The sequence below is a fragment of the Varanus komodoensis genome, unplaced genomic scaffold, assembly GCF_004798865.1.
Source record: "Varanus komodoensis strain SLA01 unplaced genomic scaffold, ASM479886v1 scaffold1, whole genome shotgun sequence".
Classification (NCBI taxonomy): Eukaryota; Metazoa; Chordata; class Lepidosauria; order Squamata; family Varanidae; genus Varanus; species Varanus komodoensis.
This window is the reverse complement of record NW_025335268.1, coordinates 59,503,241-59,642,953: the sequence shown is the minus strand read 5'-3', so window position 1 is coordinate 59,642,953 and position 139,713 is coordinate 59,503,241. Positions and strand designations below refer to the sequence as shown.

At 41.6% G+C, this 139,713-nt stretch overlaps 1 protein-coding gene across 1 annotated transcript; it reads right to left on the bottom strand.

Moving 5' to 3' along the window:
• Positions 1–18,472: 18,472 nt before the first annotated feature.
• Positions 18,473–90,978, bottom strand: LOC123021930 (prolyl endopeptidase). Its single transcript, XM_044427192.1, has 15 exons — positions 90,824–90,978; positions 86,529–86,603; positions 80,041–80,174; positions 77,129–77,259; positions 76,562–76,771; positions 75,631–75,752; positions 65,534–65,639; positions 52,751–52,942; positions 50,711–50,908; positions 45,298–45,401; positions 31,216–31,352; positions 26,321–26,415; positions 24,323–24,454; positions 19,800–19,956; positions 18,473–19,107 (listed from the first exon to the last, which is right to left on the bottom strand). The coding sequence occupies exons 1-15, from the start codon at positions 90,866–90,868 to the stop codon at positions 18,813–18,815; spliced, it is 2,133 nt and encodes a 710-aa protein (XP_044283127.1). The 5' UTR covers positions 90,869–90,978; the 3' UTR covers positions 18,473–18,812.
• Between the last annotated feature and the right edge of the window lie 48,735 nt (positions 90,979–139,713).

Here is a 139,713-nt window from a genome sequence, read left to right as displayed (position 1 = left end):
TAGGACCCAAGAATGCGCTAGCAGAGTAAATTCTGGCAGTGGTGCTGTTCTGTGTGACCATATGCAATGATTTTTGGTGGCACATATTTTTGGGATCTTGACCAGGTTCAGACAATCAGGGAAGAAAAAGGAGTCAGTGTGGCTTCTTTGCTCTCTTCCCCTCAAGTGCTAATTACACCCTGCCTGATTGACATAATTACAGTAATACCTCAGTTCATGAACACTTCTGTCCGTGAACAATTTGGTTAGCATGTGCCTTTAAGATGGAAAGCTATGGACGTTATGCTCACATGACTCCAGTTCTCTGTCAGCTTCACTGGCTCCCCATTGAAGTCCGGGCCCAATTCAAGGTGTTGGTGATGACCTATAAAGCCCTAAACGGCTTGGGTCCTGGTTACCTGAAGGAACACTTACATCCATATATGCCCAGCCGCCCCTTGAGATCAGCGGGAGAGGCCCTCCTCCGGGATCCCTCAGTGAAGGAAATTAGGAGGGTGGTTACTCGGAGGAGGGCTTTCTCAGCGGTGGCGCCTAAGTTATGGAATGCGCTCCCCAGAGAGGTCCACCTGGCGCCGTCGTTATTTGTTTTTCGGCGCCAGATGAAGACCTTTTTATTTAAGCAGCATTTTAAATGTTAATACTATTGAATTTTATTTGGCCAGGGCGGCTTATTTTATTCTAATGTATATATTTTAATTGTTATTGTCTTAATTTATTGTGTATTTTATTCTATGCTGTGAGCCACCCTGAGGCTTCGGCAAGGGGCGGCATAGAAATGTTTTAATAAATAAATAAATAAATAAAGCAAGACCATGTACAAGAGTTTGCATAACACATTGCACAAGCAGTTGTCTTTTCTTGCACAAGGCTCGTGGAAGAGGTCCCTTGTTCACACGGAGGCCAGGGTATCTAAAGGAATACCTCTTCCCGTATGTGCCTACCAGGCTCCTTAGACCACCATTAGTGATGGTTCTCAAGGAGCCCCTTCCTCAGAAAATAAGGATGTTGGCTACAAGGAGAAGGGCCTTCTCAGCAGTGGCACCCCAACTCTGGAATCAGTTCTCCAGAGAGGTTTGCCTGATGCCTTCTTTGTACTCTTTTCAGCACCAAATGAAGTCCATTTACCATATTTTTCGCTCTATAAGACGCGCCTGACCATAAGACGCACCTAGTTTTTAGAGGAGGAAAACAAAACAAAAAAATATTCTGAATCAAATGGGCACATAATCACAGGCACATTCCCCATCACTTCCCCATGGGCTGCACATCTGACAGACTTACTGCACACACACATTCGCTCTATAAGACGCACAGACATTTCCCCTTACTTTTGAGGGGGGAGAAAGTGCGTCTTATAGAGCAAAAAATACGGTAATTCTCCTGGTACTTTAATTGTTAAGATGGTTTTAATATCTTGCATCTTGTTTTATAATGTGCTACTGTACCCTTTAATTTTATTAAATTAATGTCTTATGAACTTTTATAATGGAGCTGATTTTCAATTGTAAGATTTATTGTTATCTGTTAATTTTAATATTACTTTTTATTTTTAAATCTTGTAACCCACTCGGGGAGCCTTATTGGCTAATTCAGTGAGATAAAAATCCAATAAATAAAATTAGAGCATCTTTGGATCCCACTCAATAACAATGTCATTTAGTAGCATGAATCTAATGTACAGCCCAAATCATACCAACTTAATTGATTATAATTATTACATTACTTTTATATCCCACTTTTTTCCTCTTGTGAGGAACTGAAGCTCCAACTCTTTGAGATTGGGTGGTCTGAGAGTGAGTGACTGGGCCAAGGTCATTCAGTGACCTTGGCTCAGTGGGAACTGGAATCCAGATGGCCCAGGTTCTAACATCCTCCTCACCACACCACACATGGACAGTTCTCCAGGTGCACAGGTATGTGGTCTTAACATTACAAAAATTGCCATCAAATATAAATGAAGAAGAAAAATATATGTAGAAATAAAATGGGATAATTGCTGCAAAAGCTGTGAAGGCAGTAGGTAAATCTCAGAAGCAGTTGTGTGTTCTAAAATTCCAGATGATAATTATTCAAATAGTTCAGGTCTAGACAAGATGAAAACAGCTGGAGGACTAACAGAGGACAAATTAGAGCAGACAATATTGTTACAACAAATGAGTGAGTGAAGGAGAGCAATTTGTTGAGCTCAGAATAGCATACAACAGTGCACTTGACTTATTTTTCTACAGTTCAGTGCAAGCAATCAGGTAAGGTTAATGAGGAAATGTGAGACATGGTGTTAAATAAGAACTGGGGTATATGCATGGCTTGAAAAGAAACAGGACTGTGATGCTTTTTTGAATACTGTCAGGGAAATCTCTGTATGATTAAATCTCTTGAGTTATTCCTCAATGAACAGATAAATGGTGTGTTTTTTGGACAATCCTCCATACACATCTGTAGGACTTGCAAGCTTGCTGAACTCTTTAGAATCACTCTTTATTTTTTGAGCAGTGCCCTAGGGCAGTAGTGTGAAATGTGTTTAGCTCCGGGCTGACTAATCATTAATGGACAGAGCAGTCTCAGATGAGGTGCAGGGGATGAGCAAAGTGGAAGATTATCCACCATTTTCAAAGCCCTATCAGCTCATGTTGGCCAGAGCAGGAGACCAGAACTGATCTTTTCATTTTTAGAGTTCTCATCCAATTAAAACCAATGGGGTAGTTAGGTACACCAGTTCCATGCTGATTTGGAGAAGGCTTTGGGAAACGAAAGGGAAGTCTGTTTGGGAAATAGGGAGGCTTTGGATCCAGCTTCTTCTCTTCCTGCCTGGGAACACTCCAGTTTGGGGCCTACTGCTAGTGGTAGATCTGGAAAGAGAGAGAAAACACAATTCAGGCACCAGTCCTTCATGTCAACGTTCTTAAGAGAAGCAATTAATGTAAACATTAACATTAAGGGAACTTTCAATGTTCTTAGGAGGACTGCACATGTTAAGGGAGCAGACATGTATCCACAGCTACCTAAAGTAACACTATCATATTTTTGGTGTGAGATTAACGCTCAATTCCCAGCCATTTGATGGCATATGATAGGCAGATTAGTGCATCAGATTGTTTATGGTTACCACTGATGTTTGCAATCTTTTTATGGGGTGGTTGTATTTTAGTGAATAATCGTTTTACCTCTTTCAGATGTAGCTTTTAATTCTATTATAAACCTGTTCTATTATAAACCTGTTTAATTCTATTATAAACCTGTTTTTTGAGAATAACATCTAAGGAACATCTTTAATAATTGGCACTGCCGCTTATGTAATGAATTCTATATATTATTTTGCATTATGTAAAGTAATATGCTTTCTTTTGCTGAGTAGCAATCCAGTTTATTTTTAAGGTATACAGTACAGTTTGTTTTTCTTTCAAGGTGTTCACTGATGAAAGTGAACACCTTGATGGTCCCCTCATTTGTCCTCGCAGCCACCAAGTACAATACATTAGGCTGAAAGATGAGGCAAGTTTGCATGCTACAAGAAGTCGTGGAGAAATCTTACTGTTGTGGGTTTGTGGTGTCATGCAGCCCCAGTTCCAGGGTTCATGCATGGTACGTTTACTTTTCTGCAACCACGGGGAAAATCAGTGGTTTGTTCTAAGCTTTCCATGTTTCCCTGTGGCTTCTCTAGCCATCCAGACCTGGAGCTTCCATTTTACCATGGTTAAAATGGAAACACCATAGAGTCCCCTAGCAAGATTAGACACAGAAGCCGCTGCTTTTAGCCTTCAATCTTTACTGGCCTCAGTTCCCTAGCAACAGATGTCTCATTATTTGCTTTATTCCCATTGACTGAGTGTAAACCAGAAGACAGCCCAAAAATACATGGAGGGAGAATAGCAAGGACCTTAGCAAAATTTTATTTTCATTCAGTATAAATCCCTGTAGTGGTTGGAGTGATTGGAAAGTGGCACAGACATGCAAGTAACACTTGGGGTAAGGACTACAACAGATCAACCAAGGGAGGGTGCTGCAGTCCATAAGTAAAAGAAGGGAAAGGACAGGGATTTTGCTTGTGAGAGATGTTGGGATGCTTGGTGAGGACGGCAGAGCACAGAAACTGTGCTGTCAAGGTAACCATGTGATCACTGATGAATAAGTTTAGGTAAAAATCTGCATGCCATGGTTGTTCACCATGTCATGTGAACACAGCCAATGTCTGAGATTTGACTCTTCACTATTTCCCCCTTCTCCTGAATCACAAAAGTTTCCATTTCTAGAAATGGTCTTGTCCAGTTCTTGCCAGTTCAAGCTTTGTTGTTCAGGAATTAATTCATGCTTTACTTCTCAAACCCTAAATTCTGTTGTTCATTCTGCACATCTTTTGTGTGCAACATTTATCTCTGTATCACAACAGCAAAACTTTAAAAGTCTCACAGCTTGATCACTTTGGAAGCCAACCTGCTAGAATCTAAGGGAGAGTTCTAGTTCATTTTGGAAGCAGATTCAGTTCCTGGTACCTCCTATTAAAAAGGCCAAGTAGAAAGCAAGAGAAGAAAAGTCTTCTTGGCTGTCATCCCCTCAGAGAAATCTCCTGTCAGAGAAGACAATACTGAGTTAGATTGGCTTTGGGCCAAGGTTATCTAAAGGAAAGCCTCTTCTCATATATGCCTACCCAGACCCTGACATCTTGGTTTGAGGTCCTTCTCAGAGAGCCATCTTTTAAAGGAGATAAACAAAGGGCTAGTAAGGGCTTTTTCACTCATGGCACCCTGACTGCGGAATCATCTTTCCAAGGAGGTGCACCTGGTGCCCACCCTAAACTATTTTACTATCTTAATCTTTTAACTATTACATTTTATTATGTCTTATAGCTGCTGTAACCTTGAACCAGTTCTAGGTGTGGCTGCTGTGGACTTGTTCATGTGTTTATTGTTGTCATTTTACTTTTGTGTATCATTTATGTTAGATTGTAATTGTTATTGTTTATGAAAATTGTATTTGTTGTTTACTTTTGATTTTGCGAACCACCCAGAGAGTTGGTCTGACTAATGGCCAGTACAGAAATTAATTAATTAAATTAAAATCTAATCATAGACTTTGTATACAAAGCCATTTCTTATGTTTGTGGCGCTCATCTGAGCTAACCTGTTTTTGAAAATCTGTGTCAGAGAATCTTGGCTCCCGCTCAGGGTGGATCATGAATATAGAAAAAGCATGTGCAGGAATGGGGATATGATTAGAGTTAATGCAAGAGATGGCAGTGTCTCCTTAGAGCATGCCTCTTGCGCTGAGCCTTCTGTCGTCCTGTTTGTAAGGAGAGAAGAAGAACAGCTCATCAGAGCAACCAACTTGAAAAGACAATCAGCCCCGCCGGCAGCTCCAAGGCACACAGACCATCATGCTACCGTCAACCATCCAACATTTGCTCAAAGAAATTGCCCTGATGACTTGACAGTGTGCAGACCCTTCTCCTTTGAAGAGAAACAGGTGGATGCCTGCTGATCCCCATGGTTACTGCACATTCCAAAGTGGGAGGAATTTGTCTTGGAAGAGTTTTAGTGGCTGCTAAAAACAACTGGCAAATGTATCTAGGAACTAACAGGCAGGCAATTGAAGCTCGCCAGACCTCTTGGACTATAATGCCCATAAACCACGGTCAGATATTATTAAATTGTAGCCCAAAACCGCTGGAGGTTTGCTTGCTGCTAAGAAGCACTGCCTATATGATTACTTCAGCCAACAATGGATGGATTTCCTAAAAATGACTGTCAAGCCATCTGTTCTTTTAGATATTGCTGGTGGATGATATACGTTAGCCCCTTTGGGCATTCCACATGGAAATGTGAGATGTACAATAAAACAAGTTCTCACAATCTTCAGTTGTTCTTCATACACAGCACAATGCATCCAAAAGTGAAGGGTGTTTACACAGCAGTTTAATCACTGTGAAGCATACACCATTGTACTTAATAGCTTACATTTAAGCTATTATATTTAATTAATAGCTACCTTTTCAAAAAGGAGACATCCGTTTTCTCGTTTATCACTTCATCTGCTTCTTTATAACCCCCATGTTAAATTCTGTGCCAAAACATATTAAATTCAATGCTTGAACATGAATATAAAGGATATTCTGTTGTTACCATTTATTGACACAATTATTATGGACATGTTTTTATTACAATCTCATGTATGCCAATGAAAAGTTCTTGGAAAGCCAAGAGTTCTGAAAACTGGTAGCTTCCAGAGAGAAGGTTTTGGCTGTTTCTAATGCATTGAAGGCCCTTACAGAGCAATTCCAACTTGGACAAAATACATGGACGTGCACCTGTGCTTCTGTCAAAAGGGCAGGCAGGACTGAGCAGCAGCGGAGTGTGTGGTGCAGTCCAATGACAGACTGCAACAAATGCCACCCGACATTGCAGCCTAAAATATAAATCACCAAGGAAGAGTTCTGAGACAGGTGGCCAGACATGACTTTATGGAAATCTAGTTTTCCTGCATTCTGTTTATTAACTTGGAATGGCAGCCCATAAGCCTCTGATAACCCAAACGTCATTTCAGAGGGATATAATTCTATCAGGGGTTTTCTAAAGACATTCTACTTTTAAAGAAACTCAGGCAATAATGAGAGGAAGGTTTCATTTCCTTTTTGTTTGAATACTTGACCTATATTGTATTTGGTAATAAGCAAGTTGTGTTACACACAAACATTACACAAAAAAGATTCTTTTTTTTTTTTAAAGCCAACCTGCCAGGCCCCCAATTTTCCATATTAATTTAAAGATTCATTTCCAGCTCACTTGGAGGTATTATATTTCATACAAACTCAGACTTTTTCAGACATGAAGGCGCTCCAAATGAACCCTGATTTTCACATGGAGAACTTCCACAGATAGACGAGGCTCTTGTCTTCAGACTGCCATTCTCCCAATGCACAGGATGATGTGACCATGGAGAAGGCAGCGATCCGGGCATTCTTCTCCTTAGGCATTCCTGAAACATGAGAGGAAGAATGCTAGGAATGGGCTGGTGGAAATAGTTAAATGAATCAATGCATTTAATGTGTCTGCCTTTTGTTTCTTGAAGAACAACCCTGTCTGGGTAGGTGGGGGAGGAGGGTGGAGGTGGGGGAGAAATCACAAACACAGGGAGGGGCATCAACCCTTTCCCCTGCACTTCTAGTCCAAATGAAAGCCAACTTCTCCCCAAGCTGCTGCTCCTCTGATGAGGGAACCTGCCATTATACCAATAACAGCTTCTCTTCCGGAAAGGATAGCAACCGTGTGTCAGGGACGATATTCTGTTGGGACCACATACATGAGATGATTGATACCTGCCCCATATACTCTGATTACAATCCTAGTCAGGCCTCTCTGGAGAGATAAATGCCCGTCTCCACTTAAACAAATGTAATATATGGCTTGGGACCGCAATACATGCTGGAGCACCTCTCCCAACCGCGATCTATCCAGTTATACTATGCTCAGCCTCTGGGGCCTTCCTCTGGGGGCCCACCCCTTGAAAGGCTAAGACTGTGGCAAATAGGGGGAGGGCCTTTTAGGTGGTGGCCCCCATCTTTGGAACAACCTCTCTGCTGCAGCTGGCCTGGTGCCAAATTTACTGTCTTTTCAGCACTAGCTTAAGACAGCCCTCTTTGTACAGGCCTTTAAAGACCTACCCAGTCATTCAGGGACCTGACACAATTATCCAGGTGCCTTTCTTTCATTCTTGGCCAGGTCTTTTTTATTGTCTTTTCATCATCTTTTAATGTTCTTTTATGCTATTTTAAACATTTTAATATTCTTTTTATTGTTTTTATACTTTGTTGTAAACTGCCCAGAAGGCTTTGGCTGCAGGCTGAAAGAGAAATGAAATAAATGAATAATAATCATAATAATACCCTATCTCATCAATGTTGTTCTTGTGGTTTTAGCCTTTTCTTTATAACTAGATTTAAACCTTAGTTCTTCTCTTTTACAATTAGCTACCTGCAATTCCATAAACTGCAGTCACTTTATGATGGAATTACAGGCTATTCCTTTTACCAACATTTCAATTTGGTTCCCCCTCCCTCCCTCTTTTAGTATACTGAATTGTCCCTTTTCCACTGCCTTAGCAGTTCCTGAAAAAATAAAATTTAGGTTGTCAGTACTATTTTGACCATATGTCTGTGAATGCATTCCTGATTCCAACTTCCCTAATTTCTGCTACAATTCTGGGCAATTCTTACTACTGCTTCTCCTGTTAATGAAGTGACTGAACTTCATTCAGTTCCTCTGGAAAGAAAACAGCTGGTGGGGGCACACCAAGCCACTGCTACAGCCAACCCACCAATATGACAAACTACTGCCTCGTGGCAGGAGGTAATGTAAAAGGTTAATGAAGCAGAAAGTGCTGTTTTTCTCTTAAATGTTGCCATCTGACATGCTGAAAAACTCCCCCAGTTTGTGGTAGAGTAGCAAGACAAATGGTCAGTACTGTTCACAGTTGGCTGGCCTGTATGTGGTAGAATTGACAATTTATCAAAGGGCAACCGAACAGCAGAATGGAAGTAACTAAATGGTCATCTGAGCCCAAACAAAAGTGCAGAGAAACTCAGAGGAAACTCTTGGACCCCACAGCAGCTGGGAAGGGTCTTCTTTTAAAGCACTCTATCAGTGGGGCAAAGGGGACTGTATCATGCAGTGGGGCAGAGGCACGGTCACACTGTGGTGGAACTGGAGTAAAAACAGTTGTTCGTTGGCGCTCCACGGCAACACAGATTAGATCATTAATAGCTTATTTAGTGATTCTTTCATTTAGTGATTGCTTGGACCATTCTGGAGATGGATAAAGATAGGTGTAGGATTTTTGAATGTTGCAGATACCAAAGGTCAAACTATGTATTACCTTCTATTGTGGTAAGTTATGAGTCTAGATTTTCCATGGAGATAAGCATGTGATTTTGCAGGGAAAGGATCAAGTGAATATATACAACATGAGGTCACTTTTAAACCTTTCTTGCATTGTTGTCAGCCTTAAATGAAATAGTGCTCAGGTCTGCTGGCAGTTATTTTGTATTCTGTAAGCATTACGATATCTGTTAATCTTATCTATGCATAATTATTCATTACATGCATGCGCAGAGAGAGAGAGAGAGAACAAGCGAGAGCGCTATTCCTATGTCTCAGGTAGAAACTGATGGGCACTGTGATGAGCTATCCTACAGTTCAATACGGCAGAGAATTCAGTTACATCACAGCCAATAGGCTGGTACCACATCCACTGTATTCTACATTTGCTTGGCCCAGAGGGGAAAACACATTACACAAAAGCACAGACCCAAGCAGCAAATCTGTGCTTATGCCTGTTGCAACAACGTCTGTTGTACCCACAGATCATGGCCAGTGCAGTAGTGTCATAACACGGCTAGGTTGTATAGATGGTCACACCCCCATGTCAGCTGAACACAGGACATGCTAATGTGTTCATATTTACTGGGAAATGACTCCGAGTGTCTCTCCTGCCCCTCCACCGAAAATGCAACCTGCCAAATGCACTGGCACCACAGAAGGTTCCACTATGGTGAGCCACTGTGATATTGCTGGAGGGACACCAGCAGCAAAGAGCCTCAGGCATCTCTCTCTACAGAGGTTCAAGCCCTCTTATACGGCACACACCTAGTCTTCTGCTTTTAAGTCATAGAAGGAAGGAAAGGCCATGTAGCACAGACCCAAACAACTCCCTTAGCTGGAGGCCAGTGGGGAGAGCACATTGCCTTCTTTGGGGCAATAGATAAACACTCTAGAGGCAAATGGGAGCCATGCGTGGAGCTGGAGACCTGCCTGTGGACAACAAAGAGTGACAGAGAGAATAATGAGTAAATATCAGCCACTGGAATGCCTAGTCTCTGGACAGGATGCACAGGTGAGGTGAGAGTAGTGCCACCTCAGTGCCCTGACTGTATTCATGTCTTGGCCTCCTCATGGGGTGGAGTGAGGCCATAGTTCTTCCTCTTCATTGGGAACTATAATAGAACTGTGTGTGCAGAAACGTGTCTGCACTGGACTAGTGTGGGGGGAGGATCAGGGCTCTGGGAGCAGGGTTTTAGAGGTACTGCAGGGACTGACAGGACTCCTACAGAGAGGGGCCAGGTATCAGGGAGGATGGGAGGAAGGAGGAGGCTGGGAACTCCAAGGAAAGGAAGGGGTGGGAAGGAGTTGAGGTGCATGTACACCAATGCTAGGAGCATGGGTAATAAGCAGGAAGAGCTTGAAGCTCTACTGGGAATAGGAGGGTATGGTCTGGTGGGAATCACAGAAACTTGGTGAGATGAAAGGCAAGTCTGGAACGTGAACATAGAAGGGTATCACCTTTTTAGAAAGGACAGGAAGGGAAAGAGAGGTGGGGGCGTGGCTTTATACATCAGGGAAGGGATAGGATGCAGTGAGATAGAATGCAGCACAGATGGGGATTTGGTAGAGGCAGTCTGGGTGAAACTTAGGGGTTTTGACAGGGAAAGAGACCTGACAGTGGGGGTATGTTATCACCCTTCAGGTCAACTTGAGACCCTGGATGATGGCCTGACAGACCAGATTCTAAAGATATCTCGGGAGAGAGACACAGTAATTATGGGAGATTTCAATCTCCCAGATTTTAGCTGGGAGACTCACTCGGCGGTGACAGCCAGGTCAAGTTGCTTCCTAGAAGCTATAGAAGAAGGATTTGTCACACAGAGGGTCCAAGAGGTGACGAGGGGGGGAAACATCCTTGACTTGGTCTTGACCAATAGGGAAGAGCTGATAGATGAAGTACAGATTAGGGGAGCTCTGGATGCGAGTGATCACTCCATCCTTTGCTTTGAGATCAGGGGACTGGGGACGTGCAGCATGTTGAGCACTAGAAGCTGGGACTTCAAGAGGGCCAACTTTGGCCAACTGAAGGCCAGACTGGGGAAAGTCTCCTGGGATAGGTTACTGGAAGATAAGGGAGTTGAGGGGGGTGGATGGCACTCAAAGGGGAGGTTTTGGAGGTGCAAGCCTTGATGATACCTCTAGTCAGTAAGGTGGGGAGGCGGAGGAGAGTGCCTCCATGGATGCGAAAGGAGGTGGTTAGAGGGATTAGATGAAAGAGGAACCTCCGTAGGAAATGGGTACTGGAGCAAACAGACAAAAGGGTATACCGGGGGGAGGAGGCCCGTTGCAGAAGGATTCTTCGCAAGGCTAAGGCTGATTACGAGCTGAGACTTGCCAAGAATATCAAGAGCAACAAAAAGGGCTTCTTTCAGCATGTAAATAGGAAGAGGAATGGGAGACAAGTGGTGGGACCACTAAATGAGATCCAGTGACTGATACGAAGGAACAGGCACAGATGCTAAATGACTATTTTGCTCTGTGTTCTCCCCAAAGCAGGACAGGGGATATCCGCATAGGAGATTACATGAGGCTGGGGACTTAGGGGTACAGATTAGAGTCACCCCCCCCTTGATGTCAAGGGGCTCCTCAGGGCATTGGACATTACAAAGGCGCCAGGCCCTGATGGGTTACACCTGAGAGGACTTGGAGAGTTGGCAGGGGTTCTCTCATGCCCGCTGGCCTCCATTTTTGAGGCCTTCTGGAGAACGGGTGAAGTTCCAGAGGACTGGAGGGTGGCATCAATGGTCCCAATTTTCAAAAAGGGTAGTAGAAGGGACATGGGGAATTACAGACCTGTTAGCCTTATGTCCATTGTAGGAAAAACAATGGAAAGGCTCATAATAGAGGGAGATCTGGTGATACTAGATAGGGAAGGGAGGCTGACAGCCACACAACACGGCTTCCGCAAAAACAGGTCCTGCCAGTCAAACCTTGTGGAATTCTATGACAAGGTTTCTAGATGGCTAGATGGAGGGGATGCAGTGGATGTGGTATACTTGGATTTCAGCAAGGCCTTTGACAAAGTGCCCCATGATATCCTGGTGGAGAAACTGAGGAGTTTTGGGATACACCAAAGCACTGTCCGGTGGATTAGGGCATGGTTGACTGACTGAAGACAGAGGGTAACCATTAGTGGGGAATCACTGGGATGGCGGCCAGTAACAAATGGGGTCCCCCAGGGCTCTGTCCTGGAGCTGATCCTGTTTAATCTTTTCATCAATGACATGGAAGAAGGAGTGAACAGTCTGCTGATCAAATTCGCAGACGACACTAAAACTGGAGCAGTGGCCACAACTGAGGAGCAGGTACTCCAGATCCAAAAGGATCTGGACAGACTATGGAAGTGGGCAGGAGACAACATGATGGCGTTCAATGTGGATAACTGCAAGGTCTTGCACTTGGAGCGTAGGAATAGGCATCATAAATACAGGTTAGGTGACAAGTGGCTGGAGAGCAGCACTTGTAAAAGGGACCTCGGGATACTCGTTGACTGCAGGCTAAACATGAGTCAGCAGTGTGATGCAGTGGTCAAGAGGGCGAATGCCACCTTTGGTTGCATAGCCAGAAGTGTGGCTTCTAGATCGAGAATGGTATTACTCCCACTCTATATGACTCTGGTGCACTCACAACTGGAGTATTGTGCTCAGTTTTGGGCCCCTCATTACAGAAAGGATATAGCCAGGTTAGAGTCAGTGCAGTGTAGGGCCACAAGGCAAAAACAACGCGCCGGACTGGGCACACCTCCTCCGCATCCCGGGACTCGGTGCTGCTGCTCGGCAGCGACGCCCGCGCTGCCAGCTCCACCGGCCCGACGAACTCCACCGGCCAGGCACCAGGTCCCGGTTCGGCCCGGCCCGCCCCTGCACGGGTGAGAGGCGTGCACTGGACAGGGCGGAGCGTCGGGAGGGCCCTGCGGCCTGAAAGCGCCGGTGGCGGCCGGGGAGAACCGGCAGAAACAACGCGCCGGACGGGGCGCACCTCCTCCGCGCCCCGGGACTCTGCGACGCCGCTCAGCAGCGACGCCCGCGCAGCCAGCTCCACCGGCCCGATGAACTCCACTGGCCAGGCACCAGGTCCTGGTTCGGCCCAGCCCGGCCCGTCCCTGCATGGGTGAGAGGCGTGCACCGGACAGGGCGGAGCTTCGGGAGGGCCCTGCGGCCTGAAAGCGCCATCGGCGGCCGGGGCCGGCAGCCTTGGGCCGGCGGCCGCCGCTGTTTGGGAGCCGTTCGGGGGCCGAGTGGGGGGCTGGGCTGGCCAGGTGGCTTTGATTGTGTGCTATAATTGGCCCTCCTGCTGGGCTGCGCTACAGTGATAGTGTGGCTGCTGCGGCCACTGAACTGGGCATATAACCGAGGGAAGGGGGAGTTTGTAACTGTTTTTTATAATTTTATTGTATTTTAAGCTGTTTTATGGAGTCGTCCCTGGCCATGTTGCCGCTTGTGTTTCCTGGGGAGCGTGCGGGCACCGCCATTGGGGTGGTTTTGGGCAATGGACGTAACAGCGGTGGGAGCTTAACATGTCTGCATAGAAGAAGGAGGGACAGATGGCTGACACCTGTCCCTACTTCTGGTTTTGCCCCCAGCCAGAGGGTGCCAGGTAGTCTTATCAGCCGCCCCTCGGGCCTGACAGTGCTGTTGCTCAATGCCAGGTCGGTCAATAACAAATCCTCCCTCATCCATGATTTGATTGTGGATGAGGGGGCCGACCTGGCTTGCATCACAGAAACCTGGGTGGGAGAAGGGGGGGATGTGGCCCTCTCCCAACTGTGCCCGCCCGGGTATCTGGTTCAGCACTGTTCCCGGCCGGAGGGGAGGGGAGGGGGCCACTTTGGTTTACCGAGCTTCCATCTCTCTCATGGGACTTCCTGTCCCTTCGAGACCAGGGCAGGGGTGCCTCTACTTGGTGTTGGGCGACCGAGACAGATTGGGGATTCTGTTGGTGTACCGTGCACCCTTCTGCCCAACAGTCTCCCTGCCTGAGCTGACGGAGACTGTCTCAGACCTGGTGTTGAGGACCCCCAGGATGTTGGTCCTGGGGGACTTCAATCTCCATGCCGAGGCTAGTCTGACCGGGGCGGCTCAGGACTTCATGGCCTCCATGGCGGCCATGGGGCTGTCTCAACATGTCACCGGCCCGACCCATGAACATGGACACACTCTGGACCTGGTTTTCTCGACGGGACAGGAAGAGGGGGATCTGAGGGTGAGGAATTTACGTTTAACTCCCCTGTCATGGTCAGATCACTTCCTGGTGAGGTTTGTGCTCGAGAGCGACCTCTCCCTCTGTAAGGGTGCGGACCCGATTGTGTGGGTCCACCCCCGGAGCCGGATGGATCCGGAAGAATTCCTGAAGGCCCTGGGGGAGTTTCCGGCTGACAAGACGGGTGCTCCTGTCGAGGCTCTGGTCGAACTGTGGAACGGGGAGATGACGAGGGCTGTGGACACGATTGCTTCTAAGCGTCCTCTCCCACCGGGCAAAGCCCACGCTTCCCCTTGGTATACTCCTGAATTGAGGGCAATGAAGCAGGTTGGGAGATGGCTAGAGTGTAGGTGGAGGAAATCACGGGATGAATCTGACCGAACACACATGAGAGCCCACTATCGGGCCTATGCTGTGGTGGTGAGGGTGGCGAAAAAGAGATTTTTTTTCCGCTTCCATTGCCTCCTCACAAAGCCGTCCGGCGGAGCTTTTTCGAGTGGTGCAAGGCCTGGTTCGTCCAGGTCCTAAGGAAGACCTGGTTCCACCCTCAAAGGCCCGCTGTGACGACTTTGCCAGGCATTTCAGGGAGAAAATCGCTCAGATTCATCACGAGCTGGATACCACTAGTGATTCAGAGGTTTTTGGGGAGACATCAATGCTGCCATCTGGTCCAGAATTATTGGATGAATTTCAGTTACTGCGGCCCGATGATGTGGACAAGGTGCTTGGATGAGTATGTCCCACCACTTGCCTATTGGACCCTTGCCCGTCTTGGTTAATAAATAATTCCAAGCACGGGATTGGGATCTGGATCTTGGAAGTGGTTAACGCTTCTCTGAGGGAGGGTCGGGTGCCTGCCCCTTTAAAGGAGGCGGTAGTCCGACCGGTCCTGAAGAAGGGGTCACTGGATCCAGAGATGGCCACTAACTATAGACCAGTGGCCAACATCCCGTTTCTGGGCAAGGTGTTAGAGTGGGTGGTGGCGGGACAACTCCAAGCACTCTTGGATGAAACTGATTATCTGGACCCATTTCAGTCCGGCTTCAGACCCGGGTATGGTACTGAATCTGCCTTGGTTGCCCTGGAGGATGACCTGTGCAGGGAGAAGGACAGGGGGAGTGTGTCCCTGTTGGTTCTCCTGGACCTCTCAGAGGCTTTTGATACCATCGACCATGGTATCCTTCTGGATAGGCTAGCGGGATTGGGGGTCGGAGGCACTGCTTTGCAGTGGTTCCGCTCCTATCTCAATGGCCGGTTCCAGAAGGTGGTGCTGGGGGACTATGGCTCTGCACCATGGCAGCTATGCCATGGAGTACCGCAGGGGTCCATTTTGTCCCCTTTGCTGTTCAACATCTACATGAAACCGCTGGGAGAGGTCATCAGGAGGTGTGGGCTGCGGAATCATCAGTACGCTGATGATACCCAGTTCTACCTCTCATTTTCCACCAATCCAGGTGAGGCAGTGGCTGTACTGAACTGGTGCCTGGCCGAGGTAATGGGCTGGATGAGGGCCAGTAAACTGAAGCTCAATCCAGACAAGACGGAGGTCCTGTTGGTTGGCGGATCGGGCTTCGGAGAGGGTGAATTGAACCTAGTCCTGAATGGGGTTGCACTCCCTCTTAGGGACAAGGTCTGCAGCCTGGGAGTGCTCCTCGACCCAGAGCTTTCATTGGAAGCTCAGGTGACAGCGGTGGCGAGGAGCGCTTTCCTTCATCTTCGGCTGATTCATCAGCTGCGCCCCTACCTGGAGTACGACTGCCTCGCTACAGTGACACATGCACTGGTGACTTCCCGCCTTGACTTCTGTAACGCGCTCTACGTGGGGCTACCCTTGAAGATGGTCCGGATACTTCAATTGGTTCAAAACAGAGCTGCCAGGCTGCTGATGGGGACTGGGCGTTATGTTCACATGACTCCAGTTCTCAGTCAGCTTCACTGGCTTCCCATTGAAGTCCGGGCCCAATTCAAGGTGTTGGTGATGACCTATACAGCCCTAAATGGGTCCTGGTTACCTGAAGGAGCGCTTACATCTATGTATGCCCGGCCACCCCTTGAGATCTGCGGGAGAGGCCCTTCTCCGGGAACCCTCCGTGAAAGAAATTAGGAGGGTGGGTACTCAGAGGAGGGCTTTCTCTGCGGTGGCACCTAAGTTATGGAATGCGCTCCCCAGAGAGGTCCGCCTGGTGCCGTCGTTATTTGTTTTTCAGCGCCAGGCAAACACCTTTTTATTTAAGCAGCATTTTAATTGTTAATATTATTGGATTTTATCTGGCCAGGGCAGCTTATTTTATATTGGTATTTTTGTATTTTTAACTTAAAAAATAAAAACATTAAGTTAATGTTATAATTATTTTTTAACTTAACGTTGTAAGCCACCCCAAGGCTTTGGCAAATGGGGTGGCATAAAAATGTTTTAATAAATAAAATAAATAATAAGGTTGGTGGCCAGTTTGCAGGGGGTGGGGTATGAGGCGAGACTGACGGAACCGGACTCTTCAGCCTGGAGGAGACTCAGAGGGGATATGTTGGTGACATACAGGTATGTGAGGGGATGTCACATGGAGATGGGTAGAGACCTGTTCTCCCCTGCAGAGGAAGGCAGGATGCACTCCAACAGAGCAAAGCTCAGGGAGTCAAGGTTCCATTTGGATGCCAGGAAGCACTTCCTGACAGTCAGGACCCCGAGGGTGTGGAATGGGCTTCCACAAGAGGTCGTTGAGGCCCCATTGGTGAGGGTGTTCAAAGATAGGCTGGACATGCACATGGTGGGCATGTCGTGAGTGGAGCATCTGGTGCCGGAGATCAGACTAGATGGCCCGGGAGGCCCCTTCTGACCCGCTCTGTTTCTATGTGCTTGAGTCACCAAGACCAAAGTGTTCATTTGGCCAGCAGTAGCAATGCTTGGAATAGCCTCCATCAGCAGAAAACTTACCTGCTTATACTTGTATAAAAGTGATGGGGGCAAAGGGGCTGTTTTTGAAAGCATGAGACAGACCACTTTGTAACATGGTTGCTTTCAATCCTTGCTTTGCCTTGGGACTCCCAATTATTGTAGCAGAATGGTGCTGAGCATTTGTGCCTGGAGTCCTAAAATGAAACATCTCATAATGTTCTATACAGGAGAAATATTTGCACCAGGCTCAAGTTAGTCGATATGTTTTGGGAGACAGGCTGTTTTTGTATGCAGTGGCCTTTTCCATAGTTTTTCCATATCAAAATTCTCTAGTCTGTGTACTGTGACCAACCTGAGGCCAGAGAGATATCAACCTATGCCATATACTCTGTGACCCAGACTTATAGCTTCTCGCTGTGGTGTTTATACATTGATGGTGGTTTGCTGTAATTTGGTGCTGATACGCACCATATCCTATACAGTGTCATGGTGATTTGGGCAGGGTGCAAGAGTGAATTTTTGTTGCCTACTGTCTTCTGCACTGAACTGAATGAAAGGATTTTTAAAAGCACCGTCTCTGTGGTCAGACTATATTCCCACCATTGCTGGAAGCATGCTCAGGGTCTGAAGGGGTTAGTATAGATCTGCTCCTCCCCTCTTCCACCCTTCTTGCGTCATGCCAGCAATGGGGTCAGTGTTGCACTGACATATGTGTGCAGTTTGGTCAACATATCTTATATGTCATGGTATGGGTACAGAAGGGCCATATTCCAGTGTATTCCATAGTTGATAGCCAATGTCACTGAAGTACAGATTGTTCAATATCACATTGCAAATCTATTTTCCAAACCACAGTAGAAATGACAGGTGCTAATCCTTCCCTTTCACACCTTTTCTTTCATAAGGATGTGCCTCCTTATTTGATACCTTGAACAATCTTTGAACAATCTCCAAATAAAAGAGAATGCTATAATTTGTTTTAGGGTAGACAGAAAAGGATTTACTACTGTCAATCAATTCAATTTTATCAGAGACTGACATATATCCTATATGTTAAAGCAAAAGCCTTATCTTCTCCTCATGCATTTGTGAACTTGTTAAAAAAACCTGGCAAGTCTAGAGAAATGTCTTGAAGGAACAAGCAACAGATCCATGAAAAGGGGAGGCCCTTCTATTTGGATCTTGCTCAATCCAGGCAAATACTGATTCTTACAATCCTAATATACATTACCTCTGCTAATTTGTGATACAGCATCATTGCTATAACAGCTTGTGGGTAACATCACTTTTAAAACTGCACTTGGGAGTAAAGAATGGTATATGTGGATATATAAAAATATTTCTTTACTATGTACTGATTCAGAGCATATCTGTGCAAAATCTACATTTTAAAAAACTGACATACAACCCAACATTACTCAATATTTATAATATAGGTGTTTTTAATGGAGAAGTATTGGCAATAGTCCCAACACTTCCTGTGGTAAAGAAAATACAAGTTGACAGCTGATACTGGAACAGTACTTACATTTAATTACAAGTGAGCCAAATATGCTTACAAGGAGAAAAAGGTACATTAAAATTGGTTTGTATGAAATCATCACCAAGAACTTTGACTCTAAGAATGCACATTAACAGATTACTCTCCAATCCATCTATTTATCAGAACATGCTATTTAAAACATATGGTTGAGGACTAAAATGAGGGGCAAACCCAACTGAAGCAAAAAGGTTATGCAGTTCAAGGGAGGCTGCGAGTGGCAGTTCTTAAATTTAAGTACTACAGGAAGTGTTCCTGTTCTTTTAAAATTCTGTCAAAGCCCTTGATTTATAATGGAGACAGCACTGGCTTATTCTATCCATTCAAGATTTAGGCATCTTGCTATAAAGGCAAACATGTCAGATGCTTCCTCAATAACCTTGGCTGTTGGCTTCCCGGCACCATGACCAGCCTTGGTGTCCACGTGGATAAATAGTGGATTAGTTTGTTTGGGGCTTCGACCAACAATATACTGCAGAGTAGCAATGAACTTCAGGGAATGAAGAGGCACCACACGGTCATCATGATCTGCAGTAAGAAGTAAGGTGGCTGGATACTGGACTCCGTCTCCTTCTGGTACTTTGATGTTATGAAGAGGGGAATATCTGTAAGAGGAGCAGACATTGGTTTAATCTCTGAAGGACAAAATAATATCCTGCTGATTGAAAGCCACTCAGTCAAATAAAAACTGGATAAAGAATCCTAGTACAAAGGACGCAAGGGACTGGATTTCAGATATGTGTGCTAGGAAGGAAGTCTGCACATGTGCAGTGAAAAGCAGATGGCTGGATCTAGAAGTTCACATGGCTACACAGTGGCTGAAAGCTTAACCATCAAAGATTGGCAGATGAGAGGGAATGTGTGCTCAGCTGATGCAAGGAAAAGAATAGGAAGAGAATGAAACACTATTGCAATAATCTCAGTTAAAAATGTCAAATTCCATACTAGGAATTATCAATAAATGGTTCAGTCATAACTAATGCCAATATTGTTAATGCCCTTAGACATATCTACATTGTGGTTACATGTAGAACACTGTGCCAAGTTAAGATACTGTAGAAGTGAAAAAAGTGCAACCAAAATAGTCAGATAACTGGACTACCTTCTCTACCAGAAAATAACCATTAGCTATCATTAGTTATTAACAATTAAATACAATAAATTACAAGTGAATGTGATTTGCTGTATGGTATAATTTTAACTATAATTCCTGAAAAATGAAAAGCTACCATGTTACTGTTATTCAGCAGTCAACCAGAATATTCTGCATGTAAGCAAGAAAACATTCTCTACTTACTTGTACAACCAATCAAACTGTTCTTTATAATCAGAGCAACCAAAGTCTGTTGTCCAGGCATGTCCAATTGTGAATTTGTGAAATTTTAGCATGTCCAGCACTCCTACTTGAGCAATAACACAGCCAAATAGATCTGGACGCTGGTTGGCACAGGCAGCTGAGAATCAAGAAAGGTGTGGGGAACAAACAAGTTATATCAGTAGCAGTGCTTAGAGTAGCTATTGTTACTGGCCAATATCTACAAATGATAGTTTTCAGAACAGCTGTAAGAGGTTGTAGCCTTGTAAGGATACACCTGCAAAGGAACAGATCAGTTTGTGGTTTTCGCATCAAACCAGACGTTCCCTGGCAAAAGAAGGATTTGTACCAAGAGCACATGCATCCATTTTGTGGGGGACATAGAAAGCTGCCTTAGAGCCTAACTAGACCTGATGAAATCAAGCCAGTATTTTAGAACATGCTTTACACTGAGAAGGTGTAAAGCAAGGGGAGGTTCATTTCATGCAGCTGGGAGGAGGATACAGAATCTTTGCTTAGCAATACTTCCCCTGAGAAAACTCCCTTGGGTACTCTTCCAGCTGCATTGCATGAGTGAAAGCAAGCATTTGAGAGACAGGAATAACTTAAAGGAGGTTATTTCTATCAGGGAGAAAAAAGAAGGTAAACTAGTGAGAAAGGGAATAAAAAGTGCATAGCAGAGAGGAAAAAGTATGTAGAGTGGAGAAAAAAAGCACGCTGGAGAAGTATTCAGCATCCTTCTTCAATCTAACACTTTTTCATATGATGTTCTCCCAACATCATGTCCATTTGGCATAATGGGTAAAAAATGCGTTACTAGGAGCAAAGCACTGTGCTTATGCATGCTGAGCCCTGCTGCAAGCTGCATCAGCAAAGTGTACCAACTCCCATCTATGATTTGGTTAAGCAGCTGACATACATTGCCTTTTTTGTATTTAATGTGTTGCTGTGAACCACCCAGGGAAGCTTCAGTTACTGGGTGCTAGAAAAATAAAATGGATGATGATAGTAATGGGGTTTGGTTAGTGTTACCAAGGTTTTGGAGTAGCAGCCTTTCCCAGCCTTGCTATATTGTATTGCTTTTACAGGCACCAAATGTGGCCTATTCTGTATGCAAAACATGTGCTCTATCCACAGAATTGTGCTGCTTGCCCTGGAAGACTCCGCTTTTGGGAGCTGGATATGCCAAAGAAAAGCTCATTCAAGAAGCAGCCAACTGCTTCCTGCTGGAGAGCTGTAATTTTTAATAGCCAGTGACACTGACATACCATGACACCTTGCAAAGCAACAAAGCTCTTGAAACACAAATCAGTACACAAATTCCCATCTGTTTCATTTTACATTTAAAGAAACTGGATGATGAAAATAGGGTAGTGAAAGTATTCCAGTTGCTAGACCAGGGAGTCTGCATACTTTCTCCCATCACCTCATGAATCAGCAGGACTTCAGGAGTAGCAGTCCCGGGACAGGAAACTTTGCTTAAGAGTGCTGGTTGCTGGGAGAGACTTTTGCCCCCCTCAGCCCCCAGCAACCCCAATTGCGGGATTGCTATTTACCTACTGCTAGTAGCAACAGAGAACCCACAATCTCACTTGACATCACTAGGGATTGGGAGAAGTGGAAGAGGTGTGCATGTGCCCACATGCTGTTGTCCAAGACAGGACACGACACTGAGATAAGGGTTGGTGAATGGCCCATCTGACTACCAGGGCTCTATAACAGATAGTGGAAATGAATACGTGTGGATCTCTATGCCAGAAAGGGAGCGGCTTGCCCAAGCTTGTGTGAAGTATGGCAAGGTCTATGTTAAAGGCATTAGCTCACTATTAGGTGTGCCAACTTAGAAGCAGTGGTATGGAGACCATGGGTTGGAGTCTGATCTCATTTTCCATAGAGTGGCCCCACTGAAATGTATGGGGAAGATATTTGCTATAACCACCATAGGTCCAATTGATTCCAGCAGCTCTCCTCTAAGTCCGATTAAACCTAGCATGCTCTCCTTAACCCACATGAGGATCTGCTACAGTATTTCATCTTCATGTGCCAGAAGAGAGCAAATCTACATAAGATGTTTAAGGCCAGCTGCATTTAGTCATCAAAAGTTAGTTTTGAGCTTATATACATATTAGTACAACACCTTCCTTTACCTGAATTAGGCATGAGTGTTTATACTGTGCTTTTGGAAATAAGCAGTAAGTTAGACAGCACACCTGAAAAGCTAAGGGGGAGAACGGGAAGGTCAAAACTGAACAGCTGAGCCAGTATTTATTTGCTGGTATACATATCCATCATTCCAGTTCTGGAAAGAAGCCAAGCCTCCTGCCAGTTTGAAACTTTGCTGTGACCTCCACTTTCCTGGTATGCCTGCCTTCACTTGAGAATAATGGTGCTCTCTTTCAATTACTGGGCCTGATGATGTATCAAACCAACACATTACTGCAATGTCAAAAGTGATGGCATTGATCCCTTCCTTCCGTCCGTCTGTCCTTCCTTCCACCAAGCCACCAAGCAACCAACCAAAATCCCTTTCCTTAGTTTTCAAAACTATTTATTTGCATTTAATGAATCCTAGAGAAGATCTAATATTCCATAAGATGCTTTGACCTCGTGGCAGTTTTGTAGGATTATGATTGGTAGGAGCAGTGCTTCCTGCCAGAGCAGCTTTTGCTAGTCAATCCCCCCATTACCTCTCCTGTGCACTCAAAGGGGGTGGTTTGGGCTGGAACAGATTTTTGGGTTTCAGGAGGGAGAAGTGGAAGAGAAAATCCCACTGTGCTAGTAGATGGCTGTCCACATGATGCTGGATTAGGGTGTGCATACAAAGAACCTGAGCACCAGTACAGCTGCTGCAGAATGGGCATCATACAATTCGATGGATGAAGAACCTATTATGCCCACTGTCGCTTACTGGATTAATGGAAATTTCTGAAACCTCTACAGAAGCATGTCTGTACAGTGCATTGATGATACTGTGCAGAGTGTCCTGAATGCATTCTAGCTCTTTTGTCTGGCCTGTTCTTTGTAATACACATCAGGTCAAGTTCCTCATCTAGAAAGAAAGTCTAGTGGCTGGTATCTTCCACGTTTGAACTGGTATTCAACAGCAAAACCTTCTGGCCAGGAGCAGTGGGCGGGGGCTGCCACCACAGCATCCTGAAACATGTTTCATACATTATCAATAAGTGACAGTTAACAGAGCATGATGCAATTAATACAATTATTGTACACCTCATACTGCTAGCTTGTGAAATTTGCAAGTAAAAGCCTATGAGAATTCTTTGTATCATCACTGCAGAAATCTGGACAGGAAATAGACTTGGCAAAAGATTAATATTTCAGGCAAAGTGGTTGCACTAAAAAGTGGTTTACCACTACTTTGTTTTGGTTACTTTCTAAATATAGCTCTACAAATTGTATAACTGATTTAAACATTATGTTGTGAGCTAGGTTTCCTCTCTTTGCGCATTCAAAGCCACAGACCTTCCTTGAAAAATGTTCCTTACTGACCAATAAGCAGAAGCACAAACAGCCAGAAGGAATCTCTGAGGCTGCAGAGTGGTTTATTGAACTCAATCTAGTATTTACTCCTAGGAACTCTCATACATGTGGTGCCAGTGTGGTGTAGTGGTTAAGAGCATGGGACTGGGACTCTGACGATCTGGGTTCTAGTCCCCGCTCAGCCATGGAGCCAATTGGGTGACTTTGGGCCAGTCACAGAATCTCAGCCCAACCTACCTCACAGGGTTGTTGTTGTGGGGATAAGATGGAGGAGCCTTGAGCCCTTTGTAGGAAAAAGGCAGGATATAAATAATAAATAAATAAATAATATGTGCTCCCCGTCCTTTTGGAAAGGGCCTTCTGGAAACAAGCCTTCTTCCTCTCTGCATACCAATCCTCTAATTGGGCTGCTCACCTCTGCCAACATTGAATTATGGGATTGAGAGCCGTACCTGCCTCATCTATCTCCGAGACACTCCTCTGTTCCAAGCCCTTTCCCAATAACTTGGTTACATCTTGGTTATTCTCAGAGGCTGCCTGCACACCTGGGGAGTCAACAAGCACTTCTTGAGATAAGTACTTCTGCTTCTTTCATCTCAACATCTGGAATTAGCTTACATTCTGAGGCCCCCTGCTCCTCCTGCTCCTCCTCCAATTCAAATCAGGCCTTGTGAATGTGCATTAGGAGCACCTGTCTTTCTCACTCCCAACAAATTGTGAGATGATGAGGATTTTGAGTACATGAAGTAGACACAGGTCAAGATTTATTCTAAAACTATGCAACGAGGTAAGGAAGAAAGGCAGATGAAGAATGCAACTCAAAATTTCAAGTCTATAAGTCTATAAAGAATGAATATCTGGACTATCTACTTGGGATTTATTCTGTTTCAAATGTACGTCTTTAAGTTTTGTTTTGTGAATGGCTCAGGCAACTTTAGTTAATGGGCAGTACAGAAACAAAGAAACAAATAAATACAGGGGACCACATAGTCGTAGCCTCTGCTTACCCACTAAGAGGCCTCCATTTGAACCTCCATTAATAGTTAGCTTCTTTGGGGAAGTATATCCTTCTTTGATGAGATACTCCGCTGCACACTGAAAATCATCAAAGCAGTTTTGTTTGTTAGCCAAGATCCCACCTAAAGGGAAACAAAGAAAAACAAAGCCAGTTAACCCCTTTAAACACATGCAGACATTTAATACTTCCAAATCTGTGCCCCTGGGTGCCTGCAGCACCGCTTGGCATCTCTTTTCTTGTCCATGAACATTTTAATAATTTATGCAGTCGAAAATACAAAAGGCAATGATGATCTTTTTCAACAGAGAATTCAGAAGATGGTCTTGCCAGTAACTTTAATGCTTTCAGAAGCCTTGAATAATACATACCTATGCTGAACAGAGAGAAAAGGAAAAACAAAACCGAACCAAACCAAACCCCAGAAACACCACACCAGGTAATGTTCCTATTAAGTGATCCCAACTAAAAGCTTCACAATCCCAACAAAATGGGCAGATACATTTCCAAAGGAAATTTATCTAGCTAGATCATTAATGGAAAATTGACTGCTTTCATGGCATTTTAATCAAATAAGGAAGCAAAATCTTCTGATGGCTACGCACAAGAAGAAGAAGGGGAGGCACGCACAAGCACAAGGCTTGCTTAGCTACGTCCCTAAAACCATGGGCTACTGCTACATCCTGACACTGCCAGGATGTTATACGACTTGGTTATTCTATTGCATTTTGGTTTTTCAGGAACATCTTGAGCTTGGCTCCAAAGACATTAAGCAGAACACCTCACTACTGCTGAGGGTTAAGGATTTCTGAACAGGATCTGATGTGATGCAGCACTGTTTGCAAGCAGCCATCTTCCATTTACAAGGGAGCACTTGGGATCCTGGCCATTCCACACGCCACCATTTTGTATCAAGTTTCTTTTTTAGATGTGATGGCCCTTGGCTTGCACATGACTGACTGATCACAGAAAACTCAACTAGCCATAGAAAGGTAGATACCTTCAATTCTGTAATCTTTTAAACATAGTCTTTTTATTGCTTTGTAATGTACTTGTTAATGAATCGCTGGGTTTCTTAATTAAAAATGATGCTACCATCAATACCACTGCTATGCAACTGGTCTGTCATTACACAGTACCATGACATCACATCAAAAATTCAAAGGACAACCAATACCAGGCATTTTATCTATATACAGTATTTTTAAGTTTAACTGGCTCGACAAAACACTGCAGGAGACATATCTTGTGCCTCATCTGATAGATCAGGTCTACCTTCACTACTGCAACATCAGGATCCCTTCCATGTGAACTAAGATCACCATGGCAAGTTCAGGAGAAATGCTATCAATGAAATTAACAAACAACAGACTTCCAGCTAATACATACACACAGTGCAAATTAAACCAGGAAATAGAGAAATAAAGCCTTCTCACATAAAAGCAAACTTTATTAAAAACTCATTATAGTTCTTCAGTTAATTTCCAGTTACTGACATTTTGCCTTGGATAACAATGCAGACATGCTGGCATATAGGTTTTATCTTTCTGAAAATCATCAGCTCCTTTCTCTCTGTTACTGGGAAACACAAGAGGTACGAACCACAAAAACAGTTAAAATAGCATTGAACAAAGTTATAAAAGAGTAGCCTGGAAAATCCCAAGAAGGAATGATCATGTATTCTTCAGAACTATTTAAGATGGCTTTTGAAAAAAAGAGACAGTGGACTTGGAGGTAGCTATCCAAATATTTTAGACTTCAAATTCCACAAGCCCCTGCCAGCATGGTGAATGGCCGTGAATGCCGGGATTTCACACCCAAAGCATCCAGAGATCCATTTTCTGCCCTCCCAACAACAGAGAATGAAACTATTTTTTGTAAATTAAGAAAGGTAACATTTTTGGCCATATTTGCAATGGTATTGTATTCTTTCTGTAGAAAGAAATTTTGACTGAGATTAGATAACAGTCTTGCACCAAGAAATCCTTACCTTTGTGCCAGGTCTCTCCATATTCACCCCCTCCTCTGATATTAGCCACAGCTAGAATACCACCCAAGTGTCTTATAAAAATAAGTCTTGATACGCTGCAAAAAATTACAAAGACAATCAATAGGTAAGTGGCGTTCAGTGGTGGAATCTGGTATCTGGTATTCCTGTTTGAGTAAAATATAGTTGCGGGAGGAAGAGGTTTCCATTCATATAAACACACTTTACTGTTTAAGCATAAATGTGGGCTTAAGTATAAAGGATAGTTTAAAGGTGTCTCCCATATGAAGTACTGCAATAGCAAATGGGTCCTTAATAACGACAAATTCTTTCATGATTCCTCCTTTGTCCTGGTTGCTACAATCTCCATATGGGCTCATTGAGGTTTCCAGAAACCCCATCTCACTGGCCAAAAATGGATTTGGAGACTTTAAAAAATTGGCATCCGTTTCCCAATCCAGAAAAATAAAGCTGATAAATCTAAGAAGAAAAATGAACATGAAGTACTTAAGGCTGCTTCAACTTTTCTGTGTGTGTGTGTGTGTTTTTTTTTTTTTTTTGAAGGAAATACAAAGGCTTCACAGTTTGATTCCAACAGTGTCTTCAAAGAGGTAAGACGCTATTAGGGAGTTGCTGCATTTTGAAGTCAGCTTGCAGTGAATTCATCAGAAGTAAAGTCAGCAAAGCTCCATATATGGGGCATAGTAGAAAGAAGCCTCAGGGGTGGTCAGTGATGTGAGTGGAACCAGGAACCAGGGACTGCAGGGCTGCAATGCCAGGTCTCTCTTACTAGCAGGTGAGCTGGCTCCCCACCTCCATTCCCTTTCAGATTTCTGTTTGGCTGAAATTTTCAAGGCTGGAGTGAGCGTTAAGAAACCTGGGGGCCAGAAGGTAGGAAAGGGAGCAACACTTTTGTTTTAAGCAGGGTGTGTGAGTGTGCATCATCTCCTTTTTCTATGGATTTTTTTTGTTTTGTTTTGGTGTGGTGTGTAATTTGCCTCTGTATGTGAGTGTGTGTGTTGCAAAGTTGTATTGTGTGTGGGTTTCCTGCCTGCACACACGTTTCTCTGAGCAGCACCTGTTCACCTTCAGTGAAATGTGGATTTTGCTGTGGTTTGAGGAATAAATGCAGATTTGGCTGGCCCCACTTCTGCCTTGTACTCATTTCCCACTGAAGTTATTCATCTCTGCACCTGCATTTTTCTGTCCCACACCCATTTCACAGAAGGTTGACTGAGGTTCTAAGAGTGGTTTTGAGATGTTTTGGAGCTGAGATGCCACTTCTATACTTTTCTGACAAGCTACTTTTAGCTTCATCAAGTTGCACTCCTATCATGACAGCCATTTTTTGAGTTGGCAAGCCCCACTCCTGCTTTGAAAGCTATTTTCTGACAGTATCCAGAAATTCCAATGTGCTCACTTAGCCAAACCAGCTGGGGACCCCTGGACTATTGTATTTACACAAGAAATAGCCTGTGATGGCAACCTATTAGTCATTCCTTTTGGGGGAAACACTTGCAAAGAAAGGATTACCAGTAGGGAGAAGACATCCCTCATTTCTAGATCCATAACAGTTACAAATGTCAATACAGCTTCTGGGAGGGGGGAAACGGCAAGAGAGAGGTTGCTGGCATTAGACTTGCGTGCTAAAATCCATTGGCTCGCTTGCTACTAACACATCTCTAATTCTGTTCAACATTCGTTTAACGAAGATGGAATTTAACACAATACAGCAAGAGAACTACAACTAATTACAAAGATGCCTGAGTTATTGATCTTTTCTAAACACTGTTATTAAGCAGAGCCCTTAAAGTTAGAATTAATGATTGCCAATGTAAAGAAGGCTCACTGTCAAATGAGTCTGGAAATTAAAGCAGTGAGATGTTCATGGAAGCACAATAATATACAAGAAGATTACAAAATCACAGAGAAACTCTTCCATACTTTTGCAGCTTGTATCCTTAGCTAGAGATCCTGCAGCCAAATAAATGGATAGGGCATTGTAAAAGTGGCAGTGGGACCCTTTTTCAGCCTGAGACTGCATATGGGGATCTGTGAGGAGGGCTGGGCAGGCCCTCTGCCCATATACCTTTTTTCAGGCCCACCTATTCACACCCATGCACACCACCAGCCAGGAATGCCAGCCCTTTCTCATGTTGCAAATGGCTTTAGAAATTTTAAATGCCTATTTGCTATGCATGGGAGAAATTTTTAGACCACATACTGTGTTTTTGTTAGCCTTTTTCTTACCTCTAGCAAGCCCATCCAAAAATGTTCCCTACACTGCAATTAGGCATTAAAAATTCTCCACTCCCCACTTAAAAGGCAATTTGCTGTATGAGGGCCAGGTAATGAGGACTTTTTGGCTGGGGGTTCCCAAGTTGTTTCATGAGCAGTGTCTATCCTTTCTTACTATGTCCCTAATCTTATACTACCAATTATAGTATTTGATTGCACTTCTGACTGACTCCTCAGTCCTGGTACTGTTTTGACTTAGTACTGCCATCTCTAGAAATAACAAATACACACCTGAACTGGTTCTGGAGAAAGAACAGATTATAAAAGCATAAGAAAGAAAGGTACCACAATATGTGCCTATGTATCACAGTTGCTGGGGAAATTGGGCAGGAAGACATATGTATAATATGATGTTTTAAAGTAATGTGACTTTTGCTCCCAGGAACTGCCATCACAATAGACAATTTACAGACAGAATGTGCCCGTCTTGAAGCATTAAAGCTGACCTGTTCAAATGAGATGTTAATTGATGGCTGATAGTACATACTAGGCCTGAATTTGTTACCCTAATTCTACCAGGGTTTATACACCAATATATACCAAACACACATTATGTCTGCTAGAATCAGTCAATGTTTGTGTGTTGTGATCCTGATATGTTGTGATTCTTTAGTTGAGTTCAGTGATAAAGTTCGAAAGGTTCAAAGCTTAAATATTATAAAAGTGTTTCTGAAGTCTACTTTACCATTGCCCAGAACAGACATTTTATTCTGAGCTTCTGGACTTGTGACTCATTCATTTTGGTTGAATTGTCAGGTCAAATCCATAAATGCACAGCTGAAAGACTGAATGCTAGATAAGTGACATGACAACAACATAAATGGAAACAGACACCTGGCACACAGAAAGCCCTTGGGATAGATAACATTTTTCCATGGTTGCCTGCTTCTAGAAACTTGCAAGGAACATGCTTTGTTTTTTAAAGAAATTGTTAATAATGTAAGTATTGTGCCCTAAACTGGCCAGCGCTCTGCAAGGGTACTTAGACCTAATGCTTAGGAAGGAGGCTGCCTTTGCTAATCATCACATACTAGCAACTTCAGCTCCTAAACTTGATGAAGGTATGGAGGAAAGGATTTAAGCTCATTACCGCAGGATGCTCAGGGCTTCCTACCCATATTCTTTTCTTTTAAGAACGTATAGTAAGTGAATCAGCACATCAGGAATAGAGGACTAACTTCTCTCTTCAGTTTTTCCTCACAATCATTACCCCTCACATGTGTATGCAAGTTAAAAATGAGTATCCATTGGCACCAATAGACTTTTTGCCCTTTTTTGGTGTGGCAAGCTGTATGTGGAAACAGAAGTTTGAACCTTCCCCTTTGGGATTCAGTGGTCCTAGTTCAAATTGGGGCTGCTTGCATTTATTCTAGCATAAAAACATTATATTCAGCTACATACTACACTTACAGTCCTAAGGGAAATGTGATTCTTGTCAGAACTTACTTTCTGGGTTTATAGTACTGACCTGCCAGTCTCCTAGAGTTGTAAGCAGAATTTTTTACCACATTAATTTCTACTTGGAACATTTATTAGATTTATATCTTGCATTTTTGCTTTTTTTTAAGAACTCAAAGCAGCTCATAACATTCTCCTCCTCCTGCTCTCAATCTTATCCTCACAACAACCCTGTGAGGTAGCTTGGGTTGAGAGTCTGTGATCAGGCCAAAATTTCCCAGCTGGCTCCATGGCTGGGTGGGGATTAGAACCCAGACTGCCTGAGTCCCAGGCTGGTGCTCTTAACCACTGCTCTACACCACACATTGGCTTAAAGCAACTCTAAGACTATGTCCAGGGGTGCTATTTAGGGACAGAAAGAGCCGAGTCTCTCTGAGGATATATCAGACTACCCAGAAGATTGCACAAAGATTCACCATGGAAGAAAAGTAAAGTGCAGAGGACTTTAGACTCCTGCACTCTACTTGCTCTTGCAGGAGAAATAAAAGCAAGGACCCACATGTTGAGGAGGCTTGCAAACTGTGGACTATGATAATAAATACATGGTAAGAAATGCAGAAGAACAAACAGGATTCTTAATTAGCAAATGATGTTTTGTATTTTGGGTGGCTGTTTAAAAACCTGAGCACAGCCCTGCTAGATCATTTGCTTCCCACAGTTTAAATGTGTGTGAAGCAAACTATGTGAAGAAGTGCTTCCTTTTTCTTCGTCTTTCTTCCACCATTCATCTAGACTCTGGATTCTAGTATAATGAAGGAAAGACAACAACTTGCCATGCTACTTGGACATATCATGCTTAATTTCATAAGCCACTATCATGTCCTCCCTTATTTAACCATGTTTCTAGATGAAATAGCTTTCTCTGCAATCTTGCCTTAAAGGAAGAGTTGCTCAATCCCCATTTATTCTTTTGGTTGATCCTTTTCAGCACATTCAATATCCTTTTAGATGCATAGTGGGAAGCATGTTTGAGAAGAATCAACAGCTTGCACTGAAACTCAAGATTTCCTTTGGCTTTGCTTTCAACATTAATTAACTGCAAATTAAGCACATATAATCAATTATGCAAATTCTTAATATAAAGCCATCTGAATGATTATTATTCTGAAGAACTTTCCATAAGGCTTCAAGTTTTTGCTTACCTGTAACTTGGTGTGATAGATATGTTGAAGCCACCATAGCCATAAAGGAAGGCAGGATGAGATCCATCTAATTTGATTCCTTTTTTGTGGACAATAAACACTGGGATCTTAGTGCCATCTTTACTAGGGTAGAAAACCTGGGAAAGGAAAAGAAGTGAAGCATCACAAATTGCTTCAGAATATCAAAAGTTTGCTTTTGGATAGTCTCTAAAATCCAACACAAACAAGGGCAATGGAGTGTTTCAGCAGATGGGAAAGAGAAAAAGAGTTTCATTGGTTCAAAACTTCCATTGTAAAAGGCCCTGAACCTGGTTTATGAAATACATAACCTTCAGGGAACAGGCTGTCCTAGTTATATTAATGTACGGCAGATCACACAGGAAAGATTCAGTCTCAAAACGGCACTCTCAATTGTAAACTAAAGTTTTTCAGTAAATAAAAAGTAGATACACCATTCATTAAAGTCCATGTTGATGCCATTTTCTTAAGGAAACACTGATGTCTTTACTGGAATAAAAGCTAGGCATGAGAATGTCATTTTACCAGCTGTGGGCATGATAATAAATATTCAGCACAGAATAACAGGCTCCCTGTCAATCTGTTACAGGAACTATTGAACCAGACTAATGAGGTGATGGAAACTGCATCAGATATTGGAGTTGGGGAAGAGAAGGAATCAACTACACTACAGTCTTGGAACAGCCAATATCAAACTAATGCTTTCTAGAAGACCCCTGAACAACCTGTTATCTGCTCTTGATAGTTAAGTGAAGAAAGGTGCATGGCAAGGGAGGACTTTTACTGAGTCAGGTTATGGGCTGATCAAGCTCTTATTAAACATGGCATTTCTCCCAGAGTGCAAACAGGGCTCTCCAAGCCCTACTTGAAAATGCCAAACACCAAGAATGGCCTTCCTTAGATGGCACTGCCCAACCACATGTAGGATACTTAATTAGCTTTATTGTAAAAATCAAACTTCTCCCAGACAAAGGGATACAGCTTTGGCCTCTTTTTCTGGATACCATATTGATCTTCTATTGAATGAAGGAAAGCTGTAATTAGGAGTACACCAAGAAAGCAATCAAAAAGATTACAGCAAGCTAATGTCTTCAAAACATGCCATTTCCTTAAACCCTCCCCCGAAAACTATTATTATTAGTAGTATCATTATTATTTTGCCCATATTTAAGTACATTTATGCTACCTGATGTTTGCCCTTTATTATTATTTTTAAAGTCCATAATTAATTCAATTTATTCCAGCTAATGTTTTGCTCTTTAAAATATTAACCTGTGACCCACAATTCTTGCTTCCCTTTTAATACTAGTTGCAAGGAGGCTTATCTAAAGAAATCATTATATTTTCATCTCTTTACATCATCATTCTTGTCCCAAGTGGGATAAAGGATTGGTGCACAGAAGCACCAATCCTCTTATTACTTGTCATATCAAGAACCATGGGAGGAAAATACTTAACAAGAAAAATGGAAGCTGCCTTCTACTCCTAATCCTACTCCCCTTAGCCCAGTAACATCTCTGACATCAGCAGCAATCCAAGGGTGAGGGCAGGGGTCTTTTCCACTACCTACTATTTAATCCTTTAACCACAGATACCAAGCTTTGAACCTGGGACCCTGTGAATGCAGAACAAGTGCTCTACAATGGAGCGATCTATGAGTCTTCTTTTCATTTGTATCTGAATGCCATCTTTCCAGTTGCATGTGCATTTCCATTGTGACGGAACCAGTCCTATGCATGACTGGAGCTGGATCAGGACTGATACATGCCTAGATGGATATGTGGCTGCTATGTGGCTGCTGGGCTGGATATACCCAGATGATGTCTAAGAATCTATGAAGGATACATTTCACTTCCTTTCCATAATGGTGCAAACTCAGTTCAGAACAGTACCATTAATCTGAATGCATCACATGTTCAGGAAAATCTTATCTGTGGTGTGGTCTGGTAGGAATTTGGCGCAAGCCAAAGACTTGTCTCTGTATTGTGGGTGTCTGATGTATATTGAATACTCATTTAACTAAACAACCACATTCCACTCCCCAAAAATGCCTATCATAAGACTGATTTGTTCCAGTAAAAGTGAAGCCACCTGCACTAATGTTCTTAGCTGGCCTTTATAAAGTGCACAGACATATCAAACAAAGCTGTTTTGGAAAATAGGAAAATCATTATATATAATCAAGGAAGCCCTTTAGAGAGTTCATTTCACCATCCACCCATGGGGCAAGAGGCAGCATCATGCTGATGGAGGCTAAGCGCCAGAACCCAGTCATTTAGAAAAATCCCTCGTTAGTGAGCCTGGCAGTCTAGCAGCAAATGGCTGCTGCAAATGAACTCCCCAGGTGGTAGGAACAAGAGAGAAGCAAGAGAGAGATAATTTTCAAAGAAGTTTGGGCAGATATCCTGCAATGAATGTATTAGAGAGCTTTATTTTTTTAAAAAAACAACCCACTAAAGAAAAACAGTTTGATTTCTACAGAAAGCTCAAGGGTTAAATGGTTTGATACAAAGTAAATTAAACAAACACTTTGGTAGCTGTCTTATCCTAACTGTATCATTTTGAAGCTAACCCCACCAGGTATGCATTTCTTTTATGTTTTTTTAAATACAAGATGGGTTCTGTCACATTTAATGTAAGAATTGAAAACCTGAGAAATCAGCCAAACACATTTTATTAAGATAATCCTCAACTCCAGAACACACCATGACACAGGCAATTATGGAAACAACTGCTGTTAGCTAGGGGAAAAGAGTTAAAATGACACAGACATCTTGGCAACAAAAAGAATGGATATCATTAAAATTATGGCTTGTACTATTCATCCTTTTTCTTCTTCCCCACTCCAGCATCTTGCCATCTCTGACACAGGGGTTGTTCTCATGCCAGGTGGTCTATGGCACTGCCATTCTGAATAGGTAACTACACTTAGGGGTTGTTGGGGTGTGTGAATCTACCAACTGTGTTTTATTCATGGGCTAAACAACCTTTGCATAATATATGGTCTGTTTTAGCATTATGTGAAGCTTATTTAACTCAAACAATCTATACTTGCTGAGGTTGCATGACCCAGCAAACTCTGAATGTGATTAGACTTGTAATCTGGTGTCTTTGGGTGCTCACGTCATTAAATAATCCACAGGGAGCTCCAGTGTGTCATCTGAAACTGGTTACAGAAAGAATCTTCCAGTAAGAGAGTGCAGCAGTTAGTAGAAAAACGAATGTTGTAAATGTATTTTTTGCAACTTTTAAAGTTTCTCCAAGCTAAAACAAACCTATATTCCATTCAGTCTAGTACTGGATTGGCATTGGCTCTTTCAAACCACAGCCAAAAGCAATGCTTAGCCCTTGTATTAAAGACACTATAAGTCTGCCTTCTCAACAGATATACTAGCTATAAGTAGAGCTTTTCATTCAGCCAGATTCTACACTACACATAAACTTTAAGATAGCAGTAATGTTTTGAATTATTTTCAGAAGTCCTTTTTCTCAGTTTGAACATCTCTGTGGAATTGTTGCTACTGACTTGGAATAAAGTTGATGCAAGTTTAAATGTGATGCAAACTTTAACATTATTACTTTGAATAGCCACTGGGAGCACTTTGCATTTTGGGCTAGTTTGCACATAATGCTGGCAGATCATGGGTTAATTGATCATGGATTAATTGTTGTGAAGCTTTGGGCATTGGGCAGCATAGTAAATAAATCCTACAATGTGACGTGCTCCGTGCTGCACTTGAGCTTCTTCGACTTTGCTTAATACACCTCCAATCAGCTCAACTGTAGGCTGTTGCATGACTTTGGGACCCAGACACCATGGGGCTGTCCATGGGTGAAACAATCCAAAGTTATGTTGCAATTAGGCTACCCACGAATAAGGCTGTTCAGTGTAGCATTCTAGACTAAAGTCTTTGGGATAAAATTCAGAGTTCCTCAACTGTCTAGCTTAATAAAGGTATTGCCCACATATAGGTTTCATAAGATTAACACTATAATAAACTTAGCTTTCATAATGAGTCTCAATTTACTCAAATGAATTTCATTTTCAGTATAGGTTCTTCAACAGTTAAATAGCAGTGATTAGATTCTTGTCATGCAATTTTTGTTACTTTTCACCAGGACCTCTTCATATAAATAACACACTTGTAGAAAACCTCTTCAAGTAAGTCTCTCTTAGTTTCAAGAACTGTTGTGCTCTTGTTGTTCTTCTCTGAAAAAAGTTTCATTGTCAGTCTATTTATTAGATTTTACATTATCTGTTGCCAGGAAGAACATCAGTCTTTGACAATGAAGGCCATCTACAGCTTAACCATCGTTCATCTTAGTATTGGAAAAACATTGTGCTAAGAATATTAATGACTTTTATTTGCAGGGCCATCCTATTTTCTGTTTCATGGGAGATGCCTCAAGGATGGAGGGAAAACACTTGGCTTGAAAAAATTACTCTGAATAAGTAAACAGATAGACTAAATGCTGAAGTAAAGCTGAAACTTAACATCTCGGTAATATAATTGTCAACTGCTTGTTACTGAAAGTCCACTTCTGTGCCCAAACAAGAACTCTTACAAGAAAGCAAGTACAGGTTTTAATAGGTGAACCCTGGGAAGATTTTAAAAGTGACAGTAGAGGTTACCACACTCAAGGTGGCCTGACAACAGAGAGTTGGTATGGTCTGGTGGTGAGGATGTTGGACTGGGGGCCTGGGAAAGCCTTCTTCTACTCCCCACTCAATTGTGAAGCTCATTGGATGACTTTGGGCCAGTCACAGACTCTCACCTGATCTCCCTCACAGGCTTGTTATGAGAATAAAATGGAATGAAGAAGAACTGTGTAGACATCTTTCCTTGCAAGAGGGAAAAAGGCAGGATATAAATCTAATGTAATGATAATAATGCTCAACAGGTCAATTACAAATAAAATCTCAAAAAAACCTTTTGAGCAACTATGCAGCAAATCTTATCATTAAGGTACAAATTAGTCTTCTTTCTACCTCTCAGAGTAGAAACATCCCATGAAACATCATTTTATTATATTGTAATTTTGAAGCTTAGTTATACCATATGTTTATACACTTGCAAGGATATGGTTCTTATAATGCATGTTTAAGATTAGATCTTTGCGACCTGTCCAGAGAACTTCAGCTATTGGGCATATTAATGCATGTGTATTTCTGTTTGCCAGCTATGGTGCTGATTTTAATTGCTCGACAGTGATAACAGCAAAGACTAGTTCACACAGTAGGTGACTGCCTTCACCTGATGTTACCCCCGTATTGTCAGGTATGAGGTCATTTAAGAACATGTGGAAAAGATACTGTGTGAACCAGAAGGAAGCTATTTGCATACATATATGCAATAATCACTAAGTTAGGTTACTTAGTTGTAACTGTCATTCTTCAAGTAATCATCTGTGCATTCCTACCTATGGGCTCTGCTCCTGTGTGGAACCTCGAATGCCACCATGGCTCAGGCCATGTTCACTCTTGGTGCCAAGGGCTCTGAGCCTTCTGAGATTAGTCTGAGCATTTCTTTGGTCTGGAGAGTTGATGGGGCTCTTGTGGCACCTTCATTTTTCTTTGGCAGCAGCAGCTGTCTCGTTAGCATGCTTGGCTGCTTTCCTAGATGTGTGATTTGCCCATGAGTGGTGCAGTTTGGGGCACAGGCTTGGTGGGAGCTCCTGTTGCAGCTGATAAGGGTCTTGGCTGGTGTTGCCATAGCATGGGCAGATGGCCAGTCTTGTGCCTTTTCATGGAACTGGTGCCCTGCAGGTCTTCTGCCCTTCAGTCCATCTGCCCTATTTCTTTAAGCCTGTTTCATGAGGGCCTAGCAATGTGGGCAAGCCTTGACAACGTGTCCCTCACCCAGGCAAAACAGGCAGAGGGAGTGAGACAAGACAGTTTCCTAAGTCCGAAAGCAAGGCCTAATGCAAAGTCCAAGTCCTGGCTAAGGTCAGAAACCAGAAGAATGAATCGGGACAGAACAGGGATGTGGTCATGAACTAGTCAAGGGTCATGAACATGAAGTCAAACAGAGATGCAGGTATCCAACTCTGAGGTAGGATAACCCAGAGTTACCAATCCAACAAATCATAGGCTCTTTTCCTGGGTTGTTCAGGTTAATAAGCCTTAGCTAAATCACAGCACAGGTACTGTCACATGTACTGACAACTCATAATCATCAACAGCTCATGAGCTATCAACCACCCAAAGTCAGGTTTGTCATTACATGTAAACCATGCCAGTAAGTGCTTTAGCATCTATACAGCAAACACTGGTTGTAAAGAAAGGCAGCAGTGCCTTGTCTTTCCCCAAAAACACATTGGACATCAGCTGCTTATGGTAGGGATTTCAGCTCAATGGCAGAGCACACGCTTTGCATGCAGGAGACCCAGGGCTCAATAGCTGGCATCCCCAAGTAAGAGCTTGAAAAGACCCTGCGTGAAACTGTAGGGAGTCTCTGCAGTCAGTGTGTGGTCCCATGCTAGCTGGACCAATTCTCTGAGCATAAGTCAGCTTCTTATGCTCCTGCATAAGTGCTCTCATACAAGCACTATTTGTTCCTTTCTAGCTGTAAATGGGGCTCCAAAGCAAAAATGTTTGTTGTCGGTGCAAAAGAATCTTAAATATAAACAAACAGCACTTTTTCTAGAATGATTCTTCATTTTCTGTGGAAGAAGCAGACGTCTGTAAACATACTCTGTAGGGAGCTGGGACAGATGCTAGGAACTTGAGTCACTCTGCCAAACAAAGGCTGTTACTCTCCAATTATATCTAATTTCTAAGCCAAAACCCTTCTTTAATTTGCTGTAACAGGAGCACACTATTTACCTTGATTAAAGGAATACTGAATACTGTAATTGTTAGGAACTAATGCTAATGAATACTAATTGTTAGACTGACAAAGCACCTTGAGCACAGCTCAGAGAAGGTTATCTATAATTTGTCTTCCCTTGGACATCTACTGGGAACTGTTATTGAATCCATTGCCTCCTCTATCCTGACCAGACAACTGGATTATGCACAGCTTCACCCAAACCAACATATCTAAAAGGCAAAAGACTCTTTATGGAACTAGGGAAATTACAGCTGATGACCCCAGTTTTATAGTGCTCTGAGTTGTAACTGTCCCAAAGAAATAGAACCAATTCATAGAAGAATATTGGGTTAGCTGTAATAAAAGTATGATAAAAAAGTAAAGTCTGTCTTCTTCCCTTGTTCCATTTAAGGTAAGTCTGTGTGTGCACGTGCAGAAGGACAAGGGAGAAGCAAATGGAGTTTACCCATCCCATGAGTAAAGATGAACTTACAGTAAAACTCAAAATACATCTTTATCCAGAGTACTGCAGTTCTTTAAAGATTACAGAACTGTTCCTTTACTTTCCATTAAACATTTTTAAGTACCAAGTACCTGTCCAATTTTCTATACAGTAAGCAATTTGTGAGTGTTAGGATCAATGGCTATGGATTGGAGAAGGTCTACTTCCATTCAACACCACTTTAAAAAGTCATTTGAGTTCAAGTATGAAATCAAGCCAATCAACTTCAACATTATTATTCATCCATCAGACTAAAACTAGCCACTGAAAGTCAATTTCTTTCAGCTGAATATCACATTGGAAACCACCCCTCAAACTATCTTGACATATTGCAAGTGGGTGTGCTGTTAAAATTACCTATTCACAGAAAGTGTTTATCTGTCTGCTAAGCAGGACAACACAATCCATGGAAGATAGGCCCCTGTAATTTTAATGGGATGGCAGAAAAATACAGTTTGTGGGTAAAGCTTGACATGCAGTGACCAGGGAAGCTGCACATGCTGACGTTACTTATTCTCCATTTAATCTGTTCCCCAAAGACACTTAAAAAGGAAAAAGTGCTCAACAGCAACTCAAATAGTACAGGTAATTTTTAGTTTCAGCTTTGGCTGCAGGTTTCTAGTTTCCACTGTTATTTGTCTTATGACATTGAGCAGGTTCACATGACAGGACATGACAGGCAACATTGCATGGTTTGCATGCTTTCTGTTCTTCTGTGTGTACGTGCCTGACAAAGGATCAGGTGCACCACACACACACAAATTCACAAAAGAAGCAGAGAAAAAAGCCCAAGTGCAAGGATACAGCTGGAGTGAAGAAGAGGAAGCAGAGAACAAAGCCCAAATGAAAAATGAGGAAGGGGGAGAAAAAGAACAGGAAACGGGAAAGAAACAGTGATGCACTGGTAGGTGGAGTTACCCAAGGAGGTTTGGATGAGTTGTCAAAGGAACCAGCCAAGGCAATAACAGAGAAGGCATGGCTTGAGACACAAGGTCACAAGCAGGACTGAAAACTCTGAGGGATGGACTGAGCTCATGAGCCATAGGTTCTCCACGCTGCAGTAAACCACAGTTTAACAAGATGTGAGTACAGCACAACCTGCCTCAAGCTCTTATTCTGTATAGCTAAGCAAGCAGGAATTTGAAAGTCTTTGCTCCTATTTTTAAGCTACGTTTGTCATGTTCCTTGGAAAGACATGCCGTGGTTAGCTTTAATTATGTTACTTTAGAACAAACTAACTTCAAACCTTGGTTTCTGAAACTGGCCTATATTAAACTAGCTATAGTTAATGTTTAGCAAAGTTCCAAGTTTGGACAAGATGGCAAACTGTAGTTGACTCAAAGCAGAAATGAAACTTCTAAACTCCTTCTGCTGGTCTGAGGGAAGAAGATTATAATTCCAATACTAACTGTGGTTTATTCATTTGCACTAAGTAATGGTTTAATATGACATTCACAAACAGTCGAAGTCTAGGAAGTCACACCTACAAAAGAACTTTGGTTATTACATAGTCTAATGTTGTAGTAAATATATTTCAGTTTGATGAAATATGAATAGTTACTGAATATTATCACAAGTCCTTTCTTGAAAATAAAATTAGGCAGCAAGAAATGAGTAATTCAAAGATCACTAAGATGCCACAGTTGAGAGAGAGAGAGAGAGAGAGAGAGAGAGAGAGATTGATTTAATGGAGCCAACTGGGTGGCTTTGGACCAGCCACAAGCCTTTGGCCCAACCTACCTCACAGGGTTGTTATTAGGGGGATAAGATTAAGAGCAGGAGAAGGAAAATGATGTAGGTCACTTTGAGTTCTTTTTTTTTAAGGCAGAATAGAAATCTAATAATTAAATAAATAAATGTCCATTTATCTGATGTCCCTGTATCATCAATATGCACATCATTTAATGCTGGAAAAAGATAAGAGGAGCTTTTCAGCAAGGTCAACAAAAGAAAATAAAACCAAAATTGAGTTCTGCCCGTGCAGAAGAGGTTAGGGAGAAGAACTGAGCTGAAACCACTCCCATATTTGCAAACAATTTTAGTAGCTCTAAAATAAGCTCCATCAGAAGATTTGTTTAGTGTTCTTTGGGAAAATATTTACATATTCATTGAGACTGCCCTCATGTTCACTTGCACTTCAGTGACATCATTTAAATGTGACTGCCTCGTAGCATTAAGATGTCTTATTTACAGCAAAATCTCTGATGGATGGGATCATCCACAATACTAATCAAGGTTAGATGAAGGAGAAGCATCTGGTTAAAAAAAATAACTCCTCTGAGGCAGCAGTTGTCAAGAGAAACAATAGGCCTGAACGCTGAAACAATTAAAATGGCTTTGGGAGAGGGGAGAGATGCAGAAAGGGTTAGTTGCTACTCACAAACTGGATCTAGTTTTAGCCCAGGTCTAGGTGGCAGCACTGAGCTTGAGTAGGGTGGCAAACAGCATATGTTCTGCATTCTTAGTAGATATTACTCAGTTCCGATTCCCTGACAAACCTCCAGCATCTGGTTGAGGGAAGTAATAGAAAGTTTAAACTGGGTTAAAATATTAAACCAGCATCCATCTGTTCTTTATGGCTAGGAGATCATTACTGCACATGAAGACCAACTAAAAGCAATTCATTTTCTCAAGGGACAGGTCAAGGGTAAGCTCTTCTAAAATGTGAACCTTCTGTATCCTACTAAAGATGATGTCCCTTAACAGGATGATGGAGCCACTGACTATGTGTTCCTATAATCAGAGGACCAGCTATCTATGCTTCGGAAAATACCTTTAAAAGTATCTTCTCAACTTCTTACTTTGTTTCACAAGGCCATTCATGAACTTTACTAGCTCTTTAAAAACATGTTTTCCATTTTTTTAAAGTAATTGGTATATTTAATGCTCACAAAATGACACACTAGTAAGGACTGCAAGATTCAGGAATGGTGTGGGAAGATATGCGAAGCAATTTCTTTTACAACTCTGCCAATTAAATTCAGTTCTGACTCATCCTCAACCTTTGCTGAGATTACCAGTCATGCTAACCATTTGAAATAAGAAGTTCTGTGTGAGGAGCAGGGAAGGATCTAAATGCATTTCCACTGCTGACATGCACCAATATACTGTTCTATATGTAGTTTAAATACGACAAGAAAGGTGATGTGCTAAGCTCACCAGACCAGACCTTTGCAAATTAAGGTTTCTATAAATTACATGGCAGAAACAAATCTTATTAACTAGAAATATTATTCTGTGGAAGCAATCTCTGTCATTTTACTAAGGAACATCTTTTTCTGTCAGATCCAGAAAAATGTGTTAAAAAAAACCCAGTCATTTAAAAGAATATGATTCTGTTTAAAAGTGTTTGGTTCAAAATCAGGGTACTAACACAGTTTCTGTTAATCACTGTAGATGGAATATGATAGCATACAAGTTGAAGATATTACTAGTAGTTATTACAGCTCTAAACCAACCAACATCCAAAGTAGATTCCCTTATCTTGGATTGTGCCTATTCTAGATTTCTAAAACATTGTGGGAGATATACACTAAATCAGAGGGGTGCATTTCAGGTGCGACTATATGGTTAAATGGCTGCCTGTAACTACCTATCACTGTTCTACTGGCTATACTAATCCTGAACATGGATTGTGCTTTTAATTTGCAACCTTTACAAGGTACTCCTGTGTATCTAGCTGTGCATCTGTTGCCCTGTTTCTGTAGTCTTACAGGCCATCTTCACCTTTGCTTTGGTTGCTGTTCTAACTTTATTTCATTTTCCTCATCTGGCACCATCCACTCTTCCTTCATGCAGGAACCACTGCCATAATTAAATCACACAGTTTAGGATGCAATTCTACACATAGCAAAGCAAAGCAAAGCAAAGCAAAGCAAAGCAAAGCAAAGCAAAGCAGCTTACAATTCCCAGCACGCAGGTAGCATGATCAGGATTGCCTCACTGATGACTCATTTTTGCTTTGTTGCATGTCCAGCATTGCCAACCCAGCTTATTTAATTAATTTCAGAGAAATTCCACATCACTTTTCATTTTTTGAAACAAGTCCCAATTTGCTTTAAAAGACATGATGATAACATATAATAAAACTAACAATAAAACAATAGCAGCAATGAGATCTTAGTGAGTGGTTATCAGAGCTAGGAGTATCTTCAGTTCTTGGCAGAAGCACTTGCCCTTAGCATTCTAATCTCAAAGAGGGCCTCATCCCACATGGTAGGTGCCATAACTGAGCAGGCCCTCCTCCATTTCATGGCCAAATGTACCTGTTGTTGACAGGTGGCCAACCAAGCTAACCTCTGATTCCAGCCCTGATGCTAAAGCTCCTTCGATTTCCACTCAAAGAAATCTCTCAAAAATCTACTAGCAGAGCTTAAAGAATGTTTAATTTGCTACAAAGACATCTGTATTAGGCCACAGAAAGACATAATTAATTCATGCCATTTATTATTTTTCAATACTATAGATAGGATAGATACACACACACACACAAGCTGAAATACACAGAGATACACACATACAATTTTAAACCAACAACAAGAAAAGATCAACATCTGATTAAAACTTTATCATGTTTGGAATGCTTGGCACTCAAAAGATAACATCTGTGCCAGGCAGGGCTTAATTGGAGGACCCACCACCAAGGCCTTCTCTCCTTCCAAACCTTGGTCAAAGTAGGTACCTTGAGGAAGGCTTTAGTAGATGATAGTAATATACGTGTCAATTCATGCCAGCATCGGACATTGCACTCTTAAGCTGTGTAAGGTTTTATAGATCAAACCCAGCACCTTGCATCAGGCTCAGAAACACATGGGCAGCCAGTGCAACCAAGTCAGATAAGAATATATGTTCCAATCTTCCGGTCCATGTCTTCAATCTGGCTACCACATTTTGCTCAAGCTGCAGCTTCTGAACCATCTTCAAAGCCAGCCTCACACTACATTGCAGTCATCTTGCTTGGAGGTTATCAAAGCACAGACAACTGAAGCCGGATACTCTCTGTCTGACAAGCATGCAGCTGGGCACCAACCAAAGTTGGCAGAAGCCACTCTGTGCCACTAAGACAAACATGACAATCAAGTGACAAAAGATGCTCTCAGAGAATCCCCAAGTTACAATCTCACTCTTTCTGCATCCATCCCTAACAGGATAAATACCCTCCATCCAATCAGAGAACCACTAAGAACATCTCAGTCTTGCCTGGACTGAGTTCAAGTTTATTGGAAATGTCAAAAAAGGCAATACTTTCTAGGAGCTCTTACCAACTGCCCCTTTGTGTTGGGCATCAACTGCCTAAGGTGGTTTCCTCCCTTTGGTTTTACTGCCAGGCATGTATTACTTCAGAGCTACAGAAGAGACCAAATCAGTTGTTTATAGAGGCTTATGAATAATTATTAAAAAGATGAATGAGCAATAGACAATATTTTATTACTAAATAAATTATATCCAATATAAAACCACTACTTGGGCTATTAAACAAGCCCTTTCCCTCCCTTTAAAAAAAATGTCTGTCTCTCTTCTGCTGCTTCAAAGTCTCCCCCCACCCCCCCGGACATTGGCTCCCTTTGGTAAGCAAAGGTTTTCAAACTCCAGTTCAAAATTTTGTCACCTGACATTTAGTTATAGGAGTATTCTCTGGGTTAAATTTAAAAAAATATGATACTTTTCCAGAATTATTCCTCAGAATCAGCTGTCATCCTCAACCACTCCTGTGCCTTTCCTTCAAAAATGATTATGTAACTGCCAAGACACTCCCTGTGGCCTACCATTCATTATCTATAAAAGTGATGTTAGGATCAATTAAATTGTCCTACCCTTTACCATTTCAGCTCCTACAATCTTGACATACCAAACAAATGTGACTGAAATCTGAGCTAGAATTGGCGGAGGTTTAATCCTACATGGAGTACCTTATGAAGTAAAAATGTGAGCAGCAAAAAAGCTTACATGTTCAGAAGGATTAAAAAAATGAAGCATGTACTTAAACCATACGAATGCTCTACATCACAAATAGTAAGGTTCAGTTAAGCACAAATATACAAACTTTGTTCTGATCTTATATAAACTCATTTGTATTCCCCGGAAGAAAACTGCTAAGGGGGAAAATTATTTGGAGTATCTAACAAAAAATTCTCTGTTTTAAAACTGTTTGCATAGTTTAATATGCAATTGATGCAAGTACAGAAGTGATTTTAGATTCCACAAGCATTTTAACCTAAGATACCCATTAGACTTCTCCACTGACAGAAAAACTTTAATTACACGGGTATTTGAGTTCAATTATTGCCATCTCACTGAACCTAGGAAACCTGTACTTTTTAAAGTAAAAAACAATGTTCTTTTACAAAAACACAAGGTGGAACCCTTCACCCCTAAAGGTAACATAAGTGTATGTCCGCAGTGTATTTGTACCAGTGGGGTCCTGCCACAAAAGGTTGCCACGTGAATGGCTTCTGCTCAGGGTTTCTACTACTCCATTCCATCCATCTGCTGTGTTTTCTTCAATAGTCACTCAGCACTTCATTCCCACTAAGCAAACACAATGCTTTTTAGGAAGGGTTGTTTGTGGGGAGGTGTTTGGTTTGGGGTGGGGGGTTGTGAGGAAAAGGTGGGAAGATTTCTCTCTATATCCTTTTATACGTGCAAAATTGAATTAGATGGCAATTCAAAAGTGCTTCTAACCAACTGCAACTTTTGTCAGCTTCTGCAGACCCTTTGAACCTCGAAGAAACAACCAATGGATTTACTTACCTGTACCGTCTGGTAAGCTGAAGGATCAAATCCTTTCACTGTGACCTCTCGGAAAACTCTTGGTTCTAGTTCTTCTTTGGTCAGATCACAGTGGTAAATAATACCTAAACATATAATTCAAGTCTGTCAGTTAACTAATTCAGTGTCTATTCTCTGAACTAACTGTAGAAGATCCTGTAACTTGGGAAAGACAACTTGTGGTTCTCCAGATATTCTGGTCTTCAACTCCCACCCTTTGCCCCAATTGGCTGTGCTGGCTAGGGCTGATGGGAGATGTAGTGTAAAACATCTGGAGGACCACTACCTGCTGTTTGTATACTGAATAGTGTGCATAATACACCAACTTAGCACCCTATGATACATAGTTATTTAGTTCAATATATGGTAGGCTTACAAATGAGGCTTGTATGACATTTTTAAACAATCATATTCAGTCATATTCCCAGGGTATAAATGCACAAAAATACATGAGGTTATGCTTTCAACAAACTTAAAAACTCTTCAGCTTGATGTAGTTCATGGCTTTTTAGGCCTGCTGTAACAGATGTATTTCAAGGAATATTTAACGTTATGTTCCTTTCCCCCCCTTTAAAATATATGATAGCTGAAAACTGCATTGACTCTAGAAAGCCCTGAAAGCACTTAACTATAAGTATGTTTGTTCATGCTTTGGCTTAAAATGTATTCTTAAAAAGTCCAGTAATAAAACTTTTAATCCTATTTGCTTTCCTGTGACTGAAGCCTTTGAAATAAGACAAAATGCTTTATTATATACTATGAAAAAGCTAGTAAACCACACCTTACACATTGCCTGATATTACATGAAATTGTCATCCTTTCCACTCAGGGTGAAATTTGTCCTTACTGTAGTAATTTCAGAATAAAAAAAGCTCTTCTTATCCATAATCCACCTCAAACTTTGATTGGACATTCCCTATTTCAACTAACATTGTTCCATCGCAGGGCAAAAGAAACCTATATAAACTCCACCGCCTTGAGGAAGCATGAGGAGTCCATCCACTGAATACTGGAATAATGGAGTGACTCACAGCACCAAGAGTGCTGCACTAGTTCAGTAGGTCCTTGAACCTCATGATGCAGGGAAAGGCAATTTAACATTCAGACACTAAAGTCTGTTGTATCATGCAAGGTAATTTCTCCTCTGCACAGTTGAACATAAACATTTATATTCAAAGTAATTACACAACGCCTGCCCTTCTGTCTTGTTTAATTGTTTGTGCAGTGATATCTACAGTAATGAAAATATACTAAATCTTGTTTTGTTGTTTTTAATGGAAAGCTGTTCAAAACTTATTGTGTTACATGCATCATAGAATAGCAGATCTAAATGTCAGATTCAAGTGGAGAAGAGAGCCCTCTCTCCCTCTCAGCAAGTCATTCCATTATCAAACCATTCATGCAGTTTAACAGCACTTTCAAACCAATGTACAAGGATTCCAACCATGCCCAGACATCATAATTTGATTATTACTGCCCAAAAGGGGCTCGTTCAGTTCTTGCGTAATTTCTTAGAATGATGTGCAGAAAGCATGATTGCAGGATTCTATTGCTCCCATTTCTGCTCTTTGAACAGCAACTATTCATTTTCTTTAAAATGGAGAAGGTGTTTCATGAGAAAGAAACTGCATGTAGAAGGAAATGAGCATGTGCCTATTGGTAAGGCTCTGGCAGTGGATGAATGAGGAAGTGCACATGAGTAAGAATTGTGCAGACCCCTTAATTCACATTTTGGTACCTTAACCCATAGAAAAGCTAAACGGAAAACTCAGGATAAGTGGTTTAACCAATAATTTTGTTCACACTAATACTGGTGCCTTATTTGGAAATAGCATTCTTAGACTGAAACACCGAACAGATCTAGAAAGCTAACAATAGAGGAATCTCTGTACTCATCAGAGTTCTAGACATGTGATCTCAAAAATTTTGGAAAGTGAGAAGTCATTGTGTACATAAAGCCAAGAAAGATGGCAAAAACCAGCACATGCCAAGTCACCTAAGCCCTTTTCCTTTCAGCTTCCAACTGAACTCCCCTCTTGAGTTTCCAGTGATCATAACTGACTTCTTCCCTTCTTCAACAATCTCATCCCTCTTATTACCTCTTGCATAAAACTAGCCTGGTAATAAAGCTAAATAAGCATAAAGTTGAATCATCAGTAAAGCTAAACCCATCAATAAATAGCTGAACTTTAACAAAAACATTATGTCTCAATTTCTTTCACTGGAAATTATTTGAATGTAAAGGGCTTAATTTAGTTTCAGCATAGCCACAACTAATGTGGATTTTTGTTCTATAGGATAATGTAAAGGCAGTAAGAGTGTGAAGGTTGTTTTCTGGGGTTATTAGGAATAAATGCCTCCAGTGAATCATTCATTCATTCATTCATCCATTCAACTTCTATTCCACTATATCTAGTCTGAAGACTCTCTAAGCAGATCACAACATTTCACTTAAAAGAACATCAAGTTTTAAAACACATAAAAACAACATACAATAAAACAGAGAATATGCAGTTGAGGGGTCAAATATCAATAAGTTAAAATACATTAAAGGGTTAAAGAGGATAAAATTAAAACCTTTCAACTAAGCCAAAACATATTTGAAAACTATGTATAATTCTATCTAGGCTGCTTTTCCCAGAAAAAAGCATGCTGTTTTTTTTGAAAAAAAATGTTTTCAGCCACTATTACAGCAGTGACACTCAGATTCTCCCTACTGCACCCCAATAGAATATTTTCACCTTCCAAGTTTGGTGAATTTGGTGAATTTTTTTTTTAAATTAAAAGCAGCATTGTAAGTTATATTTTTATGAAACAGCATACGATGCTGCAACAATGCAGTTTCTTACAGCTCTGCAAGTACTAAAATGCAGAGCTATGTTAACTGCCAAGGAAAAGGGGAGCGGGTGGCAGGAGGGATGCTACTTTATGATTGTTGATAGCACAACCACATTAACCTAAAGGCAGTTCTTGACTTCCCTTCCCCACAACATGAGGCTATCTACAGGAAACAAACTTGTCCAACTATAAGTAAGTAAAAACAAGAAAGAATGTAGTTTTCAGGCTTGCTCCTGCTTGGCAGTACAATACAAGCCCACTGCCTAGCAGAGGGATGGCCAAAGTGAGGCTCGGGAGCTGCATGTGGCTCTTTGTGTTTATTTTGTGGCTCGCTGCTCAACACCTGAGGCACCCATCAGCACCTGCTTGCTGCACACAACCACTACCCACGGGCACCCACTTGCGGCTCTCAAACACCTGACATTTACCTTATGTGGCCTTTCCGTTGAGCAAGTCTGGCCACCCCTGGTCTAGAACACATTGGTGTAACTACTAATCTGTAAATTATTATGTAAAAGAATAAGTTAAATTTACTAATCCTGCTGAACAGGTTGCTATCTTTGCTGACTACTTGGCTTGGAAAACACAAATGCTTTTTGAGAATTGCAGAAGCCATGATATGTTGAACGCTATGCTTATAATACTGTACCTTCCAGTTCATTATGCTGCTGCCACCATGATAATGGCCAACAACCTAATGCAAATTTGTACCATCTCCCTAGAAATAGAACTGGGAAAACTGTTATTCGTTTACTGGCAAATGAGCCAAGCTTCACATGGGGTTGAAAGAGCAGAGCCTTCAGTCAAACTCAGATAGGACTGAAGATTTTGTGCCCACCCATTCTCACTGTTGCCCACCCAACAGCACCTGCTGGCGCTCCTAGTCATGGCCCCTGCCATGCGGTACTCTTGCAACCACTGCCTGGGGGCCTGCCTACCCCATTCACATGAAGGGAGGCCATCGCACAGTTGGTGTGAGAAGTGGCATTACGGGCCTGACCCCCCAAATATCCCCCCCCCCAGTTTCAAATTCTATCAACTTCAAAGGTATGTGCTCACTGGGAAATTCTGCCCCTTAGTGACTGAAGGTGATACTGCATGCTTCAAACTGAGGAATACTAAAATTAATTAATGCTTCAAAAAAATCTAGAAACCCTGAGGTATAAACCCTTAAAGGCTGCTTTGTATGCACACCAAATTTTAGTGTTCATTGCCTTGTGGATGTGAAGCTAATAAATATAACTCTACTTTGCTTATTACAGAGAAAGCAGGATTTGTGTACACAGTCATTTTACAGTAATTATGCTATCTTTCTCAGGACATTTTAAGGAAGCTCCTCAAGGTTTTACAGATGAGGATGAAAAACCTAGAACATGTGGATCACCCAGTACTAATGCAGAAGGCTAACAAGGTTGGATGGATAGAATATTAGATACCAATTTATACCTTCAACAGATTCATGAAGTACAACTTTGGCTGGAATGAATCAGTTCAAACTGCTGTTCAAATGTTGGTTAACTGTCTGAGTGGTCCTGAGCAAAATAACATATAAAAAGTAAAATGCAGTGAAAATGCTGAACCTTTCTCCTTGATATAATTATATGCGGAGCTAAGGCTTTGGTTCTAAAAGGAATATTACAATATTCTACCCATAGGATAACATGGTATAAGCTAAGAAAATATTTAGTCACATAATTCTATTGAATATATAAACCAGCTTTAACATTCTATGATGGCTGTCTGTGACATTATACATCACTGCCTATGTTAAAATACCTTCTCCCTCACAAATAGAAATAAGCCCCCCACCACGTCCTTTTTTCCATCTCTAAAGTAACCAGTACTGTTATAAACTAAATATGGAGATAAAAAGAAATAGCAACAAGTCACTGTGGTTAAAGCTGTTTTTGAAGAAAGCTGTTAAAAAGGTTAATAATTGGGAGAATATTTATGAGATGGTAAACTGTTAGACCCCCCCCCCCAATGCAAATTAATTGTTTAGACAGTCTTCCTTGGTGTAAAACACAAAGATTTACACAAACTGTTTTTACACTGCTGTCATTCTGTTATAATTTTCCAAGGGTTATTATGTTATTAATGTAATCCTTATAGCACAATAAATAAGAGTACTGTTTCAAACTACAATTTTTAATATTTTGGCTTATTAAAAGTATTATTTGTTATGCAGACACAGTGTAGCTTCTAAGAGCAGATTCACAGAAAGTATATGAAATTTAATTTCACATAATGCATGAAGATGACAGGTGCATTTTATATTATAATACAGACATACTGTAAACACACTGCAATGCTCTGTCAAGAATGTGAACATGGTGAAAAATACATATTCTCCTATCACATGTAACACTGCAAGCATATAATCTTATGCATGCTTACAGCAAAGAAGTCCCTGCAACTCCTAGCATTCCCTAGCCAGCCATACTATTTGAAAAATGCTTTGAGTTGTAGGGCCTCTCTCTCTCTCAACATGTACAGGACTACACCAAGTGCCATGTATGAAGAACTGAGAACACATTACAAAGGCAAACAGTCTTACCGGGTGACAAGAAGGAAGTAAACTGATAAAATATTTCACTATCTTTCTTTTGACCACTGTATCCCACAATGCTGCCAACATCCAATGGAAGTGTCTTGAGATGGGCACCAGTTGCTAGGTCATAAAGTTGCAGGACGTTCTTCACATCATGGAGGTAACACAAGACGAGGAAGTTGGATCGAACACAAGCTGCCCATTCTGTTCATAGGAAAAAAGCCGTTTTCCCTAAATGAAATCCTTATTTTAAAACATAGTTATACAGGTTACCTTAACTCCTAAATATAAGTGAAAATTAATGTTCATGGAGGTACTGAAAGTCTCCTAGATTTATCCTATGAAAATATATTCATGTAAGCAGAGCATTAAATATAAAGATATGTTTTGGCAATTTGTCTGCACTCTGCATTGTTGTTACTGAAACTTCCCATCTGGGCCTGGCAAAGATAGCAGTCAGTGAGAAGACTGTCGTACGAGACAACTGCAGAAAGGAAGAGCCAGCATCTGGTTCTTCCCTCAAACACAGCTGTCGACATGCAGGGCTTCAGTCTAAGCAGAGAGTTCAGGAACAGGGGTGCAAGCCTCCTTCCCTCCCATAAAAAGTTCCACCAGTCCACTTCCATGTACCTAAATCTTGATCTCCCCTATTTTTGTAAGGTTTTCCCGTATCCTTATATTGGCTGTTGAGGATATTATGGAAACATCAACATGGTTCATACTTGAGAAATATTCCAAAAACAAAACAAAACAAAACAAAACAAAAAACAGGAAACCAATTTCTTCTATACTGTTGTATAATGCCCTATAATGGCCTGTTTATTGTAATGAGTAAAAGTTCCACAAAGCAGTTTGCCTAGTCATTCTAGGAGTACCTTATGTTTATAAATTACAAGCCCCTTTCGCCCATTTCATCCATTTGGTCATTTTAAAACAGTATTTTGTTTTTCTTTAGCTCTGTTATTTATTTATTTATTTATTTATTTAGTTAGTTAGTTAGTTTTTCTTTAGCTAAAACCTGATTGCAAAACCAAATATTTATGCTATATATTTGTGTTGCACTTTTCGTTTATATGCACAAAAGAGACATGCTAACTGGGTATAAAACTGAATGAAATCCTGACAGTTTGTGTGCTCAACTTCATTTGCAAGCTTTGTACAGGTCAGAGGAAGAAAGGCAGGATATAAATGCAATGTAACAAGAAGCAGCTATGTCCCTAATAAAAACAATAAAACAGCCCAGCAGAACATTTACAATTGCCAGGCTTCCTAGAATTTGTGTACAATAGTGTCATATGAAGATGACAGTAGAGCAATGAATCACTTTATGCTAAGTAACCACTTAACCTTTGAATTCTTATACATCCTGCTTTTGCATAAGACATTTCATTAACATGTCATTTTTCTATCAGGTAAAAATCAAAAAATCACTTGACTGCAAAGCTTTCAGAGCAATAAATTATTAACTGCCTTCTTCTATAATTACATCTTTCCAAACTGCATCTTAGAAGTGACTAAAGCATTGTGACACAGTGGCAAGCTGGCCTTTTAGGATTAGGACTACTTGCTCTTTAGAAATGAGGCATTCTCACTAGAAACGAGATCAACTGATTACTATTTATATGATTCTTTTGGCATACAGGAGTCCAGCAATAAAAAAAGCCCGAGGCTCATTCATTTTTAACAGTGCTTGGAAGGTGTATCTTGTCCTGTTATTCAATGAGTATTATCCCCCTCCCAATAAAAATAACCCTACTTAAACAACTAAACAGAGAAGACAGATATTGTAATGCCACCCCACTCTCAAAAGATGCTCCTCAAATGTCACGAGAACAAAAACATCTATCATTTGTGATTCATATAGCAGTCACAGTTGCATAAAAGCTGGGAATACACAATGATGCTATTTGCCTTACAGATATTGCTTATTTTCTGACCTTGGCACCGCATAGCAATTAACTTCAAGGTCCTATTCACTTAACATCCCAATAGTTGGCAAGTGTGCTTTCTTCCTTTCTGCAGATGATTACAGGTGAATATTCTTACCCAGCACATCCCTCCCATGTTCCGGAACCAGCACTTTCCACTTGGATTCCTCAGGATCACTAAAATCAATATTAATTAATTGATAGTTTGGAGCATGACGGTTCGTCTTGAAGGTGAACGTAGTTCCCTCATTGGTGATGTAGTCATACTCTGCGTCAAAATTGTCTATCAGTTTCACCCACTGAAGAATACCTACACATAAGATAAAAGAAACAAATCAGTTATATGGCTAGAAAAACTATGCATGATCAAAAGATTAAACTGCAATTTTCTTCTGAGCTCACATGAGATTCCTTTTGTTAAGTGCCATTGTTGCAAGAATTAAGACTGGAAAGATATGGAATTACAAAATGGCGGTCCTACTGATTCTGAAACTAAATTATATTTCTGTATTAGTTAGAAAACTATTTCCACACAGTTTCAGAAGTGATCATTTATCTTCCTAGAATCTGTAAGCATTCATTCTTTCACCTGACCTACTTGAGAGGGTCCCTTGGACTCTAACAGTGCAATCCATGTCTGATTAAATTAGGTCTCACTGAGTTGGGAACTATTTGATTCATTTCATTGCAACCAAAAAAAGCTATTCAGAGCTTCCTCTGCAACTTAAAGCATCTTTGGCAGGATGTCCTCTTCCAATCCCATTTAAACTGGTTATTTAAGCTACAACACAGGGCATACAACTTGCAGGCTAAAGAATTTGGCCTATAATTTCTCTTTAGTCTAAATGCTGTCAACATGAATGTTCATCCCATGCTGTTAAAATTTGTTGGCAACCTGAGAGAATCCTGCTATCCATCTTTGCTCTCTAATTATTTGGGGGCAAAAGGAGGGTCCCCATGAATCAAAACTTTCTTGTTTGAGAGCAAGGATGTCAGAAACTTTCCAAGATATTCAAATTTGTAGACGTACATTTTGTTTTATACTTCAGACTAGAAAGAGATACAAGATAGATACAAATGTCACTGAACATGTCGCATTCGGCATCAGCCTGGGTATTCTGATGACAAATCACTAATCTTTGCCAACTGCAACCCAAAAACTTGTGGTGGGACTTCAAAACTTATGAAGGTATCAAGCATACTTAGGAGGACCAGAGGATACTAAGAGAACAATTCATAAATCTCTACAGGACTGAGTGAAGATTTTAAAGTTCCTTTACTTAAGAAATAATATTTATGTTTATATTCAGAAGTACATATGCATGCATGGACAAAAATGTTGAATACAGCTGAACTCTATCACCATCTTTTTGTACTCTGCTTCAACTTAATAAATATGGAACATGCTAATTAGTACTGACACATGCAAATATGCTACAGTAATAATTGACTTTAAACTGTCTATCAGCGTGTTTGAAATGTCATCAAGTCATGCACGGCAGCAAACAGCTTAACTGATTAAAGTTGATTGAACTTGAGAGTTCGCATTAAAACTGGAAATCTACGGCTGTGTTTGGTGGGCCCTTCAAACCATGATTCTGAAGCCTGAGAAAGAGCAGCAGTAAGCCTTGGCCAAGCATGTTACATCTTCCCTTCTCCCAGAAAGAAAGAGAAGATATTAGCAGCTTCTTTTTCTAGTTAGTGCCAAGTCCCTGTTTGTTGTTGCATCCAAAGACAGTAAACTATGGCTTGAGCAAACATAGCTTTTCCACACTCAGAGGCAATGACAAACTATAGCTGGATCACACCAAAGGGCTATTTAGCCCATGAGTCTCTCCCCAAAGTAAAGCTCAACATCAGGGGTCGGCAAAGATGAAAAACTGATGAAGGCACATTGATTCAGAAGGGCCCATGCCTGCTGACCCCAAGAACCTACACTCCACCCATTATCAATTCCACCTATCCTTTAAGCAGCCACATTGGCAGAATTTATGGCAATATGCTTATTATTTTCAATTAAGGAAGAACCATTTAACTATCAGGTGGGAATCACCATATTTCTCCGTCTATAAGACACCCCCATGTATAGCATGCCTCCCACTTTTCCTACCGATCTCTGAGCGAGTAAACTGCGGCCGCTCACGTGCACCACTTCGCCTCCCCCGCCCCCCAAGCATACCCACGGTTCTCCTCTTGGCCCTCCATGTATAAGATGCACCTCCATTTTTAGGTAAATGTTTTTAAGAAAAAGTAGCGTCTTATACATGGAAAAATATGGTACTTGTAAGTAAATATGCTCAGGAATGCTCTGCACATTGCAGCAGTTCCTGCAGCAGTTCTGTTGAGGGTCACCTAGGTTGCCCTACAGGCTTGCCTTGTTTATTGGAAAAGTGAATAGAGGACCAGTTCCACCAGATTTTTGCTCCTCAATAGCAGTGCCACTGACCAAAAAAAGAAAAAAAGAAAAAAAACCAGAAGCAGCAGCATTATAAACTCTCTTCTCAAATAACATGGGACATTGAGTGTGTAATGCTACTCACAAATACAACCGGAATCCATGATGGCCCACTGCTGGGAGACATTACATTTACACATATTTTTGCTAGCATGTGTGTGGAATTGAAGGAGGTACTACCCAGGAAGAATTCTCTTCTATCCTGGAACTTCATCCACAAACACACAATATATGCCCCACAAGACATGTCCAATATCCTTCTTACAATCTGAGGGGAATATCCAATGCTGCCTCTCTACTTATGGGGCCTGCTGCCACTTCATTTTGTGGGTGGCCAGTCCTGCTAGCACCTTTCTGCCAGCAGTGTCCACACTTTGCAGAAAAGTAATTTAGTGCTTCCAGGAGAAAGCCCCAAAATGAGATGATATGGGGCAGCTAAGTGGAGCTCCCTTACGGATACTGCCCTGAGAGCCACTGTGCTTTTTTTTCAAAGGCAAGTTTGAAATTGCCAGATTAATCTACTCCAACTTGCAGATGCTGCAACTTATCCCTTGAACTGAAGTGCAGCTTCAGTTTCCCTCTCTGGAGGCACTGAGAAGTTGTGGCACTGCTAGGCAAAAAGGACAAAAGAAACCTCGAGGGAACAGTCACTCAGAAAACTAACCAGACAGACGGCTCTGCCTGAGAACAGAAATTGTTCCCCAGGTAGCTTAATGCAAAAAATTGTCAAGACACCTCTCTTCCATCTCCATTGAGGTGAAAAAAGACCCTTGTGTATAAAAGTGTTTCCATGATAGGACCTCTTATTGAAAAGAGAACAGGAAAACTGGAGGTATGTGTTTGCATGTGTCACACATTACAAAGTGGGAAGGCATCAGAAGACATCACAGAGCCTAGCAGCAGGTGCACTTCCACTGAGCTCTTGCTAAAAGTATAATAAGTATGATAAGGACACAGAACATTAACAAAGATTGTGGGCAAAGCACAGAGTCAGTGCAGAGGCCCCACTCCACAGCAAACACGGGAAAGGGGCTTTAGTCCTTCTCCCACTTATTGTCCCAATGTAAACTTGGTCCCCCATACTGCAATTTTTATTGCCAAAATAGTGGTTCTACTAGGATCACTACTTTTTTTTTTTTTTAATTGCAGGTGTAGGAGACCCACTCTGGATTGGAGCTTCAGCTGGGATGGTGGCAAAAGCCCCTACCCCCACTCACAGAAGGGTCCTAAACAAGATTAGAGGTTCTCTGCTTACAGTAGAAAAAGGATAAAAGACACAGTTGCTGTAACTTTAAAATCACATGTAGTTCATGCCTGAATGAAGAAACATGAATGATTCCAGAATGCACTGGCAAAACATAGCGCAGAGAAGAAAAACTAATTTGCACCATATTCTTTCCCTGGCCAACAGTTCACCTAAGGCATGCATTGGACTATGTGGTTAAAACAAGTTCAGTAGCTTCAAAGCTTCCTTATTCTAAATTAGGCCACTGTTTCATTATTTGGAATCAATTCTTCAAGGGTTTGCTCAGATGCTACTTGAGAGCCTTCGATTGATAATGCCAGAGACTGAACCAGGTCCATTGAGCACATACAGAACACATTTGGTTTACCCTAGGAAAAAGCCCTCTGCAGGCCATCAAAGCCAGCAGCCCCCTCCCCACAAAATTATAAAGATATCCTGGTGCATATTCTTTGTTATGCCAGGTCCAACATAACCCACAAAGTCACAGTATTAATCTTCACACATTCCAAGGTGCAAAGCCTGAATGTCACACTCTGTGATTTCAAAGTCAGAGATCTTACTGATTTATGTTACTTCTTCAAAAAGGCCTTTTCAGGCATCTAGTGTATAGGGGTGGATTTAAACACCAAATATCACCAAGTTGCGTGACAGAAAACGAAGGACAGTACACACATGCGTTTCAGGAGTCAAATTCATTTTTACCAGCAATAGAATGAGTTAACTTCAGCTTAATTCACAGATACCGAGCACATCAAGCATCAGTGAACAGACAAGGCACAGCTGCCTCCTTTACAGTAGAACTAATAAAATGTCACACTTGCCTAGAATCTCTAGTGATGGACACCCTTCCCTTCACTCACAATTTTAAAAGGCAAAAGAGATAAGGCAGTTCTACAATGTAGGGCAAAATACAGTGTACAAAGAGTGTAACAATTAAACCAAAATGCAGAGTGGAGATGGGCAGCTTATAGCAGAAAATGAAACACAAAAGCTGCAGCCAGGTTCAGTGCACCAGGGTTTTTACTGTTAGAACATCACAGCAATGGAACTGTTCAGTGTCTTTTTGTGAAATTTTGCTTAACTGAATTACAGCTCAGCCCTATGCATGACCACTTAGGAGTACATTTTACTGTGTTTAATGGGATTTTGCTCCCAGGTGTGTATAAGATGATAGCTTTAAAGCCTTTTCAGGTACAACTCTATATATGCTTACCTAGGAGAAAGTACTGTGGAACTCAGTGGAATTTACTGCTGCATAGCTATGCATAGTGTTGCCCTGTAAATCAGAAATAACCTTTTCAGAGTTTTTCTTCTTCTTACTAAAGCTTTAACCAGCCTAACCAAACCAGTCTTCTTAATATACCCTTTTCCATTTTTCAGCACTTGATTTTGCCCAGACATTTGTACTGTTTGACATTTTGTGTATTCTACTATTGTTTTCATGTAATGCAATAATCACTTTGAAGATAACTAAGTTCTCAAGGTTACAGACAGTGCCATCTCCCAGCAACTTCCTGTTGATGAATGGATCCTGGCTATTTTGTTGTGCCTGATTTCTTCTGCATATTTTGGAAATATACAGATTCATTTCTGTACCAAGAGGCTTTTGGGACTTGCAACATCTTCACCAGGCTCTTACTCACAACGTAAGATGGCTTCATTCCTTTCTTGGAAAGTGACATGGCTGTAACTTGCAGTCCAAAATCAGTGCACAAGCATGCATGAGGCATGCTCAGCTGCTTGTTTTGGATTCAGAAAATGCTGACACATGATGGCAATTATATAGCTTCCTCACACAGAAGGAGCTGGGTGAACACCTGCTGTGCTTGCCCTTTTCATGGGTGAAATGCTCTTCCCATTAGCACAGGGGTTCCAAGTCCTTTTGGTTGGTGGGCATGGGAATTTTTAGAGTACTATGGGAGTTTTCACAAAATGGCTATCATTGGGGCTTGCCTATTCACAAAATGGGTGCCATGACAGGTGAGGCAGGTCACAAAATATCCATTTCCCAGAATGCTAAAAGAAAAAGAACTATCCCAAAAACCTAAGTACAAGGCATAAATGGAATCTGAGCTCTAAAATATAAAAATATTCTTTTGAACCCATAGTTTTTGCTACACTACCAGAAAACAAACTGATTAGGCTTGGAAGCAAGAATACCACATGGGGTCAAGAGATATTCTGCAGTCTCCCAATATTTTCTTAACATATACAAATGTTAAAAAATGAAATCAGTTGGGCCAGGGAAAATGATGCATCTGAGATGCATCCATGGACACCGTGGTGCCTACAGGAACCACAATGGTGACTGCAACATTGGCATAAACAAAAGAACAAAGTGGACAATGAGATATATAGTTCACAACAAAACACAATAAGAAAAGGGTAAGATACAAAACATCATGCATTCATTGAAAAGTTCAGAAGCAGTAGATAAGTAAAAAATACCAGCTACTAAAACATCAGTATATCAGCAGAAAGTTAATTAAAAGCATCTTAGATGCTATTAAGCAATAAGGACAGGACCTGACATGGAAAATATAGCAAAGAAAATGCCAAGTGAACATGTCTAGGAATCGTGATCTCATGATCTCAGCAGTATCCAAAGGTAGGAACAACCAAATGAGGGATTCCAGACTGACAGCTTTGAATGGAAAAAGACATTCTTTTGGATGACTGCATCCAAGGCTATTTAGGGTTTTCATGGCTAAGACCAGCACTTTGAATTGCATCCAGAAACAAATCCGCAATCTGTGGTGATCTTTTAACTCTGGCATCCTATGCTAACCAGCACCGAATGCCTAGAACAATCTGGCAACAACGTTCTGTGCCATCTGGAGATCCTGAATGCTTACCAGAGGAAGTCCTCCATGCAATAGCGTGTGTTACAGTAATCCAGCCTGGATGTTATTAAAGAGTAGATCAATGTGGGCAGAACATCTTTTTCCAAAAATCTGAACCTAATGAAAGGCATTTTAAAGCTACAGAGACAACCTGCACATCCAGCAGTGATGTTCCATCTAAAAAGGTCCAAGCTTCAGAGTGCAACACCTTCAGAGGGAGTGCAACACATCTAGGACAGATCTGATGCCACTGACCATGGTCTTGTTTGGACCAAGTTTCTGCAAGAAGCCATTATGCAGCTGTTTGACCTGTCTAAACTGACCATTATTATAATCATTCTGGATAACCTCACCCTGAGGTACATGTATACCCTCAATAAGCGTGCTGGTACCCTCCAGTTGTTATGCACTACAACAGCCTAGTACAATCTTCTGGAACTGGTCAAGGAAGAAGAGAGAGAACACCTGAAAAAACAGTGCTCCTGGTTTCCAGTTGGACAGGAATTCACACCATTCTGCAATCAGGACCAAATGTACTCTTTGTATTCTTCTGAGAAGTTCTTCTACCAGGTGACTCATCACACTCCCAACTTCTAGAACATCAAACTGAATGCACAAACAATTGATTCCAGTATGCCCACGTTATTCATGTCCCCATTTACAAATATTTTAAAGTCCCTAGAACCTGGCGCATAGCAACAAGTATTCTGATTTGAGTCAGCAATATGTCTAGGTATTCCCTTCCTGCTTTCCCAGCATCTATCCTGGCCCCTTTCAGTAACAACATACACAGAACGTATGGAGATCTTCCCTCCATACCATAACAGGGCTCTCCTCTCTATAGTACCCAGGCAGTCTTCTCTGGATGCAGAGTAGCAGCAAGCACAACACAATATTGCCTAGCTATGCTTATGATGCAGTCACTCATTAGCACTAAGAACTGCAATACCTGTAAATTGAACTTGGCTTGAGGCGGCATTTCTTCCCAAATTGTCTCAAGTGAGGGCAGGAGCATAGTAACTATCTCCAGCCCTCAACTTAGTATGTCATTAAGCAATGAGGACAGGACCTGCCATCTAAAATATAGCAAAGAAGATGCCAAGTGAAAATGTTTCAACTGCTTCACAGAACCAAGGAACCCTCCTTTGCTGGCTTTCCGAGGGAGCAGGCAGGGGAGGTAGAAGGAGTTGAAGTTCTGGCTACAACTGAAGAAGCACAGCATGAGAAGCCAGCACAGCCATTGAGACTGGTAGTCTCAGATGACCAGAGGAGGATCCAGAAGGGGAGGATCCATCAGTCATCAATGCTCAATGAGCGGCACATCTCTTTAGCTACCGTAAAACCAATGATTTACAGTTGCAAGGCAGTCAGCAACAACAGGAGCAGACATATAGCCTTTTCACAAAATTAACAAGCAGAAACATTGACAAAGGGCCAGAAAGGTTGGGACAGACTTTGTATAAACATGCATTCACCACTAGACTTCTCCCCTTTGGCATTGGAGCAGGAGGGTCTGTTGCATCAAAATGGTTTGAGTTCCAACTAAGCTCTTCTTTGCAGTGTGGGGTGAAACAAAGATTATGCATAGTTTCCACAAACTGAGGTTTGCTCGGGTGATGGAGCAGGAATTCTCACATGTGTGAATTTTAGTGCTGTGCATGGCATTCCATGAACTGGCTGCAAATAAAGTGACCTATATCCAGGCACTTCACTCCTGAGGTAATCCACATTAGTTCTGCTAGCCTAAGCACGGTCTGTGGCCCTTTAGATGCTGTAGGATGACAACTTCCATCATGCTTTAACCACTGGCAGTACACATGGGAGTTGCAGCCCAGCAACATCTCACTATACGATTTAACTCGAAGATGCAAGCTGCAGTTTATAAATCCTTTTTCCAGGAGTTGCTCAAGTGACAGTGAAAGAATGGCAAAAACTGCTGGTTCAGGCTCAGAAATAAGAAGCCATGATAACATTCATAGTATGAAAATCCAAAGAAACATCCTCATAAGGGAAATAGGCTGGGCAGAAGATAATAAGTGTTTAGTCTAATGCAAACATTGTAGAAGAACATGTCCTCCCACTTACAGACCTGTTAAACCAATAATTTGTAGCTATAATTATGTAATGAGAGCCATTTGAGGATATATTTGCATATTCAAACTAAAAAAATCCAAAACCCAAAATTCATAATCTTACATACTTATTAACTTGAAGTACAAACACACTGGTAATTGTATAGGATCACTGTGTTAAAGATAAGCATTGTTTAGGTTCTATACCAAGAAACATCTTTATAACCAAGATATTACACTGATAAGATATTGTACTTTTTCTTTCCCCCCCTGCTTGTTTACAGTTTGAATACATTTGCATATATTTTCTGAAAAGCAAAATATATAAAAGCAAAACTGTGCCAAGACACCTTCAGTAATTAGAAAACTTTTCCTGGAGTTTAAAAGGGGGGAAAAGAGGAAATAATAATTACTTGATGTTTAATGGATTTCTACTGCAAACAACATGTAACCCCATCAATGATAATTTCCAAGCTGTACGTCATGCTTAGAATGTACTCTTTCAGAAAATTCCTGTATTTCTTGACTTCTGATTGCATTTCATAGAAACATAGAAACAGAGCGAGTCAGAAGGGACCTCCCGGGCCATCTAGTCTGACCCCCGATTCCAGCCAGCTCCACTCATGACATGCCCACCATGTGCATGTCCAGCCTATCTTTGAACACCCTCACCAATGGGGCCTCAACCACCTCCCGTGGAAGCCCATTCCATACCCTTGGGGACCTGACCACCAGGAAATGCTTCCTGGTATCCAAATGGAACCTTGACTCCCTGAGCTTTGCTCCGCTGGAGCACCTCCTGCCTTCCTCTGCAGGGGAGAACAGGTCTCTACCCATCTCCATGTGACATCCCCTCACATACCTGTATGTAGCCAACAGATCCCCTCTGAGTCTCCCCTTCTCCAGGCTGAAGAGACCCAGTTCCCTCAGTCTCGCCTCATATGGCATCCCCTGCAAACCAGGCGCCAACTTTGTGGCCCTACGCCACTTTCTCTGTACTGTGGTTTGTGTAATGTTTTAATGTCTTCTATTTTTATTTAACAGTGGTTTTTATATTGCTTCTGTGTATTTTTATATAAACTGCTTAAGAAACACATATTCAAGTAGCATCAACCGCACCCCAAATGAATGAGTCCAACTATACAGCCAAGATTGCTTATTATTAGGGTAACTCCCCCTAGCACATAACCAGCATCTGCAGGCCATGTTAGGTTATTTCCCCTCTGTCTATGTCCCCCTTCCTCAAAATAATAACCAAGTCCCCCAAGACTCCTTAACTTGCAGCATTGGAGCTAGTAGCATGGGAGTGGAACTCTATTACATAGTCCCTGAAGGGCTCTTTTAAGTTCCCACTTTCAGCTTCACCACTTCAGTAAACTTGCCCTCCCAGGCATTTCTTGACTTTAGCACAGATGTAAAGCATGGATAGGCAACTTGTGGCCCTCCAGATGTTGTTTAATTGTACTACTATCATCTCTCATCACTAACTGTGATGGATAGGACTGAGGGCAGTTCCTGTTCAACAACATCTGGAGAGCCACGAGTCCCCCACCTCTGTGATATCTTCTTAAAAGGCAGAAAAGTCCTATTGAAAGAAACTATGTCAAAACAAGAACAGCAGCAACTCTTCCTCCTGCCTGCCTCTCCCCTCCCCTCCCCTCCCCACACACACATACAATCTTCTACTTCCTGCCCTTTTATCTCAGAAGGTTATAAGATTTTTAATGGATGAATATTTGTGTCCCTATCTTCTTTTCCCACAGTCAAACTGTCACACTGTGTGACTTTTAAGTAGTTTTTGTGCTCTTCCATTGTGAGCTCCCTGGGCTCAAAGTGGGAGGTGGGTAGATGCTGATCATGCAGCTTATCTCTCACAGAAAGCATTATTTCCATTTTTTCTGGTCATATTAAATGTCATGGAAGTTGACTGAAACTGCTCATTTAAAAAAAAAATCAACTGTAACCCCCCCCCCCCCCCTCAACTGCAAAAATCAGGTCAATCTGAAGCAAGCATCAAAAGGAACTTTTGCCTTGGAGCAATTCCAAACATTAGACAAGAAGCAGAGAAGGTAAGATTGCAAATCTCTCCCACTTCAGCTGCTTACATTTATAATACATTTATTCATTACATTCTAAAGGGCCCATGAACCAGAGTGTTCTAGGCGGTTGACAGTATGATGAAGTATAATATAAAGCCTTTAACTTTCAAGAATTTAACATAATTTTAAAACAATTAACATTAAAACTATTAGGATTGGTTTCTTTTTCCTCCCATTTTTCCCCAGCTGTTTTGATCCCTCTTCTCAGCAATAAGTTGCTGCTGATGATGAGCAGAGAAATGTGAGTTCAAAGTCGTGCTTTTGTGTTGTTGTATGATTCAAGATCTTCTGCCTTCTGCCTGGTGAGAACAAATCCTTTGTTTTATAGTCATAATCGAGCATTTAACTTGTGTGAGTTAATTTGCTCTTTCAGTAGAATGAGCTTCTGCCATGGGGCAAACCCCTTTCTACCTTCCACCCCACTGGCCCCAATGAGTACCAGTCACTGCTTTTGGGGTAATGGGCATCTGTGTGGGGGAAGCAGGAGAACCAAAGCTCGTATTTGTTCTCAGACACAAAACTTTTAGATTCTTGAGAATGTGGTGTACAAATCATAGCACTAGAGGGAGGAGGGTAAGGTGAAGAAATGAAACTTGTGAAAGGTACAGTTTTCTAAACAAGCAACAGAAATAAACCTTATTCTAGAACTGGGATTTAATGTCATCTTTTAAAGAATTGGCAGATTGTGGAAATGACTTGGATACTGTCCCACATCCTCTTCCCATATGTGTTTCCTCATGAAGGCCTGTTTCAAGCTTGGAGTGGTCTTACAATCAAAACAAATTAAGATATTAAAAATAACTATGCAGGCTCTGTAGTTGTATGTTAATACCAAACAACATTTTCAACTTCTTTTCAACATCTAGTTGCATATACACTCTGAAAATTAAGTTCCCCTTAGAGACAAGCAGAGTAATGGCCTATTTCTTATGCAGTTAGTTGGCCCGAGACAGCAATTCTGATAACTTCATTTTCAAAAAGTATGTATATAAATGGTGCAGGAAGTCTGACAGTGAAGCCATTTAAAGAAAAAAGTATTCCAGATCATATAAATATCTATTCCCATTCCCCCCAAAAATGGGATTTCTTACTTCTTGCTTCCTATCACATTAAGTGACACCAGGGAAGTACCCAAATATTCTTAAGGTACTGCAAAAAGTGCAGTATTTTAACATTTGGTACATAGATAGTTCAAAGCAAATGTTTTGAAAATGTATGGGAAGAATACACTACTGTTCCACAAAACATAAATTTTCTTCAAAGCCGTGGCAACAGTTCAACATACAGCTAGTTAGGCAAGTGGAATATTAGGCTACACACAAACAATCTGATTTTTTAAAGGCCTAAGAATTGCAAATTGGTTCCCCCAAATAAAAATGCCCCAAGAGTTTCCAGTATTAGTGGTACAATCTATAATGTAATTAACATGAACAGCCTAAAGAAGCTATGTGTGCATATAAATTAGATCAATTTCCATTTAAATGACAGAAGCCACTCATTCTGGCAAAAGCAACTCATTCATAGTGATCTTCAGGTTTTACTCTTTCATGAACATGAGACAACTATAAATTTGTGAGATTTTTCACATGGGGTCATAGCTAAACATCCTTTACTGCCAACAGAATTGTTTATGCCAGTGCAATGGGGAGGGGGAACTTTCATCTTTGCAGCCCTGTGCATGCCCACAAATCATATTGAGGGTTTGAGGGACCTTCTGGAGCAGACTGGAGAAAATGGGTAGGACAGGCAGAAAGTCCCCATGCACAAGCAGAAGTACACATTTGCAACACTGGATTTCCAAAAGTACATTTCTTTTATCAATGAAGGAAACTGTGTGTAAGGGCTTCCCACTCCTTAGATTTTTGACACAAATATTTACATTTGTCTGAAAATGTTACCACTTGTTTAGATTTTTGATCACACACTAACCCAATTAGCAACTTGGAATGCAGCTTTGTTTGGGAAAGGTGCCCCAAATACAATATAATGGAGGAATGTACAAGTTTTCCCTTTGCTCAATTTACCAAACAGTGACTGGCAGGGAATCTGGGGGGACCCCTAGCAGCAGCCAGACACATATCCATGTTTGGAACTATAAGCACTATGTATACCTAAATGCTAAAGAGAAGTTTGCACTATTGTTAAAATAAAGCACTTTTCCTTGACATGAACTATAAAGCACTTACCCGATATACCATTTGATTCCTTCTGCAGATTACAGTACCAGAGTCTGTTCACTGGATCACAGCCTTCCCGTATGGAGAGCAAAGCATATTCTCCATCATCGGATACCTGCAATTTCAAAATTAGGACAACACAAAAATGATCTCTTATCAAATCAGTCCCTCAAAAGGTTTTTTTCTAAGAAAAAAGCATACTGCAAAACTCAAACAGGAGACAAGCATTCAAAATGTACTAAATACTGATGTATTCTATATTTGATTGACATATGGGAATGGCTTCCTAAAATGGCAAAACAATGGAATGGAGAAGGAGGATCCTTTGAGTTAATTCTACTGTTCAGACACAGAGTCAATAAATTTTGAATTCAGAGTTATGACACAACATTATTCTGATAAACCCTACCTATCTTTAATTAAAGCAACTGGGGAAAAAAGTTCCTCCCATCTCATCTATGCGGCTAGTCACGCTTACCAAACGTTATGCAAAATGCAAGGTGACAGTAGACAGGGTCAAAAATTATAGTGACAGATCTTTACTGAGCATAACTACTCTACAGAAAGCATCCTAAATTAATTATACCACTACTCAAATGAAAATTTATCAAAGATCAGTGAAGTGCAGTTTTTATATTCTGTCCTATTCTCCCCTCCCTTTCTCTCTGTAGGTATCTGGGTAGGGGATTTTTGTTTGTGGTTTTTTTGAACTTACATATTTGAATATTTAAATTACTGGTATAAAATCTCTTTCAGCTGGAGTAGCAAAGTCCATTCACAGAAGCTCTCAGGGGCTATATTCCAGCGATGGGCAACATCAAAGACAAAAACAGGTTGGGCAAAAAATGCACCAAAAATTCCAGCATATTGCAGCTTAAAGCTCTAGCTGTCAGTAATTAAGGTTTAGGAGAAGCATTTGACCTTTTAGAATGGGAGGAAAACCTGCACAGACAATTGGTAGTTGGAGGAAAGGGCAGGGGACCAGGCAAAGGGAAGCCCCAGAGGACTAGACTGAATGTCTAAAAGGTATTTGCCCCTGACCCTGAGATTCTGCATTCTTACCTCAAATACTGATAATATTCTGATCAAATCTTTCTTTTAAAATCCAAACAGCAGCTGCTGCATGCAGGGCAGAAGGGGCGGAGGTGATAATTACAGCAAAGTCCTAGTTCGAAGCTGCTGTTTGCACTGGAAGGAAATTCTCCACTGGTGACACATAAGGAAGGAGAACAGATTTGACTCCTCTCCCAATTGCTGTAATCCTAATAATGGTGTCCCTCCAACTATGACTTGAATTTTTAAAGTGCAAATTAAATGCAAAGATACATGCATCTGATGTCACCACTAGCTTGCTCCTCAGTCTGCACAAAGCAAAATCCACATGCAGGTAAGTGTTTATCCTTCCAAGATTGTAAATATCAGCCTTGTAGCTGTCAGCAGGTCTTACAGGATTACAGGTCTTGCTTATCAGAAAGAGAAAAGCCACAGTTCAGGTTCCAGACAGAATGCTAAGCAAGCCATGGCTGGACTATCCCTGGCATGTTTTGCTCCTCCTACTGACACAAGGAGCCAAGTGGGGTTAATTACGTCATATACAATACTTGGCTGGCTCACCAGTAATAAACCAGGTTTAAAACAAAAACAAACAAATCCCAAAACATCTAGGGTATGATTAAGTATGAACTGGGGCCTTGCCTTGCAAAGTGCTTGCATCAATATGGTTCATAAAATTTAGAACAACCTATTCCAGAAATTTGAGGATCCTTGATCCACAAAATGATCAGTCTGTGGGTCATTGTTCCTTGTATTGTAGTTCATAACTACTGGGATGGTTTATTGAGAATACACAAGAAACTGTAACTTTTTTATTATAAAGTTTCAGAAAAAAGGAAAGGAAAAGCTAGCTACACATATTTGACTATATTAATTTCAATACATATATAAGAAATATATGTGTGGGCTTATGTGTATATTTGTAACAAATATAGCTTTCTAAGACCCATATATAAACTTTAACAAAAGGAGACCAAAGATCCAAATAAGTATCAATCTTCAGGTAGTGTACATACACTCCAACACTGAAATAATTACAAGAACTTCAGTACATTGCATTTATCCTCTCTTCCCCAACAAACCAGGGTTGTATCCCTGGGTTTGTTCTTGGGTCTGGGAATTTTTATATGCAAAGCATGTGTTCTACAAATTTTAAAAGTGGTTAATGTATCTAGCCTTTGATAATGAATTTTGTCAGAGCAAAATAAATTGTGAAACTTTTTTTTTCCTTTGGGGGAACTTCGTGAGCAAGACCCGCTGTCTCTCACTGCAGAAAGCTGAGCACATCTAATGAGCTTTTGTCTTCAGCAGTCCCTGCTGGACTAGCAAACAAATTGTAATAGTTTGCTTAATGTTATTCTCAGAATACATCCCTAATCTAATTCCCCAGCACAACAACACACAATTAGATCTGTTTTCATTTCTAGAGCTGCCTTTCCAACAAGAGTTTGGAAACTTAAAGGAATTCCAACATACGGAGGCAAAATATTATTGACTGCTGCATTCAAAAATTACATCTTCATATATATACTGAACACAAACTAAGGGAGAGTATTAATGCCTCTCCCGCAGCAGAGACAGAAAGTCCTGGAGAAAAAAAACTCAGATTTCTAAAACAAATGGAGGCTGGGGAATAATTGTTTCCCTCTCAATGTTTTCATTTTTTCCCCAGGGCCTTCCCTATCTCTCAATTTACAGAAAGGTTCCTAATTTGCACATAAGGCTAACCCATGATTATGGGTTGTTGCATTCTTGGCTGTCGTGATGTGTTCATGCAGCCATATGACCAAACCAAGGTTTCCTGGCCAGGAACAATCGGCTGATCCATCAGCCGCGTCCCTTCCTGGAGAACGACTGCCTGGCGACAGTGACACATGCATTGGTAACTTCCTGATTAGATTTCTGCAACGCGCTCTACGTGGGGCTACCCTTGAACATGGTCCAGATACTTCAGTTGGTGCAGAATAGAGCTGCCAGGCTGCTGACGCGGACTGGGCGTTGTTCTCATATAACCCCAGTTCTCCGTCAGCTCCACTGGCTCCCGATTGAAGTCCGGGCCCAATTCAAGGTGTTGGTTATGACCTATAAAAGCCCTCAAAGGCTTGGGTCCTGAGTATCTAAAGTAACGCTTGTGCCCATATATGCCCTCCCGCCCCCTGAGATCAGCAACAGATGCCCTTCTCCAGGAACCCTCTGTGAATGATATTAGGAGGGTGAGTACCCAGAGGAGGGTCTTCTCTGTGGTGGCACCCCACCTATGGAATGCGCTCCCCAGAGAGGCCCGCCTGGCGCCATCATTATTTGTTTTTTGGCGCCAGGCTAAGACCTTTTTATTTAAAACTTATTTTAAGTGTTAATTTAGTGGCTATTTGTAGGATTTAAAAATTTTTAAGCCAAGATGCACAGGGTTTTAATATTGTTATTGTATAACTTTGTTTTTGTTGTAAGCCACCCCGAGGCTTTGTTGCGACGGGGGCGACATAAAAATGTTTTAAATAAATAAATAAACAACCTGGAAAGAGAATCAATGTCTTGTTTATTCTGAACTCTGGGTTATTTAAGCCAGTGGTTTTCAACCACCAGTCCTCTGGCATTTCCTGCCAGTCCGTGAAAGAGCTGCTGTTGTGTACATGTACATCAGGGACATTTCGTTGGCTACAGACCAGCGCTGGGCTCTCACTGCAGATTCCTCCCCAGGGAGGGGAGAGGCAGGTTAATGGGAACCAGAAAGGAGCCGCACCACGCTGGGTCTGCCCTCTGGCTGGGGACCCAAGACCATCTTTTCTTTCTCTACTGTGTTTTTTGCTGGAAAGGGAAACGCTGAGGCAGGCTTGTGCTAAGAGTGTTTTCTCAGCCAGTCTGTCCTGGTATGTATTGGGGTTTGAGGGGGGGATCACTCTATTTAACATTATGAATTTTATTGTACTGAGTAACTTCAATTGATTTTGTATTGCTCTGCTGTTGATATTGTATTTGAATTTGTATTTGCTATGAGTACAGTATTACATTTATATTATTTTGTATTTTGCTATTGTAAAATTTTGATCAAGTACAGTGGTACCTTGGCTCGCGAACTTAATCCGTTCCAGGACTCTGGTCGTGACCCAAACTGGTCATGAGCCAAGTCAAATTTCCCCATAAGGGTCAATGTAAATAAGGTAAATCCGTTCTGTAACTATTTTTTTAAACAGAAAAATGTGAATCAAAGTGACAAAGAACAACAAAGATCGTGGCCACCTCTCTCCCCCCACCCCGAGCACAAGTGTGGCCATCTCCCCGCCCCCCCCCAGCACGACTGTGATCGTGCCCGTCATCCCTGCACATGCCCGTCATCCCAGCGCGCTGGGGTGGAGGGACAGGGACAAGCGCGGACGTGCTTGGGGGGAGAGATAGGCTCGAATGTCGGTGTGCTGGGGGGAGAGACGGACGCGATCCTGCTGGGGGGGGGGGATGGCTAAGATCGCAGTTGCGCTCCTGCAGGAAAGACAGGTGCAATCACGGGTACACTCATGCAGGAAAGATGGGCACAATCTCGGCCATCTCTCTCTTCGCCCCCAGCACGATCATGGCCATCTCCCCACTCGGGGTGGGGGGGGGGGTAGATGGCTGCGATTGCGGTTGTCACCCAATGTGGAGTTCGCAACCTGAGTCAAAATTTTTATGAAATTTTTGTTTGCGACCTGATTTGGTCGTGAACTGAGACATTTGTGAGCCAAGGTACCACTGTATTCTTGAAAAGAAGCAACAGCAGATTTTGCAGTAGCCTTATTTGAATTACATATTGCTCTCTAAAAATTTCAGTTGCATTCAATTACATTTAATTTCTATATTATATTCTTTTATTAGCATTTTTTGCTGCTCAGCTTCCGGTTATTTTAGAGAAATTTCTTTTTTGGTACTATATTTAAATACTAATACATAAAATACTATATTATGTATGTAATGCTTTTTATTTCTGCTTCAGCGGTCCCTGAAATTATTTTCCTAATTTTGCCGGCCCACAACTGTAAAAAGGTTGAAAACCACTGGTTTACGCTAGGGATTAACCCAGAGGAAAGGGTTGTTCAGTAGTCACTACATCAGGCTGCAGAGGTAGAATGCGAGAGCAGTAAAATACTAGCCATCATACTACATGCCAGTATTACAGTGCCACAAAGGCATGTAGGGTGGAAGAGAGTAAGAACAACTCAGGGATGAAGAAAACAAACCATGGCTTGTTTTGACTGGCTGCCAAACAAGACCTGAGTGTGGTAACAAATGATGGGTTAAATAAAACACTGTTTAGCATTTATAGATGCTTTGCCACCCACTCTTCCACACTCCACCTACTGTCTGCTGGCCAGCAAAATGCCTTTCTTACTTCAATAAGGCAAAGTTGTCATATGTGATAAAATTCAGAAACTGGTTCTGTTGCTAGATAGGTGCTTTCTTTTATGTGGAATCATCACCAGTTTAAGGTTGATGTTAACTGTGTCACACACAAAATATTTCAATAACAGGCTGTTAAATGAAGCAGCCCAAACACGAGCCCCACTAGCATGTTGGAAAGCAATGAAATATATTGAAAAGGGCAGAAAACTGGAGGCAAGCAGACCCCAAGTCATGCATATGAAAGCAGGATGGTGAACTACTGTTTCGTATGCCCAAAGAGTTAGGTTCAAAACGAAGAGAAAAGAGAGACAAGTGAGTCCTGGCAGATGGTGCTGGGGAATTCCAAAGCAAAACCACTTCAATAAAAATGTGTTCTTGGCAGCAAAATGTCTCCTTTTACTCAACTGAAGTCACTGAAATTAAAATTAATTCTTGCTAATATTTTATTAGATTTATATATCTCCTTCCTTCCATGACAATCCATCTTAAAATGGCTTTCCGCCCAGACCTCTTCTTTTGAAAAATTTCAATAAAATTTTAATGACTGAGGGGAAAACAGGACACCGGAGATAATGCAGAAATAGCTGTCTCTGCGACTGTAATTGCTCTGAAAGCAATTTTGTTCACAGTGCAAAGCCAGGGACACCTATCTTCAGACTCAACCAAGGTTCAAATTAGATGTAACTAGACTGAGATGGAAGATTAAATGATCAAGGATTAAATTCTATATTTAATTTAACAGAAGAACTGTAATTAGTTATACTCTTTTCTCCAACCCTTTCATTATATAGTGTGCAAATATATTCTCTTGAGATTTAAAATATAGCGGAGGACTTTGTCCCTTATGACTCAAGAGTTCTCTAGTGCACACAGTTAGTAAGCTATTTTACAAAAATCTTGTAAATTTTTTAGTGCGCACAGTTAATACGCTATTTTACAAAAATCTTGTATCTGTTTATGTAATGAATTGATCACATCTGAATACACGTGCATAAACCTAAAACCTCTGTGCACTTTCTAACTATTACAGCTAGTCAGACTTCTTGCCAGGTTTACACTTCCACCAGTACATCTGTCAGCTCCTGCATCTGTCATAGTTACATTGCAATCCTATATCTGTCTACTCAGAAGTAAAACTTGTAAGTAAAATGGGGCTGACTCCCAGGTAAGTGAGTATGGGATTGCAGCCTTAATGTATTTATTGGAACCATTAACCCAAACACAACCACTTATCCTTGTTTCTACTTTAACACTAATGTACTTTTCAACAGGAAAATAGCATTTGTCACATAAAACAATCAAATAAAACGGGAGTGTTTATCTGGAAACAGGATCATACTCCCACACTGCATGCTCCTTCCAAAGAGGCCAGTTTCAGCTATGTTAGGCAGCACACCCAGCCATGAGATTCCAAAGGGAAGATGCTGAGCTGCCTGCCTACTCAGAAGTCATGCTCTTTGAGCCTGGAGTACTGTCCCTTATCCTAAAGGCCTGGGAAGATGGTGGACCATTGGACTACCATCAGTCAACCCATCATGTCCTTCCCACAACTCATCAAGTTTCCTAGCATAAAGCTTAAGACCCAGATCCTTTTCACTAGCACAGGAGCACTGCCAGAGATGGAGACAGCCTCTGAGTTTCTTGTCCTTTCGTTTCTCTGCCTCTCAAGATGTCTTCTCATTCATTCTCTGTGTCTTGACAGTATGGTGTTACCCGACTCCAGAACGACTGGAGGGTTTAGGTATTGGCAGAGTTGTCCTTCCACTTTCCCCAGGAGACAGCCTGCAGAGATCCCATGCTGCTTATTTCATTTACATTCCATTCAGACCATTTGTGAAGATTCTATTGCATCACTTTCAACTCATATAGTCATTGCCCAAGACGGCAACTCTCACCAATTCCTCAGCACACTGCAACGTGGATATTGCTTCAATCTATCTCATATTATTTTGTCACTTTAATATTCAAACAGAACTACAAAGAACTCTTAGATGATCACTTCAAGGCCAAGTTCTTGCGCAGCTGAAGTGATTATGGTTTTAGACATTAAAATGGATTTCTGATGCAAAGTACCCCATTTATATTTCTACTTTTTTGCTGTGTTATTTGAAAAATGCAGAGGGGAGAGAAGGAATCAATTCCTAAAAATATTTCTGCCCCCCCCATTTTATTTCTGACATTACTCCAAGAATGTGAACTTGACTGAAAACAGCAGCAATTACAAGACCATTTCAAATGTCCAAGGCTTTTCACATCACTTAATTTACACACCACAGCATGAAACAGCATGCCACAGCGCCCTCTTCTGGGCACCATCTCAACCGCTTTCTCTCTACTTGCAGCCTAAACTCTGTCCACATCAGCTACTGCACACAGGAAAAAGCCAGGACCATCCATCGTCATTCTGTTTCTGATCAGAACAGATACAAACATACACATCTTATGTTGAGAACAGAGCTGGAGAAATACCTTGGCTAAGGGCTAAAGGAATGGCTCTTTTGTTATGTTATTTGATTAGGTTATTCAGGTTTCTCTTCTCCCCTCTCCCCCCACCACAATACTTTTACAAGGCGAGGTTAAAAAGAAAGCATTAGGGCAGGCAAAGCTTGATTTATTTTATGCATCTGTTCATATTTATATCTTGCCATTTCTCCAAGGACGTCAGGAGAACATACATTCTCTTTCCTTCCTCCGTTTTATTTATCCATTACATTTAAATTCTGTCTTCAAGGAGCCTAAGGTAGTGTACATGATCCTTCTTTCCATTTTATCCTCACAACAACAAAACTGAGAATTAGTCACCCAGGAACCTTCTTGGCCAGGTGAGGGCTCAAGCTGGGTCTCCTCAACCCCAGTCAAACCCGCATTCCCTACACCACAGTGCCACTTCATGTTATCCTGGCAGCAGTGATACAACTGGCTCTGTGAGCTGCCTGCCTACCTACTCTGGAAACTAGATCACGACTGCCCCACCCTGGTTCTCAGGGGCCCCATTCTATGGGGAGGGGGGCAGTGGGGGAAGCAGAAAGACAAGAATGTGGGAAAAAGCCTCCTGCATGCCAGAGCTAAATGTTTTTCCTTCCAGTAGCTAACTCTTAGGACAGGCAGTGTGACCTCTCGGAATAGGGAAAAAATGTTCAATAGTTGGGAAACCACTGAACAATTGGTATTGTGGGAAAGGGGGGTGGTCACATGGGGACCCCAGACGGCTGCATCAGGACTCTGTACTGAGGGCAGTATGGCCCTGAGATTCCTCACCCTCACTCGCAGGTCAGCTCTGCTTGACAGAGGGAACTGTAGGGCTTTTTTTCTTCCTGAAATATGCATAGGATTGCACCTTTAGAGAGTTCAAAGGGGAAAGGCAGGTGGCTAACCATTCCGTGTTCATTGGACCACCATGAAACCACCACCAGTCCTTCTCCCCAACCCATCAGCTTTCCTAGCCAGAAGTTTAAAACCTAACTGCTTTTACTAACACAAGGTGCATGCCACAGATGGAGATGGCAGCTGAACCACAGGCTCAAATTGCATCAGCCACTCCCAGGGACTATCCCCATTTCCATCTCTTGCCATTTATCTACTGTGTGTATCAGCCTTGGATGGTGATACAACAGGTTAGCCAGCAGTGGTGGTTCCCATCAGAAAAGCGCTAGAGTGCCTCTGCATGTACAGCCAGATCACACCATGGGACAATGCACAGTCCTGACACCAACAACCATTTCCCATAAAGCGAATAAAATGTAAAGAGATGTAGCGAGTAAAAGCTGGGTTTTCAGCCAGGATGACATGAATGGAGAAATGCTTGTACAGCACTCTTTCCTGCAACTTATATGCTCATATGCAAGTTTCTGGGCTTTGGGTGAATCAGGGTTGCTAATTTCAAATCACTGTGAATGTCAACTACACTTTGTCCTCACTTCAGGAAGCAAAAATATGTTTCTTTCAAATATGTGGTACTGCTCCTGGGTTTGAACAGTTCTTCCAAGGTTTGGCCAATTACCTTCTCACCCAACTCATCTGACAGGGCTTTCTGTGACTAACAAGTGTACAACACCACATATATACATTGCCCTGAGGGTGGTGCAACACAAATGCGAGAGGCGGATAAGCTAGCATTTATCCCAGTCAAAGTAACAGCAGAGCCAAGGTGGTAAGAAGTGCCTATTCTGCTAATATTTTACACCATTTGAAAAGTGCTTCCCATCTTGTGAAACCAGAAAGGACACTTAAAAGGCACAAAACTAATATCTGAGATTCTATCTCTTCTCTTCTTTCTCTTAAAAGAAAGCAAATATGTTCACAAATATTGATGGCAGTAACAGGATTAAGATTTTTTTGTTAACAAAACAAACCATGTTATTTTAAAAACCAAGTATGTATGTGTTCCCCTGCACAACAAAGAGACTTGATTGTGGTCCATCACTCTCCAATTTTTATAAAAAGAAGTGCCAAGAACATAGCAGATAAAAAGACGATGGGCTAAGAATGATGCAACAGGCAAACACACTTTGAGAAATATTGAAATCTAGAAGTTTTCCACAGTTGTTCACGTCCTCAAAACAGCAGTATTCTTACTGAAACCAATAATATGGCACCACCATTAATCCAAAGAAATTCAGAGCAATACATTCATGCAGTGTATCAGTCTCTTCACATTAAAAACAAAATGAAATGCATCCTACCTCGGCTCTTCCCATCCATTTTGGCTCATGAGGAAATTCAGCACATAAAACATCCTTTGACTGGTCAGTTCCCAGGACATGATAGCATAACTTCTGGTGCAGGTTGGTTGACGTCTCAGTGCCTGGGGCAATCAGTATATTTAATTATATGTACATAAGGTACATTTCAAAATTTCTTTGTCTTTGCACTAGTATAAAGTTTCACACTTTCACAGATTAGAAGCTATTTTTTGGTGAAGTAACAAAAGTTTATACTGCACAACATTCAACATTTTGATGGACATACCACCAAGAAGACTGTGTAATGTCAACAAGGATCATTCTTTTTAGCATAATTTTTGCTTATGTTATATGTATTTTGTATTTTTTAGCATACACTAGGTTACTATTATTTAATTTAGCTTTCAACCATAAAGAGATTACAAATGAGCAACATGGAACTTTGAGTGGAACTTCAAACCATCCAGTTGTTTTAGAAAAAGAAGCTGTGCTGGCCAGTTTGGAGGAGGGAATGAAAAGAGAAGCCAAGGCACTGGGAGACATAGCTCCCAAAAGAAACAGCAATATTCACAAAATGAAGACAAGTCACTACAAGAACCAAGACGGTGTGGTGGTGACTGCTGGACTGGCAACCTGGGAGATCTGGTTTCTAACCTTCACCCTCTGTGAAGCTCAATGGGTGGCTTTGGGCCAGCCATCGACTCTTAGCCTAACCTACCTCACAGGTTTGTTGTTGTGAAGATAAAAATGGAGTGGAGGAGAACTATTTAAGACTCCTTGGCTTCCTTGCAAGAGGAGAAAGGTGGCATATAGATGCAATGTAATCAAGATAGTAACAGTAATGTAATGACTTGAGGGGAAGCTGATGAAGGTGACAGAGGCCTGCAGCTAGGATATACTTGTTCATGACTGAGTAGTGTATGCCACTCACCATCACTTTTGCCATCTTGCTTTGGGTAGCTGTTGTAGAACATGCCCTTGCCATCGTGAGTCCAAGCCATGCAACTGAATTTTACCATCTCCAGTGTGTCTGGAAGTTCCTCGGCACCATCAACCTTCATAAATTTTATTGTTACCCAGTCTGACCCACTGGAACTCAAGCCATATGCAAAATATTCACCATCTTCACTGAAAGCATAACCTGCAGATTAAAAATATTCCATTCATTACTTGTTCACATTAACAACAGCATTTTCCTTTAGATCAGGTCTGGGGTACGGGTGACTCTCAATGGGTCGTGACAACTGTATCCGGCCTAGCCTGTATAGCTGGGGTGAAGATGATGGTTCTTGCAGTCCGACAATTTCTATTTCCTGCTTTGGATTATGTTCCCGCTTTGCCTTCGACATAAGCACAACAGTTAAAACTGAAAAGCTGCACAACTTCTGACACTGATATACACATGCGCACATCTACATAGAGAGCTGCTTAATTCAAACTATGCAAACCCTACACAGGTGTCCAAAGTGAAACATTCTGAAAATTCTGTTACACTGACCTCGCAAAGCCACAGTGCCATCATCAGAAAGCTTATTTGGGTCAAGAAACACTTTTGCATCAGCATCCAAGGAATCTTGTACATATAATACTCGCTGATTCTGAAGTCCAGAATTATAAAAGTGAAAATATCTAAAACACATGGAGGAGAAAATAAAGGTTTTTGTTTGCCTGGATAATTTTGTAAACAGACTTGCACTATACTTAACATTTAAAGCAATCTCAAAAGTGGTGACAGACTTATAATACATGAAAGTGGCCTTTGAATGGTAAAATGCAGATCTGCCCATTTCAAAGTTCATATACAATTCATCAATAAAGATACTTAAAATTGATGTCACAACAAAGTTATCAAGTCACATTAAAGTCATGCACTAACACACTTAATAGCTTTTGCAATTAACATAGTATGTAATTAATTGAAACACTAAGAGTTCTTTGCCTTCCATTTGCCAAAGATAAAGTTTGCAATCCTATGTGTATTTTGACAGAGGCTGAAGAAGCTGTAGGACTTCTTTCCTGTCTAAATGAGCATTAAGTTGACCAACCACCAAAAACTTAGGGGGTCCAGGAATTTCTAATAGTCTGGGTGATTTTTCAGCAGCCAGAGCAGTCAAGCCCCCTCTTGCACTATGGAATGGTGAAATGTGACAGCCAATTGTCACGGTCACTCTGAATGACCCTTTCAGCATCATGGAATCCAAAACTCCCTGGTTTACTGGGGGATCTTCAGATGGTGAAATAGGCCAGGAGCTTAAATGGCATAAGATCCATCATGAAGGGGATCAAGAATGCGTAAGAGTGTATAATCATGCCTACAGCATGGTGGTGATGGCAGCAGGGAGGTCTTACTTTGCCACCTCCTTTTGCATCCTTGAGTAGCTGTCCAGCTGAGCTTATCCAAGCATTGCAGGGGTCACTTTCAAATAACTTAACGAACACAATACTGGAACCCTTCAAGGCCCACTGTGAAGAATTTGCAAGACATTTTCAGGATAAAATCGTGTACCTTCAGGCTGATTTGAGCATTGCTATTAAGGCAGTGTCTGTTGAGGCGTCCAGTGCATTGCATTAGCCTGTTTTGCGGGATCAGTTTCAGGTTTTGAAATTTAAGGATGTACAAGTAACCACATGCTCTCTTGACTTTTGCCCTTCTTGGCTTACTTGTGTGAGCCATGGGGGACTGACCAGAAAAATCAGAGGAGTGGTGAACACACTACAAGATAGTGTGGCCACTACTACCTTGAACAAAGCAGTGGTATTATCTGTATCCATTCCAGTCTAGAGTCAGAACTGGTTTGGGGAGGGAATCAGGTTTGACTGTACATGGATCATCTTCTTTGACAGAATGTGACCCTATTACTTCTTCTGGATATTATTACTTATTTCATTTCTATTCTGGCTGATAGCTGGTGCTGTCTGGGCAGCTTCTGATACCACTTCTGATACCACTGAACATGGTCTTCCTGGACCATGTATTAGTTACTGAGTCATTCTCAAGGTTGTATTATTGCTATACAAAACACTAAACAGCTTAGGACCGGGATACCTAGGAGGGCTTGATATTCAAGTGTCAGGTCACTGTTCTGTTTTTAAAAGCCACAGATGGGATCAAAGGTACAGAACTTGCTCTATGATATTCTGTTCTGCCATCAAAATCTCATTTTTGCACAATCATAGCTATAACCGTTTGACTTACAGAGAGAACATCTAAAGAAAACTTTGTACTGGGTCCAAGAGTTATTTGACAAAACCCCAAGAAGTACTTGCAACAAATTCTATGAATGTGACAGGTGTTCAAGAAATAACGCTTTTGTCACAGACTTCATAACTGCCAGGGAAACCACTATGGGATACTTTACAGAAGGGATGCTTGGCTCTCAGAGAAAATCTAGGCTCTTTCAGTTGTCATTTAACAAACAGAACACCCCTTCCTCTCGCTGTTACACTTGGGTCAAAACTAGTGCGTAGCTATGCCTCCCTTTCTATTTTTATTCATTAAAAGTACGCAGAGTGCATGCATTGGGTTCTTAACAGGAATGCCATATGAGAATGCAACTAAAATTGGCACACATGCTCACAGCCCAGCACAGTTAAAGAGCTTAGGAAAGGAGTCCCCATTCACACATGAGCAATTTTCCTAAGCATTTTAGGTGTGCAGGATGTTTATGTGCAATTTACTTCTAATCACACCAGGGAGGCAAGAAATAAATCACTTATAATAATGTAAGAAGGGAGGGATAGCTACAGGTTTATATAATAAATATAAACTGCAGTTTGGCCCTTAAGAGATCCCAAAAGAAGTAAAAGCAGTTTTGTTTGTTAGTTACATGTATATCCTGCCTTCCTCCAAAGAGTCTAAAGTGGTTTACATAGTCCATTTCCTCTCCATTTTACCCTCACAACCACACTGTAGGGTATGTTAGGTTGAGGGCCAGTGACTGGCATAAAGTCAGGCCTAAGCAGAGACAAGAACCCAGCCTTCCTGAGTCTCAATTCCACGCTCTAACCTCCACACCACATGAGTTCTGTTTTATAATCAGTCACTCAGAAGGAAGTCTTTTTACTTCCAGTGTTGGAACCAATATATACAAAGGGAATGACTGGGCTGAAAAGCCAGGGAAGTGACAAAAATCTTCTTTACAAAGTAACCATTAAAAAGAATAAAACAGGGGAACATCCCTGTGTTTTCCTTCCTATTGTTCTATTTTCTTGGCAAGCTTGGATCTAATTTGTCTGGCTTAAGATTTAATTGGAAGATATACAGCATATATGTTCCTGTGCTGGGAGCCACTTAGTAAATGAACAAGACACGAATGACAATCCTCACCAATACAGCAAGCTTTCTAGCCAAGAGCTGATAAAATGCAATCAGGATCCACTGGCATGCACACCCAAAAATTCCTTACATACCTTTTTCCTTTCCTGAAATGACAACTGTACTTGGGGTAGTCATACAAATCAGTCATCTTCTCTTTAAATAGCCCTCGGACAGTACACTGCTCAAGAAAAGGCACCGTTATCTTATTTTGTGCCTCAACAAAAGCCTAAAAAAGACAGAAGAAATAAAAGATAGTCATTATCAAGCAACAGTAGCAAATGACCTAGATCAGAGGTGGGCAACATGCAGGCCAAAACTTCTGGAGAGCTAGAACTCCCATGATCCCTCATGACTGGTTATGGTGGTTAGTGCAGATGGGAGTTGCGCATCAAAACTTCCAGAAGGCCACAAATTACCCATTCCTGATGGTAAAAGCAAGATTTCGTAATGCCAAATAGTACTTCGTAGGTACAGTCTCAAAGGAGAGCCGAGTGTAACCCAATGCATTTGTTTCAGGAATGTGGCACCTCATGTCAGTAAAGGACTCTGTCAGGCATACAGCATAATAAAAAACCAAACTAAACCGATTTCCCAATTTTCAGGGCAGAAAAACAACCTGACTAGTTTCCCTTTCCTTTCAGCACCTCTTGTTACAATAGTTTAACTTTTGGGTCTTTTAAAGATTCACAGTGTTGCAATCCATGTTTTCCCCTCCAAACAGTATCAGCCTCACCACCATTTCTTTGCTTAATAACCTTTATTGTTAAACATAAGTCTCTGAGCACACACAACGTAGAGTGTTGAACCCTATCTACCATTCATTTCCCAAAGCTCTTCTTAGGAGCCCTTCTGTGTCTCAAGCCTGGAGAAGGTGCAATGTGAAAACAACCATGCCTCTACTCTTGCGCTACTAACTGAGCTACTCTCTGGGGTGGGCAGCATGCCACCTGGTCCAGCTTCTTAAGGGTCAGGGGATCTCCACTGGAGAAACTCCCCAAGTCAATGTCTTCTCCGTGGGCTGTAACTCCTCAATGTTCCCAGAGTTGGGCTGTTCTGTCCCCACAACTGCCCTTTGGCTAATCCTTCCCACTGCCACCTCCTCTTGGGTCCTAGCACCCAGGCTGCATCATTCCAAAACCAGTTTCATCTCATCCTCCTTAGCTGATTGGTTCCATTGTCATACTGCTCTGACAGTGAGGACATCTTTCCTGATATCTAACCAGAAACTCTTTTCCTCTAATTTAAGCCCATTATTCCATGTCCTGTACTCTGGGATGATCCAGAAGAGATCTAGGCCTTATTCTTTGTAACAGCTTTTCTTGATTCTCGATGGGAGCTAAATATGCCCTACCACAAGTTGTCAGTCACTTTTCATTGACAATCAAGCAGCTTTTTCAACTGGTTTTTCTAACACCACATCAAAGGACTTGCTTAAACATCTTCATCGTGAAACCCCTTTACCCCTGAGGCAGGCCACACTTTTACCACTTGTTCACCACACCCAGACTTGGTAAACAAAACAAAAAACAAAACAAAAACAAGCTGAGAGGCTTAAAGGGTCTAAAACTGCATGTAGGCATCAGAGGTATGAGCTATAATTAGATTTTAAAAACTCTTTGATCTAAACCCTGAAAAAAAACCTTGAGCAACTGCTTGATGTACATGAAACACATCTGTGTGAGCCAGCCTTCCCCACCCTGATGCCCTCCAGATGTTTGGAATGACAACTCCCAACATTCCTGACCATTACAGCTTGGGCTGATAAGAGCTGAAGTCTAAAACACCTGGGGGATGCCAGGCTGGGAAAGGCTGGTATAAGGAGAGAGGATTAGAAATCACAAAGTCATCACTGAAGCAGTAGCATGAACTGTAAAGCAGTGCTTTAAAGGTGAGGGGAATGTGAAAGCAGATTGCTGTTTTGAAAGGTACACCTGAATACATGCTTTAGTAAAGGACATCACTCAGTGTTTCTTTCAAAGCTTGTGAAATAAAAGCAAGAATGATTACAGGAAGATTGGATATTAGCTTCTGTGCAGCCTTGTTCCTTGTATGTTTACCTGGAAGCAAGCCCTGCTGTGTCCAGTAGGGCTTTTAACTCAGTCATATGAAAATATACTGAAACTAAGTCCCACTGAGTTCAATAGGATTTACTTCCAAGGACACACATGTCTAATTACATAGATTACATCTGAAATGCCATAACAACAGATGTCAAGGAGTGTAGATTTGAAGGGAAAGAAACAGAGTATGAAGGGATTGGGAGGGGGTATTATTAGCTGCTATAAAACAAATTATTAGTTTCTAGATGGAGTCACTGAAACAGTCGGCATGAGCTTAAGTGGACTCCGAGGGATGGCGGAGGACAGGAAGGCCTGGAGGAATGTTGTCCATGAGGTCACCATGGGTCCAACTTTGCGACTAACAACAACAATTCCCCAGTTCTGATTCAAGGCCCAAATGAAGTGATAAGGACAAGCTACAATCAAACATATTTGCACAACAGTGAGACACAAAATGAAGCTTCACACATCAGCCAAAGAACTCAATTTCTAATGCATTTAGAAAAGACAATTAACTGCACCAAGGTTCATTAGGAACACTGCACTTATAGCAAGATTTTAGTCTAAACCAACTATATTCTCTTTCTTAAGTACAAACCATGTCTTTCCCAACTGTATTTCAGACTAATCAAAACATATGTGCACCTACTGAATTTCCCAGCTTGTATTGTATTATATCTGCAGCAGTGCTAATACTGGGTAATACCAACCAGTATCTGATGTAAAAGTTTGCAAATCAGGGACTTAAAATCCTGGTTGTGAAGGGACTCTTACTTCATGTTGTGGCAAAGGGAATGCTAAATACAGCTGACCTGGGAAGGGAGAGAGAATTGACACTAGAGAAGAGCAAATCTGGGTGGATTATAATGAAGGCCAGGCTCAGGCCATGGTTAAGAGGAGTGTTCTTTGATAACTGCATTGGCCACTATGGCTAGCAAATATCTGGGCAATGTCTCCACAAGTGTGTTAAGAACACTGTGTGGGATGTGGACATGCCTGTTTTGTTCTTTACTCACATGCTGTGTAGGAATTAGAATTGATTCTTGTGGAGCAACTGCATTAACTTTTTGAAAGAAAACTAAGCAAAACCTAACATGTTCAAGTCTTCAGGAATACTGAATATGGCCGTGCTATGTTTTATACATAGTCACTACACATGGAGTTTTTTGAGGCTGATTTTTGGTGTACAATACCAATTTGTACAGTAATAGGACATGGATGTAACATGGCAACTCCAGAAGAAAGTTAAAACAGGTCTTACATAAGTGCTTTACTGCACTTTATCCTTTAAAGTGCACTTTATCCTTATGAAGCCCTGAATATGGCTGGATTCCACCAGATTCTTTAGTTATGTGACACTGATGCCAGCAAAGAGTATGTTAGTCAAGTCCAACAAAGAAGGGGACTTACTGAAAATACACCCAGCTATAGCGCTGTATGTTCTGTTATCACGTGAACGATGAGGGTAGAGAGAGCCCCTGTATTTCATCAGGGGATCATTACCATTTGTAAATCAGGTCTTCACATAAGTTCTCTGCACAGACTTACAAATATACAGTGATTTGGTAAAGGTTGGATATAATGTCTCCTGACAGTTGCTGTTCTTTGCCAATATAACCTCATTATATATAACGTGTAATTTTTATTCAGTGAAGAATAGGAAGGGAAATTACAATAGATTATAAAAATCATGTTAAATCCCTGACTCAGCCTACACTCTCTTTAATAACTGTTGACACCAGATTCTGTTTGCTTTCCCCACAGCTCACCTAACTTGTTTCAATTATCAGGGTGTGTTTATATTAAACACGTCTTTGTCCTACAGGCAGTTCTGCTATAATTCTCTTTAGCCTGTCATACAAGTAAAGAGAGTAGGATGCATCAATTTGCATTAATTATAGTGTTTTTCTGCTTCCAATTCATAGAACATGATATTAGGAGAACTTGGGTAATGATGTTAGAATGTCAGTTCTTACTGCTTAAATCAAGAGTAACAGAATCAAGAGTTAAAGAAGCACAAACTAGAAGTAAACTTTTTCAATGCCAACAAAGAATACACCACAAAAAATGGAAATATACTAAAAGTAAATAAAGCATAACAGAATATATAATCTTATGGGAGATGGTGGAAGTGAAGAAAGAAAATGCAGCTGAACAGATGAAAAGCTGTCTAATACTATCCTTCAAACCAACCCATTCTTGCATGTCTGCACTGAATAGCTGCAACTCTACAAGGACTCAGACAGGGGATCTTCCCAACTCCATTTCTTGGAATTAGCATAATACAGAATCAGATTAAACTCAGAACTGTCTATATTAGGCTGAGAAAAAAGTTGATTCCCTGATGTTTTGGACTTCAGCTCTTACAAACCCTTGCCAAGACAGCCAATAATCAGAAATGTCAGGAGTTCAAAATGTCTGGAAATCTACATCCTGGTGGGCATGTCGACCTGGTGGGCATGTCGTGAGCAGAACTGGCTAGTGCCGGAGGTCAGACTAGATGGCCCAGGAGGTCCCTTCTGACTCGCTCTGTTTCTATGTTTCTATGTCCTGCCCACCCCTGATCAATACAAAATGTTAGCAGCTTTCAAGGATTTGTCACTTGCAACTCAGGTGGCCCAGCTACATTCCTATCTAGACAGGGATAACCCGATTTCGGTAACCCATGCTCTGTTAGTAATAACATCAGGCTGCTGCTTGTGCAAAATGCAGCAGACAGATTAGTGACTGGAATCAGAAGGTCTAAACATATAACACCAATTCTGGACCTCTTGCATTGGCTGCCTATATGCTTCAGAGCCAAATATAAGATGCTGGCTTTAACCTATACAGCTTTTTATGGCTTGGGACCAAAATACCAGACAGAATGCTTCTCTAAATGTCAATCTACCAAGCCACTACAATCTGCATCTGAAGCTTCCTCCAACAGCCACCTCCAAGGGAGTTTCAGACAGAGGTAACCAGGAGGAGGGCCCCCAAACTCTCAGTAGCACACTGGATTTTCCACATGCATATACATACAGGCAGTAAGAGTGGTGCAGTATGCACTTTCACATCACTTGCAATTCGGCTTTTGGCATGCAAAGTTAACCTTAGGGGGAAACCCAGACCTAAATGTTGATTTTTACTTTGGATCAACATTTAGGTCCCAATGATAGCTTTCTGCCATTCTATTATATGTGCTAAATAGGTTTTGCAGCTGCATCTGAATGGTAATATATGCAGTTGAACCTTAATTCAAACAAAACTTTCAACCCTGCTACATTTAGAGATCCCCTTTCAGCCTTGGGGAGTCTGATCAAGGCTGAACAATTACAGTGGTCCACAGTTAATGTTTATAAATACATAATATCAATGAACAAATATTATACACGGGGACTTAAGCAATTTGCCTAATCCAGGGGTCTCAAGCTCGCGGCCCGCGGGCCAATTGCCGGCTGGGTGGGGCATGGGGGAGGGGCCCTGCGGCCTTCAAAGCACCGGTGGTGCCCGGGCCGGCCTGCGGGAGCGACGCGGGATGAGCGGCCCACCACCACCGTGGGGGTGGAATACTTGCTGCGGCCCAGCCTCACCCAGCCTCTACTTCCAGCGGCCCCCAGGTCAGTTGAGTTTGAGACCCCTGGCCTAATCAATGGAATACCTTGCTAGCATCTATTTCAGAAATGATATCTTAGGTTACATTTAATTCAGCAAAATTTTATGTTTTGAGCATATTGGTTACCACAACAAGAAGCTGATGAAATCAGCTAATTGCTGAAGGTGCAAAACTCCTAACACTTCTCTGATTTAGCCCAACGCCCAATGGCTGCTTCCTTTTGGAAGAAGGGAATAATTTGGATAAATTTTGTCCTATAAAATTCTTTAATATTTACAGATATGCATGTTCATTTTAACTACTGATTTCTTGGAATTTAATGCAAGGCCAACATAAATGGATTTTCTGCGTACTTTGAAAAGATAAAAGGCTTACATTATCACATTGGAAAAATAAATGGTAACCTGCAATAACACAAATGGGTGAAGGACTTGATGAAACTTTTGACTTTTGCATGAGTGGGTTTTAGATAAAATTAAGGACAAATATAATTAACTTAAATTATCATATGATACTTTTTACTGCCTTGCTACATTTAAAACATAGAAAAGGATATAATACATATGTATTCACTGTAATAAATCTAGTTACATTTTAGGTAAGAAAATTCCAACATTTTATTTGTATTTTGTTGGGGTTTTGGTTTTGATTTCATGTTTTAAAATAATAAATAAATAAATCTCTTGGGCCAAACCAGATAGCCTAAGACAGGTGAACACCTCTAGCAGCTGCCAGTGACCACTGATTAGTAGTTTTTCTTTAAAATCACATTATGATGTAAAATGAGGATTTGTACAAGATGGTTGAACATTTCTCCTGAAGAAAAAGGTTGTTATGCAAAGAATATCAATTTGTACAATAATCTGCACCTATAATTTGCAATGTAATCTATGCCAAGATGTCCAAAATTATAACTGAGGCTTACCTTTGTTTGTTCGCTATCAGGATCTTCAAGCCAGTTATATGGGTCGCTAACTTTACAGCCATGATAATCTTGCACCTGAATAAGTTGAAAAATAAGTCTGTTTTACAATCACTTAGTGTTTTAAAAATTGTGCAGTTGTCTGCTGAAAAGTGGATGATGCAAGTAAGAAGGCAAGTCATTTCAACCAGCAATTTTACAAAAAACCAATAGCCTCTTTCTCCTTCCCCCCCTCCCCCCAACATTAGTTAATTATATATAACTAGGGTCCCAATCCAAAGAAGTGTATTTGCTGCAAAGTTTGAAGACCTTGTGCAGAAGTTGGCAGAAACACTTAACCTCTGGTGTTATTGAACAATCAAGTAAGAAGAAGAAAAAACTCACAGCACTGGATAGTAATTTGGAGTAGGAACATTACTGAGAATGGAGTACTTAGTGATCCTTTTAGTGACCAAGTGTCCCTTTCCTATCTTATATTCCTCTCTTATGGATTGAGAACTGGTATAGAAAGCAGATGGGAGGAATAAATCAGCAGTTTTCACAATGGAAGGATGCAAAAAATGAGGTCCACCATTGTGGCCAGTGTCCATAAATAATCTGAAATGAACGGTGAGCAGTGAGTGAGGCGTCCAAATCTGCTGGTGGCATCAAATGCTCTAAGGTTGCCCCCCCACACACACACACACAAAACAAGGAACAGTGAAGTTCTCCAAAATCTCTCCAAACTGGGAGAACATGCAACAAAATGGCAAACACAGTTTCGTGTAGACAAATGTAGTAAAGTGGTACAAAATTTTATATCTATATTGATGGGATATGAGCTGGCACCAAATGAATCTTGGAATTGTGGTGTATACCCCATTGAAAACACAAATGGCTAATGTGAAAAGGGTAAATTTCATGTTGGGAGTCATTAGCAAGAGAAATGAAAATAAAGCTGTCAGTACCAAGGTTCCTTTATACAAATCTATGGTGCAACCATATAGTCATAGTTTCTGCATAATGTGTACAGTTCTGGTCACTGCACCACTACAAATGGATATTACAGAAAGAGAACATTTTAGAAAATTATCAGGAGGTTCAAGAAATTCCCTTGTGAAGACAATTGCCAATATTTGGGGCTCTTCAGCCTATTATTATGCCAAGTTATGGGGGGGGGAATAATATGGAGAAAGTGAATAGGAAGGTATTTTTCTCTCTTTCTCATAATACTAGAGAGACTAATGATGGGAGAAGCTAAAGTCTGGAAGGTACAGGACAATTAAAATGGAGTTTTTTTGTGCAGTGCACAATTAAACTACCACAAGATGTAGTGATAATAGGGGATTAGTTGAGTTATAATACATGTGAAGATGGAACACTGAAGGTAACTGGAGCACTACTTTCTCCTCACCATTACAACTTTACTTGTGCCAGAGAAGAGCCATCATCTTCCACCTGAGCCCTAATTCAAATTACCAGATGTTACTAGTGAACTGCCCATTTAAAACATGTAGCAGGTAAGTATTTTTATAAAATAACCAAGCAGGAAAGTTTTTGTAAACTGGAGATCTGGCTCTCATACAAGTTGTCAATATGCCATAAGTGATATATAAATATATATTTATATAAAAATATATAAATTACATATATATTTGTAATTAGTGTAAGTGAATAACTTCTACAGAATTATTTACAAAAGTTAAATCAAGCCATGACTAAGATGCTGTGATATCTTAAACCTTCCATACAGACTAGGCAAACACTTCAGCTAAAGTCAACAACTGAATTTCTGCAGCTCAGGGCTTCCTTGTTCTCAGACTCCTAGGGAAGGGTCCAATCAAATAATAGAGCTAACATTATGTTGTGTTATTATAAAAGACCTATAGCATAACACCAATACATTAGTTCGTGGTAAGATTTTCCAGAAACCCAAGGCTCCAACCAAAGTGAATAACATTCCAGCAGTTGTGGTTGTTCTATGCAATAAGTTGACTCCAATTTATGGCAACACTATGAATATGGGTTGCCCTCCAAAATGTCCTCTCCATGACAGCTCTGCTTAGCTGTTCTACAGCCAAGGCAGTGGCTTCCTGTGCGGAGTGAATCCACCTCTTATTTCAACTTCTTTTTCTACTTCTGCCTTTGACTTTCCCTAACTTGACTGTCATATTTTGGACACATTATGAGAAGGCAATTTCAGTTTTGTCAGTTTTGCTTCTAAGGAAAGCTTTGATCTATCACCCATATGTTCATCTTTCTAACATTGCGGTAGAGTAGCTGAATGTAACTTATGTTAGCACTATTTTTCAATCGGATATTAAACCTATTATTGGAATAACAAGGTTACAAAATTTGTATTTAAAAGAGAAGGCACTTCTGTAGTACTCCATTAGAAAGTGGAAAGATGATTTTCTGTTTCAGGTGGCAGAAGAGAAAGATATGAAAATATTTCAAAGGCTGCTTCAGGAAGGATTTTTTTATTGTGAAAGATTTTGCACACCTTGGCTCAATCATCAATTCAAACAAAGACTGCAGGCAAGAAATTAGAAGAAGCCTGAAATCTAGAAGGGCAGCAATGAAAAGATAATCAAGTATAACGATGTTTCAGTGACAACCAAGGCCAAGGATCATCCACATCCATATTCCTGATCATTATGTATGGGTATAAGCTGGACAATGAAGACAGTTGACAGGAAGAAAATTGTTGTTTGAAGCATGGTACTGCAGGACAGCTTTGTGAATACCCCGGACTGACAGAAAGACAAAAAGTGTGTCTTAGAACAAATCAAACCAGAATTTTCCCTGGAAGCAAAAGTGACAAAACATAAGTTGCTACATTTCAGGCGCATTGTGAAAAGGCAATCATGCTAGGGAAAGCAGAAGGGAGAGTAAAGGAAAACCAAATATAAGATGAATCTATTCCACAAAGAAACCACTGCCATGACTTTTCAAAAGTAGAGTAGGGCTGTCAAGGGCAGGACATTTTGGAAGGCATTTATTCATAGGGCTACCATAAGTTGGGGACAATTTGATGGCACATGACAACAACTCTGGTCCGTATGACAGGTGCTAAATGCCTTAAAATCTGGGTAGGTGTGCAGAATGCAAAAAGAATGCAAATAAAGAGAGCTTCTATTGTGCAACATTTCTCAAATTCTCAAAGACATTGTTTCCTTTTCTATAAGTATATGACATTTATCAGTATTAAAGAGCTGAAGTGCCAAACTAGATAGATTATGCTCCAAATTAATAGAACTGGAACAGGAAGCAAGCAATATAATCTAAGCACGTCTCATGCTGTGAGGTAGTAACATTTATCTGTGCACCAGCCCCAAGTATACAACCCAAAACCACAAATGTTGAATCAGTGCAATAAACAAAGATGCCTACAGGACAAACACAATCAAACTGTCCCACAACCTGTAAACAAGCCCCAGAGCTACTAACCAATGTATCTTGTTGAAAACATTTCTCCTGTTTGAATGACAGAGCTTTTTCAACTTCAGCTTGGCTGTAATTGTCACTACTAAACTCTGATATATAATGTTAAGTTTTCCATACAGTGTTTTTTTCTGCTAACACAAACAAGTCCCTATTGTTTCCAGATGCAAAATGTTAGTATGTGAAGTAGCAATCATCATTATAGTCTGCAGCAGTTCCCACACTGTCTAGGCTCAGTGTGGACAGAAAATATGGATATCTAAACACTGTCTTCACCCTTCCACTGGGAACATCCCAAAGTAGTGTAGGAGGGCATTCAAAGGCTACAGCCCTTCAGTCTTTCAGGACAGCTATGTTATTCCCACAATCTTTAAAATAACCGAGTTTCCGTAACATGCTATTGAAATACAACTCTCATCACACCAGGCCACTGGCTGTAGTGGGAATGATGAGAGTTGTGTTCCAGAGTTCACTTCTTCCAGAGTTCACCGAGCTAAGCAAAGATGGCATGTATTGTATAAAATGGCCTTCCCAAGCTGATGTCCTCCAATATCCACTGCTACCTTTTCCACCCACTTGCCAGGCTCACTGGAGATGATAGGAGTCAAATTCCCAATCATCTGGAGGGCACCTGCTTGGGGAAAGACCGGCGTTAAAGGAAGCTTCGGACGGTGGAGGAGATTACCCATTTCGGGGAATCACAGTTCCCTAACAGAGCGCTAAGAAGAGGGAAGGCTGCCGAGGGAGCTGTCCCAAAGAGAGAAGGCTGAATCTGAAAGGACTCCGGGCTGGGCATGCATGGCAGGCAAAGAGCCGGGCAAAGGGGGAGCAGCGGCGGGCGTGTCCTGTTTGCAGCACCCCCGGTGGGTACTCACGGATGAGTCGTCGCGATACACCTCGGGGTACTGGAAAACCTGCATGCTGGTAACGGTGGGTTACAGGGGAAAGCAGAGGAAGGCTTCAGCGGCGCGGACGGCGATGGGCGGGATGCAGGAAGAGGAAGACGTGGGCTGGGCAAGGCGCCGCTCAGCCTCCCTCCTGCCGGCGTGCAAAAGCCCAGCGGCAGCAAGGCCCACCCACTCCCCGACAAGGAGCTGCCACTTCCGGCAAAAGGCAAGAGGGGCGAGGAGGGAGGCCGAGGAGGCCGCTTAGCTCCCCCTTCAGGAAGGCGCCAGCACGGTCGCCACCTTTCTCCCGCCTCGCCTCAAATCTCCGGAGCTGCTGAGCAAGATGTCAGGCGAGTTGGCGAGGTGCGGCTGTGACCAAAGGCTGAACAGGGCGGGCGCCTCGGCCGCGTCGGCTCCGGTCCGGTCCGGTCCGGTCGGACTGATTCCGCTTGCGCGGCAGCTCCCGCGCAGGATTCCCGCGGAAGCCCCTCGCTAGGGCCGGGAGCTGCCCCAGCTACGGGGGAGCCGGCTCGCCCGGGATGGCAGCCTCACCTTACAGCGCTGCACGTGCGCACTCGGAAGTCCTGCCGGACGGCCATCCCATGCGAGTGGGTCTAGGACAGGCTTTCTCAACCGGACGCCCTCCAGATGCGTTGGACCACAGCTCCCATGATGCCCAGCCAGCGGGGGAGGGGGGGGTTCTGTGATCCAGCGCGTCTAGAGGGCGCCCGTTTGGGAAAGGCTCACCTAGGGTCGTCTTGGGCATGATCAGACCAAAATAAGGCCGGGGCTCTCTGGGACTTGTCAAACTTCTTTCTGTCTAAACGTGCAGAGGATTGCACTCTGAAGGAGTAGTTTCCTTAGGCCACGATCATCTCTATATGGGGCCTGGTAATTTAAAATGATGTTTACTGCAACTGACAATGCCTAAGACGGCTTATTTCAGGGACAAAGTTGTTATGACATTGGGCCACAGAAACTAACCTGGCTAACTCTCCAAGGGGGATAAATGGGACTCAGAGGATCTGGGTTCTAGTCCCGGCTCAGCCATGGAGCCAACTGGGTGACTTTGGGCCAGTCACAGACTCTCAGCCCAACCTACCTCACAGGGTTGTTGTGGGGATAAGATGGAGGAGGAGAATAATGTAAGCTGCCTTGAGCCCTTTGTAGGAAAAAGGCAGGATATAAATAGAAAAATAAAGAATAAATAAATAAATATATCCATAATATGTCACCACACTTTTTCTCTTAAAAAAAAAAAGTGGCTGGCAACAAGTGCCAACCTGCTTGCGCCCTAACCAGGAAGGAGGGCCAGTGACTGCTTGGAGATAAGTACATGTTCAAAGAAATTCTTGTTGAATACCATACACTGTACAAATCAAAGGACAAAGGAGGTTGTGGGGGTTTTGCCTGCAAGGGCTGTTGTGGCTTCCATGGTTGCTTACATGAAGACTAAAAGTCAACATGGATATGTCTACAGGTTAAGGAATGTTACTCAGCCTAGGTTTCTTCCCTGGCAGGAAAAATAGCTTCCTTATTACTGAGCTCTGCAGCAGCAACTTTCTGGAAAGCTTTGTTTAATCCCAGGTCATATTAAGCCCTACAAAAAGTATATGTTACTCACCTACCTACACCTTTTTTCTCTCTGCACAGTAGAGAATGCTCTGGCAACTGTGTTGCTGGAAAAAGGGTTGAGAATGAGAAAGAAAAAAAATCTTTGGTGCAGCAGGAAGACTTTCCCCATTTTGCCCCCCCACATGTGTTGGACCACAACTCCCATCATCCAGTTAATGATAGTACACAACATCGTCACTGATGATAGGATACAACAGTTACAGCCTTAGCTTCCAGTTTCCAGGTTTTGTGGTGTTCAAGCCAATATTTGACCTAAACTCTGGTCTTAAACTGGCCGGCCTTTTTATGGTTGAAAACATATTTACAGAGAAGAAGACAGAGAAAGTGAGAGAGAGAGAGAAAGCTGGAAAAGTAATGTGTGTGCATGTGTGAGGGATGTCATTGGTGTATGTGCATGTATATTTAAGATAAACTTGATTGATCAGCTAACATATTCCATAATGTCTCTGTGACTTCTGAAGCTACCTGAGCAATACAGTATCCAACTTCACAGTTCCACATGGAAAGATTGCTACTCCATTTGTTTGCATCAAAAGGAATGAGCAAGTGCTACAGTGCCTGTGGATCAGATCTCATTGACATGAATAAGAGCTTCGAAAGGTAATGGAACTCTCCTTGGGGTAGGGCAGTGCTATATATCATACAAAAAGAAGTCTGAAAAGTTTATCTCCCCTTATCCTTTCATTCAAAGATTTTGCTATATCATGAGCTAGAACCCTTTTAAAAGCAAGTTTATTCATCCTTGCTTTTTAAAAGTTTATTGTTTAAATTTGTGAATCTGTATTACTGAAATGTATCAAGAGGTGGCAGCAACAGCACACTGTTTCTCTGTCTCACTAAACAGTCAAAAACTTTTAATTAGCCTCTGTTCTCCTGTGCGGTCTTTCATCTGGTATTTTAAATCCAGGTTAACATATTGTGGCTAAGGTTATCAACAACAACTTTTTAAAATTAAAATTTAAAATCTTTGGAACATTTGTGTGAAAAAACCACAACAAAATTTTTGTTGTAAGCCGCCCCGAGGCGTCGGCGAATGGGGCAGCATAAAAATGTTTTAATAAATAAATAAATAAAATAAAAATGCTTCATGGCTCTCTGCCTACAAAAAAAGTTAGGTGGTTGTTACAGTGGTTTTCTATTGCTTTAAATAGATTTACCTATGTTCTTTTTTAGCATTGTACTTATGTAGGCATGTATCTTAAAGTGAATGACATAATGAAGTAGATGTGTTATTAAAGTACAGTAAACAGTATTAAAAATATTAAAAGATAACAATTCATAAGTATTCTTCCCATAAGCCAAGTAATAACGGTCCCACACAGAGAGGATATAGGTTCCTTTGCATTTCTGCCTTTCATTCCTGAAATTTTCTGTTTTGTATTACAATCTATTGTACGTATTACTACATTTGGAAAGCTGGTTTGATCAACAGTGCATGTACATGCATGCATATAAAATTTGAAAAACAGCTAGTCTTTGGATCCCAGTATCTCATGGAAACAATTGTAACTAAATAAATGAGCAATTCTGTTCTCTACCCAGATGTCATGGTGGAGAGGAGGAAATGAAATGCTAACAGAATTGTAGCCAAAAGCCATATCCTATATACATCTAGCCCATGAAAAAGACAACCAGAAAACACAAAATGGAAGACGTGTCCCTGAAACATTTATTTATTCATTAATTATATTTATGTTCTGTCTTTTTTCCTTCCAAGGAACTCAGGGCAGCTTACATAATTCTCCTCTCAACAACCCTGTGAGGTAGGGTGGGCTGAGAGTCTGTGACTGGCCCAAGGTCACCCAGTGAGCTCAATGATGGAGTAGGGACTGGAACCCAAATTGCCTAAGTCCCAGTCCCACGTTCCTAACCACTGCACCACACTGGCCTTGGCTTCCATGGTCTCTACACCTGATCATGCTTAGCTGTGCTTGACAACATGGGACTGGATAAACACATACAGGACTACAGTGTTGTGGGCACCAGACCCAAAACATACAAGAGTGCAACCCTCTGCATGTATTACAGATAAAAGTCCTCCAACTCCAGAATTTCTGGACCAGCACACAATTGTACCCTAAACAATCATGTCTATTTACCAACCTTGGGGCTTGTGAATGAATGGTACAATATTTGCTCAAGTGCAGTATTTGTTGAAGAGCACTTTCAAAAACAGTGCTGCTCCTTTTAAGATAAATGCTGTCTAAACTGGGTGAGGAATAAAGTGAATGTGTAAAGAAATGGAAATCTCTGAGATTTGTAGAAGTATGCAGCTGTTGGATGATCTTGCCACAGACATAAGTATGTCCAACAAGTGTAAATAAGTTTTCACCTTCAGTCCAAGATAATGTGCTTGATTACTAGTAATTCTCAATTGCTGTTAAAAATATCAGTGACAAATAAACTATGCAAAAAAGTGATATAGAAATGTAAAGTATTGAAGATGGGGAAAACTTTGCAAATATGTGGTTTTAATGTGCATCACTAAACAATTTTAATTGAAAGTAGACTCTGCTGTTATTAATTATCATATTTCTATACTTCCTAATAGCCAAAGCCCTCTGGGCAGTTGTCATGAGGTTTGTTGCCCCTGGTGGTATCTCTTGGCTGGACCAATTTCATTTCTGTAGGATACTTCAAGGATTGTGACACTCCTATACTTGAACTCCCAGCCAAGTTCAGAGTTTGTAGTTTTGTTTCTTCATTCAATTGCACCATGCATCATAGGGTGACTTTAGTACCCCAGGCACACATGTTCTGTATTGTAATTTACAATAGTCTTACTGACTCTTTCTTTTATGACATTGTCACAAAGTTTAATCTCATTTAAAACACCCCCATATTTCAGCATCCTACATTGTATGCTTGCTTGCTTGTTTGTTTTTAATAAAAGAAAAGCAGCTGCGATGGCAAGGTCACTTTGGAAGTCCCATAGGAATAGTGGGGTGAGATGACTTTGTCACCCCAAATAAAGGCCCCCCGAGGTGGTGGGGAGAAGCCACAAAACAAAGCAGTTTAGATTCTTCCTTCCTCCTGACCACTGGTCAGTGGTTGGTTTTCCAGCTCTTGTATATTTCCCCCTATCCTAAAACAATGAAATGGCAGTACCTGGTAGTGAGAGCTTAAAAATATATGCTGGGGGTTTTATATTTGATACCAGTCCTTTTGCCTTTGGCCTTGCCCACCATGGAATGTGGCCCTGTAAAGAAATACTGTGTATAACTTGTTGTTTGATAAGTTGAACTTTGTGTGACCTCTGTGAAGCTACAATAGGTATAAGCAGGTCTGAGAAGCTTTGTTTTGCTATGGTCCAAATCCTGTTTAGTGGTTGCTTAGTAACATTTAGGGCTGGGGAAGATGCTTTGAATTTTGTTAGATAGAACTGATTAAATTCTGTTACAATTGACTAGAAGGAAAAGAGTGGTTAGGAAATGACCGGAAGGAGGTCGTTTGTGACGCGTAAGTGATGTGTAGCATTTTAGAAAGGGAGAAAGTGAAAAGTTATTCTTTCTTTGTGGGATAACCTTAGGTGCCTGTGTTGTGCCAAGAGACTGCCCTAAGATCTTGCCAGAGGAAGGTTATACAAGCTGGCTGTAAAACTCCAGATAAATCATCCAGTAGCCAGATATACAACAGGAGGAGCTTGGATATCAGAGGAATACTGTACACCAAAGCTGGACTTTGTTGTAAGGGTATTTGGCAGGAGTGAGATTTAGGGAATTTTGCTTGAAGAATTCCTCAGAAGCTTGTAACAGCAATAGTATCACTTGAGTTCTAAGAAACGGTCATTAAACAGCCTTTTGAAAACCTCAAAATAAATACCAAATCATTATATGAAAAAATCCTTTAATAAATGACCTGTTTAATAGTTGATCTTGTCTATGGTTCATATCACACCCAAGCTTCTTATACCAGCTACAAGGAAATTTTAAAGTCTTCCAACAGAATTGATGAGAGCAGAAAAGAGTTAATTTGTGTAATTATGAGATGGAGTTGCAGAGACTTTATTTGGCCTAGAATTGAAAGCAGCATTATGAATAAGAAACCCCATAGACGGAACTGCCGAGTGAAGGTAGCAGTGGGGAGAGGAAATAGGCCCCCACTATAGGCTTCCCAGTACTGCCCTGAAATTGGATTTGGCCTATCATTTGAAAAGATTACCCACTCTTGTTTTAAGAGTATAGGAAAGAAGAATGTGTAGAAATTCTAGAAAACAAGACCATTAATCCATTGCATAACATCTCTTTAACTGTTGAGATTTTGCTTTCTGCATTTGTTGCTGTTTTGTGATTGTTGTTTTCTTGTGGTACTCACAAACAAACTAGCAGATTATTACAATTATTGACATCTTACATTTGAGGAAATGAAGCTGAAAGAGTGATCTACTTAATGCTAAGGCCAACAGCAAAGTCACTTATGAAACAGGCTGTAAGCATTCATACAGCCTGGCACAGATGATCCAGGTGCAAGGAGTTGTTATCTATTTATGTGGTGTAGTGGTTAAGAGCATGGGACTGGGACTCAGATGATCTGGGTCCTAGTCCCCGCTTAGCCATGGAGCCAACTGGGTGACTTTGGGCCAGTCACAGACTCTCAGCCCAACCTACCTCACAGGGTTGTTGTTGTGGGGATAAGATGGAGGAGAAGATGTAAGCTGCCTTGAGCCCTTTGTAGGAAAAAGGCAGGATATAAATAAAAAAAAATGAGTAGTGGCATAAAATAATAGCCGAGCTCTCTAATGAAATGCACTGGGAGCTTTCGTTTGAGATGTATTGCAGTATGTGGCACACACGCTTATCTATAGTTGGCTAGGAATAGTGCAACAATGAACCACAATAGGATTACTTCTGTATAAAGGAGGCCTTCTTTTGTGAGTTGTCATAAAAAGTACCACATTTATACTGAAATGAGAGATAAAATGAGTACAATAGTCAACAACCAAACTTCCTAAGTAATGTAATATTTCTACGTGCCCTCTTAATTCCATGGATATTCTAGGAAAGATTACATAGCAGCTTGCAAACTAGGCATCACAACACTTTTAATCGAAATTATATTCCCAGAAAGAAAACAAAGAGACCAATGAAAGAGGGAAATAGAATGAAAGAACAGATAGAAAATAACACAGAAGGAGCATATCAAGCAAACCTAGTATTAATTGTGGCTTCTCACCACAAGTACATTTAGTGACATAGACAAGGAACATTGGTGCTATGTTAAGGTACATATGTGGTTTTCTTGCCAATAAATAATATTCATGCAGGAAATCATCTTGTGAGTTAGGGTCCTAATGAAAGCATCGAGCAAGTAATAATTGTCAACCAGCAGCAGAGCAAATTTGCATTTCTTATTAAGAATGTGGTTATTTTATTTCTATCCATCAGTTCATTGAAATTTATATAACCTCTTGTGCTGCCTTGGCACTTTTTGCAGTGAAGAGGAAATGGTGAATGAAAGTTATGCTAAAATGCTTCCTTCTCAAACACAGAGGACATTCTTCCAGACTGGAAAATGCTCTTTTGCTATTTCAGTCTTCATGCATTTTTAAAAAGAGTTCCTTAAGAGGAAAATATTTGTCATATACAAAGTACACTCAAGATCCAAGAATTTTCAATGGCATATTAATGGTCAAAATTCAACTCAGGCTGTACCTGCATTGCAGATTTGTATAATTGTTGCACTTAATTGTTGTGATTTAGCCCAAAGAATGCTGGGAATTGTGGTCTATAGTATGAAAGTTTTCTTTCTTGGTATCTCCATTTCTCACAGGAGGGCCATATTGGGATTCCTTGAATGCCCCATATGTGGCATTTTCCACCCCTGTCCTAAAGAATTTAGCTAGCAAAACCAAACCTCATTTTTCATTCATGTGAGAAACTGTAAAGAAATCATTTTATAAATTATTATATTAATTTCCTCTTCAGTTGGGGATACTTGACTAAGGCCTTGCGGTATGTGGGCAGGATAGGAGAAAAAGAATTTCAGGGTTTCATTCAAGGAAGTCTGCTAAGAGAAGTAGTTTGACTAATATTTCCTCTCATTTTTCTTAATCTTCCATTGCCTCAATGGAACGGTTGAGCCCTATTGTAAAGCACCAAGCAAATTCCCAGTCTTTCATCCAAATGATCTGTTAGAGCAGGAGGAAGCTGTCTTTCCATTCCAAGTGAGCTATTTGGATGGCGGCTTCTGTCTCCCCTGTGCAGAGGGCTTCCCCTTTGTGTCCTTTGTCAGATACCTTTGGAAACACTTAAAACAAACAACTCCCTTTCTCTTCCCATAGACAGTACAAGTAATATTAATGGTTATCTACCTGTGATAAGCTCTCTGGTCTCCTTTTACACGACTTGAAAGGGTCATTGGTATTGTCAAGCCCAATTAACCTGTCTTGCTCTCACAAAAACAGAGTTACTAAGAGGCTGTACCTTATCACAGAGCCACAAAAACAGTTCCGGCCCAGCAGGTTGATCAAAGTGTATTTTCAGACACAAAAATTTCCCAAACAAACAGAATGCGCACTTGCATTTAAGCACATTAATGCCTAATTTGGGTGTATTCTGGCAAGATTCTAAGAGGTAATGAGGACATCCACTGGCAACAATCTATTACATTACCCAGGGGTAAACAAAGCCCAGAATCAAATTTCACTTCTCTTTTTCCCACTTCTCAAAGGTTGCAATATGGTTACACATCTGTGACCAGGATATCTGCTTAATCCATAGATTCCTACTTAGGACCCAGGAACCAATGGTCTGCTTCAGGCTCAAGAACAGAGGACACTGATTTAGTTGCAAAATGTATTAGTTGCCTTTTCTACACAAGCCCAAGGTGATGTATAGTAAGAAGAATATAACCAATGTTTTAAAATAGTTAGTAAAACTTAATACCAAAAAGGGAACATTCAAAGACAACAGCCTACAACTTGCTTTGTAGATAAGAACCCATCTGAAGCTATCACATCTTAGCCTTTTGCCCATATATGAAGCCACAGGAAGTTTCTTATTAACTGAGATAAGTAGTTTTAATACAGCACCAGTGTTAATTGGCTCACCAGTACCAGGATGTCTGCCTTATCAACACTGCCTTGTGAATTTTCATCATTAACTTTCCATGTAATTGTCTCCTGGTTAGATTCATATCTGTGGAGCATGATCATGAACTGTATGATTCTTGAGGAGGGGCAGGTTTCACTGATTCTTCCTTCATCATGCCCCCCCCCCAAAAAAGGTGTTGGAGTGTAGGAGGATTTTTCAGACTGGTGTGTGAAATGGTACTGGCAGCTAAGGGACAACTGCCTCCCTTCGCAAACAGAGCCCTTTTGTTCATGGAAGGACAACGAAATATTCAGCACATTGAGTATTTTTCTTACTTCATTTTCCTCTGACCTCATTGCTTATGACGTATTAATGCCTACAACTTAGAATAATATTTTATGAATCTAATGATATGGACTGCAAAAGCTTGTGGAATAATAAATTTGTTCCTCTTTGAGGTACCACAAGACTCTTCTGCATTTTTGCTGCAACACCCCTTTCGGGTTAATGATACTATTTTGTTTAAACCTGGAAATTATTGTTACCAGGTTTGAAACAAGCCAGGATCTTCAGCCACCACTTTCAGTTGATTTGAGGTCCTGGTTTGTTCCAGAGTTGATAATTAGAGACTTTCTGGTTTAATTTCATTTGTGTGAAGGGAAGAGCAAATGAGGCCACCTGCCCAGGCAAAGGGTTTGTTGTATTTGAGCTTGTTAAGCCAATATATGGTTGTCCAAACAAGCTGAATGAATCAGAACAATGGGGAAATACTAGGCACCAGAGATACGTGTGCAAGCATTAGTACAGCAGAGGTCTTTGGTGTTACTGTGTGACAGGCTCCTGGTGACATCCAGTAAGGAAAGCCAGTCAGGAATGAGTCAATTCTAAAAGCCCTTCAAGACTTGAGTCCAGGCTAGCTGAAAGACTGTATTTTCCCTTATTAGCCTGCCTGTGCTCTTAGACCTCCTGAGGAGGCCTTCCTTTAGGTCCCACACCCTCACAGGCATGCTTGGTGGGAACATGAGAAAGGGACTTCTTGGTGGCTGCTCCAAAGCTCTGGCATTCCCTTTCCAGGTTGGTTGGTGCCCTCCCTGTTATTGCTTGTGAAGGCAGGCAAAAAGCTTTTGTTCAGACAGGCATTTGAGAATGGTCTAGGCCTGTGAGTTTGCGTTTGTCTAGTTCTACTTTCCTACATTCCTTTTTGTGTTTTTCATTTGGGCATTTTGCATAATTTTAGTATTTTACAGATTTAATTCTATTTTAACTTTTGTAAATTTCTATTAATATTTTAATTATTTAAGTATTTAATGTTGTTGTTATTCCTGAACTCTTACATCAAAGGGGCAGGGCTTAAAAACACAATAAAGTGGAAAAGAGCACTCCTACTAAAGATCTTCTTTCTCCTAAAAAAAAAAAAAAAAATGGGTTTTGCTTGCTTGTAGACAATATGATTATGGATTTTTCCTACTTTTTTTTTTTTTTTTTTACCAAAGGCTCCAGTCCCTCATAACTGATAGTGGAAAGCTCTTTAATCTTCAATACTGGCATCAATAAACTGCAGCTTTTTAGCTTCAGAACACTCACCTCAGCACAGCAGTAGAAGCCATGTTGGTTTCCCATAGAGGAAACCAGACTGCTACAGAATGGCTTCCAGCCCTAAGTTTAAAGACCTGGCCAAGGTAACAAGGTCAGGGATAAATAGGGATACGGGTTTACACAGGCCATAGAAATCTCAAACCTATGTCCTTCCTACCTTTTTGTCAAGGGTTTTGATTACTCAATTCTGTGCAGTTATGTGTGTCAATATCCCTGTTTGTCAACCATATTTCTCTGTAAAACACTGCCTAGTGCCATTCCAGCCAAACTTTTTCATCAACAAGTTGGCTGTTACTGGGTTATAATCAAAACAGTTTAAAAGGAGGTTTCTCCTTTTTCAGAAGTGCTTTGAGATTAGATAACGTTGAAAGTGTCAAAGACTGAATTTAATTTAAAGAATCATTAAAATTGCTTACATAAGCTAATTATTATTCCATCCATCCAGTATCTTCTCTTTTGTCTTTGCTGTAGACCAGTTGTATCCAAACTGGTGCTCTGCAGTTGAACAGCCCTACAATTTCCATCCTCCTCATCCAGCCTGACCATTGTGGTACAGCAGTTGTCGCCCAACTCATTTAGAGGGAGCAGTCATCATAGCTTGCCATAGCCAGTAATCTGCCAGTAGGTTAATATTAGTTTTAAGGCAATGTGAGATGGACAGAAATAATAAAAATCATTTCTGCATATATTTTATGAGCTATATAATTGCTAAAGGATTCACTTAAGCTGTCAAACCATGACTGTGTGTACACATTGTTTTCCCACAAGCCACAGAGTCATGTTGGTCCAGTTATTCTTGCAAGTTGGGAACCCACAAGGCTTAGAACTTTCACAATTTCTGTTTAATGACCAGATCTTACAAAAACTAGCAAAACAATGCAGATTAGGTTGCTAGCAGTGGACCCAGACAGATGCTTTCAAAGGCCACACTCCTTGTTATGACTGCTTCCTCATGTACTATGACTATTTTGCAGAATTCTGTTATGACCAATAACTGTAGATCTTGTAGATAACAGATGTACTGACTCCGTGTGTGTGTGTATGTGACAGAGTGAGAGAGAGAGAAGAATATGCAAGAAATCTTGGCACTTGATGTGGAAAATGCAACTCCACCCCCCCTGCCCCAACACACACCCAGACTTTGATGGTAAAATTATGATAAACAAAAAAATGGATTCTTTTGAACTAAGAAATTATTTAAAAGTGCCTTTGAATGTAGTACATTTCCTTGTACACTTTATAGTTATAGCCCAAAATCACATTAATGGAAAGTTTGAGCTAGACTGGCTCAAAAGCAGGCTATTCAGCACCTCTCTTTTAGAAATAAACCTTAGAGACAAAGCACAGTGTGTCTGGAATTTATCTTTCTGTGCCATCTTCCTGTTTCTTCTCATCCAGTTGACAGATATAGATCTAACATTAAAAGCGGTCCACTTTCTCTTATCGTTTCTGATTCAGAAATTAGTTAAACCATTGGTTTTGGAATTACTCTAGTGTAAATTAGTTTATAAGAAATGAGCAGTGTTATCAAGGACAGGACACTTTGAAGGCATTCATTCAAACAGTTGTCATAAGCCAGAGACTACTTGGTGGCACACAACAACAAATTAATGGAGCACAATTCTTTTCTTCACAATACTTAGCATCTATGTGATGTGTGTGTGTGTGTGTGTGTGTGTGTGTGTGTGTGTGTACATGTTCAAAAGGCTTCATATATTTAATCTAAATAGTCCATACAGCAGCCACTCTGAAAAGTAGGTTAATTTTACTATCCCCATGATACAGTTGGAGCTTCCAAAGGTGGGGTGTGATGTGCTTCACTTCACAGATTTAACTGTAGTTGTTGCATTTGAGCTTTGGCGAAGCTATTCCACCAGCCAACTCCACTGTAGACCATCATATGACATTAACCATATTTGGAGTGCGACAGCCTGATCATCTAATTCAAGTGTGTGACAAATTACAGATCATAGAGATGTGGCCCTTGCCAGTAATACATTATTGTGCATGTCCAACATCCAAGCTGAGAAAAGTTCCAGGAAGAAGAATCTGAGAATGGCATTGGCTCCTTTGTAGTATGCTGTTTGCTCAAGGGACCTGAAAGTGTCTGCTTTGTAGCCTTTAATGCATTTACGTTGTTGTAGCTCTCTGCCTGTGTGGGTTGATTTATGGTAGGGATGATGTAAAGAACCTGTCCTGGAAATCTGGGGTGGACTTAATTACCTTTTGGAAGGTTTGCCAACTCTATTTTTTCCTGTCAAGGTTCTTGTATGTTAACAACTTCATGCCAGGCAAAAACCTGGCAGAGAGCAAGCTTTTCTCAGCATGCATATGAAGTAACTGGGATTCTCTCCCTCTCTTTCCTTCTCCCTCTTCCTCTCTGCAATGAATTTCTTTTCACTATGTAACTATTAAAGGCATAGGAACTATTACAGACAAAAAGCTGATTCCCCTAGCTTCTCCCTTTCCCCCCTTTGCTAAAGCAGCATTCCTCTAACTTTTGATACAGTATTTTTCACACAGTACAATTCAAGAAAAAATCAGGAAACATACTTCATGGTTAACAGATACATCTTTTAAGCTACTGTGGTTTTGATGAACAGACATTTGGAACATAATACTAATTCCAATATGTGATAAATAGGCTACATGCTTGTTTTAACTGTTTTCTTCTATTTATATTGCTTTCTTTGTTTATCATTAAGTTTTATCAGTGCTTTTGAATTTGATTTTTTATTTTCTCTGATGTCTGTTTTTTACATTTTTATGCTATGTGACCATGTATTCCATATGTGAGAGTTTTTTGTACTTTGGAAAAATAGATGGAATAGCACATTTAAAACATGGCAGTTATGACATTCACCCACCTACTATGTTCTCCTGATACCCAGCTCTGACTTTGCCTAGTCAGGCAGGTGTTCTGGGAGTGATGTTTCTTTGATTCTTCCATGTGCAGGCAGCATTAGAGGATCCTTCAAATGGTGCAGAATAGAACTGGCAGGATGCTGTTGGAGATCAGTCATTATTCTCATATAACTCTGGTCCTCCATGAGCTCCACTGGCTTCCCATTGAAGCCTGAGCCTAATTTAAGGTGCTGGTTATGACCTATAAAGCCCTAAACAGCTTGGGACCAGGATACCTAAAGGAACATCTTTTTCCCTACATGCCCTCCCTCTCCTTAAGATCTGTAGCAGAGGCCCTGCTCTGGGAACTCTCCTTGAAGGAGGTCAGGAGACAGAATACCCAGAGGAGGGCTTTCTTTGCGCTGGTGCCCCGGCTATGGAATGCGCTCCCTAGAGAGGTCCACTTGGCGCCATCAATATATGCTCAAGACCTTTTCATTTACCCAATATTTTAATGTTTAATAGATTTTAATTATTTTATTTCAGTTGTGGGTTATTAGGTTTATTATTGTTGGGGTATTTATAATAAGATGTTGATATTTATATTTTTACTGCTGTATTTATTGATTTTGCTGTGAGCCGTCCAGAGACTCAGTGTGATTGGACGGCCTAAAAACATCCCAAATAAATAAATAAAGCCTATTCCTTATTCTAGGAGCAGGGACAGTGTGGCCTTTCCAATGTTCTTGGCGTACAGCTTTCATCATTTCTCACCTTTGGTGATGCTGGCTAGGGCAGATGAAAATTATAGTCCAACATCATGGGAGGAAACACGTTCCCCACCCAACCTCTCCCTTTCCTTAGGATAACCTTGGAAGAGAGAAGCAGAAGTCTGTGCTGCTTGGAGGCGCTCAGTGATGCCAGTGAGGACAGTGCGTTGAGCTCATCCTGTGGGGCAGCGATGGTCCACTTTGACTCCCGCTGCAATTGGAAATAGCATGTCCCAGTTGCAGTTGGGATTCGGATGCACCATTCTAGAGTGCTGAGGAGGGAGTTGATTCTGCTATTGTTTAAGAGACTGACAGCAGCTGTAACGTGAGTCTGCCTAAAGGTCAGTGGCCAGTCTGCACAGCCTCTACTCTGCCTATCTGCACCATCTCTTAAAACAACAGTCACTTCCAGGACTCCTTCATCTCTTGAGGCCTGTCTCTTCCTCCCAAGCCTCAGTCTTTTTCTCCCATTTCATCACTGACACCCATCCTTCAACATCATTCTTTCTCCTTTTCTTTTGCTTTTCCTGTTGTCATCAGAAAGACTTCAATGTCCTTTTTTTTGTGATATCCATTCATCCCAGTGGGGGGGAAATCTTACTCAAAGGCAATCCCTGTTTTCAGAGAAAAACGGTAATTAGAATGACTCTTCCAAGCAGAATTGACAATGCTTTTCAATGTCTAACAGTGAAATCTTGCATGTGTATAGTTTAAAGTAAGTCTCCCCTGAGTGTGCTTAGGATTTTATCTAGAGCAAGTTTTTGTTAAAAAAAAAAAAACACTGCCAGAAGGTCACCAAAAATCCATCAAGCTTTCCTTCAGACTCACAAATCTAAACATTATGTCTTGTAAACCAAGCAATTCCAGGTCTTGTATCCACCCTTACTTTGTGAATTTCCTGAACAATCTATTTATGACCAACTTCCTAGAAATTTGGACACATTTTGTTTAACAAAGGCTTCTATATTGGCCTGCCAAGACAGATATTAAAATAGAATATCTTTCTTTTCTAGTTCTTTGTGACCTTTGTGATGTGCTTCCTACTGCTCTGACTGAGTTTACATTGCAACTATAAAAACTTTTTCTGTGACTGGATATTTTTTTCCAGAGAAGAGCAAGTGATATGAGGAGGCACCAAATGCCTGTGGTAAGCTTTTCCATCCAGTTGTATCTCTCCTTACAAGGTTTCAAAAGCCTGCCCTGCTTGTTTGATGGCAGTGCAGTGAAACAAATGGGTGAGCACATCACAGGAAATATCTATTTATATGCTTTCTTCCAAGAAGTTCAAGCTGGCGTGCATGGCTCTCCCCACTCGCCCCTTAAACTAAGGCAGGGTGAAAGTCACTGTCCCAAGGTCACTTGGAGAACCTGTGGCTTCCCATTCTTAGTCTGACACTCTAAGTCAACTTTGCCCACCCTTGGTGCCCTGCAGAGTTTGGACTACAACTTCCATCATTTCCACCCAACATGGCCCTTTGTTCTTAACACTATACCACACTAGTTCAAGCATTGCTTATGTATCAGTTGGTTAGACTGCAATCCTATGCCCACTTACCTGAGACTAAAGCTTACTGAAATCACAGAGTAGACCCCTATGCAATTCCAGTGCTAGTTTGCAAGTCACCCCATAGCCAAAGCTTCTTGGTGCCAGCGTACCAAAATCAATAACAAGCTAAAGAAATGGAAAGCAACGGCAGGATTTTAAAAGCAGATGGTGAGAAATATCAAGAATGCCCCTTTGAAACCTCTTCAAGCATTTTATATATCAACACAATAAGAACATGACCCTATGCATGTTTAGACAGAAAGAAGTCGTACTTGGCTGGCTGGGAAATACTGGGAGTTGTAGGACTCCTTCCTGGCTAAACATTCATAGCATGATACCCTAAAAGTGACATAATAGCTTTTAATCTTTTTTTTTTTTCAACAGGAAAATGTGTTCCAAGCACGTATTTTATTTATTATATGTTTATTTGTAGAGGGGACTGTTCAACTGAGTTAGCTTCCACCTGCAGTCTACAGTGTAGTTACAGACCAGACATACATAGACCTGTTCCACTGAGTTTAGCGGGGCTTACACTGAAGTAAGCAGGCATAGGATAGGAATCAGAGCCTCTAGCACTTCAGACATTGTTAGGCTTTACCTGCAGAAATCCTCACCATTGGTTACACTGGCTGGTGCTGATGGGAGTTGTGCGCCAATAATATTTGAAAGGACATGTTCCCTACCCTACATGGGATAACAGCCCTGCAGCTGAAGCTTGTGTGTGTGTTTAATGGGAACAAGTAAAGTCCTCTTGCACACAATAGAACAGTAACTCCTGTGCCCCTGTGATAGTGTTTGTGTTTGCATTTCATCTGCTTTAGATTTCCTTACTGAGCAAATCCACATGCACATAAAACTTTGGCAACACTGATCATCTGTTGCAGGGATCATATTTAGACCCCATCAGTTTCCACTCCAGAGTGTTACTCAGCAACCCTCAGAATGGACAGTATCAACCATTCATTCAGATTTCTCTCAAGGAAGGGGTGTAGTATGTTTGATTTGAGAAGCTGCACTTAGGACGTTTTGCTGATAGCAAACCTATTTTGCATGAAAGGCTACATCAATGACAACCCTAAATTCACTTATCAGGTGGATTACTGTTGCTGAGTGAACTAAAAGAGTTGGTTGTGGAAAAGTCATGATAATACGACACACTGCAGAAAGTACATCATAGGTATGCCCAGTCTAAATCATGTCTGAATCTGGGTTGGGCAGCCCATTGTCTGTGGATTACTTGTGGCCTTCAGAGGTCCTCCTGTATCCTGCTGTGGGTGTTCCAGTTTCTCTTCCCAAGCCAACATAGAACAATTGTGCTAAGGAAGAGGATGTCAGTCTACACTGCTAAACAGTTCATGCTTATTCTGTGAGGCTGAATAAAATTGATCAGCCCTGACCTAAATGTACACAGCACAGGTCTAGTTCACATGGGCCAAGGTTGCTGTGGCTGTGCATTAAAAAAAACACTGCATAAGGCAGCTTGCATATTCTCATTTGAGATATGGAATGAAATGATCAACCATTCGGTAGCCTTTCTCTGGGTATAACATGAGAAGAGGATAGGAAAGCCATAGTTCAGGGCAGAGCACATGCTTTGCGTGCAGGATCTTCCAGGCTCAGTGCATCTTCCGATAGGGCTGGGCAAGGCCTCGGGCTGAAACCCTAAAGAACCACTGGCAGTCAGCCACAGCAACAAGTCAAACCAGCAGTCTGACTGCACATAATGCAATTTCCTGTGTTCATAATCTTATATAAAGGCAATATTCTATCTTCAGTGTTGGCCATAAAGCTAGAGTGCCATATATTCACTGAAGTGGATTAAAGCAACTCAGCAATGAATACTTCAGTGCAATCGACTTGCTTCATCTGTATTATTTGAATTCTTTATTCAAGGAAAGACTTTTGACGCTATAAGTAGCATATCCAATATAAACATCCTACGCTTTCCACAAGTCAGCTGAGCATTCGCTGCTGTCCTGAACAATGGGAGCAATGGGTTATTAATAGTTCATTGCCAGAGTTTGCTTATATTTGCATCTGTATACAAGATCCAAGATGGTTGGGGAGATCCTGACTATATGTCTTACCCAACAATTGGGACTACTTATCATTGTGTAAGACTGTTTACATTTATCTGTGCTTTTAGGCATTATTGGGAAATATGTTTATCAAGCTGTCCAATGTAGTAAACGCTACTGGACCTGAAAGCAAGAGGTGCCCAAGCCAGTTATTTGTGTTCAAGCTCTTGCTTATTATTTTCATTATGCAAAAGCTAATCTGTCACCTGAGTTCACCAGTGACATAGCAGCATATCATCTGATTAAGGCCCTTCATGCACCCTGCCCCAAGGAAGTGAAGCAGAAAAAAATGCTGTGAGATTTCTCAACAGGAAGCATTTATCTTTGCTTCATCGGTACTTAATTGACTTGCAAACCACTTAGGACACTATCGGAGCTACATGAACTGCTGTTTAGCAAGCAGTTCCATTTTACACGCAGTGTCTCTAAGGTACATTCAGTTTTGCTCTCTATAAGAGGTCTAGAAATAGCTCTTCTTAAACACACACGTGTTTCTGCCTATGCTTACCTTTGAGTTTGATAGTTCCAAAATGAGCAAGAATTCATGCTTGGAACTCTCATTATTACATATGTGAAACATAGAATTAAATCTACACCCATATATGCCTAATGTTATACTTTGTTTATTATTTTAAAAAGGCATCTTTCTTGTCCTCCTTCCGGTACAGTATGGGCAAAATGTTTTGAAGTGAGTCACACACCTTTTCTTCCACCATGAAATTTGCATCTCCACTTAGGAAAGTGTCCAAAGTATGGCAGAACATATTTCGTAGTCAGATGTGTTGCCCCATAGGATTTCATTTGAATTATCTGTCTAAATTCATTCTTCTCCTCCATTCTCTTCTCCACCCCATTTTGTTGTTGATTATTTATTTATGGTGAAGTGTTTTTTGTTTGCTTTGCATTTTTACACCAACTCCAACCTCACAATAAGTATTGATGCTATGGACAACAATGGTTCTATCGTTTCCCCTTTTCTCTTGGTTCTCTTTTTCATACACATTTACCTTAGAAGAGAGCCCTGTTGAAATTAGTGGGGCTTCTGAATAGGCATATAAAGGACTGATTCATTTAAAAAGATTCTCTGCCTCCAGCCCATTGTGCACACACCTTTCCTTTTGCCTGTGTTTGCACAGTCTATTTAGGGTGTTAATATGCATGTCAACGCCTCCCCAATGGAATTTTATTTTAATTCCTATGTTACCTAGTAGGTGCAATACAATCAGTATTGTTCTGCCACTGGAATGCTTCTGTCAGTAGTAAGAAGGCAACAGTGCCTCTCCTTGTACTTACTAAATCTGTTGCAGAGGGCTTGGCTATAATCTACAGTGGGTGGGAGCACAGAAAGAGCAAGAGAAGAAAATTCTGCTGGGCACCTCAAGGTTGGCTATATCACCGTGTCTGGGAGCAGATAACACAGAAACATGAAATATGTTTTTCAGGGTTGATGCATTGTGTGAACACTGCCAGTGACTGGGTTCACAGGCAGACTATGATGGATTTTTATCATTGCTGGCCTGCCACACTGTCTGAACCCAGTTCTGGTATTTCACCAGGGTAAGTTTGGGCTTTCGAAACCATGATAAGAAACAATAGTTTCTTCTGTGATTTCACTGTACCACCATGGTTTGTTGTGTTTTCTGAAGCTAGGACTGGTTTCCACAGTCCTGATATGCAACTACCACAGAGCCCCCTGAAAAGAGCATCAACTTCAGGAGCTTCTCTAGCCCCTATGTGTGACCAGTAAGGAAGAGGCAGGTGACATAGGCAGGAATCAATGCATCTTGGGATTGAATTTCAGGCATGATGGCTGATGGGATATGTGCCACCAGTGGGAGGACTGAGCAGGGAGGATGAAAACCATGATAGCATAGAAACCATCTGATTGTCTATTGGGTAGATCATGGTTTTAACCCCCCCCCCCCCCGTGGTAACCATGTAAAGGTACTTGTCGTGTTGCGTGTACCCAGTCAGTGCATCTGAGTTGGTTATACCAGCTCATAAGAACTTTGCTTTGAGAGGTAAACAGTAAACATTTGGAATGAATGGTGTAGAGATGACCGTGAGCATCCTAGAATTCTAAAAGCACTTTTAAAAAGCTAGTAACAGATAAATCTATTGAGCTCAATTTCTGTTAGGTTATTATTTTTCTGCTGCTAAATTCATTCTGTCCTATTTCTACATTGGATTCAATTCTTTTGTCTGCACAAAAATTCAAACATACTTTTGTGTACATTTTTTAAAAAATGTGCATCCAGATCCATATTGCTGGCTGCTTCTGGAGATGATATGGTAGACCAGACAGACTTTGGTTTGGTCCAGAACTGCAGTTTTGTCATTTGCATATGATCTTTGTGCAGAAATGATCAAAAGCTTAATAAAAGTGCATATTTCCAATCTGTGTTTAGCTTTGAGAAATGGAAATTTGTTAAGTTTACAATGAAATGTGAACTGAATGAATTTTTCATTCATACCTTTAAAAAACATTTATGCTGAATATTTTATTACCTTCATAGGGGATTCCTATGCTTGGGAACATGTAAAATTACTGTCTATTAAATGCTAAATTTGATATTTTCTTCATTTTAAAAACTTTAAATTTTTTTATTTCAGAACTCATTTTGCAAAGGAGCATAAATCTCATCGTACAGATTGATACTTGATCTATCATAACTATCCAGAAACAAGAATGACTTGTGGAAATGATTCCACAATGGGGAAACCATAACATTTGAACATAGCTTATATTTCTACTGTGCTTGATGATGGCAGTCACAAATCAACAAATTTGGATGATTGCCAAAATATTGTCCTTCTGGAACAAAATATGACAGACCTTTTTAAAGGAAGAAACATAAATACACAGAAGGCAGATTTGTATATTCTTCATAGCATGGTATAGACTTATAAGAAGACACAGAGTGGAAAAAAAATCCTTATGATACCAAGTTCCCCAAATATTCTTCTAGGAAAGTATTTATCAGTAGCTTTCCCCACAGAGATAGCATTTAAACAAGATATTTATTGCAGAAAAGTACATGAAGATACTGCTGAAGAAGCCAAGGTTCCTTTATTGGTGTTGGTTATTTTTAATTTAATAAGATCACATCATGTCATCCAGTGAAGCTACTGCTATACTAAGGTATATTAATTAGCTCTGTCAAATTTCACAAAACCTAGCTAGCCAGTTATTTCTAATTATTGTGGTTTTGTTTTTTAAATATAAAGTACCCTGCCTGGCAGTACAAGGAAATACCTAACAAAACTCTAGTTCAATTAAATCCCAGCTAGATTGATTAAGGATGACCACTGGAATTTTGAAAGTACAGCATCCCTCAAGTAGCTGTTGTGTTTCCATGTCAACATTATGCATGCATTCATTAACATTCCATTGGAAGTAATGCTGCGTTTGAGGCCACATCCCACGATGGTCCAAACACAGAGAAGTTTTCGCATGGTTCACTTCCACAAGTAAAAATGTTTCTTTCAAGAAATAATTAAAGCACACAAGTAGCTTAAGCAGGCTCTTTCCATGTAAGAGTTTGTTTTTTAGTGAAAAACAATGTGCTTCTGATGACTAGATGCCAGACACAAACTAAATAAAATTGCCATCTCACTGCTTTGTGAGCTTTCAGGTTTCATGCAGCTGACCACTACCAGAGACAGTGTAGTTGGTCAGAAAGACTTTTGGGCTGGTCCAATAATGCAATCCTATTGTCATTCTTAGGGACATCCTATAGAAATGATTTTGCATATATTACACTAGAAAATAGATGCATAGCTCTTTAGGATATAATTATGCACATTAATAATTCAAATGTGATGTCTTAATAAATGTTAGCTATTTTAACTTTTAATCACGGAAAGATATTTTAAATATATGAAGCTCTGGTGTGTGCAAAACTGTGAAAAGTTAAAACCAACTTTCCTGATTAAGTCCTTGTACATGCAGGGGACTGTTGTTGTTTTGAAATTTACAACTGATGTTACATTCTAGAGTTTGCAAAACAATGGAAATGAAATGTTCTGAACTACAAGTAAAACCAGTATTTTGGTTGTAGAGCTGATTGCAGGATCAGGCACACCGTTCCTCTGTAAGATTTCTCCCATCCCTTCTATCTGGTTTGGTGTGGCATTTACCTGTACTTATGCTAAGAGTACACCGAGAAACCTAATTATAGCTGGGTCTGCAAAGTGAGTTTAGGAGCTTGTCTAAGTCCAGTTTAGGCAATTCATCCACCTCAAACCTGAGCTTTCTCTGCACCATCACTGGACCCCGTAAGCAGAGCCTGCATGAGCCACCCAATATGGGCAGAGACTGTCTCTGAGTGATTTGGGCCTCTGCTCTAGTTGTTTGCTGATTGTCACTTATAATGCCAGTCCTTGATGGAGGGACAAGGGCGATTCACACACAGGTAGGAAGAGATAAGGGAAGGGTGCACCTGATCTCAAAATCTAATTTTGTTATATTAATGTGTTTATTTAAAGTTTTTAAAAACAAACTTTCAGGATAGATTATCCTCCCAAGCCAATGTACATTATTCAGTAAAGCAACATAGTCATCATATGAAAAAACTGTAAAATATTAAGGCAAAATAATATCACACAGTAAAACTATAACAACACATAACCCAATAGGTCAAACAATCTGATAAAAATGAGCAGAAAATTAAAAAGCATTAAAATAACAACAGTGAATAAAACAGTTCTAGCACCACCATTGTTCTTAAGCTGACCAGAACAAACATATCTTTACAGAAAGGCTAAAGGCTAACAAAGTCACACTATCTCCTCAGAAAATTGATTCCAGTTATGTGGGGCCACCATAGAAAGGCCCTGCTCTTAGTACTCAGCAGCCTAACAGCTTTTGCTGATGGTCTAGAGAGCAGGGCTTCAGATGCTGATATTCAGGCTTGTGCAGGTATGTATAACTACAGGCCTGCTCCCAGCCCACCCCACCCATACTCATATACATATATGCATACATATATATTCATATTCCACATTTTCCTGCAAGGAACCCAAGGCAGGTTATATAATCCTCTTCTTCTCCATTTGTCCTCACAACAACCCTGTGAGGTAGGTGAGGCTGAATCAGTGACTGGTCCCAAGTCAACCCATGTGCTCCATGGCTGAGAGAGGACTATTGCCCATGTGTCTCACATCCCAGTCCAACATTCTAAATCCTACACCTCATTGGCTTTAAAAGCTCACATCAGCAGCTTAATGGGCTTCAGAAAGGAATATGCAGCTAATACAACTGAACAAAATAGGGATACTAGGGATACTAATACAAAATAGGGAGAGCCAGTGTGGTGTTGTGGTTAAGAGTGTGGGACTGGGACTCAGACGACCTGGGATCTAGTCCCTGCTCAGCCATGGAGCCAACTGGGTGGCTTTGGGCCAGTCACAGACTCTCAGCCCAACCTACCTCACAGGGTTGTTGTTGTGGGGATAAGATGGAGGAGGAGATGTAAGCTGCCTTGAGCCCTTTGTAGGAAAAAGGCAGGATATAAATCCAAACATAGATAAATAAACAAATACTGTGATCAGCATGCATGTCTTCTACAAGCATCCTCGTCGCTGCATTCTTTGCCAATGGACCACTCCAAACTGTCTTTAAGGGCAGCACCACATGGATGGCTCCATAGTACAGAAGCACTCTGGTTGGAACCAACATGTATCTCCCCAGGGCAAGACCTGCCTTCCCCAGGTAAGGCCACGGATGGAGAATTAGCCAAGCTGGCAAAGAGCATGGCTAGCTATTAATCATTTCTGTGCCCCAGCAATACTCTTAAACTCCATATCTGGTCCTTTAGCCATATAGACCCCTTTCTAGGACCAGTCACACACCAAAATCCAAATCAGTAGATTTTCCAACCACAGCACTTTCATTTGTCCAGATTAAGCTTCAGCTTGCTTGCCTTTATCCATCCCAAAACTGTTTCCAGGCACCTGGTCAGGGCTTCCACTGCCTCATGGAAATCAGAAGTGAAAATGAGAGATAGAACTGCATCCATTTGTATACTAATGACACCTCAGCCCAAACCTTCCCCCAGCAGTTTTGTGTAGATATTAAAAAGCATGGGGATACAGATGGAGTCCCATAGTCAAAGGCAAGGGGGCAGAATAGACATGCTTCTCCCTGCAGCACCTTCTGGACCCTGTCCCCATATAGGACTGCAACCAATGCAGTACTGTGTCCCCAGGTCCCATCCCAGAGAACTAGTTCAGAAGGGGAAGCATGGTCGATGTTATTGGAAGCCACTGGAAGGTCCAGAGAACATTTCCCCAAGGAACTCACTCACTGGTTCACTCATCCTGCATAGGACTGAACTGATGGAGTGTGTATACATTTGTGTGCTTCTCGCCATTATTTTTTCCCCTTTAATCATTTGCCTAAAGTCATTGTCCCTTCCCAGTTGTCTGCCCCATTTTGTTTAGTCTTCTCCATTCCTCCAATCTCTCCACAATCTTACTGAAAAAAGTGAGCCAAAAAGCTATTCGAGTTTTGAGTCAAACTTTCACATCTGTGCCATTCAAGCAGGTTTGAAATTAGGCCAAGCCGTTAGACCCACATCTTGTTTCAGTCATTGGCAAACAGCTTGTGCTGTATTTGGAGTGGTGTTAAGGAGCATGAGTGAGTTCATGCCTCTTCTTTCATAAGGGAAGCGGTAGAAGGTAGAAGGTAGCTGTGCATCACTACCCTTGCAAAAACAAGGTTTGCTGAAGCAGAACTGTGACTATTCCCCTCCTCCATGTCCACCTTAGAACAGAAGCCAACTGCAGTGCAGGATAGGCCTGTGTTGGCTATTTAGCTAATATGCTTCAAGATGCTGGGTGGTTTGTACCAAATGATAATTTGCTCTGAATGCTTAAAACTATTTTGAAAAGTGATTGCCTGTATTTGCATCATATAATTATCTAAAATGGAACTGCAGTATTCATTTATGTTTGTTTATTTTATTTATACTTCCATTTATATGCCACCTACTACTGAAGTCTCACCATAGCCATTTAATTGTCCTTTATAGTAGAGTGTGTGGCAGCCCAAAAAGTTTAAAACCTTTCTAAAAGTGATTGCCTCTATGCATATCATAAAGTTGTTCTGAAGTAAACTTTGCATCATTTTTCCTCTAGCCAGTTACTTTTCCTTTATAATTGCAAGTTGCCATTCAAAATGGCATTCGGCAGCGCTGAGCTGGAGATAACCAAAGCAGAGACAAGTCTGAGTAGCTGTAGGACTTAGTGCCAGCCTTGCCAGGATATCCAGAATCAATCTGTAAAGATTTGTTTTGTAAAAAGAGGGGCAACCTGAACTGTAAAGTATGCAGCCACAACAATAGACTGCAGGCAAAACAAAGAATAAGCAGGCAGGAATTAGTTGCAAATAGTGGGATGTTGGATAGGCAAAGCCTAGCCCCATTTTTTGTCCAGGAAAAAGCTGAGGCCTCAACCAGGTGCGGGAGAATCCTTGAGCATCTGGAGGTGAAGGGTCATCATTTGAGAGGACTGCACACAAAGTTCAGTGAAGAACAACAAAGGCATCTTCAAAAGCTGCTGTCTATGGTTGTCAAACCATTTTAAAATTATTTTGGACCCCCTAATATACACAAATATGTTTACTTTCTTCGCCATGCCTTGCCTCCCTCCCTCCCTTCTTCCCTTCTATTTTCACATGTACAGCGGGCTGAAAATGGGGATCTTTACCTGTGCAATGTCCATGAAAAGTGCAGCAGGTACCAACCCTGTACATTGACCGAAGAGGCTCCAAACGGCCTTCATACCACCTTTGGCTTGGCTCGACAGCTGCCTGATGATATTTTCATCCTCTTCATGGCAAGATTCTCAGCATTTTTTACCTTCTCTCCCTCCTTCCCTCCCTCCATCCCTCCTTGCAAGGGGTTAAGTGTGCTGACTTTCCTGCTTGTTCCCAAAATTCTAGGTGCACAGGAACATGGAAAAGTATGAACCACCCTCTTTACAATGGAACCAGAATTTTGACAGTAGCTCTCAAAACACTGGTTTCTGCCACATTTTCCACCAATTGGAGCTTCTGGTCTCAGCAGAACCTCTTTGCGGTTATCTAAACTGTACTTTTACTAAGATAGCATACAAGAAGAAAATTCCACTTTCTTGCTATTCTTCTTGTTTTTTATTTATTCATTTATTTATTCATTTCATTTTATACCACCCAATAGCCAAAGCTCTGTTTGGAAACAGAAGTTATTTTAAGCTGTTTACAACTTTAAATAATATAATTGTTTTCAGAGAATGCATGTGTGAGAAGCTTCTATTTATGGATCCACAAAGAATGGCAGAAAGTTGCTTGCTTACCATATGAGACATTTTTCTAATACTGGAAATTCTTCTGCTCAGTAGTATAATTTTTCTCAAACACATGTTTTTGAACTTTCTTTTACAAAATAGCCTCATATTGTGTTTTGAATTATTATTGTTCCATTTTTAAAATGTTAATTGCTGTTTAGACAATTCAGACAGGCATGCAAGCAAAACATATTGAACAGCATGGGCTTAGAGAAGATAAAAGCCACCTTGAATGCTGTGCCCCGTACAAGTAAAGTGAAGCCCCCAACAAGTCAGGAGACACCAGAGACACTTGCATGGTAGCCTGACTGCTATGGAAGGACTCCAGACATGTGTGTTCTCATCTATGCCTTCACCCTATAGAGTGGCCATGTCGTCTACTTCAAAAAGGCTAGTCACATACTTTGGAGACCTTACAGTCCTCTATTTAAACGTTTGGAAGAAGTATCCTGTTGGGTCTAAAGACAAGGAATAAGGAGGGGAATTCTTTAGGGGTCTCAAAGTAGACATCAGTAGTTAGAACTTGGACAGCAGAGTGAGCAGGTACACAAATCACCAAGTCTCCTTCATGATTGTGAGATTTAATTTCCCATTGAAATTATGACTATTATTTCTAAATGTGCACTGATCTATAGAAATGTATGTATGTAAATGCTATGCAAAGCTATGCCATCTTTCATTTTCTTTGATGATGATGCAGTTCTTCTAAAAAGAATCTGTAAATTCTTTTACCATTTCCATCCATGCAATATTATCAAATTAAAGATAACCCAGCTTCAGCCCTAGTTTGAAAGATTGTGGTCAGAACAAGAATACAGTGTTTTATAAAGAACTTTAAAACATCGGAATGTTTAACCCACCCACCTGCAACACACACAACACACACACAACACACACACACACACACACACGGGTTATCCAACTACATGGCAACCCATGCTCAAGGCTGATTATGGGTTGCTATTGAACTATGGGCTATCATGTTGTCAGAAGCCAACTGTGATAACACTGTGGTGAACAACCAGCAGGTACCAACAAACCATGAGTTTTCTTCATGGTTTGTTTATGGCTAACAACACAGCACAGCCAGGTTCAGACAATGCAGTAACCTAGATTTCAACAATGGTGGGGTCCATGGGATTCTGTATTAGCTTTTCAACCTATTCATAAATTATCAGGAATTAGGAGTAGGCAATGAAGTGACTAAGTAACACCAAACTATTTAGGATAATTAAAATTGAGAGAACTGGGCAAGTTCAGCCTTGAGAATCAAAAACTGAGGGGGGACATGATATCCCTCTATAAGTACCTCAAGGGATGTCACAAAAAGGAAGGTCAAGATCTCTTCTTGCTGATACCCGAGTGTAGGACATGGAATAATCAATTCAAGTTGCAGCAACCCAGATTCAGGCTGAACATCAGGAAAAGCTTCCTCACTGTCAGAACAAAACAACAGTGGGACCAGCTGCCTAGAATGGTGGTGGGCTCTCCCACACTAGAGACATTAAAAAAGAAACTGGGCAGCCATCTGAGTGCGATGGTGTAACTTGGCGTCCTTCAACAGCAGAGGGTTGGACCTGATAGCCTTCATGGCCCCTTCCAGCTCTACTTTCTATGATTCTACGAACCGAAAGGGATTATGAGGAGCTCCAAAGGCACAAGGGCTGAAGACATGTTGGAAGAAAGGAGACAGGCAGGCCGCTTGTGCTGAGAAGAAACTGAGCTCATTACAAGACTTTGTGGCAGTCCCCTGCCTCTGTGAGATGCTGCCAATGCTGCCTGTCCACCATCAAAAAAAGACACTCAAGATGACTAACAACAATAAGACAAAGATTAAAATTAAAACTTAATTACAACAATCATAAAAACACATTTAAAGCACAATGAAAACACACAATAAAAGGAATAAGAACTAGCTCAGTTGTGGGTATAAAGCATTAGTGAACCTTAAATGGAACAATAGAGGCTCCAGGGGCAACTTAGCTTCTAAGTTACAAAGTAGGCATCAAAGTCCATATAATACACTGCAATTAAAACAGTATTACATGCTGTCATCTTTTCTTTTGGACAGAATAATCAGCCATCTTTTCAGGACAGAATACAAGCCACCCGTCCTGATAAGAAGCTTGGGGGAGACAACAGTGCAGGTAGCAAGCACCCTTGCAGCTTTCCGCTGCAGCTTCACACTGTGAAGCACATGCAGCCATTGCAAATGACTGGTAGGCAGGGGAAAGCATGCGGCCTGTAATCCTGGGCAGGAGTAGTTCCCAGGCAAAAGCGATCTAATGGGAAACATCTGTCAGGACTTTATTAAGATCCTCTTAGCTGCTAGCTGAGACTGAGTCACTCATAGATAGAATTAAATCACGTCTTTTAACATTTTGTCAGGGAACTGAGTCTAAACAAGGGTGCTAGGTAGGAGTGTTTGGCTTCTTCCACATATCCTTCTTTAAGCAGGGCGAGGAACTTTTTTTATCCAGCGCTGTGTGTGGGGATGGTGGGACAATATAATTTAAACAATCTAATGTAAATTCTACTGAAAACAGTGTCACTTGTTTCTGATTAATCGTGCACAGGATGCCAGTGGAAGACATAGTTAACACCATTTAAAATTAGGGCGCAGTTTTGTCAGGTACCGAATGTCTTTATTTTAATTAGGACAATATGCCCACTTGTCTCTATATGCTTTACACAGTCAGGTGCAGAATATGGCATTATGATGCAGAACCCTGTGAATCAAAGATTTCATCGAAAAATGTTTACTGTCTTCATAGTGCTGGAGATAGATTTCAGAGTACATATTGGGGAACTTTTTTGCAACAGGCGACCCCATCGCTCCCTTCCTATAGACTCTTCTTTCACTGATCTGCGACTTCATTCCTATCAGCCTGATCTACCTTTAAAATAAATAATAATGAGCAATTCCTAATTTTTTTAAAAAAAACTTGATATAGCTATTTGTAAAATGTGTGGATAAGTAAAATAATAAATATTTGGTAGATTTGTACTTAAGAAAATCCTAATTAAAAAAGCAACAACCATGCTCTGTTTAATAAGAATCCCTTGTATATTCTGTCAAAGGCACCCTCTGCTGGGTTCAGTGTAACTTACTCAACAGTTGTATGTATGCAGCCTTATTACCAATCTCTGAGGTCGGTAGTGAGGACAAGCACCAAGACTGACTGGGTTCACGAGACAGTAAGTCTGCATGGTTCAGGGTGTGTGTTGGGGGTGGCTTATAGAGACATCCTCACTAGCCATAACTCGCTTGACCGCTGTGACTCAGGCAAGCCCAAAAGCGAAAGAGCGCCTTGGCAAGAGTGGCAAAAAGGGGCTCCCAGTCGGGCCAAGGGGCTGTGCCTGATAACAGCTGGTAGAGCACTGAGGCACAGTGGCCGTCAGCTCTTCCACCTGGGTGCAGCTGATGATGCGGGAGAGCAGCATTGCTCACGAGCCGTCCCACTGTCCCAGCTTCAGCAGAAGCATGGGGGCACCATCAGGTTCTGCTGCATGCTGCCCTCTTGACCCCTGCTCATGGCTTTGGGAGGCGGCATGTGGAGGGGGAGGGAAGAAGCCACTTGGCTTCTCCTCCTTGAGAGGAAACAGGGTCACGTGGCTCTTTCTGGCTAAGCCGCCATGCCCAGCAGGGCAGTGGAGCAGACCCGCTCCTGGAGAGCAGCCTCCAGTCCGAGATCTCCTGGGTCACCAACATGCTGGCTGTCATGTGCCTCCTAGAGGAATGGCCAAGGAGCACGGCAAGCAGGGTGGCCATTCCAAATCATACACCCAGCTGAAAAGGCCACGGCAACAGCACCAATTTGGAGGGGGCTCTTTCCTCGCCTTGGCCTACTCCTGGCTAGACTGAGGAGAAAACACCTCTTCACCCTGCCAAATGAAGGCAGGGTTAGGTACAAGGTACAAGGAGGCAGAGCTGGCTCAGAAGAGGAGAGGACATCAGCAAGCTGGCTGAAGCTTCCTTCTTTTTGTGCAGGCCCAAAATGGTAGGTGGGCATGCTGCAAAGGAGGAGAGTAGGCAGCGTCCCCACCTTTTGTTTTGGGCTGGCAAGAAGGGCTGACGAGCTGTTCTTCCCCATCATCCCTTCTGCATTTTGATTACCAAGCTTCCTGCTAGGGACACCACATTCTGTCAAGCAGAATGCCTCCTCCCTCCACAAAAGGGGTGCTCCTGCACAGCAGGGGGTGATCTGTAGGGAGCTGAAGGTAGTAAGGCTTCCCAGGTAGTAAGGCTCTTTGCCCAGCAGAGGTGCCAAACAGGTGAGCAGCACCCCCATGGGATGAAGGGATGAGTGCTGCTCCATTCTACTCCCCTGATGCTCCAGCAGTACTCACTGAGTTGGAGACGTCTGTGAGGCACAGGAGAATTTTGGCAGTGCATGACTAAGATTCCCAGAGGGTCAGTTGAACCCACTGATTTTCTCCTCCTTGTCATTGTCATCCTGGCACCTTCCTGCAGAATTTTAGGCTGTGGAGAATTTTCCAGCTAAGAAGTGTGTGAGAAGCGTTGATTGGGATCTCTTGCACTGCACTCTGTAAGCCCTTTCTTCGGAACAAGTGCCACTGAGCAATTCTGTTTCTGACTGGACATGCTATAATCTGTCTTCTCAGATAGATAGCTAGATCATGATCATATACAAGTGCTTTATTACTTATTGTTTATCAATATTGCTATTGACACTAATCCTGTGGGGACTGTGTTGGCAAAAGATTCAAATGGGTTGAGAAATACTTTGTTCTGTTCTCAAAGTATTTTGCAAAGGATCCAGACAAAGACTCCAGACATAAAATGTTCAGAAGGTGTTGCTGTGTGTGCATGGCTCTATCTACAACTGATCCTTTGTGCTTGTGGATGCATCAAACATGTCCTAACTAATTTAACCACATCTGTCAGTCTAGACAATGAGTATTGGAAAATTTACATTTTCACAGAAACCCTGAGTTATATCATGATGAGGTGCAGAAAAGGTTTTGGCCCACATCCAAATTTATGTTTCCTAAGAATAGTCCCCATGTTAACAACAAACAAACCCCGAAACCTTCACTAGCAGATACCAGAAAAAATCTACACACCCACACACATTCGATATAACTTTTGATTGTTAGTCAGACTTTAACTAGAATGCTGTTCTCAATGATTTTTTCCACATGCATCTTCATTTTTAATTTGTATGGATCTTTTCTCGGCTAAAAAGGAAACAAACAAAAAAAGGAAAGGAGAACAAACAAAGAGCTGATTGATTCACAAGAGTACAACTATTTTAAAACTTCCTTTAAATTCTAACAATGAATCACAATATAAAACCACAAGGCTTAGCAAGGTTGGTATTAACCAAGCAGTACCATTGATTCTATAAGGCTTGTTAAATTAAAATCTATCAGCTGAAAGAAAGAGCCAGGTTTTTTCGTATGACTTTGGGATGGCTCAGATTGTCTGGCTGTATTACTGAAAGCACACTGCTGTGCAAATCTACTAAGAAGTAAGGCTGTTGCCATGTGCCCTTGCTCATATGGACACACAATATGTGTGTCCATGCGTAATGTCCAGTGCGAGCCTAAGGGACTGATGTGCACAGAGCAGAATGTTGCGTTATGTCCTTACTAAAGTGGCAAATAACTTCTTCTAAAAGGGGAGAAATAAATTCAAACACTAAAGTTCAGAAATGGAAAGACTTTGTTTTTACAGACATTGTCCTCAATGTACACAGAAAAGAAAGTGGCTTCGTTAATACGCCAGTCTCCCAGCACAAGGATAGTACAACCTTTCAGCCGAAGCGCTGAATTCAGTTTTGGAGAACCTTTTGGGAGCCATATTCCAGTGATGAGAAGGACCAGAGGCAACATGTGGCAAGAGCAAAGGCAAGGAGACAATACCAGAATACCAAAAAAATAAAAAATGCAAACCTGCTATAGCTGAAAGCTTTTCCTGCCAGTAACTAAACCACAGATGGGGAATGTGCAGCCCTCCAGATGCTGTTGGAGTGCAATTACCACCATTCCTCACTATTGGCTATGCTAGCTCATGCTTATGAGAGTGCAGCCCCAAAATATTTGGCCAAATAATGTGAGGGTTGGACATGCACAAGCCCCAGAGGGCTGGAATGGGACATCCCATGTAGGCCAAATGTAGCCCTAAGGACCAGGTTCTGCACCCCATTGTGCCGCATGGAACAGTATTCTAGTTCTAAGAGACAGAAGAGGACAAAGAATGGGGGAATTGGTGTTTGTTGAATTAAGAGTGTGAAGTGGTGCTACAGAATGGACAAGGCAGGAGGCTGAGGTCCTGTGCGACCAAGAAGCTCAAGTGCTGGCAACAACAGCAAGCAGATTTAGAAAGAAAGAAAAAGAAATAGAGCAGAAGCAGTCGTGCTTCTCTGGCTTCAGAGGAAGGGGAGCCCAAAGGAACTCATGTCTTGCTTGACTGCCAGAACTTAGGAGAAAGCTGTGGGCACCATCAGGTTCCTGGCAAGCTGAAAGCCTGAAGCTGCTTTGGCACATTGGACTATCACTTTATGCAGCAAAAGTGAAAGGATGCCAGATCCTAAGGTGGTTGGAGCCAACTAGTACTTGTGACATTTATGGGTAGAGCCAACAGAGGCTTAGCTGTCATTAGGAATCCCAAAGTCACCATGATTGGATCAAAACTAAAATTTGGATGGAGAGCTTGAAAGACAGAGCTTCCCCTTAGAATACCCAGTTATCACAAATATCAGCTTGTGGGGGGTGGGGCATGATAAGCAAAACTTAGCTATAATTTGGCCTTCATGTAATTATGCCTATTTGGGGGCGCTGAAGGTTGTGGCACCTTGATCCTGCAGGCCAATGCTTTTGGTAGTTCCAGCAAGTATTGTCATATCTACTTGTGTGTGCACACGCTTTTGCCTGTTCTGTGTTGCACCATTGCATTGTATGGCATTTATGTGTAAGATGTAGTAAATTAGAAGCCAGATGAAGAATCCTGGACAAGAGGAGCAGTGCAGGTTGCCAGCAAACTCCCTTTCTCCATATGCTGCTTTGCAGGGAACCATCCATGGGCTTGGGCTGAACAGTGAATGGCTCAGCAGTTTACATAACCACAGAGGGACTTTTTTCCTGCTTTCTTTTGTTGTCACGTCTCTCACTCTACACGTTCATCATGGTGGTGTCAGCACTTTACTCAGAAGTGATAAAATTCATTCATTTTAATCTCTTGTGGCATATTAACAAGGACTCCATCCTGTACTCAGCTGAGCTGCTGAACAACGCAGGCTTCACTGAATTCAGGTAAATGCACATGATTGGGCACCTTAAGGGCAGTGGCCCCAGCCCATCAAGAGTTAATTTGAACTAACCACACAGAAACACAATGAAATCCCCATTGTAACTACCAAGTCAAAGTGTTGTGATGGTTGGACCTGGGAGATCTGAGTTCTAGTCCCTGCTTGGCCATGAAGCTCACTGGATCACTTCGGGCCAGTCACAGATTCTCAGCCCAATATATGTCACAGGGTTGTTGTTGTGAAGGTAAAATGGAGCTGTGCAGGTTGCCTTGGGTTGCTCACAAGAGGGAAAAGATGGCAATGCAATGTGTACTAAGATAGTCTGTGAAGGCCCTGCTGCAGATGACCTGACCATGAGCCATCTGAGCTCAAGTAAGTGGCAGAGCCGACCTCAAGGTTAAGCCTGTGCAGGTACCCGCTCAAGCCCCATCCCTTCTGCCAAGGGTCCCTTGGAGGTGATGGTCCTTTTCGACGTTGAAAGCTGCTTCTTCACTTGCCCCTGGCTCTGGCCTGACGATAGAGGTGATGAGAAGGAGAAGCAGATGCCACTGCCAACTTGTTGCTGGCCCTTTGCGCACAGAACAAGCAAGCAATGATAAGTAAGACAATAAAGAGGCATCGAGCTGATGGCCATAGTGGTAAGCCATTGAAGGATAGACCTCAAATCCCTAACATCAGGACTGGTGGATGAATCCATGGCGTGTTCCCATTTTTGAACAGTCTGCCCAGATAGTGTTGCTGGTACCTGCTTAGTTGTCCCTCCTGTTCCAAAAATTTCTGTTTATTTCCCCAAACTGAAAATTCTCCGTTTTCAACATGCTGTCTGCTTTATGCTGCTTTTATAAATGTGTGGCTTGGGCTTATTTGATTTCCGCCTTTTATTTACATTTTAATGGTTTTATCCTTTTTGTACTCCTCCCAGGAAATATGCCTGAAAGGCAGTATATTACTCCTTGAAATAAATCCAGTGAGTTTTAATCCCAAGGAAATACATGCACATTGCCATCTCAGTCCCACTGAAAAAAAAGCTTATTGGCTTTCGTGCTGCTGCAGCAAGTCACTTTGGGATTGCTACAGCTTTTTTTCCTTTGAAACTTTTTTGGGGAGGAGAATAGAAAAGTTAGCTGTCAGACCGGCTTTCACGGTCTCCCTCTTGACACCTATGAGGTGTCCTTCCAAGGTAACCTAGCTGTCCACCTTATCAAAAAAAAAAATCCCCTTCCCATTTTTGCACATTAAAACAGGGTTACCCTTAAGCGCAACAGAGAGAAATATCCCGCCTCAGCTGGGACAACCTGCAGGGGCACACCTGCTGAAAGCTCTGAATCAGGTCACCATCTTTCATGTGTAACCCTCCCATGTTGTCCTGGCACTTCTCTCGTCCTTTTTCTTAAGAGCAAAATCATTGATTGGGCAGGGGGATGGGGGAGAGATGGAATATTCTTATTTATTTTTTATTATTGTTTACATATCACCCCATTATCTAAGAAGCCATCAAAGCAGTATACAACTATTTGAAAGAATACAACCCTACAATAAAAACTGAGATGTTGCAGCTGCACAATGGTTTTAATGGGCAGTCCTAAGATGGAGCCCTCCATTTAGAAGTGCCCACAGCAGAGGGCTTCTGTTAAAAGCCAGGGCAGTGGCTGCCGATCCTCTGAACGTCCATTTTGCTCCTTATTTTCAGCAAGGGAGAAAAAAAAGGAACAGTGCAGGGAAGAGGAAGCTAACATGCCATCATACAGACATGTAATAATCAAGTAATAATTTAAAATTCTGCTGGATTTAGATGTATTAATATTCTTCTTATTATTTCATGACCTTTATATTTGTAATAAACCAGTTTGGGAGGATCTGTAGCCACAGAGGCAGCATATAAATACTTGCAATACATAAATAAATTACACTCTATCTTTAGCCTGGAGGGTGCCCCTTGTGTTTTTGTTTGTTTTGGTTTGGTGGGAAGAAAAGGAAAGCTGCCCCCTTAAAGTCTTTGCCAGCACCCATGGTATTAATTGGAACAGAGAAGACACTGAGCTCAGTAGGACAGACCGAGATCACAACCTAGATCATTTTCCCAACACTTTGCTTTTTCAAAAGCAAACTTTTCAAAATATGAGTAAGTTTACACCCTAGTTTGATTGTAACATGCATACACCAAACTCGGTATACTAACTTCACCTTCTTTAAAGATTGTAAAACAAGAAAGCCATTTCCTTCTGTCATTTGTCTATCTGAATTTCTTAGTAAAATCTACTCTAACCCCTAAAATACTATCTTAATTCCATCTTTCCAACTGCTTTAGTTCCATCACTTTAACACTAGTTGGAGCTCCATCCAAACAGAAGAAAATGAGAGCTTCCCAGATAGCCTTGAATGTTCGAAGAATCACAGCAGCCCTGACAAGCACTGAAGGAATTGACTTTGTGAAAACTAACCCTTTGGGTACCAGATGATACATTCTATCATCTTAGAAGCATTTGGCACTTTTCAAAGCTTGCAGACTAAAAATGATGGCCATAAAAATCTCGCCTGGTGTAGGAGACAGATTACAGCCCCTGTTTAGAGCATGCTTGGGTAAGACATGATCTGGAGGCCAAATTCAGCTGCCAGTTGTTTCGCCACTGGTGATGCAACAGCAAAGGTGGGACTGTGGCACATGAGATGGGGAGCCTGGAGGTGGAAAATCCCCTCACCCCCACTTTCCCAAAAGCTGCTTGAAAGCTAGGACAGCCTCCCACAACCTGGTGCTCTCCAGATGCATAGGACTACAACTCCTATTCGCCTGTCTTCTGGTGCTGGGATGATGGATTAGAATGTTAAAAAATTAAAAATGGATTAATTTGTTAATTAAAGGAGCATTTGGAGTTTCTATGAAAGGCAACAACGAACCTGTTTTAATCTATCTTTTCAGTCTACTACAGGAAGGATAGAAAAGCTGTCACCACTGTTTGTTGGTGTTGTTAGTTGCGAAGTCGTGTCCGACCCATCGCGACCCCATGGACAACATTCCTCCAGGCCTTCCTGTCCTTCACCATCCCCCGGAGTCCACTTCAGCTAGGCTTCTTGAAATAATGTGGTTCCTTGAAATAATAAATGCATAAAAAGCAAAACAAAAACAATATGCTCTTTTTGGTATTATTGTTAAATAAAGCCATCCCTAATCATCTGTTTGGGACTAGCTTACCATAGTTGAGATCTGGCCGGGTTCGAGAGATGTAGCCAGATGTACAAGTCTCTAGAAAAGTATAGCTGATCAGATTCACCTATCTACCAAAAGGGCCCCAGGATGGCTGTGTATGTGTGTGTGATTTCTGTGCCCAACTGTTTCTATACCAGACTTTCATCTGAACACTGCATACCTTTGAGAAAGGTAGTTAGTGCCATCTTACAATAATAACCCCTTGCAATAACAACAGAAGAATGTGCATTTAAAAATGAATTTATAAGTGTGTAACTCTCACAGAACAACACACTTTGGTTCTCTGTTGTTTACATTTTGAATTTTACCAACTGTAATGCTGAAAAATGCAACTGAGACTTGTTTAGCTTTGTTTGTATTTCATATTTGGTAACCATTCTCTGCATTCGCCATTCTTCTGGTAAATCGGATGCATGATGTACATTTTTTATTGCCCCAGGCAGAAAGTTTGATAAAAGACAATGGGATGCAAGAATTGGCTAGCTTGCAAAGCGCAGGTGCTTGGAGTATTGTAATAATCTAAAACAGATGCTGAGGAGATTGTGCACCTGCTTCCTCTTCTTTTGCAGCTCTGGAAAATATTGGCTTCGGGACACAGAGCTCTCCTTTGACTGGGTAAAGCCAAAAAGCTGAGGGGGGGGGGCACAAGTCCCCAATCCTGATCTTTATTTTGTCAGAGTAAATGATGAGGCATTATCTTCTGTAGCACATCGCCTTGTAGAGTCTCTTAAATATTATCTAATGTGCTTCAGGCAGAGACTGTAGCATTGCATCTGGTAAGAACTTTTGTAGTAGAGAACTAGTAACAAAGCAAGCGACTGAATTAAACAAAATTCATGCAGAAAGCAGACTAAATTCCATTTTGTCACCATGTTGGGTCCACCTTTTCACACAGTTGTATTTAATTCACAGAGTATATTCACCAGCCAAGAGCTCTGGGTACAGCTGTTTAACTGAGACAGGTACTATTCTACAGGAACAGACCAACATCAATATAAATGGAGTGGCATCCTTGCAGCAATGCCAGTTGTGCTGCCTGATCCGGCTGACCAGGGTTCATGCTGGTATCCACCTCCCCAGTCTCAACATATTTTTGAACAGGTACAATATTTTTAGGATTTACCTGCGTTATCCTGCCTTGAGTCTGAGGCTGTAGTCCTGAAGAAACTGGGCAACATCTCCCGCCAAAAGAAAATAGCAACTCATCAAACTTGCCAACTAAAATCTTTGGCTCCAATTAGATTTTTATGACTTGTATGTAGAGTTCCCAGAGCTTTAGCTAGAGGATATAGCTAGTGCCTAGCCCTTTAAATGGTCTGGGATACTAAAAGATGGTGCAAGTGTGGAATCTAGTACAGGTCTAACTAAAGTCTCATTCAGTTCAATGAGTTTACTCTTAATAGGGCTCTTCTTAGAGATAATTGAATGACTTCCACCTTGTTCCCCATTTCTTTCACCCAGCTCTTCTGTTCCTCTTGCTCTGTGGCAGAATTGTGGCTTTAGCCTCAAACTGCAGCAGTTGGTGAAGAGTGATGGTTCCAATGGAAAAATATGGCCAGATGGTCAGCCATGGGACCCTGTCTCAGACTACTATGCATGCTTTGGTTCATAAATGCGTGTTTATTATCTTTTAATAGCTGCAGCATCTTAAGTGATTAAATGTTTGTGTGAAAGGACCATCACAGACTCAGAGCTTCCATATCATCTCAGAAATTTTTATCAAAATGGATGCAAACATCCAGATGCCTGCCATCACTAGTACAGTGTTTTATGGAAAATCAAGTGATGTACATTAATGTATATTTATGTGTGAAACAAGGAAGTCCATAAGCAAAAGATGTGGCAAGCCTTCTAAGGAAGGAAGAACTAGAAAGCCAGCCTGTAGTGGGTATGTAGCAGTGGCTAAAACACTGAGGTTTATTTGTTTACTGTTGATCTGGTGCCTTGATTGGGGTTTAAACTCTTGTATAATTATGCTAATTGGGATAGAGTGGAGTTGGAGATGATTAAAATAAATGATAAACAATCCATCTTTTTTTATATATTATTTGAACTGGTTTCCCAAATCTGCCAAGATCTTTCCTTTTTTCTTTTAATGCTCCTTAATTTGTCCATGAAGTTCTGTATCTAATCATTAGTTGAGCAACCAACCATCTTCCTTCATCCCCTCCGCCTCCTTTTATGACCAACTTTAATCTTTGGACTCAGTGAAAAACATGCTTCCCCTATCATAACTAGTTTAACCCCCAAAAAATCCCTTTCAAGTTTAGATTACTCAGATACAATGGCTTTCCTGCAGTTTCATGCTGGAGAAAGGAATTTACGTTAGGGGAAAAAGAGAGAGAGAGAGAGAGCAAAAAAGAGAGATTTATGATAGCATTGTATTTCCATTTGAATATGGAGAGTTAATAACATGCATATGTTTTTTTATTATTATTTTAAGATTTAAGCTATGCCATCGGCAAAAGGAAACCTGGGAATGGCGGGACTGGCAAGAAGCAATGAAAAACTTAATCTGGATTTCATTCATGAACAGCAGCTCACACACAGGGAAAGAGCTGGTGTGTTTGGCCAAATCGGAACTGGAGTAAGTGCCAGGATTTCCTGATTTGTTTACATTGCTCAAAACCCTTTCTCCCCCCCCCCCACCACACACACCAGTGTAGGACAGAATTAGACTTCCTTTTCCACTTTTGGCCCTATCCAAACTATTCTTGCCTGACACTCAGTTCTTTTCCCCATATTCTCCTTTGTTCCATTCTCAGCTGGCTTCTTTTGTCTTGGAAAAAAAACAGAGAGGCAATGAAAGATGTTAATCTTTGATATGACAATAATAACAAGGTGACTGCTTTCTTTCTTTAGGACAGTAACAAAACGCCCAGGGCTTTTTCCAGCAACCTTTGGATGTGCCCCTTTTAAACCCAATGTTCCAACAAAAAAAGAATATGATCTATTTCCTTCCCTGTCCTCTTTGAGGGTGATGTGTTTTACTGTTACAAAGGAAAACCAAGAAAGTATATTCATCCCAAACTTGTCAATGAAAACTTTCATTGGGTTAATAGGGAATCAGACAGGAGAGATTACACAGCAACATCATTGTTTCATCAACTGACAACTCTTGAAACAAATGTAGGATTTTATTTTGCTCACTGCAAATGTTTTTACTTTCGTTTAATTTATATGCTATTTCATTCCTCTGACCACAGCATCCAACAGAGAAACACTTTTTGCTAATCTGTCCTATTCTTTTATATGAAATGTGATTTGGATTGATTTTAAGTTTGTTTATTTTAAAAGAATAACACCCTGTTTTGGGGTGCAAGGCAGCTAACAAATAATTAATATTACTGAATCAATTAAAGCACCATTCCAATTTTGGATATAAACACTGAACATTAAACCATTAAAAGTCAGACAATCATAACACAAACACAATCAAAATGCATTTAAAAGCAGTCAGATTAAAACCAGCAAGTTAAAGCCACATATTCAAATGCTTCCCTAAGAAAGATCTTCAGAAGGTCATCACTGAGGAAGTGAAAAAGTCCTCTGAGGGTCAACCACAGAAAAGGCCCTCCTCCTGGTCCCAGCAAACCTATTTTCATATGCAAGATCAACATTGTTCCCTCAGCATTTCCTGTTCTAACGAGACCATCAAGACCGGCAGGTTATTTATTATCCTGATAGTTTTTATCCATGCCCCTTTCCAGGTTCTTGACATGCTTCTTCACTTGTGCAGCCCAGGAATGAATGTTTTTGTAACCAGCAGTGGCTAAACTGGTGCATAAAAAAGAAAGAAGAGTTTTTGACAATATGTTTCAGTAAATTTTAGTACTTTAACATCACTCCACACCACAGCATCTCCTGTGCTTGATGCATTGGACCATATGGAAAGGAGACAACTACAATTGGGCTAGTATTAAATTGCAGGTGCCTGCTTTGACAATAGAAAAGTTCATCTATGATTTAATACTTTCTAGAAGCTCCCACCTACTATTTCCAGGCTCAGTGGTTCTTGAATTGCACAGTTTCATTATTAAGTCGTAATGATACAATTCTGTATCTTCTACTACAGCTCGCCTGGCAGCCACTAACCGGCAGTGGTATTTCAAAACTCTGAGAGGGGGGATTTTTGTTTGCTGTGCTTCTCTCGTAAATAAACGATGATTCACTACGTGGGTCACTCAGAGTTTGGTTCATGTTCACAAAACAAAAGTAGGAGGATTATTTTAAATAGAACTTCTGCTTCCTTACCTTAATAATAACCAGCACAGATGAAATCACGATGCTGAGTATTACAAAGTCATTGCCGACATGCATCATTTGGAATAATTCACTGCTTAGATTACAGGAAGTGATGTTCAGTTTGACCCAACATTTCCTTGCAGGTACAAAGAAGCATTTATTTATATTACTGAAGCAAGTTTTTATTTCCCCATGTTATATAATTAATAGTTTCTTAAATTTGTTTTATCCTACAAATTGAAAAAAACAGACACATGATGAGAATTCTGCAGTTTCTAGAGACACTGTGTGCACTCCACAGTGTTTGACTGATTAACTTTTTTAACACAACTTTTTGTGTTTGACTGATTTTGCATATATACCCACCTGTACTCTATGGCTGACCTCCTCCCATGGGAATATTGAATGAGTCATGTGGGCACCGTTGTGGAATATTCTCTCCAGAAAGGTTGACCTGGCACCTGTAAATTGGCCATCTTGGTGACAATTGAAGGCCCTTTCTATTGTCTCAGGTTTTCAAGAAAGCGTTTACACTGCAATCCACTGGAGAAGCCATCTTTGAGTATGATGAGACTTACATCCAAATAATTATACATCTATTCTTTCTTGCTGGCTTTATCTTGAATTTTAGACTCTGCTGTTCTATCTGTTCTAGATTTTGTTTGTTGTCTTGTTTTATGATCCAAATTTTCAGAGTAGCCATAAGAAGCCTGTGGCCAATGGGCACGGAAGGAATTCAGAAGGGCCCCCTCTGGCCCTTCTCCAAGCTTCCTTTCACCACTGGTTTTCTGCAGCATAGAAAGGCTGCTGTCTCTGGTCAGCTCTGCTGTGGGTGGTGATCAGGAACATCAGTCTTCAGGTAAACCTACTGGGCAGTATCTGGCCTACCACCTACAGTGAGGCCCACCATGAGTGCAACAGGAGACCAGTAGATCCTGAAGCAAATGGAAATAAAGGGACATTCTTGTTTCTGGCCAGTGGAGTCCACATAAAGGAACCCTGCTACCTTCTCCCTTCTGGAAACAAGCATTGCCACTTGTTTAAGAAGCAGACATTTCCATTGCGCTAGGGAGAAACGGTGGATGCACAGCTGCTGTGTCACCTGTTGCCCGTAAGATCCTGAACCAGTATGAAACTGGTGGCATCCCCGCCTGTGTCAGCGCTTACCCTTGCCTCAGAAATTGGGTTATCCCACCTCTTGCTATCACTACTGGAGCTCACTGCCTTAAAGAAAAATCTGGTAAGTGACTGGGGCTGGGAATGGGGCTGGGGCCTGATGCTGATCCACCCCAAGGATGCCTGCAAATTGGGCATTTGCTCTGCCTCATCTACATAAAGGTACAGGGGGTCTAGATATCCCTGCCTTCCTGTTGCAACTTCCCCATATTTTCCCACCAGTTCTGTCTTTTTTCTGACAGTTTCCATAGAATCCATTACAGCAAGGAAGACCAAATAGCTGCCTAGTGCCTGCTGATCTCCTGGCGTAGGAGCCTTCCATCTGGAAGGATCACAACAGATGTGGTGCCAATAACCAATACTTCCTTGGGACCCCAGTGGGGGCATGAAGGGTGCTTTAACCCACTGGCACCTTCTGCAATTCTGATTCAGATTCTCCCCACCCCCATCTAGTGCCTTCTGTTTGCATTCACACTGGGAGGAAAGCTCCCAGTCATGTCACTGCAGCCCTGTGTTATTAGGGATCTTTAAAATGTATATGCTTAGTCTACAGCATCTCTTTTTCTGTCTTCCTCTGTGGTGATGATACTGGGTTGGAGGCATAGTTAGTAATATTCAGACTAGTCCCACTGAAATCAGTAGCACATAAATTAGTCATGATTCATCTAATTCCCACTGATTTCATTGGGACTGCTCTGAGTATGCCTAAATCTGGATCTAATCAATTACGAACCATGACCTGCCATGCCTTTGTAGAAGTCCTATGTTTGTAAAAGCTCCGTGTGCAATCTGTGCCTTGCATTGTGCATGTGTACAGGGTTTGTCCACATAGTCTACTGTATGTACATAGGTCTGAAGCAGGGCCAGTGGGTGATTCCTCCCAGACACGTAGGCCTTTGATTTCTTAATGGCTTGATCTAATGCCAGCTGGATTGTGGTTGTGCTGGATTCCTGCTGCACTGTGGTTTGGTAAAACCTTGTTCCAAATTAACATGGGTGACACCACTGTGAGGCTTTTGAAGGTCCTGGGGCGAGGCACTCTGGACAACGCTCAAGGAGTCTACCTCCTCACTGCCAGCATCCCCAGCCCTCCTGTTCCTCACCCTCTTTTCCATCGCAGCTGCTGCTCAGCAGGCAGAGAGCCAGTGAGCAAACAGGCAGCTCATCCCCTGCTCCTCCTCCTGCCCACCAGCATTGTTGGGCAAGAGCAAGAATAGTAAGCTGCAAACAGGTTGCCCACAGACACCATGGACTATGGGTCCTCTGCACATGCCTGACCAGGCCTGCCTTTGGCATGATCTGAGCACAGACGTTCATGTAAACAGAATGAGAAACAAAGAATCCTCATCCCAGCCATATCATCTTGCAAAACTAAACTTTGGTTGTTTGCTTGGATTTAAAAATTATAATCGCATGCTTAGGTGGGGTAATAATATTAAACAAATAAATAAAACATGGCAAGGGATCTTGTAACATGGCATACATATCTTTCCCTGTATTTTGTATCTATGAAACAGACGAGTTAATTGAAGGAATATTCCCCCCTCCAAAAAGGAAGGGTGCGGGAAGCTGCATTATGCCCTAATTCCAGGAGGTTACAAACACAAGCAACAGGCATAGCACTGAATTTCACAACTGTGTTCTGCTTTTATGAAGACTTAGATGTCCAGAGAAAATGTCCACTAAAGCAATGAATAATAAGTTTAAAAAACTCAAATACACAATCACAAAATATGTAACACAATAGTGAGTTATACAGTGAAAATTACAATGAGAAGTATAATTTTTTTCCCATAGGAAAATGGGATGGTAGGAAAATTCTATTTTGGATATTTTGTTCTTTTAAAGAACAGTAACCAAGAAATTTGCTAAATGCTAGGATCTCCCTCTTAGACACCAGCTTTTAATTTTAAACATCCTTCAAGAGCACGATCATATTTTAATGATCTCTGAGGATCAACTTGGTACACTAGCAAGTAAACCCTGAAAGAACATTTAACCCCCTCCCCCACCGCTTTTTTTTTTTTAAAGCAAAAATGAAGTGGTATTCCTGGTGATAAGGTTGTAGTTCCTTTAAAGCTACATGAAGAAACCAGATGTGTCTGAAAATGGAGAGAAGATGCAAGGACACATCTTTGCAATGTTGAACAAATATAAAAGAAATCACTTAAAGTTCTTGTTTTAATAAAGTACCTTGTTCGGTGTGAGAATAATAGCTCTTTATGGAATTCTGACCCATTGTTATCTGACGGGATGCAGAACGGCTGGAAATGTTTTCAGATGAAACATAAAAACCTACTCTCTGTGCACTCAGGAGGATGAAAGTTTTCATAGCACCTCTGAAAATCGGGTGGTTAACAGTTGTGTCTGCTTGCTCCGCTCCAGCACAGGTCATTGTATTTTTGCTTGTCATAGTCTCTCAGGTAATTGGGTCCCAACTCATTCAGGGCTTTACAGGTAATAACTTACACCTTGAAGAACACCTGGACAAAAAATCCGCCAGTTCGAGAATGGACACAGTGTGCAGCTACACAAAACTCCAGGCATAAATAAGTTCACTGCATTCTGCATCAACGGAGGCAAATGGCGACTTCCCCTGCACAGTAAGCAGCATCCTTGGAGAAGGCGGAATGCTTACAGGATGATGCCTTAGAGAGGAAGGGCAAGAATCCCTCCTGCACCCAGAGCTCCTGAATCTGATGCTGCCGAAGGAGATCGCCAAGTGTGGCCCCCAGTGCTTCGCGGTAACAGCATCAAGCCAAAGACTGGGCAGCTTGGCCCATCCATGGGCCACAGAGGGAGAAGATGACGGGGTGCTCACCCCTCCGCCAGAGAGACTCCTCAGCACCAGTTGCCTGTGGCCCTGCAGGGAGTGCAGAAGGAAGCCAAAGGTTGTTCTTGCCCTATCCACTGACCCCGTAGCCACCAACTGATATCCAGGCAAAAATGCCAGCAATGGGGAGCTTAGCCTGGCCCCAGGCCGTGACCCAGGAGCCACCATTTAAATGTCCCTTTATAGCTCACCACAGTACTCTGGCCTTGAAAAACAGATCACTCTCTTCTTTGCTCTTCCTCCGCTCTGCTCCCTTTCTGTGCCTTGTATTGTTCTAGCTTGGGAGCCTTGAAACTTTCCATTGATATGACCTGCCATGTAAGACAGCATTGGTCTTTTATAAAAGGGAATAAAACACATTAAATCCATAAGATGCATGAATGCCATCATGCATTTCCCACCTTACAGCATGTAAGGTGGTTATTTTCATGTAGAGAATAGACAAAGACACTATTGTTGGGTAGCTGTTACCAATAAGCGGGCACAACCTGCTGCAGGAGCCCCTTTCATTTCCCCCTACCCACATTTTCCAGCAGCCCAAGTCTTCACCTGGTGGGGGCGGGGCAGAAGGACTGTCCGCCATTGATTTGTTGGCTCCACTGCAGTGGTGTTGGGACATGGTTAGAAACATACAACTCAACTGGTACAGGCCATCCTCGGAATTCTGCTCATCCCTGAGGTTGTTGTGAGGGGACTGCAAGGCTGGAAGGGCAGAACAACACACTTCAAAAGGGTTAAAAAATAGAAGAGTCAAGCTGTATGCTTTGAGGGGAGGAGGGCAGGAACCAGCAGATTGGATGGAAATCCAGCAGCAGCACACCGTGTTCTAAGTCCGATGTGATATAAACAATGTCAATTTCCCTTAAAACCAATAGGCTTAGTGCCCCATCTCCTGGTTCCTCTTCTGTCATCACCATTCTTGGGCATCAGTGGGCTCACTACTTTCCATTTGAGGATTTGTAATGACAGAAAGAACAAATGTAAGAACTGAGGCCAAGACAATGGCATTGACTTGCACCGAGAGGAACAACTGCTCCTGGCAAGCACCCAATGGGGAAATGCCTCTTCCTCTCATGAGTGGCACTCTTACTATTGCTTTTCCTTTCTCTTCTAGCCTGAAAAGTTGAGCTGCCCAGGGAAACTAGAAACAAGAAGAACCAAGCTGTGCAGAAACAGTGCCTGGAAAGCCCAGTGCTGGGATTCTCCGTTTGCTCGTTCAGAGATAAGCAGAGCAGAGGGAGAAGCAAATCAGTGCTCCAGCTCACCATTTCATTTGCAAGGCCAAAGAGCATATTTGTAAATAAATGAAATGTTTTGCAAATATGTCTGTGGACTTTGCAGAAAGGACACAGGCCGCTTTCTGTTTTTCCATTCTGGTAAATATTTATAAGCATTCACGTTTGAGTAGAAAGTAAAACTTGCTTTAAAAAAAAAAAAGCTACACATTTGGTAAACTTCTGTGACTGTACTCTGATGGAAATCAATTGATAAAAACATGAAGGCTCATTAAAGCCCTGGTGGAATGAAAGAATCCGAGGATACAAAACTGTGTTTGGGGTGTTTGCTGATGGACAACTCCTGATATTTCCAATCAAAAGGCATTGTGTATGCATTCAATCTATTCTTCCTTAATTGATTTTTGTTGTATGGGGGCAGGGGGGATAAGAACTAAGAAGGAAAAAAAGTGGTGGGAAAATGCAGGAGGGTTACAAATGAAAGATTATGGCATTTGGACCACCTGTAATTTCTGTGCATGGGGTAAGATAATTATGTAGTAAAAGTCTAATTTTAAGGCAACCCAGCCAGGACTTCTAATACATTCATTTTATTTTAATCATAACTCTTATTTTGCTTTTACTGCCCTTAGAAATTCAACAGGCACCTTCTTTGTCAACACAAACACTTAAAAAGTAGTTTTTTTTTCACTTTGTCTAAGAAACTCTTTGGCTTCCTTTCTCTGTTCAGGTCACTGTGCCTGCTTTAGGTTCCAGTGAGGAAGAAATGAACATGCCCCATCAGGCTCGGATTGATAGGGAAATATGCGCAACAAAACAAGACAACAAAAGGAGGAAGAGCTCTGAGATTCATCCATATTTGGAGTTCCAGCTGCTATTTATTTACCACATGGCATGTGAGAGTGTTCCTGTGCTGGGCTGGCTCCCACCCAAGCCCATTGTCAGTGTTGTGCACATGCGTCCTGTCACATGCTACTTTATGCTCCCGACAAGTAAACATGTTGAAATGCAGGCTTTAAATTGAAAGAATGCATTTGCTTCCATAGGAGACAAAGGAAACCATGAGCTCAATCAGCCTAAATGACAGGATATTGAGTCAACTGCATTTCACGGGCATTTCTACTACGAACATGCAATTGTTCTGACTCCTGGCTTCTTATGCTTTTTCTCATTGTGCTGTGGTCTTACTCAGGCGGGTTGAGAGACCATGAGTTTGCAATCTTGCAGGGTGATGGAGTTCATGATCACTTCTCAATGTCCAGTAACTGTGTACCTTCCAGAAATGCTATATTACAACCCTCATAGTTCCCTTCCAGTTTGGTCATTGGTCTTGGATTATGGGCATTGTAGTTCAAAATGCCTGGAGGGCATCCCATTGCTGACCCCTTGTATAAGCTATGGGGATGGAATATATGGCCCTTCAGACATTGCTGGCATGCAACTTCCATCATTCTTGAGTGCAGGCCATGTTGGCTGGGCCTGATGGGTCTTGGAGTTCAGTGTGCCTGCAAGGCCATGGGTCCCCCATTCCTGGTGTAGACAAAAGATCATGACATTAAGTCCTTTTCCCTAGAGTAACATTTCAGAAGGGAGTGTTAGAAGAACCTATATATTGACATTGGGAAAAGCATTGGTAAGTGGCATTTACTTCCCCAACCTAAATAGAATTCCACACTCCAGCGTGGCCAGAACTGTTTATAGTAATGGAATATGAGAAATAAGTGGAAGCACATGAAAAATGCCCGGAGTGTTTGAGCAGCCCTGGTGCTGAAGAAGCCCCTCCAGTCCTGGGGTCCCAGTGATATCTGCTACAGTTTCTTCCAACAGCATGAGGAACAGGGGGCCAGCACAGGGACCTGGATGGCATGTTAACCCACACTATGCATAAGCCATGCAGTGTGAGTTAACTGCTTGAGGTCCCAGGCAATTGTGCAGGTACATAGGGTCGTCAGCCCTTTCCTCCTTGGTCCCTTCCTGCCTTCCCCTTCTGAGATCTTGACAGTCAGCTGCCCAGCTGGCTTTAGTGAAGCCCAGTTGGACAGCCATGCAGTCCCCATTCAAAGGGTCCTCAGGGGACCCTCGAAGGGCCGTGCATTCCTTTAAAAAGGAATGCTGAGATGTGTGCACACCAGCACCCCCGCCACACAAACACACCTTTTGCAATACAGTGGTACCTTGACTCACGAACTTAATCCGTTCCAGGACTCTGGTCGTGACACAAATTGGTCATGAGTCAAGGTAAATTTCCCCATAAGGGTCAGTGTAAATAAGGTTAATCCATTCTGTAACTATTTTTGTAAATCAGAAAAATGTGAAGCAAAGTGCCAAAGATCAACAAAGATTGCAGCCATCTCCCCCAGTCACCCTGAGCATGAGCGTGGCCATCTCCCCCCCCCCCCGCCCCCAGCAGACTGCGGGTGCGCCCGTCATCCCTGCACACGCCCATCATCCCGGCGTGCTGGGGTCGGGGGGGGGGGAGACAGGCGAAAACGTGGGTGCGCAGGGGGGGAGAGACGGGGGCAAACGTGGGCACACTTGGGGGGGATGGGTGCAATCGTGCTGGTGAGAGGGGGGAGATGGCCGAGATCGCAGTTGCGCTCCTGCAGGAAAAATGGGCACGATCTTGGCCCTCTCCCCCCTGCCCCCAGCATGATCGCAGACATATCTCCACTTGGGGGCGGGGGGGAGATGGTCGTGATCACAGTCACCACCCAGTGTGGAGTTTGCGACTTGAGTCAAATTTTTTATGAAATTTTTGTTCACGACCCGATTTAGTCGTGAACTGAGGCATTCATGAGCCATGGTACCACTGTATTTTAACAATATTGCCAGCCTGGGAAGGCACTTCAAAGGGCTAATCAGTATTTGGTCAGGAAAGAAGGGAGAAGCGGGACTCTTGGAGCCAGCTGTCTTTCAGAAGAAGAAGAAGAAAGCGGGGAGGCTGGGCTTGCAGCAATGATGGGGGCGAGGGAGGCATGGGCAACCAACGCACTCTCAAGGGGCAGCCTTTTGCTTCCCGAGTGCTGGATCGCTGCAGCCAGCTTCACAGCTGGTTGCAACAATGTCATGAGAAAGAGGAAAA

Coding starts and splice junctions, on each gene's coding strand:
- LOC123021930 (XM_044427192.1), bottom strand. CDS start 90,868: ATGCAGGTTTTCCAGTACCCCGAGGTGTATCGCGACGACTCATCC. Junction 52,943..65,533: donor GGAATCAAATGGTATATCGG/GTAAGTGCTTTA, acceptor TCTTATGTGTAG/GTATTCTTCAGTGGGTGAAA. Junction 45,402..50,710: donor TACTTCCTTCTTGTCACCCG/GTAAGACTGTTT, acceptor TTATATGTTTAG/GTATTATTTACCACTGTGAT.